Raw genomic sequence first — 144,179 nt, 5'->3', positions numbered from 1 at the left:
TCAAGATCCAATATCCTGGACCCATGCATAAAAAACAACTCTTCATTTTCTCCTTCCAACTGTCATAGTTGGCCCCATCAAATCTTTGACTATCCTTCCTAAACATATTCACCGTTGATCTTCCAAAGTTGTTAATCTTATTCTTCAAGGACTTGAAGCTCTGATAACAAGATACTCATACAGAATAACACCAGATATGTTAACTAGGGAGACCCTTGATTGATGGAGACACAAACAAAGACCAGAATGAACACACAGGAAAAGGGAAATATTATTATCAATGAAAAATGCCCAATAGGCTTACAATAGTATGACTCCAGAGGAAGAAATCCTCCACACAGTTCCTTCTCTCTAACTCCACTAAGAACTGTCTTTACAATGCCAGAAGTGTTCTTAAATAGGCCTCAATTCATTTAGGGTTAGGAATACATTATTGAATATGCCAGCTGGCATCCATCGCCAAAACAAAAGGTTCCAAAAGTCACGTTAGAAGTCAGTGTAAAATTAGAAGAATCTAGAAACGGTAGTCCAACTTTCGGGAGGCATAAATTTTGAACTGGGACTCCAATTGACAAACTGTTTACATTTCCAGAAAGCTCTCAAAGTGCTCTATAGCCATATGGACCAGGTTTTCTCATCCCTCATTTTTTGGCCCCGTAAGAGGCCATTTAGTGCCCCATATTTGAGTTTGACGTGCTCTTAGGAGGTCTCCAAGAAATTAAAACTGCAATAACTTTCTAACAGTAAATCCTTTTGACCTCATTCTTTTTCTAGAGTTTTTTAAATTACAAGTATAATCATCCCTCCAAATTACACCCTCTTACCTCATCATAATTTTGGCTCTATTACAAAATAACCCATTTTTTACATTTACACGTATCCCAAGGTGCTTAAAAACTCTAACCCAGAAAACTAATAGTGGAATTGTGAGAGTTGAAACCTTTATTTGACCCAAAGGAGTATCCAAAAATAAAAACACATTAAACAGAAACTATCCCTAAGCTTTTTTTTTTTGGTGATATAGGATTTCCCTTACACCATTGGATGCTCCTGCATCAGACACCCAGGGAAAAAACTCGGTGGGGATGGTACCCACAAGATGATATACTAATATAAATATTCCTTGTTAGAGGATAGACCCTATTAGGATTCTGTTACAACATTCAGTACAAATGAGTCCCTTTTAGGAGACTTTGAATCCCTATTAGGAGTTGTGGAAGACAGCTAGACCCACTACTCAAACAACTTCAAGGGAAAGAGCAATGAACCCACTATCCAAATGATCTTTGTATTATTCCTTGTAGAATAATAGAACTAAAATGTACTTTATTCCTCTATCTCTTTCCTATCAATTGGACTTCTACTCCTTTAGATCTTGTAACCAAATCAAAAATCTTGCATCCAATAATCCCTTGGATCAGTTACACACATTCAATAAGCACTCTGCTCATTTTTGCACTTCCCACTTCTTGCAACAATAGATACACTACAATACTCTCACCAATCAAGGAAAGTTTTTTTTTCTTTATACCATTCTTCATAATAATTCCTTGAGTTGGCTTTGAGGCTTTCCCAGTTAATTAAAATACGATAATCAATTAATTACAATTACAATAGCCCTGTTGGCTCACAATCTATACAAAACTTCATGTGTGCGATACTAAAGCTTGCACACTTGCTGACATCATTAGCTAGCTATCCTCTATTACTACCTAACTATGCATCTCTTCATTACATCCCAGATGTAAGATAGCCAACAATTATCAAGAATTGTTTTCTCAATACTTCATCTCTAAGCTACTCTTTGTAAATCAGGTGCAACTTCTATATGTCTTCGACTTAGGCTCTGTGCACTTAACCACGTCATCAAGACACTGTGCTAAACTTGTCCATAACTGTACACAACTAGACAATCAAACCATTGATCATACTATCAGGATCTCTATCTTCTATCAAGCCAGTCTTAATGCTATGTTGACATCAATGACAAACACATTCATGAATGCAACATATCAATGCTCTCCAATGCTCGTGATACTCCCCAAAGTAGTATCATCAGTATTCATGCTAATGGATTTGTCATCAACATTGAAGTGCAGACCAAAGGATCAGGTACTAATACATTTTAACAGGTGTTTTAGGGTAAATCTCTTAACATAGTGGTCTTAACAAGCCTTTGTAAATCTCCTAATAGAGTACTCACTTTGTTTTGATCTTAAATCATTTAATCAAGGTAGACCAAATATTCTTGTAAGATCTTAACAAGGAAGACCCCTCATAGGGTAGATCATTAGAAGTGATCAAATATTGTTGCCTTAAAATGCACACTTTATTGTTGCAGTAGTGAACATCTTTGTGGGTGTCATCCCCACCACAATTTTACCTTCATCTTGGAGGGTTTGTGCGTTACCAAATCTTTATGTCAAGTGATCAAATCTTTAGATACTAGATATGATATTATATTGCAATAAATGTTTGATTTGGTATATGGTTATATTGAGATAAGTGTTAATGGTGAAGTTATCAAATATGGTTCATGTTTAAAGAGTTAAAGTTTTATAGATCTTGATTCATCCCCCTCCCTCTTAGTATCTTACTTATTCGATTTCCAATATATTTATGTATTAAATTTCCTCTTGATTATTTTTTATTAAAAATTCCTTTTCTATCTTTATCATAATTTTGGGCACAAACCATGATAATTTCAGGGCAAGGGAACACTTTGGGTAACACCATGCACGTTAATCCAACAACCCATGTCGCAAGTTTATTTGCCTATAGATTTATTGACCTGTTTAAAATAACATTTTTATTATCCTTATTTGAATCTCTCTACTTTTTCTAGTGAGTATCTAATTTCCATGATTCCATTTTTCCATAGGTAATAGGACCACTAATATCATGGTATTCATTAGTGAAACCTACTATTTTAACTAGTTTTGTTAAGTCTATTTTCTCTTGTCTTTTAGTTTTACTCACTCATGGTTTTTATTTTCCCCATTTCTAGTATTTACTAATTGTATTGGTTCCCTTTCAAATGAATAACAATAAAACCTTAATTCTAGTTATACAAGCTTAATAGTAAACTACAAAAATTGAAAAATATAAAACATAGGAAGTTCGTGTTCTAGATTTTACTTCAAATTTTATTTTGAGCAGACTATGACTAGGCATATAAACTATTTTGCATTGAGTATTCTTCAACTTGGAAGATTAGAGCCTAGAACCTAATTTTGAATCTCTCAATATGAGTTAGAAAATTGAAACACATAAAAATAGATTCAAAACCCTCGTAAAGATAAAAACCTAAAAGTAAAGGGCAATTATTGAATCATGATAGAACTAGAAGTTAATTCTTATTAATTACTATTTACTTCTTTTTGAAAACTGATATATGATGTGTCACTTTAACACATGTGACATGTCACTTTTATTTTAATTATATGTCTAACTTATTTTAATATTTAATATTTATGCTAGGAAATGTGCCCCATTTCTAAGAAATTTGGGGAAAAATGTTTTCATTCCCAATTTGGCCTGAAACACACCCTAGGTTGTTGATCTATGCTCATCCAACAACCATTGCTATCTGTTTTCAATTTCCCTAAGTCAAGTCACATGACACATCATTGTCCAGGACTCCAAAATAAGAGGACAAGTTTGTAATAGTTAATTAATTTGTAGTTATATTGGTAGTGAATTTTATTTTATTTTTTTGGCAAAAATGGCAAAGCCATTATACTTTTTATTTAAATACTACTTCAGAAAGACTCAAGGGGAAAAGAAGCAGGAAGAAACCCCTATCCTAGCAAGTACAATAAAAGATTACATAAACATGAAACACCCTGCCTCAGAAGAACATTGAGGAACTTGAGATGAAGTAGATCCAAATGTCTACCTACAGAACCCAAAGACACATGAGTCTTGTCTCATACCCCATTCATTTGACCCCATTGCTTTAATGAGGTGATATGAATTCCAACTCCTTTGAATATTTAAGAGAAGCATTATCCTTAATAAGAGTTTGTAACAACTCTTTATTTCCCCACTTGAAGGACCCATAATCTAGTGAGGCTCCTCTATTAGCTAGCCAGTCAGTCACTGCATTGGCTTCCCTATAACAATGCAAAATTTTAAATTCTACAAATTCACATAGGAGATTGATTACCTTAGCTTGAATGTACTAGATCTCCCAACTTATAGATTTTTTTGATTTCAGAGAAAAAGTAATAATCTGAGAATCACCCTCGATATGAATCTTTGTTATCCCCCATTTGATAGCAAACTCTACCCCTAATTGGAGAGCTCTCTGATTTCTGCAATATTATTAGATTCATCCTGGATCTTGCTACATCCTCCATGAAAGATACCAAGACCTCTTAACACATACCCTACCCCTAAGATACCTGGATTACCCTTGGAAGCCCCATCAAAATTTAATTTTATGAACTGATCATCTAGGGCCTCCCATTTGACATCTTTCCTAACCTCTGATTTAGACTTGTTTCCCACAAGAACTCCCTTGAAAGGGATAGTAATGTGATACCATTCATTCAAAATTATGTTGTCTTGAGAAGAGAACATGGAAGAGAAGGATTTGGATCTACGTGTGTATGTGCTTACCATCTTTGAAATTGACTTCTCCAAGATGACATATATTTGATCTGTTGAATTTGTTTCTTTTTGAAAAACTCTCTTATTCCTCTCCCAGCATGTGCACCAAACAACTGCTACTAGAATAACCCTCCAGATTGCTGCAAAAAAAGAACCTTTATATAAAAAGGGGCCACTGCTATTATATTTGGGAGAGAAAGAGAGGTAAAGGGCCATGCCAACTCAGCTTTCCACAAACCCAAGACTAGATTTGTTGTGCAAAATTACAAGAAACCATCAAATGATTTACATCTCCCTGCACTTGACCACACATGACACAATGGAATTTATCTGCAATTCCTAATCTAAATAGGTGATCACTTGTAAGAATTCTATTTTGTAAAGCCAACCATAGGAAGGAACCTGCCTTTGGTAAAATTGTTGAATGCCAACAGAAGTGATAAATGTGATTTTGGGAGCCCTTATTATTCCCTGTTGTAGACATATATCCCTCTTTAACTAAATATTTTCCACTTACTGCTTTAGTCCAGATTATTTTATCCTCTTCATTATTTATTATTAGTAGTCTTTGATCAATAATTCCTAGAAGAGAGTCCTTCTGATCTTTTGGTAAATTTAGAGAAGATAAATCTTTCCAACTTGTTTTCGTTATCCCTCCAAACTACTCCACATGAATATAATCTTTAACCTTACCCCCACCCCCCCGGACATATTCTTGAGAACTAATCGAGTGTTTGGTAAGATTCCTAAATAGGAAAAAATAGGAGGGAACCCATTCCATGAGTCATCCCAAAGACTTACCTTGTTTCTTGAATTGACCATCCATGATAGGTGTGAAAGAATAAATTGTTTGCAAGAAACCAAGAACTTCCACATTGAAGAACCCAAAGGTGGGCTTTTCATTGTGAGGATCCTAGCCGGATCATCACAATCTAGATACTTAATTATGATTATCCTAGCCAATAGTGCTTTTGGATTCTCATAAAACTTCCATGATAATTTTGCACCAAGGCTAATGTTTCTTTCAAATAGACTATATAGACTAGGTTCCTTTGCATCCTTTGGTAAATAAATTTTATCCCATGAGATGAGAGAAATTTTAGGCTTATAATTTATATTTCCTTTCCATAAAAAATCTTTCAAGAATTTTCTATTTTTTCCTAGCACAACTCTTGAGACCATAAGAACTAACATTATATAGTCTGGAAGTGAGGATAAGACTGATTTTACCAATAGAATTTTACCTACAAGTGTTAGTCATCTTACTTTCCAAAAAGCAATTTTGTCCCTAATGGATTGAAAAATGTTGTCCCAAAAAACTACTTTGTAGGTGCCTTGAAAGAAAGGAATCCCCAAATATTTACTTGGCATTTCTTCAACTAAGAAACCAAGATTTTTTTGATCGCTGATTGAACTTTGATGGGTGTGTTAAAGAAAAATATCTTTGATTTTGTAATGGTGGTAGTGGATTGTGTCTCTTATCTAAAGGAAGTAAAAAAAGAATGAGTTATATTTCCCCTTGACCCCAAAATAGACCATAGACCATTGATCTATGTCCATTGGATGCTTATTAGTATCTGTTGTCATTTTTGTGGGTTCCATTCATTTTTACTAGTATGGTGGCCTTCTCAAATGACACATCATCATCTAGAATATAGTAATAAGGATTTACCAGGTTAGACACAAAAAACATTTTTAGATTTAAGGAATTTCTATTACTATATTTAAGGAAATGTTACTATCCAATGAGTGAATGATAGAGCGTGAGCACAATATTCCTATACAAGAGTGACTACTTTTCATTTCACAATGGTCTTCTTAGTTCTTATGTCTTTATTTTGAGTGTTCTCAGTTCTTATAATTGTCTATTATGAGGTTAATGAGGTTCATGTCATTGTATTCTTTATGTTACAATAAATTTCCATGGATTAGAATAGATGGAACATGAACGAATTAGAAGTGTAATGACAAGTTGATTGGGGGTATTCTACACCCCTTAATACATTTTAAATTTTTTCTACCAAATCAAATAAGAAGATTGCACATCTTCTTCAAGTGCATCTCTTTTTTGAGTGTTTTGTCAACTTGTATTCTAAGAAAACTATTCTTGCCCTAAGGCATGGGAAGAAAATTTGGTCTCAAAACAACAAGAGAAATAAAAAGTCAATTGCACTAACTTTGAAGCTATAATTACTAATAAACATGATTTATCAAAATTTTAATTCATCATTTACCATGTAATATTAAATTCTACGATTCTTTTTTGATAAAGAGAATCAAAGTTGATACAATAATAATAAGAAATATATTGTTTCTTGTAGTATCCTAAGTTCTTCGTTATTCATTTGCATTAAGGAATTATGGTTCTTATTTTCATGTAAATTTGTTCATTTTTATTAAAAATAATAGATAAACCTTAATTCTGTTTACCACAGTTAGTTAATTTTAAAAAAATCTTTTGTGGATCTCATTTATACTCTTCAAAAAATTTAAGTCTTATTAATAAAATATATTTTTGGCTTACCAGCATAGTCACCTAACATGTCACATTTCAGTCATCATATTATAATGCTTCCAAATTAAGCTTATAAATTTATAAAAAATGATTAAGTGTAATTAAACTAATAGTGGACACATATCTTATTTATAGAACAAGTCTGAGAAAATGGATTTCATTTCCCTTTCGACCTGAAATCCACCTAATGTGACACATCATTCACTAAGTCTATAATTACAAAAGTACTTAATTCAATAACACTAACACATGCCACATTTTTGGAGAAAGTATGAGAAAAGAATTCTCATTCCCAACTTTTCCCTAGAATACACCTTGAACTATTGACCATTTTTTATCAAGAGACCAATATCTTTGATGATTATATCATTTATTATGATCTTTGATGTTTATATGATATTTAATCTTTAAAAATTAACAATTTATAACTTTATTATACTTTGAATAATGTTGCAAACTTACATGTAACATGTTTTACTAAAAATACTATTGTTAATTGCATTTATATATTTTACATAATTTATATATATAAGGTAATTTATTAATATAATACACTAAATTTGAGTAGAATCATATTATGATTCATTACATAATTATGAATACACTAAATTTAATTAAATGATAAATCTGAATTTCTATCTCGTGTTTCTTTATCAGATTAGTGTTATGGTAATTATTTTTTGTTTGATTCATTTGCTAATTGAAAAATTGATACATTAGTTTGATTCATTTTCTTCAAATTCATTTCTAGCCAAATATGATGCACAATTTTAGTGAATTCATTATGGAAAATGCAAAACAAAGAAACAAAATCCATTATTTTACATTCATAAAAAGGAAAATAAAACATATTGACTAGTCCAAAGTTGCAATAATTTCATTAATGATTTCAAAAATGTATAGATACATAGATATATCATAGATATCATTCTTATTCCTCCAAAATATTAAGCCAAAATGAGAGGAATAACCAATAGGAGGCAGTAGGACTAGGTGCTATCCTAAAAATCTAAATTCCTTTGCCCCTAAGGCGTTGACCATATCAGAAATTCACAATTTTAAAACAAAAAGAAATAAAAAATTGTGGAATGATGGGCCATGATAAACACTAGTAAATTTTCCCTCCAAGTAGAATTCTCTAAAGAGGATTAACTGTGAGAATTCATAAATCCAGTCATACTGGTCTCCTTCTACTTTAGAGAAAATCCTTGCTAATCAATTCCCATTTCCTATGGCACTTTAATTGTCCACCATTTAGGCTCAACAAAAAAAAGGTTGCATGGCCACATTTTGGTCTAGGAGGAGAATCTTGGGTGTTTCACTTGCCCAACGGATCCCTACCCCTATTTCTGCAAACTTGGAAAAGCCAACATTATCCCCTAGGTATTCTTATTTGAAAAGCTTCTTAAGTAACATCAACATTTCCACCTTTTTTTCTCTGAGGCTAAGAAAAGATGTCAGAAATCAAGACATGACAGTTGTGTTGACTCGGTGCATGTCTTCTATTGGAAATCTGATTGAAAAGATCATTGTAAGAAGAAGATTGATTACAAAGAGAGAGATTGTTGATAAAGAATGTTTTCAATCATTGTTTTGCCATTAATATCAAACCTGCTATTTGTTGGAATGACAATTGCTTATAAGATCCAAGTACTATTACTTAGTTGATTGATGAAAGTAATTTAATCAACAAGATGTAACAAAAGCACCTAAGGGAAAGGTTGTGTTGTGATTTTTTAATGAAGTGCAAGGATCAATTAAGACAATGGTAAAATGATGTATACAGAGGTTGGCCACACTTAGAAACAATGGAAGGATAAGTTACAATAAGGTTGACTGCAAAGCTTAACTAAGTTCATTAATGAGTGCCAAGCATGCTAGTTAGAGTCGAGCAAATTTTTAGTTAGAGCTGAGAAAATGCAAAATCTAGTGTGTGTTGAGTGATGCAGAAGGAGTCGAGCATGTTCAAGTGTCGAGAAAAGTAATAGGTGTCAAGCATTAGAAAAACTTAGTGGATGCTGAGTGAATCCATAGTAGGGGTTAAGCATCAGTAAAAGTAGTTGATGCCAAGAAACATAGTATGTGTCAGGCATTTCAATAGTGCCAAGCTATTGCATTATTGAAAAAGTCAAAGATTTTCCAAATCTGAGCTGACAAGTTTGTTACCTTGAATTTTGTGAAGCAGATGGAGGATAAGAATGATGAGCTGGAGGCACAAAATTTTAGGTAAACCATTTTTGAGTGAATTCAAGAGGATTTTTTGTGATGTTTTTAGAAAGAACAAGATATGTGTTAAATTCATTGAATCCTACCTAATCCATTTGAACTAAAATAAAAGGAGGGAAGAATCAAGTAGGAAAAGCAATTCTAGACTTCTATTTCAGGAGTCACAAGCCAAGAAGCAAGAGTTGTTGAGGTACCAAAATTGCAAAGTGGTTGAAGGGTGTCAAGGAGATGGCATCAAGGAGAAGAAGAATAGAGTACAGAGGCTTTGCTTTGATAAGTAGTCATATAGGAGATTGCACTGGTATATTGAGCATGGAGACTTGAGGAGACAAAGCTTGAGAGGAGGACAAGCTGTTAGAGCTGAAGAGATTGAAATCTAAGAAAATGTTGTGAGCTAAACAGAGATCTAAAATCTGCAAGATAAGTTGTGAATTGTAATCAGGTCAAAACCCCTTATTGTTACTCTTTAGCAATTGCATCAGTTAGGATAAAATCCTATGGACTTAGGTTGGTTTAACAACCATTTGTAAATCCTTTAACAGGGTGGCATTCTAAGTGAATGTTCTAAAGTCCTCTAACAAGGCCCACTTCTAATAGAGTGGATAAATCCTCTAACCAAGTCACATTTAATAGTGTGTTGTAGCCTTTACCAGGGCAAGCCTTTCACAGGGCATCACTTTAGAAGAGTGAGAATTGAGTAGCATGTTACTGATGATTTTTCTCAAATAGGGTTTCCATGTAAATCACTGTGTTATGTGTTGATCTTTCATGTGTTATGCTTGCATGTTGATTATAGTAACTTGCTGGCCAGCTTTGAAGATCTACATGCAATAAAAGTAAAATTTGATTTGATGCTACATTTTGATAATCGATACACTGTCGTAAATGATCTGATCATCTACAAGGAAAGGATTTATTTAGTACCCGGGTCTTCTATGAAGCAGAAGATTTTGAGGGCATTTCATTATTCACCAATGGCAGGACATCTCGGATTCTTTAAGACATATCAGCAGGTGAGAGAGCGCTTCACTTGGAAAGGACTCAAATCAAAGGTGCTTCAGTTTGTGAGGGAATGCCCTGTGTGTCAGCAAAACAAACAGGAAGATTCTTTTTCGGGTGGTTTACTACAGCCCCTACCCATACCAGAGAAGAAGTGGGATAGCATTTCCATGGATTTTATCACAGGCCTCTCCAAGGCACAAGGTCGGGATTGTATCTTTGTTGTGGTAGACAGATTAACAAAATTTGCACATTTCTTTGCAATTTCGTCTACATATTCAGCAGCACAAACAGCAGAACTATTTTTTCAAGAGGTATTCAGACTACATGGGATACCACGGAGCATAGTCAGTGATAGAGACAGCAAATTTATGAGCCACTTTTGGCAGGAGTTGTTCAGGTTATGTGGAACAGAGCTCACTCCGAGTACCAGCTACCACCCCCAAACTGATGGGCAGACAGAGATAGCGAACAAATGGGTTGAGGGGTACCTTCGAAACTACATTGGAGGAGAGAAGAAGGCTTGGGTGAAGTGGCTACATCTAGGGGAGCACTGCTATAATACCTCTTTCTATATGTCTATTCAAATGTCCCCTTTTATGGCACTGTACGAGTATGCTACTCCTAATTTTTTGGATTTTTTATTTGGGGACAGCAGGGTGCCTAAGGCCAAGGATACTTTGCAGGAGTGCTAGGACATTATGCGATCCTTGAAGGAAAATTTGCAAAAAGCACAAAATCAGCAGAAGCAATATGTTGATCAGCACAGGGTTGAGAGGTCTTTTGAGGTGGGAGATATGGTGTACCTCATGTTACAACCGTATAAACAGTCCTCTCTCAAGAAGAGTGGAGCAAAGAAATTGAAACCACGCTACTATAGACCGTTCAAAGTAATCAGGAGAGTGGGCGAAGTAGCTTATGAGTTGGAGTTTCCTGCAGACAGTAAAGTGCATAATGTGTTCCATGTGTCACGCCTTAAGAAGGCATTAGGTCATAATGTGGTGCCTTCAGTAGTATTGCCACCTCTTGATGATGAGGGAAAGCTTATCTTGGTTCCCGAGGCCATACTTGACTCCAGGGAGAGGGTGCCTCGCAGGAGGACTATCAGGGAGTATTTAGTGAAGTGGAGGAACCTACCTGTCGAGGATGCTACTTGGGAAAATGAGAAGATATTGCAGCATCCAGAGCTGAAATTGCTTGAGGACAAGCAATTTTGGGAAGGGCGGACTGTAATGTCCCCTTTCTAGCATTCATAGCATGATGTTGTCGTTAGCCTATTTCCCCACAGTCCCGTAGGCTAACTAGGACATTAAAGGGGCTTAGAGGCCATTTGGCCTAGACAATTTCAGTTGTAGGTCTTTCTGAGGTGTTCTGGGGAAACTTTGGGCATACTTACTATTTATAGTAAGTCATCTTGGACATAGCCGGACATTCAGTCACAGTGGTATGTCGATGGTAATTGTTTAAAATCGACAGCAAAACTTATTTATCATTGATAAGATTTGTTATGCATTGATAAAGCCATTTTATAAAGTTAAATTTAAATATTTAACTTTATTAATGCATAGACTATAGTTTGTGGGAAATATTTAAATTAAAAGAGTTCCTTTTATTTTTATAACACATTGGAGACATAAGGTACATAAAGGGAGTTATGTTTTATCCCACATTGAGAAAACGAAGGATTGAGCTCTTGTGAGAACACTATAAAAGAAATGGAAGAGCTTTTTTTTTTGTATGCTTGGATGAAGATTAATGTTATGTTGTTGGATATCTGATTATCGGGCTTGAAGGACGAAATCCCTCTTTGCAAGCATTCTCTTCACTGTTGGAAGACATAGTCAGGAGGATCAAGGGTGTTTTCACTTTAAGAAACACACTGGGTTTCATTTGGGGCATTCGCATAAAGAAATTTACAAGGGTTTGAGGTGCAGATCTGAAGTTAGTTATTGCTATAGTGCCGCATGAACAGTATTTTTCTACAGTCGGCATGAACAGTATTTTGCTACAGTATGGCGTGAACAATGTTGGTATCAAGTTTACTTGTTTTTTCGGCTGATTAGAAGTTTGGAGGGCTGCCGACTACATCTGAAAAATACTACGGCAACTAATTCCAGGTTTCTTCTGTCAAATTTTGATACTTTGCATAATAATTGTTGAATACAAGTCTGAATAGTTGTTGCAGCCTTTAAGGCAGCTGTAAGTGCACATCTACATTTAAAAATCACCCTTTATCAGCAGATTGAAAGAGTTTCCAGATTTTTCATATACTGTTGAATGTGTGCCAAGTGTTTGTGAAAATGTTATGATGTGTATTATGCATTTTAATGTCACTTCATAGTTGTTCGTAAATCTACTCATTGGAAAGCAATTTATTGAGGAAATCAGCTTTATGAGTTTGCATACAAAGTGTTTGACAATATTCCTTAAGTTAAATTTCTACAAGTCAAAGTTCAAAATCAGGGGAGGATATTACATTAGCCAATTCTTGTTAACAATTGCATGTGTAAAACATTTGGATCCAACTTCTAAAAAACCAAAGGTAGTTTTCTACTCTTTTGGCTCTGCAAAACCAGGGTGGGTATACCCAGGGATGATTCAAAACTGGAACAACTATATGAGGATTATTCTTAGTTTCATTCTGATTCTCATTTCAAAATCCTCAAACATATACATAATTTTTACTAACTTGATAAACACATCCCGTAAAACAGATATGGCCAAGAATTCTTCTATAGATCTGAAGGTGTTCTTAACAATAGTGGCTAACTGAAGCTAAAACATTCCATGCAGACAATTGCTAGCCAGCTTTGAAGATCTACAGGCAATAAAAGTAAAATTTGATTTGATGCTACATTTTGATAATCATTTATAATATATTTCTCCTTCAGCTGAATCAATCTGAGCAGTGCCTAATCCATTGGAGTTTAGAGTCTACAGCAAATTCTCAAATCTAGTTTGTTGCCTTACAATAAATTCTATCAGCAATTCTTATCAGAATTCATCATTCAAAATCCTTTCCACTACTAAAGAAACCTTATCACATTCATCAAAGCTTTTATTTAATCCATTGAATTAACAGCAGTGATAAATAGATATACAACCTAACTAGATTGCATTCAATTGCACTAGCCTTTACTTATACATATCAAGACAACCAAGTAATTGGAAGGAGACAAGATTCAGAAAGAACTGATATGGGGACAGTTCACAATTTGTATTCATTTTCTTTGAAAATGGTATATCATTTACAATAGACTTAGAATGACCTTCAGAAAGAAACACAACTCATTCTATATTCATGTATTCTGAGAGAATTGACAGAGAAAATACATCATAAACTTGCTTTCAAAACTTGGACCAAAAACAGACTAAGCATATTACTTAGAAAAATAGAATTTGGACCCTCCTTTAGCCTTGGAATCTCACTTAAATAATGTGAGATGCAACAAGCTTCAGGCTAAAAGAAAGTGACAGGTGTCCTTTTACAAAATTGGGTATATTACCCCTTTTCAAAAGAAACCGAACACCTTAACACAAAAAAGGAACAAATAAAACAGTAGCAGATGACAACTGGAGCATAAAATCTTCAATTTTGTCCTTTTCTCTAACCGCTCCCTGTTGGTAGTGCTTTGATTTCTGTGATTGCTTCCCAGACAAATATTTCTCCTTTGGTGGGCCATTCACATTCCTTAACTGTTGTTAGTTCATCCACAGTTTTCTACCACCTGGCATCAGTAATCACCCTTCCTTCTATGGTAAACCTATTCACTTTAGTTTCAATCTTGAAAAGGGTATCAATTAGTTTATTGAAAAGACATTCATCAATACCATCTTGGAGAATGGATACCACTTGTGGCAAGTCTATAATGCGATCAAAAGAACTAGACCACTCATTAAAATCTTTTAACTTATCATCAAAATCAATAACAGAAGGATTTAAAGAATAGAAACCATTTGTTAGCATTTTTAATTTACTTTGAATTACTGCCAACTTCCCTGTGAAGATTTGCAATAATTATTTCACTTTGTCCATACCCTCCTTCATAGTAATAAGTTTATCTGGGAGGTATGGTTTCTTGGCTAACAAGGGTATCAGCCTGTCAAAAAATTGCATATATGGCCCCCATTGTTGAAAAATAGGCTGAAGCCATCTAACTACATCCATGCATACCTGTTCTGCAAATTGTAGACTGATGAATGTATTATAAGCATCTTGAGATATTCTTTTCAGAATTCGTATTCTATGATTTAATACATTCATCAAAGCACTCTTCTTGGTATTACTATCAGCTTGCGAAACTTCTGTTTCCACACTAATCATAGGCACTGGCACTGTTACTCCTATAGGTATTCCTTCTGTTTGGGCCTCTGCTTCTACCATGTGCCTTCTTTCTTCCTCTTGCCTTGGTGCATGTTCTGCCTCTACTACTACCTTGAGTTGTTCATTGAGGGATTTTGTTTCTGTTTCCAGAATTTTAATTTTTTCCTCCAACTCTTCTATTCTTTGTTTCTGTACATGGCTCATTTTGAGCAATTCTTATCAGAATTCATCATTCAAAATCCTTTCCACTACTAAAGAAACCTTATCACATTCATCAAAGCTTTTATTTAATCCATTGAATTAACAGCAGTGATAAATAGATGTACAACCTAACTAGATTGCATTCAATTGCACTAGCCTTTACTTATATAATATCAAGACAACCAAGTAATTGGAAGGAGACAAGATTAAGAAAGAACTGATATGGGGACAGTTCACAATTTGTATTCATTTTCTTTGAAAATGGTATATCATTTACAATAGACTCAGAATGACCTTCAGAAAGAAACACAGCTCATTCTACATTCATGTATTCTCAGAGAATTGACAGAGAAAATACATCATAAACTTGCTTTCAAAATTTGGACCAAAAATAGACTAAGCATATTACTTAGAAAAATAGAATTCGGACCCTCCTTTAGCCTTCGAATCTCACTTAAATAATGTGAGATGCAACAAGCTTCAGGCTAAAAGAAAGTGACAGGTGTCCTTTTACATAATTGGGTATATTACCCCTTTTCAAAAGAAATCGAACACCTTAACACAAAAAAGGAACAAATAAAACAGTAGCAAATGACAGCTGGAGCATAAAATCTTCAATTTTGTCCTTTTCTCTAACTGCTCCCTATTGGTAGTGCTTTGATTTCTGTGATTACTTCCTAGACAAATATTTCTCTTTTGGTGGGCCATTCACATTCCTTAACTATTGTTAGTTCATCCACAGTTTTCTGCCACCCGGCATCAGTAATCACCCTTCCTTCTATGGTAAACCTATTCACTTCAGTTTCAATCTTGAAAAGGGTATCAATTAGTTTATTGAAAAGACATTCATCAATACCATCTTGGAGAACGGATACCACTTGTGGCAAGTCTATATTGTGAACAAAAGAACTAGACCACTCATTAAAATCTTTTAACTTATCATCAAAATCAATAAAAAAAGGAATTAAAGAATAGAAACCATTTGTTAGCATTTTCAATTTACTTTGAATTACTGTCAGCTTCCCTGTGAAGATTTTCTATAATTCTTTCACTTTGTCCATACCCTCCTTCACAGTAATAACTTTATCTGGGAGGTCTGGCTTCTTGGCTAACAAGGGTATCAGCCTATCAAAAATTTTCATATATGGCTCCCATTGTTGAAAAATAGGCTCAATCCATCTAACTGCATCCATGCATACCTGTTCTGCATATTGTAGAATGATGAATGTATTATAAGCATCCTGAGATATTCTTTTCAGAATGCTTATTCTATGATTTAATACATTCATCAAAGCACTCTTCTTGGTATTACTGTCAGCTTGGGAAACTTCTGTTTCCACACTAATCACAGGCATTGACACTATTACTCTTATAGGTATTCCTTCTGTTTGGGCCTCTGATTCTAACATGTGCCTTCTTTCTTCCTCTTGCCTTGGTGCATGTTCTGCCTCTGCTGCTACCTTGAGTTGTTCTTTGAGGGATTTTGTTTTTGTTTCTAGAATTTTAATTTTTTCCTCCAACTCTTCTATTCTTTGTTTCTGTACATGGCTCATTTTGAGCTCTTCTTCATATGTTCTTCTAATATCAAGGAATTCATTGAACATTGAAGCTAACTTATCCTCAATTTCATCAACCTTTTCTTCATTCATGAGAGCAAAATGTTTGACCAAGCTAGAGATCTCCTTCCCAGTAGTGCTCTCCAATGTCCACACAATCATATTGCCCTGAGCAGTTTCTTCTATATCCATCATCTTAGGCTTCTTAGTGTTAGGGGCCACACTCCATACTGCTAGGGTTTTAGTGTCCACATTAAAACCTAACCCTCTTTTAAAGCCTTCACTGCTAGTGGCTTCATAACTGATGGCCTTATCTTTTCTTCTCATTTGGTCCAACACAAAGGCTTTCTCAATATCCCAATGTGGTATTATAATCATACCACTCCTATGTACCAATTCTCTGGCTTCTGCAATAGTCATTATTTCACTCTCAGGGTCATAAGCCAATAATTTTTCAACTAACTCTTTATTTTTCTCTGGATCTTCTCCTGGCATGAGACTCAATGTGAGTTCATTTTTTTTGATCTTATAGAGAAAACCTTTAAACTCTGATGATTTAATAAAATCATCATCTTCCATGAACTTTTCAGATTGAATAAGCCTGTCATCCAATCTTGCTACTGCAATTTGTAAATCAATAGAAGCTTTTCCTACTTCAGTAGCCCTTTGGTGAAAATAATTTTGCCTAATATCAGAAAAATACTCACTATTTCCAGACATGACTTGTATAGCTCTGCTTACCACCTTTTCAGGGATGTGCATTGTCTTTTGTCTTTTATTTCCTTGTGGCACCCAGGCTGAAGTTCATGGTTGCTCTTCTTCTAACTCAATTTCCAATTGTGTATTTGGCTCAGGGGATTCTCTATTTACAATGGCTTCCTCTCCCTCTGGCTCATGAGGCATTTGTAACATAATATGGTCAAAATTTTTAACCATCTTCCTCAGATTATTAGGATATGGAAATTCTATATAGAAACCCTTAAAATATGGGTTGGTCCTCTTCAAAGCATTCTCCACTTTCCTTATTTCCTCATACTTCCTTAATAATTCATCTGCCTCCCATGTTGCTACTATGTTGGCAATTAGGTCCTCTATAGGGATAGGCTTGCTTGGAGGTAGAATAAAACCCCTAATGGCCTTGACCTCATTTGCAATATAACTGTCAGGGTCATACATCCTATAGGGCCCAGTAGCAAATTCATATTGACCTAAATAGTTAGTTAATTCCTCAAATGCATTCTTGCCTATTTCAAAATCTCCTACTTTAAAAATTATACATACAAAAGTAGGCTTATGCAAAGAGGGAGGGATCATTTCTCTATTCATCAATAAGAATGGCCAAAAGAATTCAATAATGACCAATCTAGGGGGTAGATATTTAGGCAATAGATGAGGAGGCTGTGGGCATGCAAAAACTCAGATTAAAGTACATTCTTTAAACAAAAATATACTTCCCCAATTATGATCTAATTTTGTTTTTTCATCTAAGAAAGAGGGCCTAAGCAGAGTCTTCAAAACATTGGGTGCCCTAAAGAAAGTATGATCTAGTTGCCTCATAATAATAGAACTGAACAAATTAAAAAATACTAGGGCATTTGAATAAGAGAAATCCTTATGCCAAATACGAGTCCAGAGTTGCACAGGTAACTCACCAAATTCATCAGAAGTTTGATCAATGAAGTCTCCACTGATGTACCCAATGTTGCTATATAGGATAAGGTGCATCAATAATGAATAATGGTGGAACTTGAAATCTTTCAGCTCTCCTTTCTTAGCATCACAAATCTGCATGTGCATACTGTCAATGATAAAGGCCACATAATCATACTCCTTATGATGAAAAGGATCCTGTATGTCACATGCCATCAAAAAAAGAGAACCATATACACAATCCTCTGCACCATCACTCCCCAATTTTTTGTGCAACCCATACACTATGTTTTTGAAGTAATTTTTGAACCTACTCAAAGGTAAAAAGTCTCCCACCTTTCTTGGAATTAATCCTACCTTCTTAACTTTGTAAGGAATATGTGGCAACATGACATTGTTTACAAAATAGATTTTATTCCTGGTGAATTTTCCTTGTAAATTCGCAATGTCAATAGGCACATCCATTTGTCCCATCAATCCAAAAGCCTCAACAAAAGAAGTTCTATCCAATGTACATAATACACTCCCATTATGCCTATCGAAAGTCTTGGTTACTGGATTGTATGAATTTATTAGGGTCTTCAATAGATCAACATCAATGAACACTTCTGGGAATATTAATTTTGCCATATTTCTGTTCCATGGGTTACATACTAGCACATTCTCTATTCTATTCTGATAAAAGTACATGAAAAGATTGTAACCAGTCATTCTAGGGCATTTAGCATCTCAAACAAAAGCATAAGAGTCTCTGAATATATGATCATTTACATAAATTGCATTTGACAACCCTGGAAGGATTTTTAGCCAGTCTTCTGCATGTTTGTTTGGTTTTCTGACCCTCGTCCTCTTTTTTGTCTTGACAGCAGATTTCTTTCTTTTTCCTTCGAGTGTGACTTCTACAACATCATCACCCTCGTCTTCGACTTCGAATTCTTCTTCGTGCATCTCTTCAACTTCTTGGTCTGCCATGTTTTCTTCAAACTATACCTTGAAATCTTTTGCAGTTGCACAGGATACAGAGCTCTATAACTTTCAAATTTCAGAATAGAACATAAACAAGGTTCCTGATGCTGACAATTCAATCAAATCGTTGATGTTTTAATTACATATCTGCCAGCTTTTTTAAAATATATATATTTAGCATGGATGAGCTTTAAAAATTATGATCGCAAGTTTCCATCAGGGTATATCAGCCGCAAAATTTGATTTTGGTGTACTTTTCAAAGCTTTATTTTGCTTGGCTACAGTAATTTTGTCCCTTTTGCTTATCTGTCATGACACATCAGATGTTTTTTTTTATGACTATCTTTCGTTCTTACGCTGAGTCAAACTTTCAATCTTCGTAATGCCGGAAGTGCCCTCGATGGATCTCTACATTCACTCGGAGAGACTTCAAAATGCCCTAATTGTAAGAACATAATGGTGCCTTGACACTGTTTTGCAAATCCCTTTTACGTTCTTACGACGCCTTCTACCCCGTAGGATCTCAAGCCCTTTTAATGCATACTTTCGCTTTTATGATTTAAGCTTCTCCCATATAAGCGTAAAAATCCTTATCTCAACCTTCTCACCTTTTACGCTCATACGCAACCCTTCACACCGGAGCATCGAAAACCTTTCTACTAACATCTTTGTTCTTATGATTCAATCATTCCTCGTATGAGTGTAAAACCTTTGCTCAATCTTTCCTTCTATCCTTTACTCTCATACATGCACGTATCTGCGGAGACCTTGGAAATTCCTTCTACGTTGCTCTGCTTAATTTCTCGGGACACCGTAAGGCTTCAAAACTTACCTTCCGCTTTTATGATTTATCTTCACACTGTAGCATCAGAGAGCCTTCTCAACTGATATTGCGTTCTTATGTTTACCCTTTATCGTATAAGCGTAAAGCCCCTTATCTTTATCTTCCTTTATTCACCTTTTATGCTCATACGCTGAGACTGAACTCGTAACCACAGAGAAAGGAAAAAACAACCCTTCGTTCATATGCTCAACTTGCAAGCGTAAGGGCGTAATGACAAAAATTGCCCTTCTCAGATATCAACGACTCAGATTTGATCTTAGAAAATTTGAAAATAACGTCGTCGTTTATTTCGTGCACATGCAAAAATCATACCTCAAGTCATGTGCCACGCGGGATGGGCCCATTTCACATAGATGTTGTGCCTCCACCTGATTCACTGTAACTGGGCCCTTCTGACACTTCAACAGGTCCCACTTGATGCCTTTACTACTAGAACAAGGCTTTACAATCATTCGCAAACTCAAGAACGTAGGAATGTAAACACCATTGAACATTGCCTTCACTCTTATGGAAATCTTTTACCTGTAACACCGTAAAACCTTCGTGCACCCTTCAGATCAAGCTTTACGCCTTGTCAAGGTATTACGCCTTTACGCTACCAATTGAAACGTATATGCGTAGATCACCACCCAATACCTCTCCACTCCTTCGCTCAAGTTGATTACTCGTAAGCCCGTAACATGAGAATTTTAAAAGCATGATAGACCTTTACACTTCTTCACTGTGTTACAAAACATGGCCACGAAAGCCAAGAGCAAAAGGCATTCCATTCTTACGTGAAACCTCACACCGTAAGACCGTAAAGGAAAAACTTCAAACATTTTACAACTCCTTCTGAGAAATTCAAAAGAGAAGCAAGGGTTTTCAGACTCGGGACAATTTCCATTCTTTTAGCCTATCACTTTCAATAGAATTTGACAACACATGAAACAGGGTAAAACTAGGGCAATCTAAAAACTTCCAGAATCTTTTGAAATAAAAACCCCAGTCTATAGTATTTAAAACTTAAATGATTTTTCACCAAAAATTTTCGAATTTTTTGCAAATGTGAAAATCAGACCAACATGTTGCTCCCTATCTATGCTATTAGAGTTTTAGCCATCCAAGAGTTAAGGTGTATACCAACGAACACACTAACCTTTGAAGGTATAGTGGGAAGACTTACTGTATTTGAATTGTCTAACTTTGATAACTACAGACCTAAGAATCTTGAATCTGCTTTCAAAGCCAAGCTGACATTGAAAGGCATTAAGGAGGTGAAATCAAAGAAGAAGAGTAAAAAAGGAAAATATACATCTAGTGATAGCAGCATAGATAAGGAAGATGTGGAACAATTGGAAGCACTATTGGCTAGAATATTTCATAAAGGCAAAGGTAAATTCAGAGGTAAGTTGCATATCATTTGTTTCAATTGCAATGAAGTAGGACATATTGCTACAAGGTGTACACAGAAGAAGAACTACAAATAAGGAAACAAGTACAAGAACAAAAGAGAAGATAATAGTAGAGATTACAAGGACAAAGGTAAAAGATGCTACATTGTTGAAGAAGATTCTGATGAAAATGATGATGAAGTAGTCTATGTACCCATGAAGGATGACTTAGATGAAGATGAAGTGACAACATTGGTAACCTGTGTGAACAAAATGACAAATGGATCATAAATAGTGGATGCTCACGTCACATGATAGGAGACAAAAATAAGTTTATTACCTTTACTCAATATGATGGAAATAGTGTTAGATTTGGAAATGATGTTCGATGTCAAATCAAAGGAAAAGGTTCCATTAAACTTATAGAGAAAATCTCATGTGATAATGCATACTATGTTGAAGGATTGAACTACAATTTGTTGAGTGTATCACAGTTAGGCAATGTGAGCTGCAAAGTAGAATTTGAAAACAAAACTGCCAAAATCTATGACACTGATGGAAATCTGATAGGAAAAGGTGAACAAACTAGGAGTAACTTGTTTTATCTAGATATGGAAGATGCAACCTATCTTATTGTAAAAATGGATGATGTGTGGCTATGGCACAAAAGGTTATGTCATGTTAATTGTGACAATCTGATTAGCATCAGCAAAAAGATGAAAGTCAGAGGTTTGCCTAAATTGAAGAAGCCTAAAAATACAATGTGTAAACAATGTCAACTAGGAAAGATGACTAAGTCAAGTTTCAAAAGCAAAACCTACACTTTCAAAAGAGTATTAGAGCTAATTCATACAAACTTATGTGGCCCAATAGAAGTGCAAAGCTACCAAGGGGAAATATACATAATGTTATTTGTGGATGATTACTCTGGGATGATGACTGCCATGTTCTTGAAGCAAAAATTTGATGCATTTCAAATGTTCAAGTAGTATTTGGCTAGAGTTGAGAAGGAAATAGGAAAGAGTCTGACGTATCTGAGATCAGACAAAGGAGGAGAGTTTACATCAAAAGAATTTGAGACATTTTTCAATGATGAAGGAATCAAAAGACAAACATCAGCACCAAGAACTCCACCTCATAATGGCATTGCAGAAAAGAGAAATAAATCAATGATAGACTGTGCCAGAACTTTAATGATGGAGAAAAATGTTGCTCTAAAGTACTAGAGAGAAGTTGTAAGTATTGTAGTCTACACCCTGAATCGAGTACAAGTCAAGAAAGGTACAAATGCAACACCTTTTGAACTTTGGTATGGTCACTCACCTAATGTAAAACATTTCAAAGTATTTAATTATAAATGCTATATTCTTAAAGATACTAGAAATGGAAAGTTTGATGCAAAGAGTGATGAAGGCATATTCTTTGGATACTCCACTAGAAACAAAGCATATAAGTGTTTGAACACTAACACTAACAAGATTGTGGAGAGTACAAATGTAAAATTTGATGAGCATGCAAAAGTCCAAGTTGATGAATCCAAGAAACCAGAAGATTATAGATCTTTTGTATACTTATATGAAGGAATGTCTATTGAAGATGAAGCTGCCAATCAAGTTGGGAATCAACAACGAATTTCAGTATCAACCGAATCACACAGCCAGTGAATGTTGAGCTACATTCAAAAGTTGAGTTGTAGAATGAAGGAAATGTACACTCTGATTCTGAAATCAGTACACATGTAAGTAATGAAGAAATATCAGAAAGAGAAGTGCATAGTGACTCTGAAAATGAAAGACCAAACATGGAAACAAGAACAGAACCAAGACTATCCAGTTGATGACAAGGATGTCAGACCAATGAAAAGGAACAAACTAAGAAATGAATCATGTCTGATGTGCAAGATTGAGCCCAAAATAGTGAAAGATGCACTACAAGATGATAATTGGCATAAATCTATGGAAGAGGAGATAGATCAGATTGAGAAGAACAAAACTTGGACCCTAGTTCCTAGACCAACTAATAAGAATGTGATTGGTACCAAATAGGTATTTAGGAACAAGCTTGATGAGAATGGCAAGATAACAAGAAATAAGGCCAGACTAGTTTGTAAAGGATATGCACAAGAAAAAGGATTGGACTATGGGGAAACATTTTCCCTTGTGGCAAGAATGGAAGGAGAAAGGACACTTCTTGCACATGCTACTTATAAAGGTTTCAAAGTCTATTAGATGGATGTAAAGTCTACTTTTCTGAATGGTATACTGGAAGAGGAAGCCTACATAGAACAACCAGTGCAATTTGTTGATGGAAACAACAAGGATATGGTTTGCAAATTGCATAAAGCACTCTATGGTTTGAAGCAAGCACCTAGAGCATAGTATGAGAGGTTGCATAAACAGCTTGTGAAGATAGGATTTGAGAGAACATATGACAACAACAACCTATATATCAAGGCAAAAAAAGGTAAAGACATTTTGATATGTGAAATCTTTTTTGACGATATTATATTTGGAGGAAAAGATGTTCTATGCAAAGATTTTGTTGATCAAATGAAACATGAGTTTGAGATGTCAATGTTTGGAGAAATCAAATTCTTTATTGGATTGCAAGTACATCAACTGAAGCATGGCATATTTGTGACCCAATAAAAATACATCAAGGAGATACTCAAAACATTTGGATTAGAAGATTCAAAACCAATCAGTACACCAATGGTAACAGGACATAAGTTATCAAGGAATGATGAGTCAGTTGAAGTAAATCAGACAATGTATAGATCAATGATTGGAAAGTTGCAGTACATTGCGCATGCTAGTAGACCAGACATTGCATTAGATGTTGGAATAGTGGCAAGACTTTTTGCAAATCCAAGAGAAAATCATTTTATGGCAGTAAAAAGAATACAGAGGTACCTAAAAGGAATAGATGACTTTGGCTTGTATTACAAGAGAAGTGAAAAGTTTGAGTTGAAAGCCTACACTAATGCAGACTGGGGAGGTAATATTGATGACAACAAAAACACTAGTGGAGGAGAACTTTTCTTAGGAAAAAGATTGGTCACTTGGACTAGCAAAAAACAAAGTTGTACCTCATAGTCTATAGCAGAAGTTGAGTATGTTGCAGATGCTATTAACTACACCAATATTGTATGGATCAAACATCTGTTGCAAGGTATGAAAGAATAGGTAACTGAACCTATGATACTCTATTGTGATAACACAAGTGCCATCAACATATCAAAAAATTATGTGATGCATGCCAGAACAAAGCATATTGTAATTAAGTATCACTATATAAGAGAATTGGTGGAAGACAAGCAAGTGAGAATGGAATATGCCAGTTCAAAGGAATAGATTGCTGACATCTTCACAAAAGCACTACCTAAAGATGCATTTGAATATCTTAAAAGATTTCCCTACATCAAATGAGTTGATTGTTGAAATATTGTGAATTGATGTAGAGGATACTTACTTTAGGATTTTTGCCCAAAGTAATCAAAGTGTTGAAGTTCCAAATTAGTCACAAAGAAAGGTGACAGAGGGAGAAAACTGGAGTACCTGCAAATACTACACTTGAATGTTAAGATGCTGAAACAGTGTGCCTTTGGCATTGTTGTCAAAGAGGGAGAAAGAGCATAAACTGATCAACAACATTTGAGTAGAAAGAGAAAAGATGGAACTGATCAAATCTATAGGATCAAATGGACAAAGGGAGAAATAATGTAAGAGGAAGTCAAGAATAGTACAAGATCAAAGTGAACAGTGGTAAGCCACAAGCAAAGAGGGAAAAAAAGGATGTTCAAGAAGATATAGCAGAAAGGAAAGAAAAAGGAAACAACAGCTAAGAGGGAGAAGTAGAAGTAAAACAATCAGGATACAGATCAGAGAGGGAGATGTGAAAACTAATGGTAACACATTTTTCTTTTTGGCATTTGACTTACTGTTCTAACGTAGTTAGCATTTTGATAACTTGGTTGAATAGTTTGGTCTGATGGTTGATCGGTTTGATTTGCCATCAATGCCAAAGAGGAAGATTGTTGGAAATCTAATTAAAAAGATCATTATAAGAAGAAGATTGATTGCCAAGAGGGAGATTGTTGATAAAGAATATTTTCAATCATTGTTTTTCCATTGACGTCAAACCTACTATTTGTTTAAATAAAAATTTCTTATAAGATCCAAGTACTATCACTTAGCTGATTGATGAAGAGGATTTAATCAACAAGATGTAACAAAAGAACCTAAGCGAAAGGTTGATTTGTGGTTTTGCAATGAATAACAAGGATCAGTTAAGACAATGGTAAAATGATATGTTGATAATATACTTGAAGATACAGAAGTTGGCCACACTTAGAAACAATGAAAGGATAAGTTGCAATAAGGTTGACTGCAAAGCTTAACTAAGTTTATTAGTGAGTGCCAAGCAAGCTAGTTAGAGCCGAGAAAATTTTCAATTGAAGCCAAGCAAATGCAAAATCTAGTGTGTGTCGAATGATGCAGAAGGAGTTGAGCGTGTTTAGGTGTCGAGCGAAATAACAAGTGTCAAGCATTAGAAAAACTTAGTGGATGTCAAGTGAATCCATAGTAGGTGTCGAGCATTAGTAAAAGTAGTTGATGTCGAGCAATAAAATATGTGTTGAGCATCAGAATTTCAATAGTGCCGAGCTGTTGCATTATTGAAAAAGTCAAAAATTTGCTAGATCTAAGTCGACAAGTTTGTTACCTTGAATTTTGTGAACCAAATGAACGATAAGGATGATGATTTGGAGGCACAGAATTTTAGGTAAACCATTTTTGAGCGAATTCAAGAGGATTTTTCCTGATGTTTCTAGAAGGAACAAGATATGGGTTAGATTCATTGAATCCTACCTAATCCATTCAAACTAAAATTAAAGGAGGGAAGAATTGAGTGGGAAAAGCAATTCTAGACTTCTATTTAAGGAGTCATAGGCCAAGAAGAAAGAGTTGCTAAGGTACCAAAATTGTGAAGTGGTTGAAAGGTGTCAAGGAGAAGGCATCAAAGAGAAGAACAGAGCATAGAGACTCTGCTTCGATAAGTGGTCATATAGGAGATTGCACTGGTATATCGAGAATGGAGACTCAAGGAGACAAAGCTTAAGAGGAGGACAAGCTATCAAAGCTAAAGAGATTGAAAGCCATGCAAATGTTGTGAGCTAAACAGAGATTTGAAATCTACAAGATAAGTTGTGAATTGTAATCAGGTCAAAAACCCTTATTGTTACTCTCTAGCAATTGTATCACTTAAGGTAAAATCCTATGGACTTAGGTTGGTTTAATAGCCATTTGTAAATCTTTTAATAGGGTGGCATTCCAAGTGAATGTTCTAAAGTCCTATAACAAGACCCACTTCTAACAAAGTGAATAAATCCTCTAACTAGGTCACATTTAACAGTGTGTTGTAGCCTTTAACAGGGTAGGCCTTTCACAAGGTATCACTTCAAAAGAGTGAGAATTGAGTAGCATGTTACTGGTGGTTTTATCTAAATTGGGTTTCCACATATGTCACTGTGTTATGTGTTGATCTTTCATGTGTTATGCTTGCATGTTGATTTACAATAACTTGCCAAGTAGGAAAGTTTAAGCTTGGATGCATGAACAGTTTAATAGGCTCACTTTATTTTTATTTTTAAAAGCGTTTAATTGGACATTTGGACCTTGAATAACTGATTCACCCCCCCTTTCAGTTATTCTAAAGCATTTCTAACATCTCCATTCTACATAAACTCTTTTCCCAACCTTATTTTCACAACCTTGATTATGCAATCCACTCTTCCTACAAATTGATGTCATAGTTTCATCTAAGAGGGAGCCTAAAAGGTCTTATGTGCCTCCTTAGATGTGCATCTAAGTCTAATAGGAGTCTCCATCTAAATTGTATGAGACTTAAAAAAGAAAACTAGATATAAAAAACTAATGACTTGAGCTAGAGCCAATTACCATAATTATCCACCACAAATAAATTGAGGAAGAAAGAAGCTAAATTGTCTATGAATAGCCTTAACTACCTTACAATTCCTTCTCTAATTTTACTCATTCCTTTTTCCTTCTAGTTCCAATCATTTTAAATGATTAAATCTTTGTAAATATTTCCTATAAATACTAGATTTTAGAGAATTCATATATTGGTAATATTGTTAGTACCAAATGAAAGTCATGCATGTAAAATGGATAGAATATAGAGAATGTCACTAACAGTGAAAATATGTTTGTTTAGTGTCCATTACAAGTGAGACTAGGTGAAGGGAGATGTGTCACCATTTTGGAGACTTGCACAAGGTTGACGTTTCTTTCAAGATATTCAACTCGAAATAAAATTTCAACTATTTATCTATAATCATCAAATGATAGATGGATGTTAGGTCACATCACAATGGTTGCTCTTATCAATAGCATTGTGTAGAGTGATGTCTCTAATCAATTTCCATATGGAACTAGTCTGTATGGCAAGTGAAAACTATTGAAAATTGGATATGAATAAATAATATTTACCAATATGATTAGTTTTTTTCATTTACATTTAAAGCATTAACCTTATAAATTATAAAAAATCTATTTTAACAAAAAAAATTGCTTATACATTATATATATTTTCCTTGAAAATAGAAAAAATTGCCTCATACATTATATATTTTGTCCCCAAATTAATGAAATAATCACTTGAATTTTATAATTTTTTCCCATGATAGGAAAAAATTGCCAATACTGAACTAGTTTTTTTTCTACTTTGAAAACAATTCTCCATCAATATGAAAATTCCCCCCACCTAAAAGAAGGTAGGGTTCCCCATGATTTTACAAATCTGCTAGGGAGGAAGTTTCTTAAATTTTTCCATATTGTGTGTGTGTGTGTGTGCGCGCGCGCGCGTGTGTGTGTGTGTGTGTGTGTGTGTGTGTGTGTGTGTGTGTGTGCGCGCGCGCGCATGTATACATGTATTACAATATCTGTTTATGTATGTGATTAAAACACTAGTTAGCTAGTGTTCTTTTGGCTAGCCCAAAAAATTCAATCAAGTAGGACTCAACTATGTCCATAAAGGCATCTCGTGGTGCTTATGTAGCATGTACTACTCTTCCAAGTAGGACTTGACCAAGTCTTACTTGATCAAGTGGTGTTTGTAATTATATATACCTCAAAAGCCTATTTAAGCCCATCATTTGCACATTGAAGGGCTCGCAGAGCATAGAAGAGGGCTCAAGGGGTACTCGACTGAATGTGAGGTAGGGGAACTACATTTTTTGTATTTTTTTCTTTATTTATTTATTTTTGAAGTAATTATATGCTTAAAAATATTTTTTATTTATTAGTACAAAATATACATTTTTTCATATTTCTTTATAATGATATGTATGGAAGATGTAGTTTAGATATTTTATTGTGAAAAATATTTATTTGTAAAGTTAAATTTTTCTTGGTGTTTAGAATAGATGTAAATATGCAACTTAAATCATTAGACAAAAATAGGACTTAAACCATTAGATTGAAATACAACTTAAACCTTAAACCTTCATATTATTACACCTATAAAACAAAACACAAACCTTCAAATTTTTAAACCTATAAGAAAATTTAAACCTAAAAAAAAACATAAACAAATAAAATGTTAAACTAAAATAAAACTTAAACCATTAAACTATTAACCCTCACATAATTCATTTTCTACTTCTCCATATACTCTATATGTACCCCCTTTACACTATTCGGTACTCATGTAAAACTAGATTATTATTTGGCCATATGTTGTATGCACACACAATTCTCTAACATATGTATATTCCTAAATAATTTCACCATTTTCTTTGTACATGTCCTTTAATTCCATATTTATATCCTTACATTATCCTAACATGCGATAGGTTCTCAATCCTTATAACCTATCTTTGATATTAATTAAATAATTTTATATATGTACATAACTCACAATACTATACACACACACACATATATGTATGTGAGTGTGTACATAGATACAGACACACACATGTATGTATGTATGTATATACATACATGTGTGTGTATAGACTATGATGGCCACTATGTATATGGAGATTTATAGGCACTAGGTGATCCTATTCATCAGGATACACATGTAAATTTATCTATATTTTAATTCTTTTCAAGTTTACATATTTCAAATTTAAGTATATTTCTTGTTTTAGAATATTTTAATATGGAATTTGTGTAGATCCCTCAAGCAAGTTGATGAGGGCACAACCCAAGACAAAATGAACACAACAGGAAAAGGGAAATATTATTGTCAAAAATGATATGCTATTACATTCAATACAATGAAAATAGACTCAATGACGTGCCCTATGGGCTTACGATGTTGTCTAATTTTGGAGAAAAAATCTCCCTATACTACCTTCTCCCACACTCCACCAAAAATTACATTTAAAATGCCAGAAATGACCTTAAGTAACCTAAATTAGGTTTAGGGTTAGGAATACATTTTAGAAAAAGGCATTTGGCATCCACCACCAAAATAGAAGGTTCTAGAAAACATGTCAGAAGTCGGTGTAAAATTAGAAGAGTCTAGAAATGGTAGTCCAACTTCCAGGAGGCATAACTTTTGATTTGGGACTCTAATTAACAAGTCGTTTACATTTCTAGAAAGCTCTCCAAGCGCTCTATAGCTCTATGGAGTAACTTTTCTTTTCCCCCATTTTTTTGGGTCCATAAAAAGCTATTTAGTTCCTCAAATTTGACTTTGAAGCACTCTTAGGGGGTCTTCAGGCAACTTGAAATTGTAATAACTTTCAAACCGTAAAGCCTTTTGACCTGATTCTTTTTTTGGAGTGCTTTAAATTATGCTTATAATAATCCCTCCAACTTACATCCTCTACCTAATAATAATTATGTCTCAATTACAAAATAACTTATTTTCTACAATGTCACATATCCCAAGGTGCTCAAAAACTCTAACCCAGAAAACCAATAGTGGAACTATGAGATTTGGAATCCCTATTTGACCCAAATGAGTATCTAGAAATAAAGACACATTAAACAAAAACTAACATTAAGCATATTTTTGGGTGGTACAGGATTGCCCTTACACCACTGGATGCACCTACATCAAACACCCAGGGTAGATTGAAAAGTGACCTTGTCACCTTATAGATGGTAGAGGAAAAACCAAATGGCAAATCTCCATTGTGGATATCCAAGTAAAATCTTCCACTGGTCATCCTTTCCACTTCACTAGGTATTCTTCATACTGCTTATTTCTGGTACTCCGACCCACATGACTATCTGGAATTTCTTCAATCTCTTCCTTCTCAGAAGTAGAAACTGGGCATGGCTCCAGCATTAACTCCTCCTCTGCACTATCATCGTGATATGGTGTTAAGTTTGCAATATTGAAAATAGGAGAAATGTGCATCCCATATGGTAAATCTACCTCATATGCATTCCTTGAATCATGTTTCTTCAAAATTTTGCAGGGACCAAATTTCTTCATCTTTAGCACAAACTTTTTCTAATGCAGGAGCATCTTGCATGGGAAAATTATTGAAATTTCTTTTTTTTTAAATTGAAAAATTAAATTAAATAAAATTAAAAAATTGTGGAGGAGAGAGAAAGTGACAAAAATTAGAGGAGAAATAATAAAAAAATCAAAAAGGGGGAAAAAGGAGAAAAGAAAGGAAAAGGGGATTTCTATTTTCGATTTGCATAGGTGGCGTAATAGAAAAATAAAATAAAAATAGTTGTCATTCCATTTATAGAGGTGTGTGGGTAGCATTCTAGAAAGTTATGGATATTGTAGAAAGTTGTGGATATTGTAGAAGGTTGTGGATGTTGTAGAAGGTAGTGGATATTGTGTAGGTGGAATTCTAGAAGATTGTGGATAAGTCATGTATTGGGTGGTAAGTGCTTATTTAAGCAAGGCATATGAGCATTTCAAATCAAGCTTGAGAAGGAGAAGCTCAAGAAGTAGAAGCTTGGGAAGGTGAAAGCTTAGGAAATTCAAGCTTCAAGGTGTGAAGCTGGAAGGTGTGAAAGAGGAGGAAGTGAGGAGTGAGTTTTCCTGAGTCTGTGAACAGAGCACCGAATGTGACGCAGTTTACAATAGGATTGTGGTGGAGTTGTGAGTGTGTGGATAGAGCGCCGAACATGAGGCAGTTTACACTTGGATCTTAGATCTTGAGATTTTGTTGCATTTTTGGTTATGAGTTGGTAAGGGTGGTGTGGCCCTTCATCACTGGTATCAAAGCGGACCTTCATCAATGGTATCAGAGCCATACTTCATCAGGTGGTATCAGAGCATACTTCATCAAGTGGTATAAGAGTGGTACCTTCATTAGTGGTATCAGAGCAGTACTTTCATCAAGTGGTATTAGAGCAGTACTGCATCAAGTGGTATCAAAGCAGGAGTTCCTGAGTGAACAAGAAGATCACCGAAGTGTGAGGTAGTTTGTACCAAGACCTTGGTTGGGTGAAGTTTATCAGAGCAAGAGTTCCTGAGTGTACAAGCAGATAACCGAAGTGTGAGGCAATTTGTACCAAGACCTTGGTTGGGTGAAGTTTATCAGAGCGGGGGTTCTTGAGCGTGTAAATAGATCGCCAAAGTTGAGGCAGTTTGCACCAGGACCTTGGGAGGACATACAGATTAATCTATGGATGTGGAGATGGAAGACTGAACTTGTTGACGCATGACCGTAGAGAGCTTGTGGATTGAAGATATGTTGTCCTAAGCTTGTGATGTTGTTCCTGATTGTTTGTGTGAGGTGGCAGGTTGCGATCTGACTTGCAAACAATTCAAGGTTGTCACAAGGAGCGTGGGAAGGATTTGTTGCAGAGGGTTTACAAAGATCTTGGGAGATGGCTCCAAGAGGATTGGACCCTAAAATGATTGTGAAAATCCATGATATAGTGGAGAAAAAAAATTCTAAGATGATTTCTCAGTTGGATGCTAGATTGGTTGATCAAGCTAAGAAGGTCAAGGTGGAAGAGGTTGGTTTTGTTGATCAAATTGTGGAGTCTGATACAGAACCTGCAGAGCAACTAGAGGTTGTTGCTAAAAAATTTCATAACCTTGTTGATGTTGTGATAGAGGTTGGTTTTCATGATCAATTGGTTGAGTCTGACATGGAGACTATAGAGCATTTGGTTATGGATGATCTAGTTGATGTTGGTAGTGACTTGACTGTTGCAAAGCACTCGGTCGTGGATGATCCAGTTGTTGTTGGTGATGACTTGTATGTTACAAAGCATCTTGTTGTGAGCAATGAGACTGCTAATGTTGTGAGTGTGGAATGTGTTGATGGAGATCTACATGTTGATGTTGATGCAAAGCTTGTTATTGCTGGTATAGATTCACTAATTGTTGATGTGAATGAGAGTTTGCTAATGAAGCATTATGTTCAGTTTGTTCCTGGGAATGAGCATGTTGATAGGATGGTTGAGATTCTAGTGTTTGATAGAGTAATGCAGATGTGGAGGATTTGCATGGTGGTTTTCTTGTCCCTATTGAGGTGGAAGCCTTTGGTGAAGATGAAGATGGTTGTAGATTTTTTATTTTTGGCATCAAAGTGTGGGACACACTTTTCTATCTACCAGGGGAGTCTGATGCAGGAGCATCTTGCATGGAAAAATTATTGAAAAAAAAAAATTTGTGGAGACAGAAAGTGACGAAAATTAGAGGAGAAATAATAAAAAAAGGGGAAAAGGGAGAAAAGAAAGGAAAAGGGGATTTCTATTTTCGATTTGCATAGGTAGCGTAATAGAAAAATAAAATAAAAATAGTTGTCATTCCATTTATCAAGGTCTGTGGGTAGAATTGTAGAAAGTTGTGGATATTGTAGAAAGTTGTGGATATTGTAGAAGGTTGTGGATGTTGTAGAAGGTAGTGGATATTGTGTAGGTGGAATTCTAGAAGATTGTGGATAAGTCATGTATTGGGTGGTAAGTGCTTATTTAAGCAAGGCATATGAGCATTTCAAATCAAGCTCGAGAAGGAGAAGCTTGAGAAGTAGAAGCTTGGGAAGGTGAAAGCTTAGGAAAGTCAAGCTTCAAGGTGTGAATCTAGAAGGTGTGAAAGAGAAGGAGGAAGTGAGGAGTGAGTTTTCCTAAGTCTGTGAACAGAGCGCCGAATGTGAGGCAGTTTACAATAGGATTGTGGTGGAGTTGTGACTGTGTGGATAGAGCGCCGAACGTGAGGCAGTTTACACTTGGATCTTAGATCTTGAGATTTTGTTGCATTTTTGGTTATGAGCTGGTAAGGGTGGTGTGGCCCTTCATCAGTGGTATCAGAGTCATACTTCATCAGGTGGTATCAAAGAATACTTCATCATTTTCACATCCTATGATAATTGAGGCCAAAAATAATGTTCACTAATAGTAGAAATGATCTTATCTCGACCAAAGTGTCCTACCATCCCTCCACTGTGTTTCTCCTTGATCAAATTCTCCCTCATAGAACTCCTTGGAATACACAATTGACTGCCCTTGAAAGACATACCATCTTGCATCAAGTAATCTAGCCACATGGTCCTATCTAGAGTAATAGGTTCTTTACAAGCCTCCCATGCCTCTACAAATTCAAGATCCTCAGGCTATGATTCTTGAGTTTGTCAAACCCAACCACTTCAACCTGCATTTCTGTAAGCAACAATTGTCTCCTACTTAATGCATTTGCAACCCTATTAGACCTTTCGCTTCTATGTTTCAACACAAATGTATAGCTTTGCATGAACTCTGCCCATTTCAAATGTCTCTAATTCAATTTACCTTGGCTATTTAGGTACTGCAATGCCTAATGATCAGTATACAAGACAAATTCTTTTGGCAACAAATAATGCCTCCATTTCTTTAAGGCCTAAACTATTGCATAGATCTCCTGATCATATATGAATACTTCTTTGCATCATTCAATTTTTCACTAAAATAGGCAATAGATTTAGCTTCTTGGCTCAACAGAACCCCAATAGCACTGCCACTAGCAACACAATACACTTGGAACGCTTTGTTGAAATTAGGCAGTGCCAACACAAGTTGCTCTATCACCTTCTTCTTTAGCAATTCAAAAATCCTTGTAGCTCTTGCAGTCCACTTGAACTCTTTTCTACACCCTACACCTCCCACATTGTTTTAGTTAGATGTGCACATGTACTATTGAAATTCCTAATGAACTTTATGTAAAAACTAGCCAGACCATGGAATGACCTCACTTCAATGGTAGACCTTGGAGTAGGCCATTCCAAGATAACTTTCACCTTCTCTGGGTCCATTTTGAGACCTTCAGCTGATACAACAAACCCCAAATAAACTAACTCCCTTTTGACAAAACTACACTTCTTCAAATTAATCAACAATTTCTCTTCCCTCAACTTTTCAAAGACACTACAAATGTGCAATAAATGTTCATCCAATGACTTACTGAAAATCAAAATATCATCCATATAGACAATAATATTTTTTTCCAAAAAAATCTTTAGTACCTCATTCATAAGCCGCATGAAGGTGCTTGGCACATTGGTCAGTCCAAAGGGCATGACTAACCACTCATATAGACCATCCTTGGTCTTGAATGCAATCTTCCACTCATCACCCTCTCATATTCGTATTTGGTGATAGCCACTTTTGAGATCTATCTTTGTGAAGTACTCAGCTCCACTCAAGCACCCCATAAGATCCTCCATCCTTGGCAAAGGAAACCAATACTTGATGGTTATTTTATTTATAGCTCGAAAGTTTGTACACATTTTCCACTCGTCATCCTTCTTTAGTGCTAGCACTACAAGTACGACACATGGACTCAGGCTCTCTCGAATTAGACCTTTCCTCAATAGCTCCTAAACTTTTTTGTTTAGCTCCTCAGTCTCAGTAGGAGTCATCCTATGAGCAGCCTTGTTAGGAAAACTAGCTCCAAGCACTAAATCTATTTGATGATTGATTTGCCTTGTTAGCAGCAACCCTTCTAGAACATTATCAAAGATAACATCTCCATACTCACTCAATAGAGTCAAAACTTCAAGTGGAACTTCACTACTACCTTCCTTATCCTTTCTAGGAACTAAAGCATAACACATATGCTAATGTTTTATGCCATCCATAAATTTTCTTTTATCAACAAGATATACCCTAGCACTATTGCATACCTTTTCACCCTCCTTTATCAAGGGCTTTAGTTTGTGGTGAACTCCATCCTTTGTCAGAGAGTATGTATTTTTATGACCATCATGTATAGCATGCCTATCAAACTACCATGACCTTCACAACAATAAATTGTAGACATCCATTTGAATGATGTCACAGAGAGCCTCGTCATGGTAACTCCCAATCTTGAACTTTACCAAACATTTCTCACTAACCAGGACCTTATGATCATCTTGCACGCAAGCAATCCAATGGGGATGGGGGTGTTTCTCCCTCTTGAGCTTTAGTTTTGATACCATCTCCTCTGACACCAAGTTGTTAGTGTTTCCACCATCAACAATCACATCACAACATTTACCCTCAAACTTACACCAAGTATGAAACAACCTCCTCCTTTGTCCAAGTTTAGTCTCACCACTCAGTAAGGCCCTTTCATTAACCAAAACCTCTTCTCTTTCTACATCCTCTAAATGTGATGGCTGTGCATCATCATCCACATGAGCAACCCTTGCTTGACCATCAACTCTTCTATCTGTCCTTCCTTGGCGTTGAGGGCATTTGTAGGCATGATGACCTTCTTCTTTGCAATGAAAATAGGTACATAGAAGCCTCCTCTTCTTGAACCTTGTCCACATCGTCTACCTCTTCCTCTCTAATCTCCAAAGTTTTGATCATGGAAGTAGTTGAAACCCTCGTTCCTTTTGTTTTAGTTGGTACCAACATCTTCATTTTTCTTTTGGTTCTCATTTCGGCCTCCAAATGACTTGTCGTCACCCCTTCCTCCTTGACTATGCCCTCCTTGCCTTCCATCAAACTTTTTGTTTAACTTCTCAACTCGCAAGGCAAACCGGTATGCCTCTTCAATGCTAGTCATTCTAACCAGACTTAACTCCTCTTGAATACTAGGTCTTAACCCATTAAGGTAACGAGCAACCTTCTCCTTGTTTTCTTATGCATGCCCTGCCCTAATAAGGACTCTGTAAAACTTCTCTATGTATTCTTGGACAAATTTTCTTGCTTGCTTTAACCCTTGCATCTTTGTGAACAAATCAAGCTCGTAATCAACAGGAATGAATTGCTTCTTTAGTTTTTCCACCATGCAATCCCATCTTGTAATTTTCTCCTTTTCTCTTTTATTTCTTTCCAATTGAATCTCTTGTCACCAGATTTTGGCATGGCCCTTCATTTTGGCCTTCACAAACTTAACCCTATTAGGGTCCCCAATATTCTCATACTAAAAATATTCCTCTAGCTCATTGATCTAGTCGATCAACTCATCCGAGTTTAGATTTCCCAAAAACATGCTGACATTAATTTTAGGTCTTTTTTCCATCTTAGAAATGGCCCTAAAAAGCTTCTCCTTTGCTTGGTTTAGGACTTCTCTGTCTCCTTCCCCTTTCTGCACAATATTTCCTTCTCCATTTTCTTCCTCACTTTTGTCACCTATGGCAACATTCATCCCTTTGCGGATCTCCTCTTGCAATGCCTGGACCTGTCTCTGGAGGGCTCTAACCTTAGGAGAAACAACTATGGCCCTTCCACCATGCTCCCTTCATGGAGGCATCTTCTCACTGTATCAAAACCCACAACCACATAGTCTTGGTGCAAACTACCTCACAGTCAGTGCTTTGTCTACACACTCTGGAAAACTTGCTCTAATACCACTTGATGAGGGCATAGCCCAAGACAAAATGAACACAACAGGAAAAAGAGGAATATTATTATTAGAAGTGATATGCTATTACATTTAGTACAATGAAAAATACTCAATGACGTGCCCTATGGGCTTAAAATGTTTTCTAATTCTGGATAAAAACCCTCCTCACATTACCTTCTCCCACACTCCACCAAAAACTGCATTTACAATGCCAAAAATGACCTTAAGTAACCTGAATTAGGTTTAGGGTTAGGAATAAATTTTAGAATAATTCATTTGGTACCCACCGCCCAAACAAAAGGTTCTAAAAAACACGTCAGAAGTTGGTGTAAAATTAGAAGAATCTAGAAATGGTAGTCCAACTTCCGAGAGGCATAACTTTTGATCTAGAACTCCGATTGACGAACCATTTACATTTCCATAAAGCTCTCCAAGATCTCCATAGCCTTATGGACTAGATTTGCTTGTACCCATTTTCGAGCCTGTACGAGATTGTTTAGTACCTCAAATTTGACTTTGAAGCACTCTTAGGGGGTCTCCAAGAAACTTAAAATAGTAATAAATTTCAAACCGTAAAGCCTTTTGACCTTATTCTTTTTCTGGAGTGCTTTAAATTACAAGTGTAGTGATCCCTCCAACTTACACCCTCTAACTCATCATAATTATGGTTGAATTACAAAATAACCTATTTTTTACATTGGCGCATATCCCAAGGTGCTCAAAAACTCTAACCTAAAAAACCAATAGTGGAATTATGAGAGTTGAAATCCCTATTTGACCCAAATGGGTATCTAGAAATAAAGACACATTAAATGAAAACTAACATTACACATATTTTTGGGTGATACAGGATTGCCCTTACACAACTGGATGCTCTTGCATCACAAGTGGTGGATCGGATTAGGGACTAGGTGGTGAGGGAACCTTGAGTTAGAGTTTGATGTTGTGGACACATTTCTATGTACTTCTTAGATCTAGTTATTTCACACACTATGTTGTAGACTTTGATATTTGATTGATTTTTATATGTACTTGTGGACACTCTATTTCTATGTACATGGACATTCAATATGCATGTAAGTATTTATTTTCACATATTTAGATATACATGTTTTGGACACATCATGCACATGTTTAGACAGACATTCACATGGACTTAGTTTAGACAAATTATATATAGATATTTCATGTGTTACATATAAGTTTTTTTACAAATATTTGCATGCATGTATTACATGTATGTTTACATTATAGGTCCATTTCTTGTGTTATGTAATGATTTTATTTTTCATGTGTTCAATTATACTTTAGATTTCAAGTTTTAAATTTTAGGTTACAGATTATTTATGGTTAGATTGTTCATGTATGCGTATTATGTGAATGTATGGAAAATTTGTATGAGTTATGTTCAAGATACCTAAACTAATGGCATGCATTTTAAAAGCTTAATTGATCACATTAATATGACATATTTATATAAACAAATGACATATATAAGTAGTTTAAATATTGAAACTAATCATGCAATCAATGACATATATAAAAAATGTATCAAATAATGTGAGACATAACCAATGTATTAAATACGGGTATTCATTTTTAAGTTAATGATGTATATAACCAATGTATCTAAACTAATGGCAAATAAATGATATATTAGAGTATTTTTCATTTATGCTTATTAATTAAATCATATTGATTTAATTATATAAGTTTTTATTACTCTAGTTACTTAAGCTTCATTTAGGTACATTATTAATTAATTATTAATTAATAATGTGCAACCTAGTTTTTCAGTTTAGGGTTTCTATCTCACCTTTATAAGGTTGAGCCTTGTACTTTTTCCATTAATCTCTTATGCATTTTTCACATTTGAGAGCAACTTTTCTTCTGTCTCCATTTTTTAGCAAAACCCTTGCCTCTTCTTGTCTTTCTCTTCTGTGACAGGTTTTTGCATGCAGGGATTCGAAGGCTTTGTGGATTTGATTGGCTTATTTTCTCAAATCCTACATGGTATCAGAGCCAGATCTGCTACAGCTTGTTCGTTATTTGGAGAAAAAGGAGAACGAGGGTTTAGGAGAATAGATCTAAAAAAATTTGGATATTTTTTGAGAAAACAGGGAGGTCACTGATTTTCGGAGCAAGTTGATGCCAAATGGATGTCACAAATGGATCCATAAGGTGTCAAAACCCATGTTTTCATATAAAATTTGTTTGATTTGGACAACGTTGATCCAGGAGGCAAAAAAAATTTCCTAGTAGGGTCGTACGGCCTCTACACGCATTACGTGGCAATTTTTAATTTAAAAAAAATAAAATGAAAAACTAACATGCAAAAAAAAATTGGCCCACAGGCCCTTACCGGCAACGAAAAACCCTTTTTCGTCGCCGTCTCGGTCATTTGGAACCACCGGTCATTTGTTCACAGCCAGTGCCATTTTTTTATATTTGACGGGCCGCCATCGCTTACACTCCGATCCACCACCACCACCACCGGCTCAACCAGAGCGCCGCCCCGCCTCCGCTTAGGTGGCGCATCTCCTCAGTCGCCCTCCTCCGCTCTGAACAACCACCACTGTCGGCAGCTCAGCCAGAGCGCCGCTCTGCCAAAGGTGATTTTTTTTTAATTATTTTTTTAAAAATATATATATATATATTTTTCAAGCTTCTGGGGGCCCTATCTTTTTTTGCGATAACTCTCACATACTGGGGTCTTTTTCAGATCCAAAAAAAGCATTGAAAAGCTGATTCCGAGACGGAGATGATGGAGAAGGAATTTTTGGGATTTTTTCCAGATTGATACTTGTTTTGACGTTTGAAGTCTGTTAATGACTTCTATCTTCCGAGGGGCATAATTTCTTCGTTATAGCTCTATTTTTCAATCCAAAAAAATCTCTGGAAAGCTCTTTTCGAGATCTTTCCTAATTTTGAGTCTTTTCACTAGTATATTGTACCAGGTATTTTTTATTCATATATGAATATTTTTTGCTCTTATCTCATTAACACAATCTATTTGTAAGTTGGGGATCGATTTATTACATTGTAGGGGGGGTGTTTTTCCTTTCTATCTTTTACTTCAGAATCGACCCTTCTATTTCTGTCTTATTCTCTCAATGGTGAACTCTTATGTCGCCTACCTTACACCTCACAACTACCATACTCGAAAAGGACAGATGACTAGATTGCTTATGGAAAAGGGGTTATGGTCATGTCTCGATGCGGCTCAGCCAGTTCTACAGAGGCCTTATGAGCTTCTTATGCAGTGCAAGAAGATGGATGAGGCAATGGGCCTCATTGCAATGAATATTTCAGATGGGTTACTGTTTCACCTGGATGGTTTGAATACACCCAGGGCTACGTGGGACAAGTTTTCAACCTTATTTGGCACAATGAATCAATTCAAGATTCTACAAATAGATGCGGAGTTTACCTCCTTGATTCCTGAATCATTACTAGCATTGAGGATTTCTTGATGAAATTCAAGTCTCTTTGATCTATGTTACAGGTTGCTGGAAAGACAAAATCAGATAATGAGTGTATCTTCCTGATATTGTCCAAGCTTCGAGGACCTTATCAGATTTTCACTTCTACCTTCTACTCCACTATGGATGCTCTAGGAGCACGACATGTTATGCCCTCTTTCGAGACCTTTTGTGACCGGTTGACTCGTGAGCAATCAAAGCTCACTCAGATGGATTCTCTTACAGGTTCACAGTCACAAGCATTGCTTGCCAAGCCACCTCAGAGCACACAAAAGCCGAAGCAGATATTAGATTCCTCGTCTCAGCACTCTATTGGCCCACCATCTTCTTCTAAGAAGGAGAAACAGAAGACTGAAAGACCTACATGTTCCTATTGTCAGAAGGGAACACATGATGAGTCACTTTTCTAGCAGAAGAAGTTTGATGGTTACGAGAAACAGATAGCAAATTTGTAAGCTCTTCTTCAAAAGAGCAATCTTTCCTCTCCATCCTCTTCTGGCTCACAGAGGTCTTCTTATCAGTCTTCTTCTATCAATCCTATAGCTAGACAGGATCTTGGAAAGGGTCATGCATTATGGGCTTCTTTCACATCCCCTTCACAGGTCCCTTGGATACTGGATTTAGGTGCTTCTCACCATATGGCATCTTCTCGAGAGATCTTCTCTTCTTTTGAGGCTTCTCCTATTCCTTATATTATCATTGGGAATAACACTGTTATGACAGTCTGCGGGAAAGGCACTGTATGCATTCAGGATGGCACATTCAATGATGTGTTGTATGTTCCATCTCTATCTGCAAACCTTCTCTCGGTTTATCAGATTTCTCATAGTGGGTCTGGGAAGACAGTTGAGTTCACTCCAGATTCAGTTTTCATCCGAGATAGTATGATAGGAGGTATTGTTGCTACAGGGACAGTTGATCTTTCCACTCATCTCTATTCCTTTTCACACTTTGGTCCACCTTTGCAAGAGCACGACTCTCCTCCTTTGAGAAAGCATCATGTGGTACAGTCAGGTTTCTTGAACCTCTGTGTGGTTCCTGAGACTACTATTGTGACTACCTTGCCACCTCCTCTTGAGCTCTTTTCTGTTCAGCATAGTTCTTCTTCAGCACTGCTTGATCCTCCAGCTCTATTCATCGAGCCACTAGGTGTAGTTGTTGAGGATTCTACAGAGGGCATTCATCTCCTCTTTGATGACAGTGTCAGCACACCTGTCATACCACTTACATTGGGGATTCCCTTTCAGGATCCTCGTGTCTACTCCTTTGAGCATCAGCTTGGCCTTCCAATGACACCTCAACTTTCGAGGTTCCCTCTACAGTGTCCACTGACTTTCACTCCTCTGCATTGGAGTCATAGTGGTTTGTTCATTGATCCAGGGGTTCTTTCATTCTAGGGGGGTTGAAGACACGCTTTGTACTTATGGCTTTGAGAGAGTCTCTTGAAGTCATTACATCTCTTTTTGGAGAGGGGTTTTTCCCACGGGGTTTTCTCCTTTACTTTGGTTTATAGAGATTTCCTTGTACTGGGTACCTGATCAGGCCTTGTTGCCGGGACCCATTTGTTTTTTATTTTTGCTTTCATAGCTTTTCTAGGTAAGCTTACTCCCTACTTTCAGCTTAAGGGGGGGTATTAGAGTATTATTTGTTTATGCTTATTAATTAAATCATATTTATTTAATTATATAAGTTTCTATTACTCTAGTTACTTAAGCTTCATTTAGGTACATTATTAATTATTAATTAATAATGTGCAACCTAGTTTTTTAGTTTAGGGTTTCTATCTCACCTTTATAAGGTTGAGCCTTGTACTTTTTTCATTAATCTCTTATGCTTTTTTCACATTTGAGAGCAACTTTTCTTCTGTCTCCATTATTTAGCAAAACCCTTGCCTCTTCTTGTCTTTCTCTTCTATGACAAGTTTTTGCATGCAGGGATTCGAAGGCTTTGTGGATTTGATTGGCTTATTTTCTCAAATCCTACATGGTATCAAAGCCAGATATGTTGCAGCTTGTTCGTTATTTGGAGAAAAAGGAGAACGAGGGTTTGGGAGAACAAATCTGAAATTTTTCAGATATTTTTTGAGAAAACAGGGAGGTCACTAATTTTCAGAGCAGGTTGAGGCCAAACGAATGTCACGAATGGATCCATAAGGTGTCAAAACCCATGTTTCCATACAAAATTTGTCTGATTTGGACAACGTTGATCCGGGAGGCAAAAAAAATTTGCCCAGCAAGGCCGTACGGCCTCTACACGCATTACGAAGCAATTTTTAATTTTAAAAAATCAAAAAAAATTAACGCGCAAAAAAAAATTCGGCCCGCAGGCCCTTACCAGCAACGAAAAACCCTTTTTCGTTGTCGTCCCGGTCGTTTGGAACCGTCGATCATTTGTTCACAGCCGACGCTGTTTTTTTATATTTGACGGGCCGCCACCACCTGCGCTCCGGTCTGCCACCACCATCGCCGACTCAACCAGAGCGTCGCCCCGCCTCCGCTCAGGTGGCGCATCTCCTCCGTCGCCCTCCTCCACTCCAAACAACCACCACCATCGGCAACTCAGCCAAAGCGTCACTCTGCCAGCGGTGATTTTTTTTTATTTTTTATTTTATATATATATATATATATATATATATATATATATATATATTTTTTTAAAGCTTCCTTGGGCCCTGTCTTTTTTTGCGATAACTGTCGCATACAGAGGTCTTTTTCAAATCCAAAAAAAGCGTCGAAAAGCTAATTCCGAGACGGAGATGATGGAGAAGGAATTTTTGAGATTTTTTTCCAGATTGATACCTGTTTTGACGTTTGAAGTCTGTCAATGACTTCTATCTTCTGGGGGGGCATAATTTCTTCGTTATAGCTCTATTTTTCAATCCGAAAAAAGCTCTGGAAAGCTCTTTTCGAGATCTTTCCTGATTCTGAGTCTTTTCACCAATATATGGTACCAGATATTTTTTATTCATATCTAATTTTTTTTGCTCTTATCTCATTTACACAATCTGTTTGTAAGTTGGGGATCGATTTATTACATTATAGGGGGGGTGTTTTTCCTTTCTGTCTTTTACTTCAGAATCGACCCTTCTATTTCTATCTTATTCTCTCAATGGTGGACTCTTATGTCACCTACCTTACACCTCACAACTACCATACTCGAAAAGGGCAGATGACTAGATTGCTTATGGAAAAGGAGTTATGGTCATGTCTCAATGCGGCTCAGCCAGTTCTATAGAGGCCTTATCAGCTTCTTATGCAGCGCGATAAGATGGATGAGGCAATTGGGCCTCATTGCAATGAATATTTCAGATGGGTTACTGTTTCACCTGGATGGTTTGAATACACCTAGATGGTTTGAATACCCAGGGCCAAAGAAGTTGGGTCTCACTTTTGGCCAAAAAGTGGAAGTGTTTTTCCTGTTTTTGAAATTTTTTGTCAATTGATGTCAAAATTTGAGGTATTTAGATATTGAATATTAAAAAAACTTCAGAAATAAAAATTTTAGTGTTCGAAATCTAGTTTTTGAATATGTAATTTATTTGTGCACCCATATGATAGATTATTTTTCTGGTATGGATCTTTAAAAACCACTTTTCCAAAATGCCTGTTTCAGGACCATACCATGCTCGTGTACGAACACCATAATTTGACACAAATAAATGAATTTTTGCAAATCCTTTTAAAAAGGGTTACCTAATACACCTAAGATTGATGATAATATTTTTTCTTAATTTTTTATTGAATAATTTTTTTATTATTAATTATTAATTGGCTATAAAGGTAAATTTTAAAACCTCTCGTATACGGACCACATAATTTGATCAAAATCTCACTTTTTTCATTTTTTTTTTTTAACATCAAAAGAATTGAATGTAGATTGATGACATATAAATTAATTTAAGAAAAATTATAAAATAAAGAAGTTATTAAAGTTTTAGTGAATGTCACTTTTTAACGTTTAGGAGATAGTTTTGATTAATAAATAATGGGAAAATAGAAAATAAACTAATAACACTATAAAATTTACATTTTTGTAATCAAAATAGCAAGACCTATAATGGGTTTTTGTCTCGTCAAAAAATTCAATAGGAATGACTATAAAAAAAATTACGACAATACTAGAAATTGTCGATTAAATGCCTTAGAAAAAAAAAGGAGCACAAAGGCATGGCTTGGTGGGACCAAGCCTATGCCATGCCTTTCCCCAAGGCAAAACCCCATGCAAAAGTTAGGAGTCATACCAAATTCTCGCTCATGTCTCACGAATCAGGCACCCAAATTGTAATTCACAAATCGGGTGCCTGATTTCTTTGAGCCGTTATACCGACTTTTTAAAAATCGGGTACCCAATTCTTTTAAAAATTAGGTACCCTCGAAAGTTGAGGTGTCAATGAATATTTCAGATGGGTAACTGTTTCACCTTAGATTTGCTTTTAATTTTCTTAACAATGAAGGAATGTATTTTCAATAGTCAATACTAGGAATCTTGCATCTAAAAAGGAAAATGTTTTCTATTTGTTTTTTATTTTCTTAACGATGAAAGAATGTATTTTCAATAGTCAATAAATACTATTAATCTTGCATCTTCTAGGTGTCTTGGTGATATAAGGTCTGCTACTCCTAATTGTAAGAGGAATGTGTTTTACATTGTCAATAATACTAATTGAACCCATCAACATTGTAATTAGAAATGCCATAGGGATGTATGTGGATGCTAGTAAGTGAATGTTCCAACATCACAAATAGTAATTATTAATTCAATGGTAGCATCATTTTTGTAGAAGGAATTGTTGAATTTACTATATTGGTTTCTTCCTTGGATCAATGTTTTTAAGCCCATAAACTACTATATCATACTACTGGGCAAGGGGAACAACTTATAGACTTAATTCTATCTCAAGATTTTGCCATGGTTTGTTTTTTTAAACATTGCCTAAAGGTTCAAGATTGTAAATTGTTTATGTCACTATGAAAAACCTTCTTTATGCAGAGAGGCGATGTACATTTATACATTTTAGCTTGCATCTATCTTTATATCATAGTGCATGGATTTTTTTCAATCCTTTCGTGATCTAAGATGAATAGCAGAGGCTTATGTTGACAAATAATTCCTTCAAGGAAATACTATAGAGGAGGTCATCAAGTCACAGGACTTGAATCGTGGCAAGGCATATGTGGCTAGAATTGTCCCCCATTCAATGGGGAAGGAAAATATTAAGTTGAGAATCATATTGAAAGCATTTATGTAAGATATAGCATATAGTGACGACGACAAGATTGATGCTATATTTGATGTGCATGGGTTGAGAGTGCCATTGCACTTTCATGATGTTTTCAACTACATTTTCTTTTTTGTTGTATCATTCAAGTCATCCACACCCCTCAAGTGTAGAATGCACATCAGACATATACAAGAGGGAAGATCCATGTATAGGAAGCAATCAACATGGGCAGTGATGAAATTTGGTGCTCAATGTTTTTTAGAATTTTTGGCAATATTTGGAGATGTATGCTCGGGTGGAGGGTCATTTTTTTAGAATTTATTAGCAATTGCAGTCTATTTGTATGGACTTTTTAGTGCCTTATATGGTATGATGAGTGTTTAAATGAACATATCTATGAATCCAAATCTTTACTAGGCAATATGTCATTGACATTTTTATTTTTTTAATGTACGTATATGAGGTAACTATGTAGCCGAAAATCTTGAACACTCTCATCTACTTCAATTTTTATTGCTTGCCATTAACAAAGTCATTTTCATTAAAAATAGTTTGAGAATTGCAATGTCCCCTTTTAAAAAATTAATAATTGCTTCCCTAAAATAGTAAGTCCAACTTAGTATTAAAAGAGCATTATATCATAAATCTAAATATACCTACAAAGATGGAATTCGTTATGATATTCAATTTGACAAGTATAAGAATAATTTCAAAAAGAAATCAAGTTTTCATTGTGTGCTATGTGATAATTAGTATGAGGATTCTATGCAGTGTTTATGCAAGATCCTTTTTTATGGGATTTATGTGTATTGTACCTACCAATGGATATGAATGTTGTTGCTTGAAATCAAATATGTGTAAGGACACCAATTAACAATCAAAAAGCATCAACATATTCGTAGGCACTAGATTGTCATAAAGTTTAGATAGCATCGGTAGATAGCAAGTTGATTTGGCTTTATACTTGGTCGGATGGCAATGTTTGCCTAGTACTATAGCTCATGTATTAGTTGGCCAATCACATAAACATGAACAATGGTGACATGTGACGGGCTTAATTTGAATCAAATTTGGTTGTGGTTTCAAGAAGTAGACAACCTAGTTGTATTCGTGTTAGAAAGTGTCAGTAATATGGGCAGCTTGAATACTTGACGAGGACTTGTTAAGTTAATAACTTGCATATATAAGAAAACATATATTAACCATCATGTGTACACATTTGGAACTATTACATTTATGAGTTTATTTTAATATATTTTGACTTTTTCTCTAATGCTTTTTGACATTCAAATTGATAAATGTAAGATTCAAACAAATCCACTAACATATTATCTATTGAACGCCATGCACCTTTGACTCCTCCCCAAATTACCATGATGTAATTTTCTTTCCACCTAAACAATACTAATTACCAACTAGTACACCCTTATTACAATATGATAACTCTCATCTCACCAACACACTACAAGATTAAACAACATAAAATGTTTAAAATATACGTATGAAAATATCAAATTCACCTAGCCAATGCATGCTTTTTATTAAGCCATTGAAAACATTACATGGCAATAATCCAATTTAGTAAGCAGTCAATCAGCTTTCCCATCAACCTTTTCTAGTCCCTATTTTAGCATTGTGCAAAATTAGGCCCATCTGCCGGGCTCAAAACACCTAATATTCCTCTTACCACCTGAATAATTGAACCACAATCTCCACCACAAAGAAAAGATGTAGGCGGGGGTACAGTTTATTATCATATACACCACTAAGAGGCATTATATTAAATTTCCCTGGAAAAAAGTTTGATTGAAGCACACAAATTGTGAGTTTTTTTAGTTGCATAGTCCAGACTGTTCATTATTAGTTTGCCACTCAAGTTGATATGATTGACCTTAAGAAAAAAGAAAAATCACAATAAATTTTATAATATAAAGCACAAACAAGGTTTACATTGAATTTGGGTACTCGTACATTTGCCTTGAAAAAATAATTGCTATAAGAAACCAAATTGTGTACTTTTTTTTGGCAGGCTTGAAACGCTCTTAATTGTCTTCCACTCGAATCGAAATGATTGACAAACAAAGTGGGTCTTCATATATTTTATGGTTCACTCGCCAGAACAATGAACACAAGAAAAATTCTCTTTATATAAAGAGAGATGGCATATAGCTGGCTGTATAGTTTATTAGTGTCTTCCTTGAGCCTTTGCTTGCAACTAACTTTTTCATATGCTTGTAGCAATCAGAATAATCTCTCTAGAATTTAATTGAGATTCAGAACATTCTGCTACCTTTAGTGTCTTGTAAAGCTCTAGTGTTTATTGCTTGAAATGCATCGATTCCATCTTTTACAAGTGCATATGTCAGAACTCCTGTAAGACCATATTAGTCATTGTAAGACCATATTGGTTGTACATAATTGATCCCTTTAACTCAAAAAAAATGGTGGTTGTACATAATTTATCACTTAGTCCCTGTGTCAAATAATACCATATTGCAATCTTTTTCTTCAAGTTATATCTCATGTTTATAATCTACCTAACATTTTTTCCACATTTTTCCACATTTCCTGAATCTAATATTTTAGCTGATTTTAAGTTAAAAGAAAGAATCTAGAGTTGCTCGTCAAGTTTCCCACATTTTAAGTTAAAAGAAAGAATCTAGAGTTGCTCTTCAAGTTTCCCACATTGTATTTCCCATGGAGGATACTTTTCTGCCTTTCCAAGGAATCAAGAGTGATCTCAAGGGACGGCTGCTATGTTACAAGCAAGACTGGACTACTGGCTTCACTGCAGGGTTCCGGTTAAGTATTCTATTTGACTGACACTATTTTTTTAATTGTAGGAATTGGGTAGTCTTTTATAAATTGTAGTGCATCGAGTAAACATTTTAACATGACTAGTATTGTCACTGACATTTAAACTTTTTAACATGACTAGTGTTGTTGCTGACACTTGTTTCATAGAGAGTTTTTTCGTAATTGACTTTTATGACATTATTCTCCTTTATTGGAAGTGAATGCTCTCCACTGTAATTTGAATGGGTTTGTTGGAAATAAATGTTTTCCATTGGGTTTCTCGGTTGTAGTGTATTTGAGATTATATCATGTAATTGAGAGGGATTGGTAGATATCAGCCACCCTTAAATATAATACAATAATATAATAAAAGGAAAATTAAGCTTGAAAAAATAAGTCAATTTTGACTGTTTAACACTTTTAGTTTAGGAATCAAGCCTTTATGATGTTTAAGCCGTCCGTTAGATATCTTAATGAAGAAATTAATTATATACGAAGTGGCATTCTATAGAAAAATCTCATACGTTGAATTGGGAAGTGTTGTAGCTTGTAGTGAACAAGTGAACAATGTATAGGGGAAAAGAACCTCTGTGAAATGTATGCCTGAAAAAGTTTCATGCAATCAATTTGGTATTTAGCTTAAGGTGGCCAAATTATCTTTACCTTTTACTTATATATTACTGCAAAAATATACTAGAGAGCTTCTCTTGGTTTCATACATAATACAATTTTATACAAGTAATAACAAAGTTTGGCAATGAATGTGGTTCAGGATCCTTGCTCCCACAACTTATGTATTCTTTGCTTCTGCAATTCCAGTTATTTCCTTTGGAGAGCAACTGGACAGAAGTACGGGTAAGTTGAAGATGCTTTATCTTTTCTGCTATCTGCATCTTCTTCCATGATTACACTTCAATAAACAATTTATATCTATGAAATATACTTCATTTAAACATTTCAATAAACAATATATAAATAGTCATTGGCTCAGTGTAAATGTTAGTACATTTACATGTAACAAATGAGTTGGATGACATGTATTGGGTGGGGTCCTTTCCTTACTTATCTAATCAAAACAATAATGAATTGACCGTAATTAAGATTCTTAATTTGAGTAACAGTATATCTTTTTATGTTTTATAATGGTTCTTGTTGTCTCTTTGTTATAAGTTTTTCACTTTGCTCATTTATAGATTTTTGTCCATTTTATCTTGATCTTTCTTTGTTCAAAACCTTGTATCTAATCTTTATAAATGGTTCATCTCTTAGACTGATTAAGCTATTGTTACAATTCAACTCAAAAACCAAACTTTTGTTGGATAAAGATTATGATTCAAAGCTCTGTTGGATCTGTAGGTGGTATATTGACTGCAGTTCAGACATTGGCATCGACTGCAATATGTGGCATAATACATTCTATCATTGGAGGTAAACCTTTGTTGATTTTGGGAGTGGCTGAACCAACTGTAATTATGTATACATTCATGTACAACTTTGCCAAGGACAGAGGAGATTTGGGCCCAAAATTGTTTTTGGCTTGGTCAGGCTGGTATGTAGTTAAACAAGATAATCTTTTCTCCAAATGAAGTTAATTGAGGCTGACAATGCTAGTACGCTTACATCTTATTTATCAATGATGCATTATATACAATCATGCATTTTACACAAATAGGCATATATATTTATGATAAAAATTCACAAGCACTTCGCTCTTTAATATGCAGGGTATGTGTATGGACTTCCTTTCTGTTAGTATTGCTTTCCATTTTGGGTGCATGCTCCATTATCAACAGGTTTACCAGGGTAGCTGGAGAATTATTTGGGCTGCTCATTGCCATGTTGTTCATGCAGCAGGCTATTAGGGTAAGTATTATTGCATGAAAATTTCTCTCTACATTGTCTGCCTGAAATTAATGAATGATGATAGAAATGGGCCAGTTAATTATTTTCTCAGATTTAGGCTGCATAGGAATAGTTTATCTTTATATGGAATTGATGAAAAAAGGTTTTTATGTAACCTTGTCTAATGCGTTGTTTGTACACTTCATTTGTCTTTGTTTACAATTAGAATTGCTCTCTGATGTACTAAATTTATACGCATACAATAATAGTATATGTACTGAGGAGATAGTAGTAAATTTAATAGTAAGGAAAAAATCCAATTGCTGAACAGACATTAGTAGATATAGATATTTTGCATATTTAAATTTTTTATAAATTCAAAATCCCATTACTGTAGATGTGAGAAGACTCCACAGTTGAGCAGATAAAACTAATATTCTAAACATTGAAAAAAAGTGATGTCAAATTGGTACACAATAAAATAAAATATAAAGTTGTTGATTCTTAATGAACTGTTAGTCAAATATCTTTTATACTAAACAAAGATAGGCTGATGGTATTATCTGGATGGGCCATAATCTCGACCCACCTCCATTTTTTACACAAAGAAGTACTATAAAATTTTAACTTTATGATTAGTCAAACCTTTTTATACTCAACAAAGATAGGCTGATAGTATTATCTTGATGGGCCATAATCTCTACCCATCTCCAATTTTTACCCAGAGAAGTATTATAAGATAATAACTTTATGATAATGCATACAACCACAAACAAATAAATATATGTCCGCTTGCACATCCATGTTTTCACTTACATTCTTACGTCCTTTCAGTCTTATAGATGTAGATGGCAGAGTTGGAAGTCCCCATCTTGTCCTATGGCCATCCTTAAACATCACATATCAAGACAAAAACTAAGATTTAAAAATGTAAATCAACTTTGACCATTTAATACTTTTAGCCTGGAAATCAAACTTTAGTATGTGATATTTAAACAATCCACTGTCCCACAGATGTATATGACAGAATTTGACTTCTAAACTAACTTTTTTTTGCCCTTTTTTTCTCTCACATTCCATATTCTTTCTCCTTAACCCAACCCCACAAGTTCTCCCCACAAATAATTGTACATTTCAAAATTATACAAAAAGAGCTCAACAACATATAATGCTCATGGTAAGAATTCTGAGTGCTTCAAAACCATACACAAGAGCTCAATAACATATAATGCTCATGTTAAGAGTTATTTAATAACTTGAAAATGTAAAACTTTGAGTTTTATCCAAGTATAAGATAACGTAGGAAAATGGATTACAAATGTAAAAAATAGCTTGGAGAATTAACTGAAGATTTGTATTAAACAATCTGCCACAGGGTGTTGTCGATGAATTTAGCATTCCAAGGAGGAGCAATCCAAGTCTTGAACAGTTTTCACCTTCTTGGCGCTTTGGAAATGGAATGTTTGCATTGGTTCTATCATTCGGGCTTCTGTGCAGTGGCCTCAAAAGTCGCAAAGGAAGATCATGGCGTTTTGGAACAGGTTTGCATAGTAGGAAAACCGTGCAATAATTCAGATGCCAAGTATTTTCTTTTTCTCTGTGCCCCATCTTTATGATCATATCAACATTTTGAAAATTGGAATGAATTGATATGCAAAATAAATGTTAAAAATATTATTGAAGCATTCATGGGATTGATATAGTAATAACATGTCTTTGATAAGTAGGAGATATTTTCCATAGCAAGTCAAATTGTGATATGTTATCAGGATTTAGCTGTGTAGTTTTTGAATCAAACTCATTGATCTATATTTCATGAGTAGTGGTTTACACAAACTCATCTCTTATGACAACGAGTAGAGCACTTAGCACTCATTGGTCACCCATCTCAGTACTACTCAAGCTTGGGAGCACTTAACTATGAAGTTTCCTCCGTAGTTAAACGCACTCTACTTGCAACTCCATTTGCAAAACCTTCACCAAATGTTGAACCTTGATCCATTCATTAGAAAGCCCCTTAAGCTCATCAATTGACTTGTGGAAAATATCTCCTATTTATCAATTGATGAGCTTAAGGTGCTTTCTACTGAATGGTTTACACAGCACAACACTTGGTGAAGCTTTTGGAAATGGGGTTGCAAGAAAAATGGGTTTAACCATGGAGGAAACTCCATGGTTAAGCATGCTCGAGCTGGAGTAGTACTCGGATGGGTGACCTCCAAGGAAGTCTCAGTGCTTCACCTCTATGAGCATCGCCTAGTTCCAATGAGTGCTATGTGTTCTATTCATTGTCTTTAGAGATGGGTTTGTGTAAACCACTACTCATGAAATATGGGTCAATGTGTTTGATTCAAAAACTACACAGTTAAATTCTGATAGCAATATCACAACATTTCTTTTCTTTTTATTATAATAAGATCTTAGCTCTATTTTTCTAATGGAAGGCTTGGAACTTTTGATATTCCAGGATGGCTTCGAGGTTTCGTTGCTGATTATGGAGTTCCTTTGATGGTAGTTGTTTGGACTGGGGTATCATATATACCTTCAACTCAAGTTCCTGAGGGGATTCCTAGGCGTTTGTTCAGTCCAAATCCATGGTCACCTGGTGCTTATGACAACTGGACTGTGATTAATGTATGTCTTTGATGAATATGAGGCCAGTTTCTTTTATTTGGATGACTCATTTTCTAATATGACTTCCATCATATGTCTTGTCTTAAGAACATCTTTTCCTTCAAAGGTTTGCTCTGAACTCTAATTTTTATCATTGGACTTGTTACTTCTTGTAGGAAATGCTGGATGTTCCACTGATATATATTATTGGAGCATTTGTTCCTGCAACAATGATTGCTGTCCTTTACTATTTTGACCACAGTGTGGCTTCTCAGCTTGCACAGCAGAAGGAATTCAACTTGAGAAAGCCATCTTCTTATCATTATGATTTGCTTTTGTTGGGACTCATGGTATGAAAGATCACTGCCTTTTCCCTAATTACATTTTGAAAAAAACTGACCAATTGTAAACGTGGTCTCAAGTGGGGATTCTTACCATGGCAACTTATTGCAGGTTGTTATGTGTGGTCTTGTTGGTATACCTCCTTCTAATGGTGTTATTCCTCAATCTCCAATGCATACAAAAAGTTTAGCTACATTGAAGCACCAGGTACTGATGGATTAGAATTTAGAAATTCCCTCTTTTTTGTTTCCAGATACGCAAAGCAAAGCATGATGAGAACTGAGCTACATAATGACCATTATTAAGATTCTTTTGGTTTAGTTGGTCCGTGGTAAGTTGGTAAAGACAGCCAAGAAAAGCATCAAACAAAACTCAAGCTTGGGAAAATTGTATGGGAGCATGCAAGAAACTTACCAGCAAATGCAAACTCCATTGGTGTATCAGCCACCTCCAGCCCTGGTAAACCCTAAACTAGATATAAGAACAAAAAGATTTCTGCAATTCATATGAAATTATTTATGTTTCTGGATTGGATTGTATGATTATTTTTGCATCAATGTTTCGGATCACATTCTGCGATCCATCATCAGAATAAGAGAACGAGAGCATTATGAGAAAGACAGAGTGGGTCACAGAATGTGATTCAAAACATCGATACAAAAATAATCAGACAATCAAATCCAGAAGTATAAATGATAAACTAGATATATATTTCTTGTATCTACTTTTTCACAGTTACCATGAAACGATTTTCTAATTTTAAGCTCTTTGAATTTCTATGTGCTTCTCTTTAGGCTCTAAAACAATTTCAACAGACAGCTCTTCAAATGAGTTCAGCAACTGGGAACATAGATGCCCCTGTTGATGAGTCAATTTTTGATCCAGAGAAGGACATTGATGAACTACTTCCAGTTGAAGTGAAAGAACAGCGTTTGAGCAATTTGTTACAAGCCATGTTAGTGGGTGGATGTGTTGCAGCTATGCCTCTAATTAAAATGATTCCTACTTCAGTGCTTTGGGGTTACTTTGCATTCATGGCCATAGAGAGCTTGCCTGGCAATCAATTCTGGGAAAGAATACTTTCCCTGTTTACTGCGCCGAGTCGAAGATACAAGTCTGCTCTTTCATTCATTTTCTGAATAGATTTTCATTCATTTTCTGAATAGATTTTCACAGTCCATAATCAATAGAATGTTTTTGTTTCTAAATTTAACTGAGGAAAAAAAATTTGCATTAACATTTTGGATCATGCTCCATGGTCCATCATCAGAATGATAGAGCTGTAGGAGAAACAAACATTTTGATGAGAGATTACATGGTGTGATGCAAATATTGTTATTACAATCCAATTTGTGAAGCTCATAAGTTCTCTTATGTTATGTTTTGATGACAGAGTGCTCCAACACCACCATGCTTCATTCCTTGAAACAGTGCCATTCAAAGCAATTGCCATCTTCACAGTGTTTCAGACGTGTTATCTGTTGGCCTGTTTTGGGATTACATGCATTCCCGTTGCTGGAGTTCTTTTCCCACTGCTCATAATGCTCTTAGTTCCTGCAAGGCAATATCTTTTACCCAAACTTTTCAAAGCGGAGCATCTTCAAGAGTTGGATGCGGCAGAGTATGAGGAGGTCACAGGATTACCATACAATATTACAGTACGTAACTAATCTCCTACTTATCTATTCATGGATAAAAGAAACTCTACAAAGAATAGTTCATATGGTACAATACCTGTTGCATTGCAGACCGACAATCTTAGATAGGTCTAATATCTCATGCGGGTGAACACATGACCTAAATATAATGAGTACTAAATTAGGGGAAAAGTTCCAGTACTCGTTGATACTAACTTCGTGCGCCTAGATCTTCTAAACTGTAAGTAGAATTGTGTCAATTTTTTGGATGAACTTCTGAGTGCTTCAAGAGCTTAAAATTAAGGTTTCAGTGTTTGGGCAATTACGATCTCTCTGTAACAGTCATGAAATGCGAAGTGGTCAAAAAGTGCCATCATTTTGCTCACCCCCCAATCGTTGCTCACCCAAAAACACTAGTGCTTGTGGTTAAATGTCCCTGTAGTAGTTATGAAATGTCCTAATAAGTGGTGCACAAATTGATGAATCGCCAACCCAAAAAGCTAAAAAAATGATCAACGTGTGATCTGCTATTAAAAATATATGACAACAATTACTAGATCTCTTCCCCTATTACTCAATCACGAATCAACAATTCAACTAAAAAATTATACAGTTGAATCCTACTAAAAATATCATCAATAATACTGTTATTGACCATATTTTAGCCTTTATACGGTACTCAATAATACTGTTATTGACCATATTTTAGCCTTTATACGGTACTCAATAATACTGTTATTGACCATATTTTAGCCTTTATACGGTACTGATCATGTTTCAGCCTTTCCCACAAACATTACTTTAGTGTTTTATTTTAAATTTAAATTAACCAACCATTTTTTTTTGCTCTTTCAGGGAGGTGTAGTTCAGGGGACGAGTTGTGGCAAAGCAGATAAAGGTGAGATATTGGATGAAGTAATTACTCGAAGCAGGGGCGAGGTTAAACATAATTACAGCCCACGAATATCCAGTTCGAGTGAACCAGGAGATAACAAACTGCTTTGCAGTCCACGCCTGCATATTCCTCGTGATGGAGGGAAACTTGGAACGAGTCCATTAGCTGCTGACACCTCAAAAACCAAGAGTCCACAAATAAGTGACCTGAGACAAATCTACAGCCCCACAAGACAGAATCCAAGGATTGGGGAATCCAGGCTTTCTAATAGCTCAAGAATATCTAATTTTGGGAAGGATGCAAAGACTCCTAGTTCTAGATCTATTGACAGTTGAACATCAAATGAGGGTGGTAAGACTCCTACAAAGAGCATGCTATAAGATATGCTGGTTTTCTCCTTAAACAGCTTCCTGTCTTCTAGGAATTCAAGTGAGAATTGAACATGAATGAAGGTTGTAAGAATCTTTTGTGTTCTTATAAATTTATATAATGGGTTGTTGCTGTTGCATATGTCGAGCATGAAGTCTTATGTTTGTGGTTTCACTTGATTATGGATATGATTAAAATCTTAGATGATAGATTGGATTAGAACTTTTCATTTTTATTGAGAGGATATTCTAGTTCTACATAGGTTTTAAACTCTTTGTTTTGTTTTTGTAACTAGCGATTTGGTACACTATCCTTCTTTTGTATTTGGATGTTGTATATGTGGAGCTTAGAGTCTATCTCCTTTGTATGGTGGAGTGGACCTCTAGGTTCTACATAGTCGGGTGGTAATGATTCTTCTACCATTGAAGTTTGATGTTCATATTCATGTATTTGGACAGTTCTCAATTGTTGTTTCCATGTAAATGCTTGGAGACACTTCATTATGTTGTACCTGGAGATATAATTGTATATTGTATTATGTGATGTATTGAGATACTCCTACGGGAAAAGATGTGCAATTGTAAATTGTAATTATAATTCATAATTGTGATCCGCATAGACATGTACAGAGATGTAAATTTCTGGGTAACATTGATGTGACATATAGGTTTTTAAGGTTTATGTCATTATAATAGATGTAGATAATGTATATTTCCTTTACTTCATGATTATTATTCTTTTCATTATGTAAATGGAAATCCTAGGAACATTCGAATCTAGATTTAAAAATAAACATAGTTGAAACGAGATGAGCATGTTTTTTATTAAGAAAATGGGTTTTGAAGGGGCCATGATACCCTATATGATAGATACTAAAGATATAACATTAATTCCAAAGATACAACATATCAAAAGGAGACCGAGTTAGCTCTCGAACAAAGTCAGCTACAGAAGGATAGCATAACTAATAAAAGATAGAAACAAAAGGACATAAAGGAAAAGGAAGAAGGAAAACAAATGAGTCTTAACCCTTTTCTTGATCAGCTCACTTGCCTACTTCTCCAGGTGGTCCATCTTCTTAGCAGCTTCTTTCATTTGGCTAATATTTGAAGAGGCCCCAACATTCATTTTCCTAGTGCTGGCCCTAGTCCTCCTCTCAATCCCTTCCTTGTTATCAGCAGCAACACCTTGATCTTTAGCAACAATGACAATGACTTTCTCCCCCGGGCTACCTTCCAATTTACTAATGAGGATTTTGACATGCTCATTGGAGGGTTTGAGTATATTATAGCTTAGATCCTCTATATTCCTAAGGGTACTATCAATACCATTCACTTTATTGTCTAGCTCCAGCACTTGGGCCTCTAGCCTGTAGAAAGTAGCCATGTTGATTAGAGAGCCCATGGGAGGTTTCTCTCACTCAATGTCATCCTGAATCTTGTCACTGTCAATTTTCCCTTTCACAATTCCCATCCTATCCTTCAAGTCAATGAGTTTTTGAAACAACCACTTGATTGACCTGAAGTTATCCAAAAGATTATTCCTGGAATTGTTCAGTAAATCCATATCCTCCTCCTTGCTATTGTCACTGAGAATGATCAAAGAAGGATTAATGAGCACTTGGAGATCCACTTTACTTGGTTCCGTCTCTCCAACCTTCAGATCAATCTTTTCCCTTGCAATCCCTAGCCTCACAGTATCCGTGCTCATATTCTTCCATGTCATTTTCCTACCTTTCGAAGGTCCAGGGGTCTCATCAACAGACTTGGTCTTTGTAGCCAAGGTGGGCACAAAAATAATGCATGGTTCCTCTGGAGTGAAAGCATCCCCATACTAGTCCTTAATAAGATCCAATGAGTAAATTGAACTTCGCTCGCCTTTCATCTCACCTTTACCAATATTTTGTTTCTTCTTGGTAGTCTTGGCAGTCTTGCTAGTACCCTCTTCCTAACTATTCGTGTCCATTCCATCCCCCTTCTCCTCATACTCATCAGACGAAATGACAACCTTGGCTTGTTTCTTAGGCATAAGGATCCTAGCAGTCTACATTTCCTTCCTCTTCTTGTCCACCCCCTTACCTTGCTTTTTCTTCTTGTAGCCAACATCCTCATCAGTGTCCATAGACTCCTCTTCACACAAATCATCATCTGACTCCACCTTTTCATTTTCTTCTTTTTCCCAGAAAACACATTCTTCTTCAGAGTTTTCACAAGGGTTTTGCGAACAAAACCCTTCCCCTTCCCGTTAGTATTTGGCACCATCTCCCCCTCCTCAGAATGCAAGCCTTCACTATCTTCAATGTCAAAAAAACCTTGAGACTCCTCCAACTCACTTTCATCCACATTCTTTGTCTCTCTCACCTCAGGGAATTTGCCAATGGAATGGGCTTTAATGTGCTCATAAAAGAGCACTATTAAGTCCTCATGGCGAGGAGGGCTAGCTAGAGTTTTCTTCCTTACCCCATTAATACTAGCAAGCATAGAAGATAAAATATAAAACAGAATTGAAACCTTAATGTTGTGCCTAAAGTGATTCAAAAGAACAAAATGGTGTGAGTATATCCTTGAAAATCTAGCATCCGGGGATACATAGTAAATAATAGTTCACAGGACAAAGTGCCATCACATTTTGATGCATTCAGGCTGAAAATATGTCTTACCTTCTTGGTTCACCAAAGCCTCACTCTCACTCGACTCCTTCGGAAAGTCATCAATGGCCGCATCCTAAATTTTTTTATCTCTGTAAAACTTCCTACCAACCATTGGAATTCATGTCACCCTAGAGATGAGCTCCTCAGTAATTGTGACTTTTCTTCCATCTAAGTTCAAATTATCGTCATTCCACTTATGCATAAAAAGTTGGGTGACATTCAAATTGCCTCCATGAAGTTTCACCATGAATGTGGTAAGGCCTCCTCTCTCCAAAATTTCATACACCTTTGTGCACCTCTTCCATTTGTCACACTTTGATGGCTCACGATGCCTACATTGTCCCTCCATGGCCTTACTGCAATTCTTAAATGACAAAGAACAATCAATGAGAAACCTCACAAAACAAAGCAAAGAAAGATGAATGAGAATGACCCTCAAAATAACCCAAAAAGCATGCGAAGAAATGAAATCATTAACACAATTGTCGTCCTTTCTATCTTCCTTACATCTCAAAATCATAAAAACAACACTTTAAATGTTCCCATCCTTAATAATAATTGCTCCTTACTGATGTTATTAATTAACTTATTATTACTAATGTTATTAATTAACTTATTATAGCTATTAATGTTATTTAAGTAGTGACATCATGGGACCCCAGAGAATGTAAACTAAGTCTAGACTAGTTGCATTTCTAAATGATTAAAATGTGTTAATGGTGTTGATGTCAAACATAGGATTAAATTGCTTCAACGTGTTTTTTTGATAATGTAATCTTTTAATATGTTTTTATGTATATTTCAATTTCATTCCAATATATATATATATATATATATATATATATATATATATATTGCATTAGCTCTAGGTCTAGTTAGACTTTATTCTCATGGGTCTCTAGATGGGGTGTTACAACCATGATAGCCTTGACTAATGTCTCTCAAATAAATGGTTGTTAAACAATGTCACTTATCTTTATTATTGGGTTTTTTCTTCTTATTTATTATTAAGTTTGTTTGTTATTAATTAACTCAGCCAAGGGTTACCCTACGACCCCTTTGTGTCTCATCTTGCCTTGGATAATTACTCCATCCCACTCCTCCACATCAACTGGTTAAAATGCAACATGAAATCAAAGACTGATAATTGAAAACCATAAGAAACATAGTAACTCCATTTTTCTCAAACTAAGAATACGACCCTCAAGGTTTTGACACGACATACTAAATCTGGTCATTGGAAGATCTCAAACACTAACATCATGTAATCAAAATGCAATAAAAAATTATGCATTGAGAAAAAAAATGAGGGGGAATGTGTAGTTGCATGTGCATACAACACACTTAACTAACCACTTTTCTAGAGTATAATTTTAAATACAAATTCAGTAATCACAAAGTGATACCGTAGAAAGGTCACAAATATGGAGTTAAATCCATTGCAATGTTCAATTTACGCCAAACATGCCACTCAATAATCTTGAGAAGCATGCAAAATGAGCAATGCCAAAAAATATCTAAAACAACTTTAAATGAAGCCACAAAATGAAAAACCATTTTCCCTTAGGAACCCAACAACACATTTATGCAATAATATTCTCATTTTAGGAATTCACAGAAAAAACAACTGAATAACATTACTAAAAGCTGAAATCTCCAAAACTACAAAGAATGAAAATATGTGAAAACATAATTGGGCAATGGGGATAGGTGATATTGTAGGGGAATACTAATTCCCATCCCACCAGCTATTGTGTTTTATTTTGATCACTTGTCCAAATAGAAAACCACTTTTCAAAAAGGGACTTTTAAAATAAGTTACTTAAATAACTACATGAACTATAGACTTTCCCAAAATAAATTAAATAAGTTCTAATATAATGGGATTCAATCATGGTCATTTAACTAGCAAATTTCTTTACTATCCATGCCTATACAATTCTTGTGATGGAAGTAAACTTGGAATAAGTCCATTAGCTGTTGACACCTCAATAATCAAGATCCCACAAATATGTGACTTGAGAGAAATGTACAACCCCACAATAAAGAGTCCAAGGATTGTGGAATCAAGGCTAACTAATAGCCCAAGAATATCTAATTTTGAGAAGGATTCATACACACCTACTTCTAGTTCCATTTATACTTGATCATCAAATGAGGATATTAGAAATCCTACAAAGAGTATGCCCTAAGATGTGTTGGTTTTCTTCTTTGTAAAGATTTATGCCTTTTAGGACTTTTAGTGATAATTGATCGTGAATGATGTTAGTAGGATTTTTCATATTTTTAAAACTTTATTTTTTATTTAATAAAAATAGACTATTGTTTCTATTGACAATTGATCATCGAATGAGTGTAATAGGATTCTAATAATCAATATGCTATGAGTATGTTGGTTGTCTTCTTTTTAAATCTTTATGTTTGGGTAAGTGCATAAAGATGGGGGACCAAAAAGTTGTCACTGTTTTCCCCATCCAAGACATAACATGCACACAATATAGTGAGTTTTGCAATAAGGTGTTCACACTATGGCTTGGGTTTCTTGAGCCTCAAGATCAACAATTCAAACCATAAGATGCACACCCTTTAGTGTGTGTGTGTGTGTGTGTGTGTGTGTGTGTGTCTGTGGGAGAGGGCTCTATGCAAATTTCCTAAATGAATACAAACATGTAAAAATCCTTTCTGAAGCAACAAATAAAATCCAACAAGTCCTCCTAGGCCAATTTCAGCACCAGGACCATACATTAAAAGTAACATTCACATACAAGTTGTATTTTATGTATATACTTTCCAGATGTTTGAGAGTGGTCTCAACTTCATAGGAGTTAAGATAAAGATTCTGAATTTTGAGGATTTTAAAGGAATTTTAGACGTAGCCAAATTTCAATAATCAAGACATTATTTTCAACATGATTCCTAGTAGGCTATTCATTGTAACCTTAAGCCCTTCACTTCTGCATGATCACTTACAGATCATTACTCATTGTATTTCTTATGTGTTATTGTGAGTTTGGTAATTGGCATAAATGTTTAACCATGTTGGGAGGGAAGGAGAGGGAGAGAGAGAGAGAGGTGGGAGGTAGAGGTAGGGAGGGAGTGAGGACACATTAATAATATTAAGGTACATTAGTTTAGGGTTTTAAGTGGTCTTAATATATTATAAGGTGTCATAATGGGTCCTAGGTGGTCCTAGAATCCCTTAGGACCCATTATGACTCCATAGGACTCCTTAGGACATCTTAGGACCCCTTTCAACACATTAATCATTGTAGGAAAATAATTGTTTTCTAAAGTGTCCTAATACATTCTACTATTTCCTAAGGGGTTTTAATGGGTTTTAAGTGGTCATAAGAAACCTTAGGACCCATTCATACCCATTAACACACATTAGGACCCTTTAGATTATATTAATCACCATAGAACACACTTTAGGGTTCTAATGTGTCTTGATCAGTCCTAATTTTTTCTAAGGGGTTTGAGTGGATCATAAATAGTCCTTGGAACCCTTGGGACTCTATACAACCTCCCAGGACTCATTATGGTCCATTATGACATATTATGACCCATTAGAGCATATTGATCATTGTAGAACACGCTTTAGGGGTTTAAAGTGTCCTATGGGATCATTAGGGCATATTAAGACACATTAGGACACATTAGGGTCCATTAGCACACATTAGCACCCATTAGGACACATTAGAATCCATTACAACCCCTTCAAACACATTAACCATTGTAGGACAAATTAATGTTTTCTAAGGGGTCCTAATGTCTCACAAGGGACCATAATTCAGCCTAAATGGCTCGAGGATCCATTAGGACCCATTCAGTCCCTTAGAATACACTATGATCAGCTAGAACACATTAGAACCCACTAATACCCCTTAGAGGACATTAAGGGGAACATGATACACCAATTAGTTTTAATGTGTCCTAATGGGTCCTATTGTGTCCTAAGGGGTTCTAATGTGTTATGAGTGATTCAATGACCCCTTAGGGACCCTATGGTTCCATTAGTGTCCATTAGGACATATAATAACCAATTAGAACCACTTAGAGCACATTGCCTATCATAGGACACACTAATGTTTCTTGGGGATCTTCATGGGTTTTGAGTGATTGTAATCAAACCTCATTTGTCCTATTGGATTTTAATAGTTATAATATACCATAAGGGGTCACAATAGAGCCTAAGTGGTCCTAAGACCCATTATAGCCCATGTTGATGCCTTAGAAAACATTAGGATCAGTTAGGACACATTATAACCTATTAATAGCCCTTACAATACATTAAGGGGAGCATGACATATTAATGGGTTTGCAATGGGTTATAAGAGGTCCTATGATACATTAATGTGTCCTAGTGTATGTAACGAGTCCTAAGGGGTTATAATGGGTCTTTGAACAAAGTTGTATATTTCATAACCCCTACTAACTTCTTAGACCCCTTACAATACATGTTATTGTTCATAAAGGGTCCAAAGGGTTCATAAGGAATCTTAGGACCCTTACCATATACTAATGTATCTAGTAAGGGGTCCTATAACACATTAATGTGTCCTATAACTCCTTAAGAACCCTTACCATGAACTAATGCATGGCAAGGGGTTATAAGGGGTCTTTAGTGGTCCTAGGATACATTAATGTGTCTGGGAACTCCTTATGACTCTTTAGGACCCCATCCATACACTAATGCATAGTAAGGGGTCTCAATGGGTCTTAAGAGGTTGCAGGAGACATTAAGGCCCCCTGCAACCCCTTGAGTCCTAAGGGGACTTAGGACACATTAATGTGTTCTAGGACCCCTTACCATGTACTAGTGTATGGTAAGGGACCCTAAAGTGTCTTAAGGGGGCCTAGGATAAATTACTATATCCTAAGACCCCTTAGGACCTATTAGCATAGCTATCTCTATATATTAGTCTTCTTATGGATTCTTAAGGATTCTTTGTAATCCTTAGGAACCCTTACCATACACTAATGTATAGTAATGGGTCCTAAGGGGTTGTAAGGGTTATTAAGGGGTTCTAAGATACATTATTATTTTTTAAGACCCCCTACAACCTCTAACCATATGCTAATGTACGGTAAAGGTTCATAAGGGGTCTTAACAAACTTTAATGTTTCCTAGTAATCATTAAGACCCCCTATCATATAAGGGTCGTAGGAGATCTTAAGGGGTCATATGACACATTAATATGTTCAAAGAATACTTTAGACCCCTTACCATACATTAGTGTGATAAGGGGTCCTAGTATCCCTTGTGGCCTCTTTGGACCCTTTAGGAACCATAAGATATATGGTAAGGCATCTGGGTGTGTGTGTGTGTGTGTGTGTGTGTGTGTGAGAGAGAGAGAGAGAGAGAGAGAGAGAGAGATCATGTTACAGTCAATAGTCCAATTGGAATAATTCTAAATACAATGTATTAATTCTTAACTGTATTAATTCTTAAAATTTGACCAAGTCTAGAATTTCTTAAAAACCCTCAAAATTCAAAATATTTAACTCCTATGAAGCTAAAACCACTCTCAAACATCCTAAAACTATATACATAAAATGCAACATAAGTATAAGAAAGGAGGAGTATGTAACTTAAGTATTACATTTACCTGTGGTCCCAATGCTAAAATTGGCATGAGTGCACCCTACATAGAAGGGGTTTTTAGTCTTTTGTTATTGCCACATAAGATGTGTGTATTATAGTGTGTACACACTAAGTAATCTATTACCTTTTGATAACACACATACACTATAGCAAACACATACTTTTGGGCATGCACACTTTTTAAAGCATTGGAATCAACCAAGCCTAAGGCTTGGATTTTCCTTGGGATCCACTCCAAAGGCTTGGAGGACTCAAACAAGTCTCAAATGTATTTTCCATTAAGTATACAAAAGAAACGTATATTTTTTCATGTGGCATCTATAAGGTTTACTCATTGTTAATCTTTTCATCTCTAATTCCTTTTTTAATCTTTTCATCTCTAATTCCTTTTGATTGTATGTTCATTTTTTATCAAAAGCTAATGTGTAGTATTTTGGGGTTAGATTGTGCCTCATTCGTTGAGTTTTATAAGTTTGTTTTTTTTAGAAACTAGACTCCATTATACACATTTTGAAAAAGATTTTGATTTTTTTTAATTAATTTTTAATAACTTCTACAGGTGCCACACAAAAATTTCATGTTTCCAGAAAGTGCCCTCTTACAAAAATTATTAAAAAAATTAAATATACAATTAATGCAATTAGATTTCCACAATCCATGATTTATAATGTTGATTTTCTGGAATAGATTGTGTAGAGATTTTTCATCAACGTTTCGAATCACACTACGTGATCCATCATCAGGAAGAGAGAGCAAGAGGTGTCAAATTATGTAAGAAGCAGATTTGGCATAGGGTCACAATTTAAGGAGACCAAGAAGAGAGGGACTGCACACGCCCCAACGCAAGTCAAAAGAAGTCAAAATAAAAAAAAACAGACAAAAACAAGCATGGGGGAGAGTGTGTCTTGGGTGGTTTTGTCTCCCCCATGCTTGTTTTTGTCTGTTTTTTTTTATTTTGACTTCTTTTGACTTGCGTTGGGGCGTGTGCAGTCCCTCTCTTCTTGGTCTCCTTAAATTGTGACCCTATGCCAAATCTGCTTCTTACATAATTTGACACCTCTTGCTCTCTCTTCCTGATGATGGATCACGTAGTGTGATTCGAAACGTTGATGAAAAATCTCTACACAATCTATTCCAGAAAATCAACATTATAAATTAAATATACGTTAAAAAATTAGTAGAAAAATCCAAAATAAACTACATGATGTAAGCTAATTTCTAACTAGAGTGATTAAAAAGTTTCAATTTTTTTTTAACATATTAAGGGTAGCGCACTTGACACTATGTTATATTTTTACTTTAAAAAAGGACCACTTTGTGTGCTCCCCCTTTTTAGGGCCTTAAACTCCACCATTTAACAAAACAATTAGCAAGTTTGGAATCTAGATTTGGAGGACTACAACTTTCATTTTTGTTGTATATTAAAATATTAAGTCAAACTATCTTCAATTTCTCATTGAATTTTAGAAAGGGAAAAAAGGCAATTTATACCTCCTTTTTGGCCCCCCATCTTTGTGTGCATACTCATCTTTTTAGTAATAATTGGTCATGAATGAGGGAAATAGGATTCTTTTATATTTTTCAAGTTTTGTTATGTAATAAAAAAGCGTGGTTTTTGTTATATATGTTGAGCACGAAGTCTTTTGTTTGTAGTCTCACTAGATTAAGGATAAGATTAAAGTTCTTATAATTAATTAAAAGAAGAGATTTAGTATTGAAGGATTATAGTTTAATTGAAGCTAATAGTACTTTTTAGTACTAATTGATATTTAAGTACCTTATAGATATGTTCTGGTTGAGTTTGATCTCTTAATGATGTATGGTTATCTTGAAAGGAAGCCAAGTGTGGAATAAATGTTTCCAAATGCCGAAATAATAGGAGACGCAATACAAAATTTCTTACAAAACCTTAAGTACTACAAATAAAATAAACACATGCAAAATTAGATCTAAATAAATAAACTCACAACACAAAAATACGTGGGAAAAGTAATGTTTTGGGCTAAACCCACACCCCAAAAGCCAAACTCAATTACATTACTAACAACCACCAATAGTTAAAATACAATGTCTACATCCAATGCTCTTTAGGAGTATATACTTCACCACGTAGATTTGGATAGAACTTGACACATAAAAACTTCTCAAATATATCCAACCTATCAAAAAAATCAAAATGATAAGCCACATCTTTATAGAGCTCAATAGAAGCAAAAAGTGCCAATGGTTCCCCAAACTAACTCTAATGCCAAAAGAGGTATGTGGTGCCATATACAACAACTTATGTAATGACATTTTGTGCATAACTTCAAAGCAACAATGTTTAACTCATTCGTAACGATCAACTTTCCATGTACAACACTTACCTCACACCACTTGTCAATAGTGAACTCCGCTATAAATACTGATTTTCAAAAAGTAACACTCATTGAATCTTCCACTAACCTAGCAATCGTCATATTCATAATATAAATTTACCATAGTTCCGACATAACAACCTACTACACCAACCCTCTAGTTTTAGAACTTCCAAATTGGGTACAATAAAATAAAAGTATTTGAACTCTAAGGTTGAGACAACTCAATCCCAACATTCTCCCACATGTTGAAGACTTGTACAATAAGAAAATGGAGATGTAAAGGATAAATCATATTTCCTTATTGCATAATATTAAGGAAGGAAGATGACATAATATGATCAAGTAGGACTTCAGCACTAAACAAGTTAGTGATCCTTCATTAATAATGATTGATTGAGATAATTTAGAGGAATGATGCAAGATAGAAGGTTAAATAAGTGGAAGTGAAATTTTCTAGAAGAAATGTATTAGTAGTCATGATAGCTAACTTTGGGCTCACTTTGTGCACTAGAAGAGCCCGAAGTATACATTAGATTGTAGTTTAATTACTAAAAGAATGCTTTTGTGGTTGCTTCTAAGATTCATTTGGCGTTGAAAGGTGAAAAAAAATGGGCTATAAAGACACCCCAATAATAGTGTGCTCAAAATTGCTAGAACTTATGAACAAATGTGGCAGAAAAAACTAAAAAAATCGATATGACTATTAACACTTTTGAAACTTACTAATATATTTTTAGTTTATAGATAATAAAATTCTAGTAATAAACATAATATTTTTGAAACTTAGTAATATACTTTTAGTTCGTGGGTAATAAACTTAATACTTTGGATCTTATTGTTTCTCTTATGCTTCTCACGATAAATTAGAAAATGTAATTGAAAACATTGATGCAAAAACACCAAACACTATCAATTGGACAAACTGCATCAATCTAAGGAAAACTTTTAATTAGCATTTTATAATTCCTTTTAAAACTCAAAAAGATTAAAGTTTTTAAACTCTTCTCCCACTTACCAAGAAATCAAAGTACTATAAAAAGAATTCCTTTGCATTATTGTCCTCTACAGTCCAGGTTGTAGCAGTGCAGAGTACCACAATGATCCCAAGCAATGACGGGTGAAACAGGAGTGTACATGAAATTATATGTATATTTTGTATCACAGATGGGATATATTCAATCACTTCTACATGTCCCAATCTTGGGAATCACAACGGGAACAGCCCTCTTGTGCAATTTCTTTGATCTGAACTCCGCTGTCATAAATGGAACCCACTTTCCAATTTGAAGGCAAAACAGCACCTTTGGCCCACACCCAAAAACCATCATATCCACTGGTAACAAGAACCCTTAAAGACATTGCTCCCTCTGGTGGCTGCTCCATACTCCACACCGCCCCATGGTTGTGCGTCATTGATTTCCACCTTGAAGATCCCACCTACATTAATTCAACAAATTTCATTCATACCCACTCAAATTTTCTAAATTTTTAGGGTTGGAAGATGCTTTCATGAGTAAGATTAATGTTTCTTACAGGAGCAACTTCAACGCCCATGATATCCGTCTGCCCTCCTTGGAACAGAAATTGAAAAGCAAGAAAGTATGGGTAATTGCTGATCTTGTCTATCTTCACTGTCATGTTCTTCCCTGGATAATCGCATGGTATTCTGTAGATAAAAATTAAGAAGACATATTCTTGTCAAAAGTGTCCCATTTCCCTTAAAATCATCTAAATGTTTCATATATATATATATATATATTTATATATTTGATGATGGATGATGGAACGTGATTTGAAATATATGTCTTCCTGATGATGGATGACAGAGTGTGATCTGAAATATTGATGCTAAAAACACATCCAATCGAATCTTGAAATAAACTGATATATACTAATGGATTGCTGAAATCTGGTAATGTTAAAATACAAAGTTTGCCATAAGAATGCTTAATCTTTTTTCCCAAAACTTTTCCTTGAATATTTTACAGTTTAATTTGTTGGATAGCCACATGTACACAAGATGACCCATTTCTCAGAAGAACGAATGGTACAGCTAGGACTCTTAAGTTTAGTCTATACTCACCAAGTGATGTGTTGTAATACTAATTTCAAGGTTTAAAACTATTAGCATACATTTCAAGATATGATATTGTATGTGTTATAAGAATTCAATTGTTTAAATTTTTAGTCAAATTTATTTAATGAGAGTGATTTCAAGAGAATTTATTTCCCATTACAATGAATAATAAATACATTTAATGCTTATTGCATCTAGATCATGTTTACAACAGTCAAACACTACTCTAACTCAAAGATTCTTATAACTACAATTTTTCTCAAAACTAGCAAACTAAAATACAAAAAACAATATCATTACTCACCTTTTATACTCCACATCCACAATGCCCATCTTCACAAGGTTAGAAGATTTTGTGGGTTGCGCCAGCATTGAGAAAGTGCGACTGGGCAGCACAAAATCCGTCTGATTGCTTTGTGTGAAGTCTGAAACCACGATCTTCACCCCCGATTTGCTACAAATCACGGGATCTGTACATCTAATCTACACAACATAACAACAAAGCTATCAGATTTTCACAATCCACACAAAGTTACACAATCAAATCCAAAAACCTTCATAAACAAACATAACAATAGACTCATCTGCCTTAGTTCCAATCCTGATCATCCAAATGGACAAGCAAAATCAAAAGAAATCCATAATAATTAATTCATACCTGATAACAACCACCACAACCAATCCCATCCCTATATATTTTTGCACTCCCAGTGGCCACATTTCCCCTGTTGAAGACCGTTGCAAAGGATTCGTACCCACATGCTCCAGCTGCAATTGACACAAGACTTTTCGCTCAAAATTCAATCTTAAACTACTCTGCCATCAAAAAAGACTCGAGCTTTTATGAAATATGCACATACCATTGGCAGTCTGGGAAGAAGAGTAATATGAAACTTTTGACTTGTGAAGACATCGATCACAGCATAAGATTGTGGGCAATATGAACATTAATGCACATACCGCCAAGCACAGATTTTTCAACTCCATTGTTATGATTTACAGATGAAAAGGAGGAAAAACAAAGCAAGCTTTATAAGAAACTAAAATTCAAGAATGCCGCGTGAGAGGCAGGCAATTGTACATGAGAAACAGTGATTCCATTTAATTTCTTGGAATGCAATACAAAAATATGATGGCCAACTGTACTCTGAGAGGCCCACAGCCTTTTCCAGTTCACCGACTGTCTGGATGCGCTAATTTTTTGAAAGAAGCAAATATACCCAATTTCAACGCGTGCTTTTAAAAGGGTAGCCACTGAGTACAATGTGCATTTATGTATTGACGGTGGGATTTGGCTGTGGACATGAATGGACCGCACAAAATCCTCGCTGTGGGTTTTGTTTCTTTCCTTGGCTCGTTTCGAAAGTGGGGACGCCATGACCAAATCATGACGTTGCTTCCACTAAAATGCTTGAAACGGAAGAATAGACACAGAATAGCAGATAATTCTGGCTTCTTTATTTGTGGGACTGCTTAGGTGAGCTTCATAATGAGCCTCTCTTTTTGTAGTTTGTAGAAAAGTACACTTTTCTTTATTGTTTTTGATTAAAATAAAAGTCAAAAACTAGGGGATGGCCTTTACACAGGTGGAACAACCATCAAAAATCTGTTGGGAACCAGCACAAAATCAGTTAGCAATTAGCACAAAATCAAATAGTTCCTTATCAGTTGATATCAAAAACATCAAAAATAGTATACCATAAATAGAGTTACTAGTATTCTTACTTTTAAAACTAGCTGAGTATAACAAGTTAACAAATTGCATGTAGGTGGTCATTGCATCGTACCACTTACAGTCCATAAATAAGTTCAGCATAAAAACAAAACCATCAACAGCAGGTGGGGAGAGACCAGAACCAGTTGGCAACCAACACACAACCAAACAGTGCCCTAACTGTTCATACCAAAAACATCAAAAATAATATATCACAATATAGAGTTATTAGTATTCCTACTTTTTAAACTAGCTGAGTCATCGCATCGTACCACCTACAGCCCATAAATAAATTTAACATTAAAAACAAAACTATCAACAAGAAGTGGGGAGAGGCCTGAACCAGTTGGCAACCAACACACAACCAAACAGTCCCCTAATGGTTCATATCAAAAACATCATAACAGTATACCACAATATAGAGTTACTAGTATTCCTACTTTTAAAACCAACTGAGTTTAAGAAGTTAACAAATTGCATGTAGGTGGTCATCGCATCATACCACCTACAACCCATAAACAAGTTCAGCATAAAAAACAAAACCATTAGTAGCAAGTGGGAAGAGACCAGAGTCAGTTGGAAACCAACACACAATCAAACAGTCTCCTAATGGTTCATATCAAAAACATCAAAAATAGTATACCACAATATAGAGTTACTAGTATTCCTACTTTTAAAACCAACTAAGTTTAACAAGTTAACAAATTGCATATAGGTGGTCATCGCCTCATACCACCTACAGCCCATAAACAAGTTCAGCATAGAAAAACAAAACCATCAGCAACAAGTGGGGAGAGACCAGAAGAGTACCAAGAAAAACAACAAAATTTAGAAAGTCTTTAACTAGCCTCCTTTTTCTTTCCCTTCCCAGCCATGAGAAGCTTGGCCCAGTCATTAGCAAGGAAGCTATAAAGAAGCTTCGTGTCCTCCTTTCCAAGGTTCTCCTCCTTCAAGTTATTAGCCAACAACTGAAGAGTGGTAGCCGCCGCATACGCCACTTTGAGAGTGAACTTGGAGAAAAGATTGAGTCCCTCTTCCACCGCCATGCACCTATCCAACAACTCATTGTGTTCCTTACATGTAACATGTTCATTTTCCTTAGTTTCCAGCTTTAGGTTCTTTATACAATTTTCCACGGTGTTTAGCTTAACCTGCACATCAGAAATGTTAGCATGGCCCTTCAAGTTCTCTTGGCCTTCTTTACCAACCGAGAAGGAAATAGTGTTGGGGGAGGCATTGGTGAGATTGGGGTACTCATGGTTGACAGCGGAAGGCGGGGTGATGGTGGCAAAGACATTTGTGGGGTCGGGCGAGGGGTCCTTAGTAGTGTTGTCTACCTCAAAGTCCCAAGTACCATTAAGGGTATCATTCCATTTTTCGACTTCTTTATCTGTCTCCTCTTTCCCCTATCCATACCATCCCTTGAATTCTTGTCACTCTCCTCATCCTCCTCCTCTTCTTGAGAGCAATTGGTCATTTGTTCGTATCGACCCTGAGTCTTAGCAATTCTTCTCGACCTTCTTCTACTCGCACAAATTTTCTCATCAAAGTCACCAATTTCAACCTCCACCCTCTTGTCCATTTTAGTTATTTTATTGGGCTCCGGCTCAAGGGTCAAAATTTTGTTTATCCTTCCCTTAGCATGGGTTTGGCTAGGAGAGGGCTAAGGAGTGGGGCCTTGGCTACCAGTAGTAAATTCCAAATACAGGGGGCGCCCAAGAGGGGAGGATGTTAGCGATGAAAATCACACGAGGAGGGCAGAGGGCGAGTGGAATTGGAAGAGGTGGAACATGAGCCCTTGGTGGAGAATGGTGAAATTGGCCCATTTTTTCTTCTTTTCTCTAATGTCAATGACAGTGTCCTCAAGGGCATGCAATAGGAAGAAAGGAATACTAAAAAATTCCCTATTGTGAAAATGGTTAAGCAGAGGGAAATGATAAAAGTAATACACATCGTGTCTACCCTCTAGTGTCAAATACTTCATTATCATCAAATAGACATCATCCTAGGGCTCTGGCAGTTTGTCTCTCCTAAATCGTCCCTAGTTCAATCAAGCGCCTCATTCTCTTTGAAGAAACTAGACAAGCTCACCTCATCCGCCCCCTTTGTGATTTTTTGCCATTGCCTTCCCTTCATCTCTAAACCCGTCGCCATAGCAATAGATTCTTCATTCACCTGATAAGAAATGTCATTAATGGTCACTCACCTATCCTTCCAAGTAGCGACGAACTGTTGCAAACAATTTCCATCGTACCCCACCATGGCCTGCATGTAGGGGACAAACCCTCCTTCCTTAAGCATAATCCAAGTGGCCTACCTCTTTGAGAAGTCCTCCAATTTTGTGGGTTCCAATCTATTTAGGTCCCCACCCATTGCAACTTTCTCCTCAATCAAATCTCCTTCCACAATCTCAATAATTCTCATTTGCACTCAGAAAATCGCCAAGGCAAGCCTAAAAATAGAACAACTGATGGATATAAGCTTTCATATTTTGATCTTCACGAGCCTGTGAATACAATGTATAGGCTAGTTAGTGGTATCATTACGAGAAGTGTGAGGATTCCGTACGTAATACCATAATGATCTAGTCTTGGTATTAATGTGAACTTTTCCCTTAACCATGCCATAACATGGCTCAATAATGATGCTAATTTTAAAACCTGTATTGTTTATTAATTCACCTTTTCTGTGCCTTTTTATGATGCAATCAGTATTATTTCCCTTTGCGAGTTGTCTTGTCAACATTATGACAACCTTAGCTATCATAATAATAGCAATCCTGCCAAAAATGTCCATTTTCCAAAGTTGGAGAGTCATCTAACCTAATTTAGCAGGGTCTTTTCCTTGCAAACGAGGGAATGCACATTCTTAGGTAGTGATTTCGTAGCTCTCCAACTTTTAATGTTCATTAATCAAAACCACACCAAGCCAAGGCGTCTGCCACCACATTGCCTTCCCTATAAGTGTGTTGTAAATCATAATGATCCAGTTTCGTAAGATAATGACATATATTAGCCAGGATGTGCCTTAGTGTCCAACTAGGTTGAGTCCAACCCTAAACGGAATCAATGATGAGTATAGAGTCCCCCTCAATGGAAAGTCTTCTGACCTTCATTTCCTCCACAATTTTTAGCCCTTGTAGTAAGGCGGCGGTTTCTACCACATTGTTGGTTCCTTGACCCAAACTCCTCGAGTAGGCAACCAACACATCGCCTTTTTTGTCTCGTAGCACACCATCCACTATCGCATGCCCCTTGCGTGCTACCCCATTGAAATTTAGCTTGATAGTGGGGCCAGTGGGGAGGGTTCCAACATGTATTTCTTCAAATAATTACCTTCAAGTTGTCAAAATTATGAAAATTGGGAAGAATATTTCATCTCTTAGCAACATCCTCCTCTTTCCTACTTGGGGGTTCTTGTGGCAATCTGATTTTAGCTACCATAGCATCCTTAGTTATGAGCTTTCCCAAAATCTCTTTGAGAATCTCCTCACCCCTTTCCTCCTCATCAAAGACCATGTTGTTTCTCTCCTTCCAAATGCCCCAGCAAACATGTGGGGGGAGGAGAATCCAAAGGATTCTGAGGCAGGGATGGTAGAATGGGCAACTCCAATTCTCCACAAATTGCTCCATTCCTCTATTCATGACCCAATCAATTGTTTTATTGTTATTGAATGAATGAATGAGTTTTAAAATGTTTAGTAGACAGTTTAAGGGACTAAAAGGAGAATTGTAATTTATTTAAGTTGTTCACATGGATTTGTATTACCAAGGTAGTCATCTTGTGTACTTTTCTTTCATAAAAAAAATCCTTCATATCATTCCTATGTACATTGTCCTTGTATTGGTGAGGAATATCTTCATAGGTTAAAAATTCTTTGATAAAATGCCACTGTGTTTAGTTGTCCTACTCAACAACTTGTAACATACATAATCATAGTTTGTTTACGTCCTCTCTGAAACATCCAAACATATGTTGACATCAATGAAAAAACTTGTATGAAACTATCTAACAACGATTCCAACTAGAAATCTCCTTAATACTTAGTAATCTCCTTCAACATCCAACAATATCCCCCTTTGAAATTAATGACATCATGTGTGTATAAAACCATTAATCCAAAAGTAGCATCTCAATGCAACTTTTTGAATGTCCTTAATAGTGCTCGCCCTTTGACGTATTTGTCCCTTAATAGGAAATGGTTTCCTAAGATGGAGGGTTTTCATATATTCTCCCCCCCTTTGATACTAATGGCAAAGGGTGGGCAACATAATGCCAAATTCTAAAACAATTTCTCTCTTGGATAATTTCTCTAATCCAAGCATCATATATATGCTACTCGAAGGAAAATCAAGTGCCATAAACATATCTGCCCCTAAGGAACAACACTCAAGCATCACATCCAAACTTATGATTTAGCTTTGATAACTTCTGGATTGATGCATTTCTACATCATTTAGGTCTTGCAAGGTGGGTCCATCACCCCGAGCATACCTCTCAGATACTCTTGACCACCCTTTTGCTGCAAAAAATACTAACTATTTCCTCCCACACATGTTTGGAAACCTTCCATCTACCAATTTTATGATGCAAGTGATAAGTTGGTCCTTAATTGAGAAATTAGAATTTTGGCCTTTCCTTTAATTGTAGATCCTAAATACTTGTTATCACCATTGTCCCTTGTGGGATTAATTTTCTTTACATAATAGGCTTTTTTTTCAACCTATTAGGAAGTTTGAACATTAGTTAATGTTCAATTAAATTTTATAATAGAACAATTTAGTGAAAGTATGTTCTCTAAGTATTTTTGTTATCACCATTGTCCCTTGCGGGATTAATTTTCTTTACATAATAGGCTTTTTTTTCAACCTATTAGGAAGTTTGAACATTAGTTAATGTTCAATTAAATTTTATAATAGAACAATTTAGTGAAAGTATGTTCTCTAAGTATTTTTCCCATCCAATCTCTCTCTCTCTCTCTCTCTCTCTCTCTCTCTCTCTCACACACACACACACACACACACACACACACACACACACACACAATGTCATTCATTTGTTCTATTAGTAATTAGAATTTATAAGGTTTAATTAGAGGAGTGCAACTCTATTGGTACCTATAACATACCTATTAGTACTTTTGTACACAAGTATTGCTAATTAATAAGGTTGTCATTGTGTATAATTATTGGAGCATCTTTAAGTAGGTATTGGGTGACACTTTGAGATTAGTAAATTTGTATCCTTGTGCACATAATGGATCCCATAATGTTCTTTGTCACTATTTGGGACCCAAAACAATAACTATAAGTAGTTACGTCAAATGCAAAGACAAAAAAAATTGAAATCCAATGTACTGATTTTATTGTATATTTTTGAATTTTAGACTAAAGTATTAAGGACTATATATCATCATACAAATGTATTATTTTTGAATAAATTTTTGATCAAGAGAAAAACTAGTTTTAAAGGGACAAAAAACCTTTATAATATAACATCATTACAATCAAATAAGCATTAAGGCTCAATTTTTAAAAATGTAACTTACAACCACCTATGTGAAAAGATTGTACAAGAGAAAATCTAGTACAACGCAAAACCCAAAAAAACCCACAATAACCAACCATAAAAAAAAACTTGTAGAAAGCAAAGCTAGGAAAAGTTGTTGAAAAGATCAATAACTTCCAACTCTAACTTAATCTATCCTTGTAGAAACAATCTTCATGTCATCAATGTCTTTATTAATATTGAGTTATTTGTTCTTTGTGCTAGCATGAGTCCTCTTCCCTGGACTAGAAACCTCTTCAGGCCAGCAACCTTATCCTCATCTGCATTTGCAATTGCATTTTCTAACTTATCTAATCAAACTCCCCCTTCCCCCCTCCCCACAAATTTTTAGGTGTTGAGCATAAGTCCTCCTCACCAATTTTCATCACGGAATTGTTCTTGAATAAGTTAAAATGATTATTTATAGATACATAAACTTTAAATCAATGGGTTGATAACCAATTATTATGCATGTTTTAAACACATCTATTTAAAGAAATCCATATCCATTGGAACTATTTTTTAATCTTATAAATTATATTTACTACATACAAAAATATATAAAATTTATTATATTACATAGTGTTTCTTTCTAATATAATTATTTCAATTATAATTTATGATATTTGATTATTTATATCTAAATTTTATAATTTAAATATAATTTTTTTTATCATTATTAAAATCATCAAACATAAAAATTTGTAAAATGTATATTTTAATTGAATTAATTATTCTTAATGTCTACTAATCATTTAAAAAAAAAACTATATATTTTAATTATGAAATGATAAACATTTTTTTAAAATTTATTTGTTATTATTTAAATTTATATAGAACTTATAATTTCAAGATGAGGGTATATCTTTTTTATGTGGTGTTTATTTTAAAGATATTTATGCTTATTAATAATAATATTTTTGACATGTAAATAGTTTTCAAATTTAAAATGAAATGTAATAGTTTTTATTAATATGTATATGTCAACATATCATTCATTGATTAGCATTATTTTCTAAATAGGTTTCACTCTTTTATTGATGCAAATCATCTTAAATCAAGTCTTAGTACCAAATTTGACACCTTCAATGTTGATCATCAATTAATGGATTTTGATTTTGTAATAACCTAACGTAATCAATCATTCTTTCCAATTCTACCAACTTTTAAAGTATTCTATTAGATAGCTTCATTTCCCAACTACATCTCTTTGTTATCTTTAAGTTTAAGAATGATATTCCAATACATCTTTAAGTTTAAGGATGATATTCCAATCAAATAAATATCTACCAAATTCATCCAAGAAATTTAGAAATACAAATTTATTGATTATAATAGAACATTTACCAATTGTGAATGTTTTTCATTATAAGAGGTGTCGATTAATACTTGGAGAGAACTAAACTCAAGTCAAACTTGATGCTCAACAACTAAGACATCAATAACATTATTATCAAACCTATCAATCAAATCTAAAATAATTACATCAAATAGTTTGTTAGTATATTACATTAAATAGGTTAATTTATAGTTTAGATTAATAAATACATATTACTTTATAATTGTTAGTTGAAATTTGCATTCCCATAAGTGGTTATTTTGGGAAAATAAGGCTTTGTAAAGCCTAAATTCATATATCATTGTAAAGCATCTAACTATATCTTATTTTAAATTTGGTCTTTTCTGCTCTCCTAGTTTTGCAACAACAATTCATGTTCTTCGAAGATGTAGATCATAAAGGAAAAGAGAAGAGAATTATGACTAAGAAAAATGTAAGCGCTAAGGAGATTATCTCTTGTCATCTATTAGGGGTGTCTAGCAATTGGAGTTTTTTATTCTAGAATTTGTTATTCTAGATCTATTATTCTCGATTTTTTATTCTAGATCTATTTGATTCTACAAAACGAAAATAAGAATTTGAGTTGAAAAATATTTTTTTATCTAGTTGCCTTCTAGAAAATTAGGCTTTGTTGTGTTCGGAAAATACAAGTTTTTCTTCATCAACAAAGAAAATATACAAATTCAAAACACAACTTATTATTCAAAAATTTTGTCAATGGATTGTGAGAACCACCAAGAAGGACTAGGGTTTTCTCTAGGGAGTTCCAAAGTGGATTGTTGCAACTTCAACGTATCAAAATAATGGGAATGCTTGCTATGACACCCCTCGTTCCATTTCTTGTGCAACTATATCAACTTTGATTCCACCTACAGTAAAAAATACATTATGAAACACCTGAATTTGATAACTATGACTTTTATTCTATGTGGTTGAATGCAAGTAAGTGCATGAAAACTTAATTAGTTTACATGGTTCGTAGGATCAATTTCTCTATCTATTATGCATTGCAAAAGAAAAGGTGGTAACTTCCTATTGCTTGATAGAACTCTTTGCTCTTGATGGTGAACAACTTGTGCTTCTAATTTGAACTATACAAAGCATTCAGAGTATCAAGTAAGTTTGTTTACTAGCTCGTCTTCTATATTACTACTGACGACTTTTAGAGTTGGTATCAACATTGGCCATACAAGATTGTTTTTCTTTGGAACAAAGACATCACAAACAAAATCTATGAATTCCCAATGCCTTTGCTTGTCATTGATCGATTAAGCAGACTTCAAATTTTAATCAAAATTTTAAAAGGGAAATGGGAATAGGAATTACCAATTCCAATTCCACCTATTTAGGTGGAATATTGAACCCTCACTTTGGGTTAAAAATGGGAATACAAATTTGACTCCCAAAAGTGTGCACCCAAATCAAATTAGAAATTTTAGGAATTTGTTTATTCTGATTTCAATTCAATTATCGTAAAAAAATAGGCCCTTAAGGCTGAGATTGAGATTGTCCACACTTATGAACAAATGTTTGTGTGTTTCTTCTAAATATTGAACATGCATTTCCTTGGAGCATATTTTTTCTTTCAAGGCATTATTGTTGGCTGTGAGTGTAGGAAAAATATCTTATTCCATTCTAATTTTTCCACCCTATGAGGATCCAAACAATGTGGAGTGCAACATAAATAAAATAATTTGTGCATAAGTTTTTACTATAGTTTAGTGAGGGTGTTAGTGTATCCAATCTTCCTTGCAAATGAGGCATAAGTACAGTTTGAAGGACCCAACGTTGTTTTTTTTCACATGTTCAATTTCATGTATATATTAAATGGTGCTAGATTGATGCCTATTAAAGGAGCGTAAGGCTCATTTCAAATGAAATATACCTTTTTTAAGTTTAAGTTTTCTCTTGGTGTGTGATGTTTGATGGTGGCCCTGCAAAATTATTTAAAAATTTATAGCTATATCAAAGTTTTTGCATTAAAATAAGGCAATTGAATGTGTAATAGTAAAAATCGTGTCCAACTTCAAGACAATGGTCTTGAACCAAGCAAAGCCAAAAGATAGGAGCAGTGCAAAGCCCCAACACTGGATCATAAACAAAACCTTGAAATCTAAATCTCTATCTCTTTCATTGTCATCTTCCTCTCCTTTTAACTCACCTTTCCATCTTCAAACTTCCTTCAACATAATTCATTTGATTAGATGTCCTTTTAGAGCTATAATGAATCCTACTTATGTTCCAATATTATGTAATAGAAATTTGGGGTCTTAGTTTTCATTCATAGGCCTAAGATCTTATTTTCATACATATTATTATAATGAGCCTAAAAAGTCTTTTATTTTTGAATAATTATTTATTTTAATATTTAGATATGGAATATTTTCAAATTCATATTCCTATATGCCAAGTAAGATTTGTTTCTTGGTTAAGCAAGAAGTAGGATTGTACATCTCAGAGTACAACAAAAGAGAGTATGTTGCAGTAGCAAATAATTGCAATCTAGTTATTTGGATGAAGCAATTGCTGAAGGATATAAGGATAGAAATCAGTGAACTTGTTGTTATACATTGTGACAACACAAGCACGGTAAATATGTCTAAGAATCCAATATTGCATTCAAAGACTAAGTACATTTCTATTAAGTATTATATGTTGAGAGAAAAAGTTGTAGAAAAGGAAATTAGATTGGAGTATGTAAGAAGAAAATAGCAGATTGCAAATATATTCACTAAGCCTCTTCCCAAAGAGACTTTTGAGTATTTGTGAGGTACGCTTGGGGTTATGCCCCTTCCTATATCAGAGTAGAAGATGCAAGAGTGCATCAGTCTAGGGTAACATAGCACCATTATTTGTTTGGATTGGATGCTGATGCTTCTTGTATGGGGGAGTATCTATGATGGATAGATTCATCTAGGACTCTTGTTGATGTTATTTTGAATAGTGTCTTTTGACACTCGAGCTAGCAAGTTGTTGCTAAGTTTGATGTAGAGATGTTGGTTGCAGAAACCTTTGACATTGATGTCAATGGGGGAGAAGTATTACATGAAAAACATTATACTAAGGGGAGAAGTATTATACGATGGGAAAAGTTTGGTATGAATTTGTCATAACAGTTTACTACAGAGCACATTGAGGTATATCAGTGGGGGAGTATGATTAATGAAGAGGATTTGAAGACTGACAATCCTTTGTTGGTATTCTTGGAACTAGATGTTTTTCATCTACGTGTCCATCAATGCCAAAGGTGGAGATTGTTGGAAGATTGGTTGGAAGCATGATTGCTAGTGATATGTTACATTCATGTTTGAGTTTATCACTAATGTTGACATAGCATGTTTGATGTCTTTTATGGTATCTGACAAAAAAACAACAGAAAGATTAAGTTGACCTAAGAACAATTAGTTGAGCATGATAATCAGCTAAGGTTATGGCAGGTACTTTGGAGTATTTGGTATGTGCAGTTAACATTAGAAGCAAAAAGGATAAGGCTAGAAGAAGTTATGTAAGATTTGGTGATGTTTGCTTTGAGATAGAGTTTACAGAGGCATGTTCTGGTAAACTTGTTATATCTCTTAGCAAAGTTGATATCTTGAGGATCAAGGTTGAGGAAATCAAGAAGACATGTTGATGATGATGTGACTAAGCTCACTCATCATAATATTGCATGTATGAAAAGTTATTCAAGTTTCAAGGAGGAATATTAAGGTTGTCACTAAGTGTAACATGTTCTTAAGGTGGTCCTATGTATTTAATTAATTGAGAAGGACTAACAACTAACTTAGGGAATTGTTTTATGGACTCAGTATAAAGGAAGGACATTTTCCTTTATCACGAGATTTGTTGATATGATTGAATGATTGATGATAAGCAACAGAGAGTGCATAATGCCAAGTTGAGCAGAGTAGAGTAGAAGTGAAAAAAACTTCATTGCCGAGGGTTTTGATGAGTGATCCAAGGTTTACTATTTGGATTTGAGGTTTTTGACCTAGTCTACGAGGTTTGACAGTGATTGGTTTGGTTGATAGGATAGAGGAAAGAAGAAGATACTAGTAAATTACTTGTTTGAGCAGTGAGCTCTTCTTGTAGTTGAAATTGCATGTTTGGGCAATGGGCTCTTCTTGCATACATTATACCACAACTCCTAACAGGGTTGGGACAACTCCTAATAGGGTTGGAATCTCCTAACAGGGATTCAAAGTCTCCTAACAGGGACCCATTGTACTAAATATTGTAATAGATTCCTAACAGGGTCCATCCTTTAACTAGGAATATTTATATTAGTACATCAGCTTGTGGGAATTATTCCCACCAGGGTTCTCCCTCTAATCAAAGGTTTCCCTAGTCAACATATCTGGTGTAATTGTCTATGTGCATCTTTGTATGGTTGTTATTTAATTTGGTTGAGTGGTTAAGTTTGTTTAATGAAGATAAGTATTTTAATTGTTGGATAACTGGTTCACCTTCCCCCCGTCTCAGTTATCTTGGTGGACTATTGTTTCTAACATATATCATGTGTTTGAATGAGTTGTAGGGATAATAGAGTATCCTATGACCCCTACGCACACTTAATGTCATCTAATGGGGTAAAAGGGGTCATAGGGTATTCTAAGACCCCTTTTGAGCCATTAGATCACATCATTTATGTGGTTAGGGATCCTAGGACCCATCAACACACATATTATGATTGAATGGGTTAAATGGTACCCTATGACCCCATTTGATCCTTTGGAACCATTATATGTATGGTTAAGGGTCCTAAAGAATTTTAAAAATATATTAAGGATCCTAAAAAGGGGTCATACTATTATTAAAAAAAAATTTGAAAACTTTTAATTTATGAAAAAAAAGAAAATTTGGGAAAATCAGGTATTCGATTTGAGAATGGGTATTCGATTTGAGAACAAGTACCCAATTAGGCTTGGTTTTGCTTTAGATGCCCAAATTCCATGCTCAACACCAAAAATGTCGCAAAAATGTGGTTTTGGCCTATTATTGTGTGTTTTTTACTTCAACCATGTAGCTAACAAATTTTTTTAATCCAAATTTGGTGAAACAAAAAGGGTTTCTTGAGAACATTCTCATCTTTCCATTGATATAATGTCTATTAAATTATGATTTTAGTAATTAATTATTACTTATTTTCTAATGGATTTAGCTACAAAGTGTTGATTGACATACAGATTGAAAAATAACTATAACTTTCAAATCGTATAAGATTTTTGAAATATAAAAGATGCGTCACATTCTATGCTTCAACTACAATAAGGAAAAAATGAAAAAAAAAAATTTGAATTTTTTTGAACTAGTTAAGGTGGTCAGACATGGGATTCTTTTAATTATGAAAATGGTATAGTAGAAAATTTATAATTTATAATTTATTTGGAATAAAAAAAGCCAAAAATATGCGTCACATCCAGATATGAGTCTACTTTTTATATCTATAATTATATTCAAAAAAATTATCATTTGATTTTGATTAAGGTGGTCATACATACAACTACTTTTTATTTTTGCCTTGAAATTGTTGTAGTACTGCATTCAAATCCAAAATTCTAACCAATCAATTTTTTTTTTCTCTAGATAAGGCCCTAGTAGTTTAGAAACTACATTTGATTTCCTACAATTTTTTTTCTTACAATTTTTATATATATTAAAGTCCATAACTACTTTAAAATTATGTGTTAAGTTGACATAGCCTTGATTTGTTGGTTTTGATAGCACTTAAGGCTATAGTTTGGTTGACTATGATCTTGCACATACCCACACTCCTTTACATTTATCTTAATAATCTACCAATTTATTACATGATCATACATAACTTCCCCTATTGAGTATTTTGTAACATTGATTTTATCATTATTTCTTTGAAAGTGATTTTTTTAGTCATGAACATGTCTCTTTCCAAGTTTACATTGAAAATCAAAGTTAAAAACCTATCCCTCAATATCCTTCCACATTGAGTAAACTAATTGTGCATGTTTCACATAATTTTATTTTATGCACTTGTATAAAAGGTGATCAATGCATTCCTTCTAAGAACATATGAACCATTGAAAAAACATCCAAAGGGTGTTAGGAGATACTTCTAAGAGCAATCATAATTTATTCATTTGTAATTTAAAATCAAAATTCAAATTTGGTGAATTAGCTCCCTTCACTCTTGTACACCAAGACAATTAATTGAAAAAACATCCAAATGGTATAAGGAGATAATTCTAAGAGCAATCATAAATTTATTCCTTAGTAATTTAAAATCAAAATTCAAATTTGGTGAATTGGCTCCCTTCATTCTTGTACACGAAGACAATTAATTGCATGTTTCACATAGTGTTATGCACTAGTATTTAAAGTTTTTAAATGCATTAATTGTAATCACCTAAAAATGAATAAAGCATCATCTAGAGATCATAAATAAATTTTTAGAAAAAAAACAATTAATAGTGATATATTTTGATTTGATTCAATAAAAATATTATAAAGTATATACACTTAGATGTTTCCGTATTATTTTCATCATTGTTTAATTTTTGGAGATTACTCAAAACAATAATATCTTGAAAGAGGGATAATGGAAAATCACAATATCTCTACAAATATACAATAAATAAGAACAAGCGAATATAAGTAAAATGATTAAAAAGAGTCAATAGATTCAAAGACTAGAAAAATAGTATTCTACATAGCGGTTATACTAAGTGACCAAAATTTTGTTCTTTGCAGAGGTCCATAGAAGGGTAAAAAATCTACAAAAAGACATCACAAATCTAAATAACTAATTAAAATCCTTATACTATCATCAAATCTTTCACTAAATTTCTACAATTCAAAAATAAATAACCCTAATCTGAAGGATTTGATCAATACAAATCCATAAAGCCCTCAAATACCTGCATGTAAAAAAAACCTGTCATAGAAGAAAAAAATGAGAGGAGCCAAGGGTTTTGCACTAAAAATATGCAAATTGTATTCTCAGAAATGAAAAAGATGTAAGATAATTACAAAAGATCAATCCTTATAAAGGGAGATCGAAACCCAAAAAAGGGTAACCTAAAAGGAAAAGGCTATTTAATAATTACTAATTAATTATTAAATAGAGATGAAAAAGGTGCATAAAAAGAAATCTTAAGAAGGGAATAAAGAAAATTTAATAAATGAAATGAAATTAATGATTTACTCTAATGTAACGCCCCGCCAAGGGATCCAAAAGAATTAACCTAAAGTTTCGCTAAGTTTTCTAAACATTTTTTTTTTTTTTTTAAAGTAAGAATGTATAACATACACATCAAACACATAGTAGCGGAAGCAATAACATGTAATCATTGACAAACATACATTGCAAGTTACATTTCTTAAAGATCCCAAGACGTTGAGTCACGTTTAAATTTAATTAATTCTAAGTCTAACAACTATCACATACATATGAAAGAATAATCAGAAAGTCCCATGTCCATAATATACATTTGTTCCGAATGCCTCTCGGCAAATTAATTCGGAATGCTCAATCATCCACTGTACAAGTCACAGGGTATGAAAGGCTTAAAAGAATATACATATGTAAAGATCAAGATACAACATCCTCAAATCCATGATACAAAGTACAGTAAAAATATATGAAACTATTCACCATACATGATACATCCATACATCCATAATGATAAAACATCTATCATAAAATCTAACCATCCATCATAATAATCCAAGAACATAGTGAAGGTAAATGCCAATCACGAAAACTCCAGCCATGGTGACCACGAAACGGATCTCAATGGTAAGAGTAAAAGCACTACCACCCGACCGCGTGGAACCTAAATGGTCCACTCCCACCGCGCTGAGGAGATAGTCTCAAGTCCCAAATAGGATAACAAAACCTATAATCATAAATACTCTCTAAGTCCAGGAAATCCTATAAGTATGCTAACTCAAGGGTTCCTAAAAAGATCGACATCTAAATCCCAGAGGTACCACAAGACACGTAGGAAACCTAATATGCAAGCGGGAAAGTGTCATCGCAAAAGTCACGTAGAAGTTACCCGAGCAATCCCTTAGGAATCTCGGGTCCCTACTGATCCCTGCGGCCACTAGTATCCTCTCGTACTGACGAGGCATACTATGGAGTGCAAGGTCGTAACCAAGCATTCTCTCTACCCCATCCTAGTTTGTACTAGCACTCAAGGCATGGGAGAGAACATACAATTATCTTATTAGGTTCATTTTCCCTTATTTAGTGTAAATGTTTTCACTTATTAAAACAACTTACAATGGGTTACTCCAGGCAGCCTCTTAGGGCCCCGATCCCCATTGCAAGCCACTTCCCGACTCTACACATAGATAACCTACCCTAGGCTCATGAAATCACAAATCAAGAATCATAATAAAATCACCTCAGTCCTATACAAGCAACTGAAAAACATCATAAAAGATAAGCCACAAAATTACATTAGTTCTTCATGAGCAACAGATAAGCATCCAATAATAATCATATGATCACGACAGTTCTCTATCAGCAACTGAAGGCATCAATGATAAATCACAAAATCCAATGGTTCTCCAATGAGCAACTAGAAAGTATCCCAATAGTAAATTACAATACTGATCGAAGACTCCAAAATGGTCAAGTCAAAACATGACATCATCAAGAACATAACCAACACTTCAGTCCTCTTAAGCGACCGAAAAGCAAACCAAGTATAACTGATCGAGACTCAAAAATGGTTATCAAATATAACTGATCGAGACTCGAAAATGGTTAAGTCAAGTATCTCAAATACATACACCTCAGCTTCACACAAGGAAATTGGAAAGCAATAACAAACAGTAAATACATCCATCATAGAGCATACTATCGCATTACCTTGGTTGGTTTGAAAAGATCGAGAACAAATCATCATAACATCACATTCACAACCCCGAGCCTCTGGGGACAACCTAAACTGGTCAATGCTAAACCAACCCCATAACACTCAAACATAAACAATATATAGAAAACATCATAGTCTCACAATTGGTTTTGATTTGAAATATACAGTTGAGTTAAACAATAAGGTTTCAGTTTTCAGTGTTTATTTTCAAATAAAAAGTTTTATAGTTCAATTTAATTGATAATATACTATTGAGGTTTCCATTTCCAGTTGAACGTATGTTTTAAACAGATAGAACCCATAGTTCACCTTTACAAAGTAACCCGTTCCTAACTCCAAATGAAACACCTAATTACCCTTAATTGATCTTAAGTCAAAGTCCTAAAACAATCTAAGGTAATAATTAAATTATTAATAATCCTTGTTGATTATAATAATCTGAGCTTCCATTAAAATCGATGTTATAATATTAAACTTGCTTACACAAATATTCGATTTAATTAATCTTAATTAAGTCAAACTATAACTAAGATTAATTAATGATACATAAAGAATCATATTATATTTATTAATAATTTATTTATTTATAAAATTATTAATAAAATTTCAATATAATTTAATAATTTAATAATTTTAAATTATCTAATAACAATATTAAATAAAGTAATTCTATTTAAAACGTTTTTTTTTTTTTTTTAAAAACGATTTATAAAAATTTAAATCGTAATATATATATATATATATATATATATATATATATTTTTAAATATAAAACAAATCTCCATTTTCAATTTTAATAAAAGTATTAAATAATTAATTTTATTTTAAATAAGATTTATTTAATTTTATTAAAACAATAAATATATATATATATATAATAAATAATGTTTATTTTAAATTTAGTTTGATTTAATTTTCATTAAGACAACATCCTCCAAGGAAAAAATATATATATATATATATTTTTAAAACTTAGAACTTTCAGTTTTACATTCAAAATCCTTACCTAAATAAATCTTAATTTCTAAATCAAGAAAACAAGGGTTCTAATAATTCATCCAGTCTCCATGGATACAGAAATTATTGACGAACAATTAATAAATTCACAATATTGAAAGCTTAAAACTTTCATCACAGAGAATTCAGATTTACAAATCCCAGACACGAAGAAGACAGGAAAGGATAATTGCATATTTAATCGATAATCAACAACACAAGACCCTACCTGATCCTGATGCTATTATGAAATCCCCAGGAACTGCAAGAGAATTCGCTCCTCTCAATAACCTTCTTCCCAAAATCTTTCTTTGGTATTTGCCTTCTGAAAATCGCTTCCAAAAGATGTCTCCCCAAAATTTCCCGTCCAACTTCGTATATCCCAAAAATGAACCCCCAAAGTTGTGATAAGCAATTTCTCCTCAATTCGAGGCACTAATTGTGCATTTACCCGAGAAGACTCTTTGCACAACTCAGTTAACTCCAAATTAACCTTTATTATCTTTTCTTATTCTTTTGCATTCAACTTTCATGCACATTAAGTTGAATTATTAAATAACTTTATCTAATATTCCACTTGACTTCTATTTTTAATCTTTATTACTTTTAATCTCATGCGCACTTTATGAAATTAAAGTAACATTATTATTTTCACTTATTTTTTTATCTTTTAATAAATTTCTTTTATTTAATCTTATGCATAAGTCATGCGAACTAGAATCTTTTATTAAATAATTATATTTTCACTTTTTAAATTATTTTAGAAACTAAATTGGTAAAAATATTTATTAACTCAAATAATAATAATATTTAGCATTTATTTAAAAATGAACTCTAAATATATTATTATTAAATTAACTAAATATTATCAAGTTCTAAATTTAGACTTAAAGCTTTTATCTCCAAATTTAATTCCTTTCATTTAATTAATTTCTCAATTTAAATAAAAATAATAATTAAATATTAAAATGTCATAATAATCTTCTATTAAATTAAATCATTAATTAATTGTTTTAATTAATTTCTTTTATATTTAAACTCATGCCTAGATCATGCGATCTAGAAACCTTTAATAATTTAATATCTTTTCCACTTTTAATTTATTTAAGAAACTTTAATTGATAAAATATTTATTAATTCAATTAATAATAATATTTAGCATTTATTTAAAAATGAACTCTAAATATATATTTTTATTAAATTAAATAAATATTATCACATTCTAAAATTATACTTAAAACTTTTATTTCCAAATTTAATACTTTTTATTTAATTAATTTCTCAATTAATTAAATATAATTAAATATTAAAATATCATAATAATTTTTTATTAAATTAAATCATTAATTAATCCTTTTAATTAAACTTAATTAATAGAAAATACATCAAGGACTCATAAAGCAACATATGAAAACCCATCATAGAAGAACACATACTAAGTCAAACAAAAAGGGTTATAATCACGAAATAACATCATTTGATGCATTCGGAGGGTACTTAACTTAGATACTTGTCATAATTATCAATTAGGACAATTGGCTAAAGGGTTTAGGATTTGGACTTAAGAGTTTATCTCCCCTCTCTTACCATTGAGATAATGCGATAGGGTACGCTCATCTTGGCAATTCAGGGAAGTCGATACCCGGTACCTGCAACCTGCATAAAATTCACGCATGTACAGACACAATATTCTAAGCTAAACAGACAATGGCAGGAAGTGGTGCATCGTGTAGATCCCGACTAGCAGGTGACTACGACTCCCTTCCTTAACCACATCAGAAACACCATACATAAAGAAAACAAACACGCACACCATACACATGCAGTATGGGGTAAGTATCCATAAGAAAGCACGTGTGATAATAAACCATATAACTAATCATCATTGATAATTGAAAACATTGAATAATCATCATACATGCATGAAATATAGAGTGCCAAGTCATCTCATCATATAATAAATTGAGTGTAAAACAACATCTAATAATCTGAAAGTAATGCTACTAAACATCAAGTATAAAACTAGCTTAAAAGAGTTTGGCAATGATAACAGAAATGCGACTTAGGGGCAGGCACTACATCTAACACCCCCCCCCCCCCCTTAAGATGAGCAACAATGCAGCTACAAACAATGTAGAAAGAGCAAGGAAACTACAATACAATGCTGAAAAAAAACTTGGGTCTCAACAACAAGGCCTGATGAGGTACCTAATCACAACTAAATCTCTATGAAATGAAGAAATAGAGAAAACCCAGTGGGAAAAACTCTACTGCAAAAAGAGATAGCTTGAAAAAGAAGGAAGGAAGGAATCATCATTGAGACCCCCACAGACAATTTCCTTCACCCCAAGCATAGAATACAGCTAAAGATACCACAAGGATGCAAAAGGTTTACTGAAGATGTCTGCAACCTGATCTGCAGTAGGAATGTACTTCAAGCTCAAGGTGCCATCCTGAATGAGATGCTTGATGAAGTGCATGTGAAGCTCAATGTGCTTGGTTCGCTAATCCTCAACCAGGTTGCATGAAATGTGTATATCACTCTGACTGTCACACCACAAAAAGGTGAGACTAGTTGGAGAAAATCCAAAATTTGTCATCAACTGTCAAAGCCACAAAACCTCCTAACTAGCTAATACAATTGCCCTGTATTCTACCTCTATAGATGATAATGCGTGACCATGATGCTTCTTTCAAGACCATGTGATAGGACTAGAACCAAGACAAAATACAAAACCATAAGTAGACTTGCGATCATCAATATCACCAGCCCAATCTGAATATATGTAAGCAATAATATGAGGATCCCTTGATGTGTAGTGAATGCCATAAAAAGTTGTACCTCTAATATAACTCAAGATATGTTTGGAAGCTTGCCAATGAATCTCATGAGGATCATGGGAGAATTAAGGGAAAACCCAACTACAAAGAAATATTAGGACGTGTGTGAGTTAGGTACAACAAACTACCCACAAGCTATCTGTATAGAGTGGAATCCACTATTGGAGTAGAGAAAGTAGTACATAAAACAACACCTGACTAAAAAGGTTTGGGGGTAGGCTTGTAATCAAGCATGTCAAATCTTTGAAGCATATCAAGAGCATACTTCTTTTGGAATGTGGCTATTTGATGTATACACTAAACAACCTGTAGGCCCAAAAAATGTGTAGAAGTCCAAGATTTTCCATCTCAAACTACTCTCTCAATGCTTGTTGAACACCATGTATCAGGGAGACTAAGCTTCCTGTGATGATGAGGTCATCAACATAAAACACAAGTATCAATAAGTCAGCCCCATGACATTGAATGTAAACTATAGGATCAAAATGATACCAAGTGAACTGTGATGCAAGCAAGAAGGAATCCATCTTCTTATACCAAGCCTTATGAGCTTGTTTGAGACCATTTAAAGACCTACAAAGCCAACATACTAATAAAGAGTCCTAATCAAAACCATGAGGATGCTCCATATAGATCTCCTCATGAAGGTCTCCATGCAAAAAGGCACTCTTCACATCCATCTATCCATCCCTATGAAGTTGCTAGAGAGAGTACAAGGCAAATAGAATTCATCTTGGCAATAGGGGAAAAGGTCTCAGAGTAATCAATACCCTCAACTTGTGAAAAACCCTATGCAACAAGACGTGCCTTGTACCTATCAATAGAACCATCTACAACATACTTGGTATGATACACCCAATGACACGAACAAACTTTCTTCCTTTTGGAAGAGGACAAAGATCCCATGTGTGGTTCTTCATCAAAGAAGAGCACACCTCATCCATAGCCCTATCCCACTCTGAGTGTCTTGTCACCTATGAAAAACTCTAAGGATCATCTGAAATGGCATGATTGAAAAGGCCACTACTAGTAGTTTGAGCACGAGTGCGATGAGTATCTGTAGGATCACCTACCAAAGGTCCAACTGCATCAATAGTATCACGAGCCCACTTGGGCACTCACAGAACATTTGGTGGAGGTGGTTAAGGGGGATCAATATCAAGATCTTTTTTAGAGGATGCATAATCCAATGGAGGAGTAGAGGAAGTGCTGGGTAGTGAGGAAGAAGTTGGAGATGAATGATAACACTCATCAAGCTGAACATTTCACTGAAACAAGACATCTATGGAATTAGGATCAAACAACCTGTACACCTTAACATCCTCACACTAGCCAGCAAAAATGAGTGGTCAACTTTCTTTTCCATGGCTTTTTGCTGAGTATCTAAAATAAATGCCCAAGCCACACTACTAAAAATGCAAAAAGTAGAAACATCAGGCTTGACATGAGTCCAAGCTTCCTCAGGAGTCAAGTGTCACAATGCCTTGTGAGGCATCTAATTATGAATATAGTTGGCACAATTGATAGCCTTATCCCAAAATGAAGAGCTCATAGCTCAAGACTATATCATACAATTGGCCATCTCCCATAATGTCCTATTCTTTCTCTCTACAACCCTATTCTACTATGGGGTGTGGGGAATTGTGAACTAAAGTTGTAAAGCATGCTCAGTACAAAATGTTAGGATTAAACCACATACAAAAATAACAATTACATGCAAATATAACCAATATCAGAAAATAACAGATCACATAGAAAAGAACACAAGGCACCAAGATTTAATGTGGTTCACCCAAACCCTAGGCTACGTCCACCAAATAGAAAGTCCAATATTTTATGATCCAATGATTACAAACTGATTACAATCCGTAATCCCTTACAGCTCAATACTGCTGCAAGAACCAATTTCGCATCACCTACTATGAAAACACCTAACCCTAAGCCCTTTTATACAAGTATTTTTATGCCACTTTAGGGTTACAACATGTCAGCCATATGTCGGCCATATGTCGACCACAAAATTTATGAAGTATGTTGGCTATATGTCGGCCAAAGAATTTGTGAAGTATGTACAATACTTTCTTGATCAGTCACCACAAACTAACAATCTCCCACTTAGGGACTGATAAGACTCCACACTAGACAACAATCTCCCACTTGGGGACTAATCCTATAGCAATACTACTACCACATGGGGATCCCATTAGATCAAACCACCTTGGACTCTATTGTTCTTTTATGCATGTTCAGTCTAGAAGACCAACTGAAGCTAAAGAGGAGTTCAACTTCTCCCTTCTTACGAGCTTTGTAAACATATCCACTAGATTTTCATTTGTATGTATCTTGTCCAACTTTAACTATCCATCCTTCAAAATTGATCGAATGAAATGGTATTGCAACTGTATGTGTTTTGTCTTTGAATGAAGAGCTAAATTCTTGGCAAGATGAATGGCACTCTGACTATCTATAAAAAAATAATTATCCCTTTGAGGGTGTCCCAATTCTTCCAAGAAGAAATGAAGCCATATCATCTCCTTGGCTACCTTTGTAGCAACAACATACTTCACCTCTATAGTGGATAAATCATTAACCTTTTGTAACCTAGAAACCTAGCTCACGGCTGCCCCACCAATAGTAAAGACATAACCTGTAGTACTCTGCCTGGTATCAATATCCCTTGCCAAATTTGAGTCAACATGGCCCTATAAATCAATAGTAGAGCCCCCAAAGTGTAAACACTTATTGGATGTTCCTTTCAAATATTTGAGAATCCACTTGACTGCATTCCAATGCTCAATTCTTGGATGACTCATATACTTGCTAACGACTCGCATTGCATGTGCAATATCTGGCCTTGTACATACCATATCATACATCAAGCTTCCTACATCTAAAGCATAGAGTACCTTGGACATCTTATCCTCTTCTTCCTGTGTCTTGGGACACATCTCCTTAGTCAACTTCAAATGACTAGGTAAAGGTGTGCTGACAACTTTAGCATTCTCCATAGAGAAATGTTGCAACACCTTCTCAACATAATCAGCCTGAGATAGTGTTAATTTCTTATTCTTCCTATCTCTACAAATCTTCATACCAAGAATTTTTTATGTTTCCCCCAAATCCTTCATAGAAAATGCATGTGCGAACTGGCATTTCAGCTCTTTAATGTGATCCATGTTAGACCTAGCTATAAGCATATCATCAACATATAAACATAAAATAATGTAGCTATCATCATCCAACCTCTTAAAGTAAACAAAGTGATCCAAATGACACCTATTGTATCCATGCTCATGCATAAAACTATCAAATTTTAGATACCATTGCCGAGGTGCTTGCTTCAAGCCATATAAAATTTTCTTCAATTTGCACACTAAGTTCTCCTACAAATCTTCAATAGCCACAATACTTAAAACAGTAAAAATAGAAGTCATTTTAACAACAAGAGAAAATATCTCATCAAAATCAATTCCTTTTTTTTGTACAAATCCTTTTACAACTAACCTGGATTTAAATCTTTTCTTACCTCCTTCCTCTTCTTTCAAACTGTAAACCCACTTATTCTGTAAAGCCTTTTTACCTGCAGACAACTTGCATAAATCCCATGTCTTATTCTTCAGCAAAGAGTCCATTTCATCTTTCATTGTAGACTCTCACTGATTCTTAGTATCCACCTATACAGCTTCATCATAACATTCAGGTTCACTAGCATCTATTAATAAAATAGAACACAAAGAGGGAGAAAATCTTTCTGGAGGTCTAATTTGCCTTGTTGATTGTCTAACATTCACTGGTTTGTGTGGTATTTATTGTTGCAGTTGTTGCACATCATGAGGAATGGCTGGAACATCATCTTTTAGAGTATCATCCAACACTACATAATCATCTTCTTTCTTCTCATGTTGCTGCAACGGATCTTTGTACAACACTTTCTCATTGAATATGACATCCCCGCTTCTTACAATTTTATGATTTTCAAAATTTCAAAGCCTATAAAAAAATTCATTAATGCCATATCCAACAAATACACATTTCTTTGACTTAACTTCTATCTTGGTTCTATTTTCAGAATCTATGTGAGCAAATGCTTCACAAACAAAGGTCTTGAGAAAAGAATAACTCACCTTCTTACCAATCCATGCTTCCTTTGGAATACCACAACCCAATGGAGTGGAGGGACTTCTATTAATCAAATATACAATAGTATTGATAGCCTCTACCCACATGTATAAGGGCAACCCAACATGCAACCTCATGCTCCTTGCACACTCCATTATAGTCTTGTTCATATGTTCAACCACTCCATTTTCTTGTGGAGTCCTTGGAATAGTTTTTTTTCTATGAATACCATTAGTAAAGCAATAATCTTCAAATTCATGACTACAATACTCACCACCATTATCAGATCTGAGACATTTTAGTTTCTTACCAGTCTCATTTTCAACCAAGCATTTCAATTTTTTAAAAGTCTGAAATACATTGGATTTCTGTCTAAGGAAATAAATTCATACCTTTCTAGTTGCATCATCAATAAATGTAACATAATAATGAGAGCCTCCAAGGGAAGATAACTAAGCCGATCCCCATACATCGGTATATACAAGCTCTAATTTCTACTTTTTGTTTTCCTTCCAAGTCTTCACAAAATTCACTCTCTTTTGTTTTCCATACACACAACTTTCACATAAATCCATATTAACACATTTTAGACCTAGCAGAACTTTCTTTGAATGAATTACTTTCATACCTTTTTGACTCATGTGCCCAAGTCTGTTGTGCCACTGCACTGTATTCGAATTTACAATAGCTATTTGTTCTCCCTGCTCAACTGCATCAACTATTCCTGAACATTCATTTTTCTCTAAAACAATTAAAGTAGAAGGAATAATATGACCTATACAAAGATATAAGGTGCCTACTTTCACACCTTTTTCTACTACAAGGGAACCTTTTGTAACCTTCCAATTTTTATCATTAAAAGTAACTACACAAGCCTCATCACTAAGTTACCCTACTGAAATTAAATTCCTACTCAGCCTCGAAACATGTCTTACCTCATGTAGTAGCCAATGATTCCCATTCGAAAAATTAATCTTAACTTTTTCCTTTCCAACAATCTAACAAGGTTCATTATCCCCCAAATAAACAAGTCTAAAATCTATGAAATAACCTCTATGAGGTGTAGCACAGAATGAAGCACCAGAATCTAAAACCCATGAATCATCAACGCTTTCTAAAGATAGAAGCAAAGCATCCTCTTTAGATTTGTTACTTACCACATTTGCATCCTTGTCTCCATCTGGTTTATCTCTTTCATTTTTCTTTCGAGTCCAACAATATTTCTTTTTATGCCCTAGTTTCTCACAGTACTAGTAGTCATTCGATCCTCTCGATTGAGACATCCTCCCCTTTGACTTTCCTCTTGATTTCCCAAAATTTTTAGAATCACTTCCTCTCGCAGTCATTCTGCCTCAACTTTGTGTGTTCAAAGCACTTCCATATGTAGATCTGCCTGAGGATTTCTTACAAGTTTCCTCACTCAAAATAACATCGATTAGATCATCATATTTTAGGGTACTAGATCCAGGAATAGAATTAATCACATTCATTACTAAGCCATTCCAACTTTCAGGGAAAGAATACAAAATCAAGAGAGCCCTAATTTCTTCATCAAAATTGATACCCACAGAAGATAACTGACTAGTAATAGTATTAAACTCATTTAAATGATATGTAACAGATCCACCTTTTGCCATTTTCATATTGAATAAACACTTCATGAGAAATACCTTGTTTGAAGTGGAGGGCTTTTCATACAACATTGTTAGGGTTTCATCAACTCTTTTGTTGTCTTTGATTTTTTAATATTAAATGCCACTAATGGTGTTAGGTATAATCGAATGCTTCCAAGTGCCTTTCTATCCAAAAGATCCTAGTCCTCGTTTGACATAGATCCATGATTCTTGGTTTTGCCTTCCAATGGCTTCCATAAATCCTTCTGATAAAGATAATCTTCCATTTGCATCTTCCATAATTGAAAGCTCTGCCCATTAAACCTATCAACCCTCAACTTACCCTCATTTTCCATCACTCCCACTTGATTGTGAGACTCCCACTCAATCGTGAGACTTTCCTATAGAGGATAACTGAAAAACAACCTGGCTCTGATACCACTTGTTAGGATTAAACCACATATAGAAATAACAATTACATGCAAATACAACCAATATTAGAAAATAATAGACCACATAGAAAATAACACAAGACACCAAGATTTAACGTGGTTCACCCAAACTCTGGGCTATGTCCACCAAATAGCAAGTCCAATATTTTACGATCCAGTGATTACAATCTGATTACAATCCATAATTTCGTACAGCTCAATACCACTACAAGAACCAATTTCACATAGCCTACTATGAAAAAACCTAACCATAAGCCCTTTTATACAAGTATTTTTATGCCACTTTAGGGTTACAACATGTCAGCCATATGTCAGCCATGAAGTATGTATAGTAATTTCCTGACCAGTCACCACAAACTAACACAAAAATCTCTAAAGGAATGATTCACATATTCCCCCCCTTTATTAGTGCATATACACCTTACTAAAAGACTAGACTGCTTCTCCTAAAATGTCTTAAAGATTCAAAATGAATCAAAGACATCAGACTTGTACTTTAAAAAGTACACCCATGTGTGTCTAGAGAAGTCATCAATGAAGGTGAGCACATACCAAGCACCTGAAAAAGATGGAGTGGGAAATGAAATAAGATAATTGTGTATCAACTCCAATGGTGCCTTAGCATGTGTGGATCTATCTACTAGAAAAAGATCTTTTTGATGTTTTCCAAGTGTAAAACCTTGACACATGCTGTTAGTACAAGAGATTTGAGGTAACCCAATCACTAGCTCAGTGTACTCATTTGCTGTAGATATATGTAGTTGACATGGCCAAAAATCTGATGCCAAAACTTGCTCACTATGTCTACATGAGCAATGAGAGAAACACCTATAGAATAAGATCTCTCAAAGCCATCAAATTGATATAAGTGAGACTGAAAATCAACACTTCCTATAGCAATAACCAAGTTAGGATCATGGAGGTCTCGAATAACCACATCATGTGGTGAGAACTCAACTGTCTTTCTAGATCCTAAATGACAAATCTGAAAGACATATAAGAGGTTTGTAGAAATAGCTGAAACCAAGAGAACATAATGTAGTAAGCCACCTTCTAAAGAGATAGTTCCTAAACCTATGATTGAAAGCTGAGAAGAATCACCAACTACAATCCATGTAGTAACACTCTAAGAAAGTGAGGTAACCAAATTAGGTGAGTGTATCATATGATGTGAAGCTCTAGAATCAAGAATCCAAGTAGTTGTAGAGGATAATGCTCATGCAGAAAGAGGATGTCCTTTCCTTGAGGGAGGAGGTGGTGGATTCAAAGAAGCAATACTGTGTTTCTAAATGGTATCCTCTAAAGCCTTAAGATGTCCCCAACACATGGAAATTGGATATCCTTCCTTACCACAAAAATTGCAAGGACCACCTATGAAATTCTTAGTCTTGGAGGAAGACTCACTAGACTTAGAAGATTTACCCTTTTGAGAGGGTTTCTGTGCATTTGATTTAGGAGTAGGCTTGTAGGAACTCTCACTACCTACTAAATCTATCTTGGGCTTTAGTTTCTTCTTCTGTTTCCCTATAGATGTTTGAGCAACCAATGCCTAAGTCTTTGAACCAGTGTTAATATCCAACTGTGTAAGCTTGGATTTATCTCTAGTCAATCAACCACAAAAGACCTCAAAAGTGGGCATGGTAAATCTAGGACCCAAGGGTCACTTTGCCTATTATTGAACTCTACACACACCAATGCAGGGGTGGGGCAATAGAATGGGTGGGAATGGAAGGTATAAGAGAAAATTAGAAAGTTTCCTCAAAGCTTTGAGAGAATTAGGTAGATGCACTCCTTATCTATCTTCTCTTTCTTGCATCCTTGTAACAAAGTCCTCTTCTATTTGAATGTCATAAGAAATTCCTGAATAGAGGGGAAAGCATTAGGTACAAGAGAAGTAAGCTTTGCCTCTATCTGAAGTGCTCTAAACTTGTTGATGGTGCTAAATAAGTCTTTAAACTTGTCCCACATTTCTTGAGGAGTGGAACACTCTTCAAGATGAAATTGTAAGCTATCTGAAATTCTCAAAGAAATCAGACCCATGGCTTCATCCATCTTATTCATGTATTGCAAAGTCTGGTATTAACTCTAAAAAATAGCTACCTTGTGTCTAGACAAGACCACAAAACCTTTGAATGGAGAAGCCACTGCATATGGGATTTCCATGTATGATAGTTATGTGGGCTTAGAAGTACTAGACTAGAAGAGGTCTCAACCATTATTTTAGAAGGATTTTTTTGAATGTTTCTGATATGCTAATATAATGATAGAAAGTAATATAAAAGCACCCCCCACAATGCAATTAACCAAACCCCTGCTTACAAAAGGAAAGTGGAAATGAGAAAAGAGAAAAATAGCTTTAGATATGAATAAAAAATACTTGGTACCAAATCTGGAAAGTACTTGAGAAGAGCTTTTCGATGCTTTTTTTGAAATGGAAAATAGATCTATAATGAAGAAGGTATGCCCCATTGAAGATAGAAGTCATCAACATACTTCAAGTGCCAAAATAGGTATCAATCTAGAAAAAAACCCCAAAAATTTCTACTCCATTGTTCCCTCTTAGAACCAGATTTCTGACACTTTTTTTGGATTGAAAAATGACCCCCGTATGCTTAAGATATCTCAAAAAAACTAACAAGCGCCCCTGTTGAGCATAAAAAGGATTTTATTTTTTATTTTTTAAAAATAAATTTAAAAAACACACCAGCCCGAGCGGAGCGGTAGTGGTTGCTCGGTGGTGGGAGAGCAATGCTACAGAGGAGTGGAGCGGGAAGGAGCTGGGTGGTGGTGCCGCTTGCAGAGTGGGGCTATGGGGGAGGATGCAATAGAGGTGCCAATGGTGGTGGAAAAACCCAATGCTGACGGTTGTCGGAGCCACTACGATTGATGGGACTGCTAGTGGTTACTGCTAATTCTTTCAAACTGTGTCGGCCTAAAAATGGTAAATTTTGTATTTTAAAATATTTTTGCCTCAATTTGTGTGAAAAGACCGTAAGAGCTTGCTGAGCAAAAACAATTTGCCTCCTGGATCAATGTTGTCCAAAATCGACAAACTTTATATAAAAATAGGGTTTATGATGCCTTCTAAATCCATTCATGATGTTTGTTTGGCCTCAACTTGCTCCAAATATTAGAGACCCCCCTGTTTTCACCAAAATACATAAAAAATTCTATATCTATTCTATCGAACCCGCATTCTCCTTTTTCTCCAAATAATGAATAGGCTACAATAGATTTGGCTCTAATACCATGAAGGATTTGATCAATACAAATCCATAGAGCCCTCAAATACATGCATGTAAAAAAGTTGTCACAGAAGAGACAGATGAGAGGAGGCAAGGGTTTTGCACTAAAAATATGCAAATTGTATTCTTAAAAATAAAAAAGATGTAAGATAATTACAAAAGATCAATCCTTATAAAAGGAAATCGAAACCCAAAAAAAGGTAACCTAAAAGGAAAAAACTATTTAATAATTACTAATTAATTATTAAATAGAGATGCAAAAGGTACACAAAGAGAAATCTTAAGAAGGGAATAAAGCAGATTTAATAAATGAAATTAAATTAACACTTTACTCTAACATAACCTATGTTTAGCACAAGATACAAATTGTGCAAATAGTTTGCAAGTAGTCCTCACATTAGACTTTTAAAGAAAAATTAGATTGGATTATGATGTGCACAATCATTATAGATAGCTCAAAAAAGTTTCTAACAAAAATCATTGTTATCCATAAGAAAAATTATAATTTTCTATGGAAAATCATTGTTATTAATGGGAAATAAATGGAAACTGCAATTAAAATCAAAACTTTGAGGACTAATTTTGTGCATTTGTTAAGAATCAACCTCATAAGACATATTGGTTTTGACCAATGATATGGTAGGTAAATGAATTTTAAAAAATAAAAAAATTAAGAATTGCATAATTATACTTTTGTAAAACTATGTTTATTTAAAAAAGAGCATAATAAATTATTTTTATTGGTCAATATACTAATTGTCTAATAGAGCACAAATCAATACAATAGTATTGCCTTATGGCAAGTACTAATAAGTCATTGACAAAGAAGCTTTTTTCCAAATTTGATATCAAATAGATTCTAAAATCTCGTTCTTTTAGTAATAATTTTAATCTCAAACTAGATACTAACTCCTTGAGCATTTAATTCACTAACTTACCATTTATTATTCAAATATTTCATGACTATACTCACCTTAAACTAATTTATACTTCCAATGTTTACTAGATTGATCCAAGTAAAAACTTCATGTTTTTTTTTTTTTTTAAAGCATCATTTGAAACTAGACAATCAGAACATTTTAGTTTCACGAAAACAAGTTGAAATACACGATATTGACATTTCTATCAAGAGAGTAATCTACAACAATTTGAGTAAACACATATCTAAACAAATAATAACTTTTGATTAAGTACACGTGTTTGGAACCAATCTATCAAATTCAATTAGCACTTAAACGTGGACCAAATGTACCTTAAAAAGTTTGGACCTTCATAACATACCATTCTTCTCACTAACTAAAATTAGTTTTCACCCTGCATGAATACTTTTAAAATAGAAATTTAAAGCATATTGCCTAATCTTGAAATTTATGTACTTGTATGCCACTATTCAGATTGGTCCCAATGTAGGGTGGCACAAGAAGAACAATTCTCTTGTTTGATTGAGTTGATCTACACTCTGGTGCCATAAACAGAGTGCACACTCCAATTCACCAGCAATATGACCTCCTTGGCCAACCCCAAATAATAATTGTATCCTTTCATAACAAGTAGCTATAAAGACTAATCTCCTTTTGGCATCTAATCCAAACTCCACGTTGCGCTGAAGTTGTATACCAAGTGTTTCCATTTAGAAGTTCCCGCCTACACTCTGAAAATTTAACTCATTACTACATACTCATCTCTAACTTTTAGAGTATAAGACACTGTGATAAGAGTTTTTATCTCTAACTTGAGAAATATCCATGCCCATGATATCTGTCTTCCCTCCTTGGTATAGAAATTACACGACAAGAAAGTATCCAGGTAACTAATAAAAAAAATTCTATTAAGAGTTTTGTCCATGATGTTAGGAAACTATTACATATATTTATTACATTTGTCATTGTTAGAGGACTTGAACTTGTTAGAATTTTTATTACAAATGGAGCTCACTTCTCTTACATTAGTATACAATCTATACAACAGATATATATACTTTATGAAAATTGATTCTACTGATATCTTCAATATATGATTAGTCCTTATGTGTTCCTTGCATCTAATCATGTCTATATAGTCTCTCATCTTCTCTAACCATCAAATCATACACATGTCATCATAAATAAAGCTTACATAGCATAATCATATCATAACATATTCATATATATCTTCATATAGAGAAAGGTGATAGCCTCCCAATTAGATCAATAACTTGGTTTACAAACACAACTCACGGATTAGACATCCAAAATGAGCAGTTATATTTCTAATAGAGAAGGTTCATTTAAATTGTCAACCCGAGGATGTATACTTGAAACAAGTCTGCAAAGTATATGCACCATGAAACTCTCTAAGTTATTCTATCATTGCAAAATATAAATTATAACAATGCTGAAAATAAATCTAAGTACACAGTAATGGCTGCAAGAAACTACACAGTAATGGCTACAGGAAATGTATACTACAAACTACAACTTTTCATATATGTCTGCATCTATCTACCTCTCTACCTCTCTACCAAATATTTGATTACAATTTTTGAATATATAAGATTACTAACTCCCTAACAAAAATCTAACAAGTTTTCCATCATTCGTTTAAACAAGGAAGAATCTTATTACAAAAGTAATGACAAAGTGTGTTGAATTTCAGTTCCACATTTTTAGTAGTCCACTCAAACGCATGGATCTCCTTCATTATTACGAATTATATCAAACCACTTTACCATGTTATGCTCCTCCTTTTCAACTTTCTAGATCATTTTGAAAATCTAAATTTTATTAAGAAATGTGAAAGTTATGGTTGTTTTTCTGAAAGTGGTTTTATGCTGCTTGAAAATGTGCCACTTTTTCCTCAACCAACTTCTGATCTATAGTGCTCATTAATTGTTTCGAACCAACTCAAATTCTCAAAAGAGTTTATGCTCCTTGTTTTCAGCTTTCCAAAACCATAAGCCATTCTTAATTTCATTAAGAATTGAGCGAGATATGATTATTATTCTGAAACTGACTTTTAACTTTATCTTCATTTCCTGCACTTGCTAAATAGTGACAAGTGTCAACTTGCTTCTCCTTCTTTTTAGCTGCATGAATGACTCAAATAACTCAAAAACAACATGTTAACCACCTCAAGAATATTATTATTCAATTTTAACCATTTATCACAATAAATCATCATAATCTAGCATCAATTAGCTACAGATGCAATTGTTAATCAATAAATCATTAATCATAGTTAATGCTTCGTAAACCAAGTTAATGTATGGAAATGGCTTGGAAATATATTAAAACCATGGGGTAAAGTGTTATAACAAATGGATATAGATATGACATTTTATAGGCTCATCAAAAGGGTCTTTTTTAATACCCTTTTCCTAAACTTTGTCCAGTTAGTTTGAATAAAAAAATGTGTTACATGTTTCCAAAACTTGTCATCACAATCTTCTAAGTGAGGGTAAACATCTACAATTTCTTTTCTGCATTACTAAGTTCTTGAATTTTGAAGACAATTCAATTTGTTAGTCTAATTATCTATTTTTTATTGTATATTCTAGTTTTGTGATAACAGACTCACTTCATGTAATTCACCAAAAACTCACTCCAACTAACATATTAAAATTAAAAAACATAAAATTAACATCTATACTCATTTCTCTACCATATACCAAAATTGTGGACTTTTTTGTACTTCCAATGAAGCTCGCTAACTAAAACTATACAATTGTTGACAATTTTTCCTAGTTACCTTTAGACAATTTCTTCATCAAATCTTACCAAACTGTTAACCTTATCATAAGCTATGTTAACTAATAACAATGTTTCCATCAAATGACAACATGTATCCATTCATATTAACCAACTTGCCAACAATTAATTGCATGTTTCACATAGTGTTATGCACTAATATTCAAAGATATTAAATGCATTAATTATAATCACCAAAAAAATGAATAAATCATCATCTAGAGACCATAAAGGAATCATTAGATAAAAAATAATTAATAGTGACACATTTTGATTTGATTCGATAAAAGATTATAAACTATATACACTTAGATTTTTTCCTATGATTTTTACTATTGCTTCATTTCTACGCATTAGTCAAAATAATAATTCCTTGTAATGTAACGATATTTTTAAAGACATTTTTAAATATTGTTGGTTGAAAAACTTTTGAAGGGGGTTGCATATTATATCAAGGAAATTTGTATACAAAAGCATTACTAATTGCTTGAATGCATTTTAAAATTTGAGTTGAAGTTTATAGCTAATAATTCACCTCAAACTAACAAACTTGTCCTTTGATACAAACCCAACATAGAATTTTAAATAAGTTACCAACAAAGAGACATTTTTGCCAAATTTGACATCGAATAGGTACTAAAATCTCATCTCACACTAGATAATAACTTATTGAGCATTTTTCTCACCAACTTACAATATATTATTCAAATATTTTATCTCTATACTTTCCTTAAACTTATTTATACTTCCTTATTTACTAGATTGATCCTATAAAAACTTTATTTTTACTTTTTAAAAGCAAAGTATTATTTAAAACTAGACACTCAGAACAATTTGGTTTTATGAAAATAAGTTGGAATACGTAGATATCTTGACATTTCTACCAAGAAAGTAAACTACAAAAATTTTAGTAGGCATAAATCTAAGCCACAAGTAACTTTTGGTTAAGAAAACACATGCTAGGAACCATGTTGGGGCCCAATCTATCAAATTCAATTGGTGTTGGAACATAGCCCAAGTATAACTTTAAAAGTTTGAACTATCATGAATGATCTTATATGACATACCATCATTCTCAGTAATTGAAATACTTAATATAATAGCCTATAATGTCTTATAAAACATAAATTTAAAACATATTGCATAATCATGAAATTTATGTACTTATGTGCCACTATTTAGATTGGTCCCAATCAAGGGTGGCATAGGAAGAACAATTTTCTTGTTTGATTGCATTGATCTACACTTTGGTGTCATAAACAGAGCACACACTCCAATTTTCCAGTAGCACAACCTCCTTTGCCAACACCAAATAAGAATCCCATCCTTTCATAACAAGTAGTCATAAAGACAAAGCTCCTTCTGGAGGTTGATCCAAACTGCACATTATGATGTAGTTGTGTGTCGTGTTTCCAATTAGAAGTTCTCCCCTGTACTTTGCAAATTTTACTCATTAGTTGATCATACTCATTTATAACTTTTTGGATTACTTAAAATCACACACTAAGTCTTGATTCTTAAGTTAAAAGTGTTAAATAAAATAGAAGATGTGGTAATATGTATGTTTGTCTCTAACTTGAGCAACATCCACACCCATGATATCTGTCTACACTCCTTGGTACAAAAATTGCACCTCAAGAAAGTATGGGTAACTACTGATCTTGTCTATTTTCACCATCATGTTCTTCCCTGGATACTCACATGGTATTCTGTCAAATGACCCATTTCTCTCTAAATCATTTAAATAATTTCAATTTGATTATATGTTCAATTGGGACATGACATTCTATCAAAGAAGAAAGAAATAATTCCTTTCAAATGACACTTTTTCCTTTATAACACCAAAATTGTTTCAATTGTATGTTTAGTTATTATATGTTTCTACCAAAAAAAATATTGGGTCAAGATTGAAACAACCCTTTGACCTTGTGTGGTTGAATAGTGAGAATTTAAAATTGCATGAGTTATAAGTAGAGTGGGTTTAATTATGGAGAAATTTTATAGTTAAGTGTGTTTAAGTTATAATAGTGTTGAGATGAGTGAGTTCTAGTGCTTGAGTTAGAGTGGTACTAGGATGGATGATCTCCTAGGAGGTCCCTAACATCACCTAGGTGTAATGAATGCTAATTGTTCTATTCATTATCATGAGATATGGGTTCATGTGAACCAAACAAGTAAGCTTGAAAAAAATAATTTAAATTTGACTATTTAACACTTTTAGCCTAGGAATCTAGCCTTAGTCTTTAGAATTTTATGATGAATAAATTTGTAGATCCCTAGATATTTTACATGCAAATAACCTGTTACAAGGAAGTAAGAAAGGTAGAAAGAGATAAGGGTTTTCTCAATAAACAAGAAGATTGTATTTACTTGTACAAAATAGAATGAATGAATTTACAACCGATCAATCCTTATGAAGGAGATTGAAAACCTAAAAGGGAAACCCTAAGAGGTAAATGACATTTAATAATTACTAATTAATTATTAAATAGAAATGCAAGTATATAAAGGGAAATCTTAATAAGGGAGTAAAGGTTATTTAATAAATGAAATTAAATTAACCTTTTACCCTAACACCCCCCATAAGATAAGCAACAATGTAGATACAAACAATTCAAAAATAAAACTTGGGTCCTAACAACAAGGCCTGATGAGGTACCCAATAACAACCAAATCTTTATGAAACAAAGAAACATGGAAAACCACATAGGAAAAAACCTACTCCAAAAAGTGATAGCAAAGAAAAAAGTGTAAATGATATGTCTCAAGAGATTCTCTCAAAAGTGTAAATGATATGTCTCAAGAGATTCTCTCAAGACCATAAGTACAATGAAACCCCCTATGATAGAGGATTTAGACTCCACAACCCCCCCGAATGACATAAACCTTATGTCGATGAACATAGCATTGTGGCTCCAATACTAAAGAAGCAAAGGTAGCGAATAAAAAGGATGGAACCCTTGAATGTAAGGTGAAGCTAGAAGTCCTAGTTGATGCTCAAAAGATAATGCATGAGAATCCTAAAATGGAATCTCCAATGGAGGTGAAGGTGTATTGAATCTATCATTTGAGAGGAGATGTGTGTCCTCTAATATATCCTCAAAAACCACAATAGGTGGCTCAATGACTAGAGCTACAATGGTAGGAAATGTTGAAGAGTAATCTTGTGCAATGGATGGAATTTGAACATGAGATGGAGGTGTAGAAGTCACAACTTTGATCTCAGGAACAACACATAAGTTCAAGTGATTTGACTTCACCTCAGTAGTCTCTCATGAAGAAGGAGAGTGAGTCTCCAATAGTGGAGATGGTGGACCGAAATGAGAGAAGGAATACAGGTGGGAAGAATAATAAATAGTCCCTGTAGCAATAATATTTCATGTCTCACTATCTTTGATGTGCACTAAATCTTATACAAACTCAACTATCTTCCCTATCCCACAATGTGTAATTTGATAAATAGAGAGAATGTTAGAGGATAAAGATGGAACACAAAGTACATCATGAAATCGTTAGAAATGGAAAGGAGTAACTAAGAGGGGAGGGGTGAATTAGTTACCATGAAAACAAATCCAAAAGTCCCTTTAAGATGTCAACACAATATAAAATCAATAACTTGGTTAACACTAAATATTCTATTGTAACTCTATTCAAATTGAATATATTACTATCACTCAGTTAGCAAAAAGATCTTCAGATATTAATGTGATTAACCTTAATTAAGTTAGTTGCAAAAACATAAAGCAATGACACATGAGACACCAAGATTTAAGATTTAACTAGCTACTATTTTTCACTCTTTTAAAATGAGCCCTGTTAGGATGCAACCCTGTTAAAGGTTACAAAATAAACTATTAGGTGTGACCCTATTAAAGGACTTAATTCACCATGTTAGGAGTGGCCTTGTTAGAGGTCTTCAGAAACTTAAATCTAGAAATGCCATGTTGTTAGAGGATTTACCAAATAGCTATTAGGATAACTCTATTAGGAGATTTGATTCACTACTACAATAATTAGAGAGTAAAAATGACTTGACCTGATTGCTGATGCAACTGTCTTGGCTGATTTTAGATCTTTGTTCTAGCTTGATTACTTGATCCTCTTTGACTAGAATGTTCTTTACATCTTGGTCAACTCAGATACTATGTCCTCTTGCATATATCCTTCCAATTCACTTCCTTAATTCATCTTCTTCTATCTCATGCTTTCTATCTTCAATCCTAAACTTGACCTTATATGAATAATATTGTGAAGTCATCTTGAATATACTTTTAATTAAACAATTTTAATCTCTTAAGTTGGCTAGCATTAGCCAATAAATTTGTTAGACTCAATATGTTGTCAGTCAACTAATATAGAATTGAGTACTTGGTCAACTTAGAGAAACTCTTCATTAACCAACCCAACTCGGTCAACACAAGATCCATGCTAACTTTCCTTTGGTAACCAAGTAAACTCAGATAATACAAGATCTTCCTTCAATGCCCGAGTGAGCTTGGAAAGAACAAACTTTGAACTTGGTTATAACTGGAACACTCAACATACATAGGAAACTATCTTTAATGCCCAAGTAAGCTCAATAGTCACTGACTTTCTTGGTAAGGCTTGACATTTTGTGTAGCACCAAAGACAACATACAATTGAATAATTTTTTCAACAATCTCCCTCTTTGGCTTTGATAGCAACACAACATGTCATAGTACAATGAAATTTTAGAGAAAATAGAAGTAAGGATAATATCATTAGTTTAATTCTAATTCTCATCCATGAGAACTCCCTCTAACATCAATCTCTCATCTGGAATAATTCTTTGATTTCTCTAACTGCATTTTCTCCCTCTGACAGAAAACTCTCCTTCTTTATTGATACAAAATTTCTCAATTTCTCTACTATGACAATAATATCTCCCTCTTTTCCATCTCATGAAAAAGAAAACAATCAATGGATATTCCATATACCTGATGTACCAATTCATATGCAATCTACTCTAATAATATTGCATCAACTCGACTAATCTGCAATTGCTCAGTTGATGCACCACTAAAATTTGATTAGTGAGCTTCAGATAGGGGAATGACCCCTAGCTCACCTCTTAGATACAAGAATGCATCCTTAGGTAATGGCTTAGTGAATATGTCTACAATTTGTTCTTTTGTATTCATATATTCCAATCTCACCTCTTTTTCTTTCACTAATTCTCTCAGAAAATGATATTTTATTGCATTGTGTTTAGTCTTGGTATGCATCACTGGATTCTTTGAAATGTTGATTGCACTAGTGTTATCATAGAAGACAACTATTGGATCCTTGATTTCTTCCTTCATACTTGACAATAATTGTTTGAACCAAATGATGTTGGAAATATCAACTATTGTGTTGATTGCTTCCTTCCAGTATTTGATTACAACATTTTTCTCTATTATTAGTGTTCTTGCACAGTCCATAATAGATATATTTCTTCTTTTGGCTATGCCATTCTGCTGAGGTGTACTAGTTGTAGATACCTATATTTTGATTCCTATTTCATTGAATTCATTCGAGATGAATTCTCCTCCTCTATCTGACCTTAGACACTTTAGTTTCTTTCTTGTTTCTTTCTCCAATCTAGCCAGATACCACTTGAATTTTTGAAAGGCTTTAGATTTATCTTTTAGGTAAATAACTGTCATCATCCTAGAATAATCATCAACAAATAAAATAAAGTACTTATCTCCACAATAGCTTTCTATGCCAATGGGTCCACAAAGATCTATATGAACTAGCTCCATAACTTCTTCAGAGTGATAGTTCTTGCTTTTGAAACTTGTCTTTCCCATCTTCCCAATTTGACAATTTTTGGATATCCCCATATCAAGTTTCTTTTAGACTAGGAATGCTTCTCACTCTTTTGTTCTTTCTTATATTGACTAGGTTATCAAAATTCACATGACACAAACTTTTATGCCATAATCAACTTTCCTCTATTTGAGCTAGGAAACATGAACTTTCAGTTAGATCTAGAAAGAATAGATTACTTTTTGTTTGATTGCTAGTCCCAACCAAATTTCCTTTCCCATCCACCAACTTGGCCTTTCCATTCATAGATTCTACCTTGAATCCAATGCTATTCAATTGTGCCACACTAAGTAGATTGTGTTTCAGTCCTTCAACCCAATAAACATTGTCACATCTGAGTTCATCAGTCAATGTAATGCAACCTTTTCCTATTACATAACAAGGTTCCTCATTTCCAAATTTGACACTCCCACCATCATAGTGTGCCAAGTGCTCAAATTTAGACTTATCACCAATCATATGGTGAGAACAACCACTATAAATAATCCATGTGTCATTTTTGCTAATATGAGAAATGAGGGCCATCTTATCATTTTCATCATTTGATTCATCTTTTACAACAATGTAAACTATTTCATCTTCATCAATACTATTGAAGTATTTAGCCATGTAACAAGATTTCTTACCTTTATCCTTGTAGTCTTTGTAGCTTTTGAAATCTTTCTTTCCTTTGAACTCATCATGCTTCTTTTCTTCTTTGCCTTCTTTGTTAGGCCCTTGGAAGTGTGAAGACATTATTAGACTTCAAGCACAAAAAGGGTACCAAACTAGAAAAAAATCCAAAAAATACCTATACCATTGTCTCTTTCTCTCAATCAACTTTCTAGTTCTTCCTTCAGATTGAAAAAAGAACCCTGTATGCTCAAGTTGGAGCCAAACAACTGACAGGGCCTCTGGAAGGGAAAACAATTGCAAAACTCTTTAAATTTTTTGAATAGGAGCTAAAGATAAGCTCCCTGGCCCTCTATATAACCACAAAATGGGAAGTGGAGGCTAGGTGTAGTGGTGGTGGCTTGCAGCGGGCAACGATGGTGGCGAGATGGTGGTGGCTATGCAGTGGTCAAAGCAGTTGGCCCTTGGTGATGACTATGGTGATTCTGCTATGTTTAGGAGACTGTGGCAGTGGTCGCTGCAGTAAATCTAACTACTGTGGTAAAAAAAGACTGCATTTGTTTTTTTTGTAGTAAAAAAAGACCACTTTTTCTTTTTTTGTGATTTTTTACAAAAATCTCTATCTCGAAGTGCATGCAAAGGCCGTACGACCTTGTTATGCAAAATAATTTTGCCTTCCAGGTCAACATTGTACAAAATTGACAAACTTTATATGAAAATTGGGGTTTTGACACCTTTTGAATCCAATCGTGAGGTTGGTTTGGCTTCAAAGTGATCTAAAAAATCATAGAACCCCCTATTTGCATAGAAAATACCTTAAAAATGCTAGGTCTGTTATGTTAAACCCTCATTCTTCTTTTTATTCAAACAAGAACAGGCAGCAATAGGAAAGGCTTTGATACCATGTAGAATTTGATGGTAAAAAAATTCATATATCTCTAGATATCCAGCATGCAAATAACTTGTTACAAGGAAGTAAGAAAGGAAGAGAGAGAGAGAGAGAAGGGTTTGCTCAATAAACAAGAAGATTTTATTTACTTGTGCAAAACAAAATGAATGAATTTACAACCAATCAATCCTTATGAAGGAGATCAAAAACCTAAAAGGGAAACCCTAAGAGGTAAATGTCATTTAATAATTACTAATTAATTATTAAATGGAAATACAAGTGCATAAAGGGAAATCTTAAGAAGGGAGCAAAAGTTATTTATTAAATTAAATTAAATTAACCTTTTACTCTAACAAAAACATGGCTGAATGAGTGTTGAATCTTGATAGCAATATAACAAATATAATTTTCTATAGAAAATATCCCCTACTTATCGATATAACTAATGCCAATTACCCACCATTTGTACTCAATATCCACAATGCCCATCTTCAAAAGCTTAGAAGATTTTGTGGGTTGTGCCAATTTTGAAAAAGTGTCATTGGGAACCATAAAATTCGTCTGAGTGTTTTCAGGGAAGTTTGAAATCAGAACATTTACTCTCGAGTCCTACAAATCTCATGATTAGTGCATCTTATCTGCACAAGATATAAAAGTTTCAATTGATTTTTGAATATTTAATAATTTTAGTCTTAAAATAAATTGTCAACACATATTACTATAAATTGTTAAGAGACAAAGCCTACCTAGTTAATGGAAAGGAGTGGGAAGAGCTTCTTGAACCCATAACAAAAGTTACAAATAATGACCTAAAGAGCTAGAAAGGGGAAAGTAACAAAGGAAAGAAGTAAGGTATGCATGTGAGCCTATATTAGATGATGATGATGATGAATACTCACCATCAATTAGTAGCTAAAGTAGTGATTTAAGGTCTTCAGTGCACATACACTCAAAAATAAAAATTCTAGATAGAGAAGTGACAAGTGCTATGAAATCCATAGAGCAATATGAACTCTATCATTCCTCTCTCTCTCTCTCACACACACACACACACACACACACACACACACACACACACACACCCTCCTCCCTTGTATCTCCCTCACCCTCCTCCTCTCTCTGTATATCTCACTCTCATTGCTTCTAGCTCTTCATAACCCAATGGAGTTATGGAGAACTAGAAGCAATGCTTTGAGTTCTTAAAAATGCAATCAAATTTTGTTAAGCATAACGTGATCACATTATGTAAAAGTTCAAAATTTTTAATATTTTTTTCTTGGTTCAGTAATGAGCCAAGGCCCATTTTGAAATTTGATTGAAAGTACACATAACATGATTGTGTTATGTCTACTTTTTCAACATTTTTTTTTGTCAACTTTTTTGCACACCATCTTGGTGCATATGCCCTTATGAAACACCCACATTTGATAACTATGACTTCTATTCTACATGGTTGAATGGAAGTAAGTGTATGAAAACTTGATTAGTTTACTTGGTTCGTGTTAGGATTAACCATAGAAAAAAATAACAGTTACATGCAAATATAACCAATATCAGAAAATAATAGATGACATAGAAGAGAACACTAGACACCAAGAATTATCGCGGTTCATCCAATCCTTAAACTACGTCCACCAACAAAAAATCTAGTAAAATATTATTACTATCCATTGATTACAATCTGCAATCCCTTACAACTCCATACCACTACAAGAAGCTACAATATCACAATACATTATGAAATCCTTAACCCTAAGCCTTTTTATACTAGATTTTTACCACTTACAAAATTAGGGCTTAAATAAGTCACACAATAGAAAAATTATAGCTGATGCCTTTTACAATGTAAGGTAATTTTCAGCTTTGGGGGTGCTACCCACAAAAACTCCTGCAAGGGCATTGCCCCTCGACCCCAACATGTACTGCGATAGGGAGCACACCTGGGGCACTACCCCTTGACCTTGTCTTAGGGGCACTACCCCAAAACCCTTGTAGAAATAATCTGAGGAGAAAGTGCATCGAATAAACCTCCAACTCTGATTAGGCTTTGTTAGTCCTCATTTTCACTAGGCTTAATGTCCAATTTTTTTGTTGTGAAAGTATTTTGGTTGAGTAGTTGGGATTAATTGCAGCCTATTTTCATCCTCTGGTGAAACCCTCATTTTGATATTCTTTAGCTATGTCAATTACCTAGGCTTTCCCTAAATTTTCATGAAAACATTTTACCCTAGCAAACCCTTTTTTTAAAGCCTCCACTCTTCAAAATTTTAAATTTTCAAACAACCTCTAAGGTTGACACTTTATGCTAACCTTTTTCTTTTGATGAGAGCTCATGGGATCTTAAGTGTGCAACTAGGCAACTAAAGTTAGTCACAAGGTCGAGGCTCTTCATCAAACTGTAGCATCAAATGACATGACCCGATGAGGTAGTTATTTTCCTTTGGTCACTAATTTGTGGCAGATAGGCACTGAGGCTCTTCTCAAATTGTGACTGAGTGAAGCAGTTGGTGATGGACTTGATCACATGGTTGCCTAAGTAAAATATTATGTCAAGTTTTGGAAAGCGACTATGTGATAATTGTTTCATTCCTTGTTCATAGTGTCATGACAGTTACAACCTTTCTGTGGTTTGTGGTGCGACCAAGTGAAATGGTTATGATCTTTGGGGTCATGGCTTTGTGGTTTAAAAGAAAGAGTTACATCTTATGTTGTGATTGGGTGACAATGGTTAAATAGTTTGTTTGCAATTTGTTCATGTAGTCGCAAGGCTTTCATGAAGATAAGGGTTTTTAGTCCCATAGTGTTAATCTCAGATTACTTTTGACAAGTGAGTGTCTATAAACTTAAGTTATTTACTTAGTTCATGCCAAACAAGTAACATATGCTGAGCACAACATATAAGTTAGAGCATGCCGAGTAAATGTGAGTCCCGAGTCACTCATATGCCAAGTCACTCAAGTGTCGAGTAGATAGTATATGCCGAGTGATTTAGTTTCCAAGCAAGCAGTGCATGTCTAGTCATTTAGATGCTAAGTGACAACATTGAAGTCATAGTTAGTGCCAAGCACCATGGACTTCAGATGCCGAGTAACACAATTTTAAAATAGGTATTTGTATTGGCACAAACTACTATGTAAACCATGTTTGAGCCAACTTAAGGATTAATTTAAGATCTTTTGTTGATAAGGACAAATGTATTACATGCATCCAATTAGGTAAAGGGAAGGTTTAAGAAAAAATATGGGTAAATAACAATTGTTGATTCATACTTAACCCTAAGTCACCTAGGTCTTCTTAAGGAGGACAAACCCTAAAATTTTTATGGGATGATCAAAAAGAGAGAAGGAGAGTTTGCATGCACAAACATGACATTAATGGTGACCAAGGTATTATGATTTGAAGTTATATAGCAAAATCAGTTAAAGGAGAACAAGGAAGGAAATAGTGAACAACATAGAGACATCTGATCAAGAAGGATCGAGTACACATCTGTATAGAGATGATATGATATCAAGTAACAAAGTGCTAATCATAGGGTCATTTCTGAGACATTCTAACCGGTGAATTAGTTAAATCTCTTAACAAACAAACTATATTAAAATCCTCTAACAATGTGCTTACTTAATTGTGAGTTGAAGTCCTTTAATCAGACACACTTGTAACAAGGTATTGAAATACTTTAATAGGGTAAGACTTAACAGTATTTGTAAGATTTTAATAGGGAAAACCTTTCATAGGGTAGATCATGTTTCATGATCAAACATTGTAACCTTCATTAGATACAATTTATTACTGCAATAGTGAAGATTTGTGGGTCTCATCCCCACCCTAGTTTTACCTTCTCATTGTAGGGTTTCTAGGTAATCATATCTAGTGTCATACATGTGCAAATGCTTACTTGTTTACATACTTTAGATGTATATGCTTTATATGATATTTTAAATTACTTCTTGAATTGAGAGATGGATGTATGGTGAATATTTTTATGAGTTAAAGTTTAAAGCATTGATTCATGCCCCTAGAGTTTACCTTTCCTATTATAATTCAACCAATTGGTATCAGAGCCAAGTTCTCTAAAAGCAAAGCCTAACAACTTTGAGGAAATATCTAGAAAATGGGAGTCTAAAAGCTAGGAAAGATTATTGAGAACCAGAAGATTGAGATACAATACATCAGTTGAATGAAGTAAGAGAAGATCTAAAGAAATCATTCAGAAGAAGGAAGGAAATTCCTATTGAGGAGAATGACACACAATACCAAGAGATGGACAGTACTAAGCTATTTGCAAATGGAGAGTCCAATAAATTTGATGCAATAGTTGTAGAACTAATGAAAAATAATAGAACCCTAGTTGAAGAGATCAAAAATCTTAAGATAGAGCAAGAATCACAAGCCATATTACTATGTGAGGTGACTGAAAAGAAAAAGAAAGCTATGGAAGATAAAGTCATGATTGAAGATGACAAAAGAGTTTTGACTAGTAGACTAGAAGAGAGATCATCAAAGCTAACTAGGATTGCTAACATGCACTTACAAACCTTGGGTTAAATGATGATTGCAAATCATGAACTGAATGCCAAGGATATTGAAATCACAACACTAAAGTTGCAAAATGAACAGTTGAGCAATGATTTGAAAAGGGAATATGAGTTTGTTGAAAGTTTCAATAAACCAAGCCATCAAGTACTTTGAATAATTGATGAGATCTCCTAGATCTAACAATGATACATCTGGACTAGGATACACTATTATTGAAGGAGAATCATCCAAAAAAGCTAAAGAAAGTAGTAAAAAAGGTAAGAACTCCAAACCTACTTGTCATAATTGTGGAAAGATAGGACATATTGCTAATGCTTGTAGGAGCAAGATTGTAAATTAGAATGTTAAGCAGAAAGACATGGGTCATTGTCACAAGTGCAACAAACAAGGTCATCAGGCACATGAATGCAGAACCAAGACCATGCACACTCAAATATTTAAAGGATACTATTATAACTATCATAAGTATGGACATAGAGATTTTGAATGTAGATCCAAACCCAAGTGGTCATCAAACAAGCAGAAAAAGGTAAATAACAATGGTAACTCTTATAATTGGAATTATAATATAAGGTATAGTTGTCACCATTGTCAAGAGTATGGACATATTCTTGAGAATTGTATTAGAACACATTTCAGAAGTGATTACAAAAAGTGGTTGAGTCAAATCACACGTTTTAGTTATTTGAAGATGAGTCACATCAGCAGATATTGTCCAACAAGGTCAAAGGCACCAAGTTGTGAGTTCAACAAAGGTAAAGGCAAGGCAAATATTGAAAATTTCAAAAATGAGATGAACAATACATGGAAGAGAAAGGAAGATTGTAGCACATCAAGTGTAGATGCTAGGATCACTTCACCCAATGGGTTAGGTGATCACACCTCATCAATTTAAGAAATCAAGAGGTATGTGTGATTGATATTTAAAAGATATGCCATACATCAGTTCCAAGGATTTAGTTTTGAAAAGATCACATATGCATAAATAAAGATGCAAAGTGTTGCTAGAAGTCAAGGATAAATCTTTAAGCTGTCAATTTTTCATGTTATTGCTAAGCATGAAAGAAAAATTTCATATGGTTGCCGAGTGAAATGTTAGTGGTAGTTGAGCTAACAAAATTTGTTAGTTGAGGTTGACCTCGTAATGGTTGCTAAGCATATGGAAAGACACGTGGATGCCAAGTGAGCCAGAATTTTAATTGATGCCAAACAACTGTGTAAGCACTTAGCATTAATAAATGCAGTGTTTTAAGGGCTATTTGATCAATTTTTGCTCATTTAACATCATTCAAATTTGAAGGAGAACATGAAGAGCTAAAGGCAATCTAGAGAATTTGATCTGAGTGATTGCAGGAGATTTAAATGGCTATTCGACACCATTTCAACAGGACTTATAAGGTATTTACCATGTGCCAAGCTATGCAGTTTTAAAATTTGCAAGCCCTTGATGCATGAAATGACATCTAGTTCTTCTAAAGCAAAAGGTGTAGAGGGAAAAGAGGTTTTAAATGTTCAATTGATTAGCAATAAACTTAAACAGCTTATTTTCAAGGCTATCCTAGATATAGCTTATAAGTAGGATCCCTCCGGTGCATTATCCATGATACCACCACAAGTATTGATGATTCAAGATGTTAGGAATTGTTATACATGCAAGATTGGAAGCATAGGATACATGGAAATCAGAGAAGTATATGGGAAACTATGTGAAAATAGAGCACTAAAGGAAGATATTATATTTCCTAAATTTGATTATGCAATAATCACAATGGAGCAGATGCGTATATTACAAGAGGCCATGCAAAGAAGAAACATCAATAACTATTCAAAAGGGAACATAGGTAGAAGAAAGCTTTGATTGATATCATAGAGATTTTCTTATATGTATTCAGTCTGCCTACTCTAGATGAAACAAAACCCATCATTGAAAATTTGACCAATATAGTGGAAAGAGTTAGTGACACAAACCTGGATGCTAATGTCAAACTATTAGAATGATATGAAAAGAAGTTTCAAAACAAGGTAAATGCGAAGATATCTAGTGGTATTACATTCACACAAGTTGAGCTAGCAACCAAGATAGAGAGTGTGAAGAAGGTACTAGAGAGTATTTAATCTTTATACATCAAACTGTGTAATCCTACACACTTCACACAAGAGGTAAGTAATCACATCTTGAGTTTGGAGAGCCAAATACAACCATCTTGTGCAACATTGCCCAAGTCTCTAACTCAAAGTGAGAAACACTTTAGGACCCTCTTGTAATCCTAGAGTCAGTTAGCATCATTACAAGAAGATGCAACCAACATAAGGGCTAAACTAATTAGCATCTAGTCAACATTGATTCCTCACATGGAGATTTTACACAAGGAACTAGGCTATGTAGAAATAGTTATGAAGAAAGACCCCAATCTTTCTACATTAGATAGCTTAGTCCACCTTGTTGTCGAGCTAGCCATCCTAAGTCTTTGGAGGTAGCTTATGATAATTGGGATGCTGCTCTTAAAATTATACATGAGGTCCATAAATATTTTTTGGACAACTATACTATAGGTGTATAACCCATTGACATTAGTGTCAAAAAGAGGGAGTAAGTGCAACAGGGGAGCCAATGGGGGAGAACAAGAAAGTAGAACAAAGAGATATCTATACCAAAGAGGGAGTAAGACACAAAGAAGGAGTAAGAGAACAACAAGATGTAAAATTAGTTTAGACAAAAGAAAAGAAAGACTACTAGTTGATGCAAATCTACTCAACAGGAGAAAGATTTTGATATATAGAGAATAGTACAAAATAAATTAAACAACTCAGGGGGAGTTATAAAATTTTGACATATAAGTCATGTTGCAAAATTTTGATATTTTGAAATTTTGTGTAGAATCCAAATAGACATCTATGTTATGCTTGTAAGAATAAGATTATTATTGTATGACCAAGTGTTTTTGACACTCATGTCAAAGGGGGAGATTGTTAATATTGGATTGGTTTTGAAAAGTGAGTGTCTATACACTTAAGTCATTTACCCAATTCATGCCGAACAAGTAACATATGCCAAGCACAACATATAAGTTAAAGCATGTCAAGTAAATGTAGGTGCTGAGTCACCCATATTTTGAGTCATTCAAGTGCTAAGCAGATAGTATGTGCCAAGTGATTAAGTTGCTAAGAAAGTAGTGCATGCCGAGAGTCATTTAGATGTCGAGTGACAACATTGAAGTCATAGTTAGTGTCAAGCACCAGGGACTTGAGATGCCGAGTAACACAGTTTTGACATAAATTTTTTGTATTGGCACAAACTACTATGTAAACCATTTTGAGCTGACTTAAGGATTAAATTTTATGATCTTTTGTTGATAAGGATGAATCTTAAGTGGGAATCCCTATGTACTACATGCATTCAATTAGGTGAAGGGAAGGTTTAAGTGGTAATATGGATGAATCATAGCCATTGATTCATACCTAACCCTAAGTCACCTAGGTCTTCTTAAGGAGAACAAACCCTAAACTTTTTCTAGGATTGTAAAAAAGAGAGGAGTGTTTGCATGCACAAACATGACATTCATGGTGACCAAGGTATTATGATTTGAAATTACATTGCAGAATCAATTAAAGGAGAATAGAGGAAGGAAACAGTGAATAACAGAGAGACATCTAATCAAGAAGGATCAAGCACACATTAGTATAGAGGTGATCTGACATCAAATAATAGAGTGCTAATCACAGGATCATTGCTAAGACATTCTAATAGGTGAATCAGTTAAATCTCTTAACAGAGCAATCCTAATAGGCTATATTGAAATCCTCTAACAAGGTGCTTATTTAATTGTGATTTGAAGTCCTTTAATAAGGCACACTTCTAACAGGGTGTTGAAATCCTTTAATAGGGTAAGACCTAATTATCTTTGTAAGCTTTTAACAGGGCAAACCTTTCACAGGGTAGATCATGTTTCATGATCAAATATTGTAACCTTCATTGGATACACTTTATTACTATAGTAGTGAATATTTGTGGGTGTCATCCCCACCCCAATTTTACCATCTCATTGGATGGTTTCTAGTAATCATATATAGTGTCATACATTTGTGAATGGTTACATGTTTACATACTTTATATGGTATTTCAGATCATACTTTATATGGTATTTCAGATTACGTATTGAATATAGAGATGGATGTATCATGAATATTTTTATGGGCTAAAGTTTAAAGCACTGATTCACACCACCCTCTCAGAGTTTATCTTTCCTAATGTAATTCCAACATGAAGGTGCAACTGACTACCACCTATCCTGGCAGGTCCCCTTTTTAGTTCAATACTATATAGGTTGATGTTTTATTTTAACTGCTACTGTTAGATTGTCCAAGATCTACAATAGGTGTATACCTACATTATGAAGATGAAAGAAGTTTAAGGGAAGTGGGGATATGCCCTTGCACCACGTGTATAGGTTGGTCCATGGTTTAGAAATAGTTAAGGTTTTCTTTGTCTCATGGTCATAATGGGTTAGGCACAAACTATGGTTAAGGTTGTGATATGGTGATTTCCTTGTCACGCAGTTGTAAAGGTTAAAATTGAGTTAAAACTTTTGAGTTTGATGTGGTGACCAAAGAAGGATACAGTTGATTGCATGATCATGGGTCAAAAAATTCAAGGATAAGGTTAAGTTGCAAAATGGTGACTAATTAAAATCCTTGTCTTGTAGTCACTGAAATAAGAGGTTAAGTTGGGTTTTAGTCACAAAAATTAGAAATGCTCTGGATCACATGTTTGTAGGAGTTAAAGGGTAACCTTGAGTTATAGTTGCAGAGTTGCGACTGGCCACCATATGGATAAAAAGGATGATATGGCATTTTAGTGTTAGGTAATGTGGCATATGGGTAGCCCTTGATTGGTTGTGAGTTTAGACAAGGGTCATAGGTTTGCAGTTGTGCTTAAGCCATTGATTAGATGTGGATCAACGATTGTCATATTTTCACATTTTGAAGATGCACAAAAGATAGCCAAAGTGGGGAAATGACATGAGGCACATGTCCTAGTGGGCCCAGATAGTAAATCTAGAAGAAAAGATAGATAAATCCAAAGCTGACATGTGGGACATTGTAGGAAGGTTTAAAGGTCAAACAAAAGTGTTTATGAAGTGTTGTGCACATGGATATCATTTGGCAGCAATCAAGGTTTTGACTAAGGCTGATGGAAATTTTGTAGGGACAAATTAGAACTAGATAAACATAAAGAAGAAGTGCCAATGCTCAGAGTTCATGATCTAATTGGATCTGATCTTCAGTTGGAGTAAAGAGATTTTTTATGAAATCTTATACATTGGGTAGCTTATCAAGAAAAAGTTGCTATCTTGATTGGAGAATTGATAACCCTGACAATTGAGGCAACCGAAGTTTTGATGATCAAGGCAATAGAGGAAAATCATAATTAAATGTATAACTCCTATAGTGAATGTCGCCATACCAATTTAGTGGTTGTTGTCCTAATTTTGATACACACCATGATAAATGCAATATCTTCTACAATCTTTGTATGGTTTTTTTCTTTTCAATCAGATTTGACAGGTCCTCCCATCTATAGCTAGTTGCAATCCTATTTAAGGATTTCTAGGATGTGGAGCTGGGGTCAAAAGTCTATAGATTTTGTTGTTCTATGTCATTTTTACAGTCCATCCAATTTTGTTGATTATACATGAATATCTTTAGACTTGTAAACCTGATGCTATAATGCATATGAATGGTTTGGTTGTCAAGTTCTAAGTTATATTTTGAGTCCATATCAATATTGTGCTCATTTTAAAAGAAAGTAATACAAAAGGAAAATCTGCATATTTGTGTATTTGAGGTTTGTCTCTTTTTTGGTGTATATATTGTCTTGAGATTGAAATGAATAACATTCTTTCAATTTAATACATTTTGGATGAATTGTGTATCTCTGATCGATTTCTCTTGATTCAAACAATTAAGTAATCACTTTTAGTAAGTGGTAGGGTTTTGGATATATGAGAAGGATATGATAAGAATGAAGTTCAAATTTCAGTATTGATATCTAATTTAAAGTTAGTTAAATAGGTCTAAGGTTGTTGATTTTGACTCTATATGACAATGGATAAGGCATTGATCAATTGATATCAGTTTCAAGTTGATGGGTCTTATAATTGCAAAATAAGTATATCAATCAAAATCATTTTCTCATTTTATATAATTGAAGAATTAAATTTTTTGGTCAACACTTGTTTGTAATAGTTTTCCTTCTAGTTATAACTAGCTCTTATGATTAGAGAGTCCATTTGCAAATCCAAGAAGAATTTGTGACCATAATCTTCTATAAGGGGTAGGTTTGAAAGAAGAAGTATAAATGAGTAAATGTGTGAAGAGAGAAAATTTTGTAACCAATTACCTTCATATCCTCGAGGTGCACCCGCCTTGGCCCTATAGAGCTTAAAGTGCAGAGAGTCTTGTGTACTCTATTGAAGTTCGTTCATAGATGAGATTAACCTTGTTGAAAGTAGGACTTAGCTAATCCTTAGGCTTGTTTTAATCTTATGCATCCTGATATTGGGTTTAGAGTACCCAATAGTCCAATAAAACACCAACAGGCTCCACATAACAACAGTTCATAGGATCAATTTCTATATTTTTTGTACATTGCAGAAGCCAAGGTGGTAAATTCCTATTGCTTGACGAAACTCTTTGCTCTTGATGGTGAACAACTTGTGCTTTTGATTTGAACTATGTAGAGCATTCAGAGTAGTAGGTAAGTTTTTTTACCCACTCATCTTCTATATTACTATTGATGAATTTTAAAGGTGGCATCAACATAGGTAACATTAGATTTTTTTTCTTTGGAACAAAGGCATCACTAAAAAAATAAAGAATTCCTAATGCTTTCATTTGTAATCGATTAAGAGGACTTGAAATTTTGATCAAATAATATAAAGGGAAATGAGAATTGGAATTGCCAATTCTAATTCCATATATTTAAGTGGAATATTGAACCCTCATTTTGGGTTCAAAATGGGAATACAAATTTGACTCCCAATTTTTATCTGGTGCACCCAAACTGAACTAAATTTTTTAGGAATTTGTTGATTTTGATTCCAGTTCAATTCCCTAAGGCTGAGATTGAGATTGTCTAGACTTATGAACAAATGTTTGTGTGTTTCTTCTAAATATTGAATGTGCATTTCCTTAGAGAAAATTCTTTCTTTCAAGGCATTATTGTGTCAGTGTAGGAAAAATAGCTTATTCCATTCAAATTTTCCACCCTATGAGGATCCCAACGATGTGGAGTGCAACATCAATCAAATAGTTTGTGCATAATTTTTATGAGATTTAGAGTACATAATCAAATATAAAAATATCACAAAGATTATGCAACATGTCAGTCCTTGGTTCTTAACCAAAGAGGCTAGGTAAAAAAGCTGACCTCCATAAAAAAAAAAAAAACCTTAATATACTATCTCAAAAGAGGGATAATGGAAAATAAGAAAGAACATATAGAAGCAAAATTATTTTAAAAAGTCAATATATTCAAAGACTAGAAAAATAGTATTCTACATAGTGGATTTACTAAGTGGCCAAAATTTTGTTCTTTGCAGAGGTCCATAGAAGGGTAAATTATCTACAAAATGACATTGACTAATTAAAATCCTTACACTATCGTCCAAACTTTTGTTTAATTTCTACAATTCAACAAATAACCCTAACCTATGTTTAGCACAAGATACAAATTGTGCAAATAGTTTTCAAGTAGTACTCACATTAGGCTTTTAAAGAAAACTTAGATTGGATTATGATGCACACAATCATTATAGCTACAAGAAAAAATTCTAACAAAAGTCATTGTTATCGATAAGAAAAATTTGAAGTTTCTATGGAAAATCATTATTATTAATAGGAAAAAAAGGAAATTACTCTTAAAATTAAAACTTTTGAGGAGTAATTTTGTGTATCCTTTAAGAAGCGATCATATAAGACAGACCAATGATATGATAGATAAATGAATTTTAAAAAATTGAAAAATTAAGAATTGCATAATTTAATTTTTGAGAACTATGTTTATTTAAAAAAAAACATAATAAATTATTTTAATTGGTCAATATACTAATTATCTAATAGAGCACAAATCAATACAAAGTATTGCCTTAAGGCAATTACTAATAAGTCATTGACAAATTAGCCTTTTGCTAAATTTGACATCAAATATATTCTAAAATCTCATTCTTTTAGTAATTATTGTATTTGTTGTAGGCTAATACTATAGCAATCGCTTCAACTTAACTATTAATTAATCTTTTTAATTTCAACCAATTAGATCAATGCATTTTTATTTTAAATTTTGATCTTTGATTTTTCTAATGTATATATGTGAGTTTTTTAAATTCTAAAATCAATTAAATTATTTTACTTCAATTTAATTGGCTGACATATAATCTTATAGGAACATATTTCTAGGAACCACTACCCTACTATTAGGCAATATTTTAGCACATGTCCCTTAATAAATCAAATCAAATTTAATGCTACTAATAACAACTAAAATATGCAATAGATAAAACATATTGAATAGTTGATCAATTTACATAAAATAATAATACACTAATATACAACTAAGTTATATTAGCAATATTACATTTATATCATAAATTTTAAATTTTCACATGTATAAATATGTATGTACTTTGCAAATTTTCATCTAAAAATGTTAAATAATAATCAAATATCAAAATACTAATTAAATTATATTAAACACTGTTAAATTTTTAATTTTTCTACTCTATCTAATTATCTACTATAACTTACATCACTTACCTTACGAAAAATACAAACCACTATGTGGCACTTGTTCCAATCTCAAACTAGATACTAACTTCTTGAGCATTTAATTCACCAACTTACCATTTAGTAATCAAATATTTCATCTCTATATTCACCTTAAAAGTTAATTTATACTACCATTATTTACTAGATTGATCCAAGTAAAAAAATGTATTTTGTTCTAAAAAAAAAGCATCATTTGAAACTAGACAATTAGAACATTTTAGTTTCATGAAAACAAGTCAAAATACTAGATATCGACATCTCTATCAAGAGATAAATCTACAACAATTTGAGTAAACATATATCTAAAATAATAATAATTTTTGATTAAATAGACATGCTAGGAACCAATCTATCAAATTTAATTAGCAATGGAAAGTGGCCCAAATGCACCTTATGAAGTTTGAACCTTCATAACATACCATCATCCTCACTAACTAAAATTATTTTCCACCCCACATGAATACTTTTAAAATAGAAATTTATGTACTTGTATGCCACTATACAGATTGATCCCAATGTAGGGTACACTCCAGTGTCATAAATAGAGTATAAATTCCAATTCATTGGAAACACAACCTCCTTGGCCAACATCTATTAAGAATCATATCCTTTCGTAACAAGTAGTAGTAAAGATAAAACTCTTTTTGGTGGTTGATCCAAACTCCACATTGTGTCATAGTTGTGTATCATGTGTTTCCAATTAGAAGTTCTCGCCTACACTCTAATAATTTAACTCATTACTACACACTTATCTCTAATTTTTAGAGTAGAAGACACTGTAATAAGTAAGTTTCTCTCTAACCTGAGCAACATCCACACCCTTGATATTCGTCTCCCCTCCTTGGTAGAGAAATTACATGGAAAGAAAGTATGGGTAACTAATGAAAAATACTCTATTAAGAATTTTTACCATGTTAGGAGTCTATTACATACATTTAGTAGATTTGTAATTGTTACAAGACTTGACCTTGTTAGGATTTGTATTACAAAATGAGCTAACTTCTCTTACATCAATATATAATCTATACAATAGATATAGATACTATACCAAAATTGACTATACCGATATCTTCAATCTATGATTAGTCCTTATGTGTTCCTCGCATCTGCTCATGCTTATATAGCTTGTCATCTAGCTTTGACCATCAAATCATACACATCATCATTAAAAAGCTCACATAACATTTCATATCATAGTATAGTTATATTTATCTTTGTATAGAGAAAAGGTCTTCTTTTATACCCTTTTCCTGAACTTTGTCCAATCGGTCTAAATAACAAAATGTGTTACATGTTTCCAAAACTTGTTATCACAATCTCCTAAGTGAGGGTAAACATCTAGGATGCCATTGTTGCATTACCAAGTTCTTAAATTTTCAAAGAAATTCAATTTGTTAGTCTAATTATCTATTTTTTACCATATATTCTAGTTTTACGATAACATACTGACTTCATGTAATTCACCAAAAACTCACTCCAATTGACATATTAAAATTAACATAAACATAACATGTACACTCAATGTTATACCATATACCAAAATTGTGGCCTTTTTTGTACTTCCAATGAAGCTCACTAATTAAAACTATATGAGTGCTGACAAATTTTCCTTGTTTTATTTAGACAATTTCTTTGTCAAATCTTACCAAACCTTTAACCTTATAATAAGTAACCTTAACTAATAACAATGTTTTCATAAATGACAATATTTATCCATTTATATTAACCAACTTGCCAACAATTAATTGCATGTTTCACATAGTGTTATACACTAGTATTTGAAGATATTTAATGCATCCATTATAATCACCAAAAAATGAATAAAGCATCATCTAGAGACCATAAAGGAGTCATTAGATAAAAAATAATTAATAGTGATGCGTTTTAATTTGGTTCAATAAAAGATTATAAACTATATACACTTAGATGTTATCCTATTGTTTTTATTATTGCTTCATTTTTACGCATGAGTTAAAATAATAATTCTTTGTAATGTAGCTACATTTTTAAAAGACATTTCAAACATTGTTGGTTGGCAAACTTTCAAAAGGAGGTCTCATATTATATCAAGCAAATCTGTATAGAAAAAAATTACTAGTTGCTAGAATGAATTTAAAATTTGAGCACACATTTATAGCTAAAAATTCATTCAAAACTAACTACCATGTCCTTTTGATACAAATCCAACATAGAATTTCAAATAGGTCATTGATAAAGACACATTAGATCATATAAAATCATCTCAAACTAGATACTAACTTATTGAGCATTTCGTTCACCAACTTACCATTTATTATTCAAATCTTTTATCTCCATACTCGCCTTAAACTAATTTATACTTCCATTATTTACTAGATTGATCCTATAAAAACTTTATGTTTTCTTTTTAAAAGTAAAGTATCATTTAAAACTAGACGCTCCCAATAGTTTGGTTTTATGAAAACAAGTTGTAATAAGTAGATATCTTGACATTTCTACCAAGAAAGTAAACTATAACAATTTGAATAGGCATAAATCTAAACCACAAGTACCTTTTGGTTAAGCAAACATATGCTAGAAACTGTGTTGGGGACCAATCTATCAAATTCAATTGGTGGTGGAAGTGGCCCAAATAAACCTTTTAAAAGTTTGAAGTTTCATGAATGATGTTAGATGACATACCATCATTCTCACCAATTGAAATACTTAATATAATAGCTTATAATGTCTTATAAAACACAAATTTAAAACACATTGCCTAATATTGAAATTTATGTACTTGTATGCCATTATTTAGATTGGTCCCAATCAAGGGTGGCGCAGGAAGAACAATTCTCTTTTTTGATTGCATTGATTTGCACTCCAGTATCATAAACAGAACGCACACTCCAATTCGCTGGCAATACAGCCTCCTTCGTCAACACCCAATAAGAATCGTATCCTTTTGTGACAAGCATCCGTAAAGACAGAGCTCCTTTTGGAGGCTGATACAAACTCCACGTTGCACCGTAGTTGTGTGTCATGTTTTTCCAATTAGAAGTTCCTGCCTGCACTTTGCAAATTTTATACATTAGTTGATCACATTCATCTCTAATTTTTGGGATGATTTGAAATCATACACTAAGTTTTGATTCTTAAGTTAAAAGTGTTAAATAAATTAAAAGATACTACAATAAGTATGTTTGTCTCTAACCTTAGCAACATCTACGCCCATGATATCTGTCTTCCCTCCTTGGTACAAAAATTGCACTGCAAGAAAATATGGGTAAATACTGATCTTATCTATTTTCACCATCATATTCTTCCCTGGATACTCACATGATATTCTGTGGAAGAAAATAAAGAAAGAAAACATTCTTGTCAAATGACCCATTTCTCTCCAAAGCATTAAAATACTTTCAATTTTGTATTCAATTGGATTATATGTTCAATTGGGAGATCATGGTATTCTGTCAAAGAAAGAAATAAAGGATTCTTATCAAATGGCACTTTTGCCTTCAGATCATCAAAATCCTTTCAATTGTAGGTTTAGTTATCATAGGTTTCTGTCAAAAAAAAAATTGGGTCAAGATTGAAACACCCTTTTGCCTTGTGTGGTTGAATAGTGAGAATTTAAAACTATATGAGTTGTAAGTAAAGTAGGTTTAATTACAGAGAAATTCTATAGATAAACATGTTTGTCACATGAAAAACATGAACTGGTGGTCGATAAACAAAGCCTATGCAGTCAAAGGGTCAAAGGGACTCTCATCAGAGATATAGTTCCTTTGTAAGCATCACCTAGATGCAATGAGTGTTAAGTGTTCTATTCATTCTCATGAGAAATGGGTTCATGTGAATGACTACTCATGAAACATGGGTCAATGAATTTGAGTAAAAAAAGCTACAGAGTTGAATCTTGATAGCAATATAACAATTTGATTTGCGGCAGAAAAAATCTCCTACTTATCAATATAACTAAAGCCAATTACTGACCGTTTGTATTCGATATCCACAATGCCCATCTTCAGAAGCTCAGAAGATTTTTTGTGTTGCGCAAGATTTGAAAATGTGCTATTGGAAACCACAAAATCCGTCTGAGTGTTTTCAGGGAAGTCTGTAATCAAAACTTCTACTCCGTCATGGGTGCAAATCTTAGGATCAATGCATCTTATCTGCACCAAATAAAAGTTCAAATCGATTTTGACTATTTAATACTTTTACTCTAAAAATAAACCATTTAGACATATTATTTAAACCAACCTAATTTAAGCAGCCTTAATCTTAGTCATGATCCCAATACAAGATAAAGAAGGTGTGAATGATTGGTTCATACCTGGTAGCAGCTGCCACATCCAATCCCTTCCCTATATATTTTGGGACTCGCTGCGGCCACATCGCCATTGCTCATGTTTGTTGCAAAGGACTCATATCCACATGCTCCCACTGCAGTTCATACTAGACTTATTATTCAGATCTTAGGATACGTTATTCTAGCAAGAAATAAGATTTAAGAGACTATGAACTTTATACTCACCAATAGATATCCCTCAGTCCTTAATTAAGAACTAGATGGAAAAAGCTGAACCTCCATTAAAAAATAAAAATTTATACTTACTATTGACAGCCTCCGGGGAAGCATAATATGCCACTTTTGATTTGTAAGCACACCGATCACAACAGAAGACTGTGGGGAAGATGAACATTATTATCCATCCCGCGCAAATGAGAGTTTTGAACTTCATTATTGTGCTTGTCGGATCGAAAGTAGGAGAACATATACAGGGTTTATATAGGAAAATAAAACGCAAGAGAGCCGTGTGAAGGCAGGCAGCTGCACCTAGGAAGATATTATTTATTCATCCAGTGGAAGGAAACAAATATCTTCTCACAGCGTTTTACACTTCAGTAAAATGGTATGGAAGTGGTATACTTGAAGAAAGTGTATACCCAGAAAAGCATATCTTGTTATAATGCTTTGGCACGATAAGAATGCAATGAATGCCATTTGAAACGCGTGCACAGCCATTACACCGAGGCTGACGAGCACTAGTTCATACTGGGGATTTGAACGCGTGCACTGGATACATGAATGGACTGTGCACAAAATCTTCGGTGTGTTTTGTTTCTATCTTAGTTTGAGTGGACTCTTTGATAAGGTCTGGATTTTACGCACATTCTAAGCACCGTCCATTTAGGCATCCGCTTCGTGTGGTCCTCCTTAATTCAACTCTTGTTACTTTTTCATCGGAGGAGTGCTCTATTCAATAGATTTTTGGCTTGTTGGTAAGAACTAGATATCAAGTCTTATTAAGCACAAGACTCCAACATTATGAATGAAAACAAAGTTGGATCCCACAGAAATAAAATAAAATAAATACCTCTCAACCTTGATTAAATAATCTTCCATCAAAAAAATTCATTTAAGTATGTTAGTTCAAGTGGTCAATATCTTGCACAATATTTGGTTAGTTCAAAACTTGCATAAACTCTATTTAAGCGTTGTCGGTATTAGCATAAAGAATTGTTGTGCTATTTGGAACTGTTTTTAGACTCTATTCAAGTGTTGTTGGTGTTAGCAACAAGAATTGTTGTTCTATTTGGGACTATTTTACCAAAGATACAAATGACCTAATCCACACCACCTCCAAATTGTCATGCAGTGACCAAGGTTTGTAGTTCTTTTCTCCATAACTAAAAGCTAAAGAGTGCTTCCTCCAGCAATATTTGTGTAATTGTTTTGGAATTGACTTGTATTTGTTTTGATTGCCTCAACTTTTGAGATTATATTATATTTCATGATCTAGTCTTGAAATGAAAGGACAAAGAATACAAATGTATTGCAAATTTGTTAAAATTACATCATTATGTGTCTCTTATTGAAGATCATTGTAATATATCAAAGATTATACCATAAAAGATCAATGAATGAGTTGTAATAGAAGAATGTTTAAATGAATGTGGGTTTGGTAGAATCTTGGTAGGATTGTGCAGTGTTAATAAGATGCAGGGAAGGTGTTGGGTGTGGTTCTCTTGTGTGCTGCAAATGAAAAATTAAAGATATGGTCATAATTTTTGTGTGCTCTTGTTTTTTTTTATATGCATCTTATTGTTAGCAAATAGATTGTTGTGGTCTCACATTCCGCTTGGGTATATCTTCTACTTGTGATTGTCTAGCATCATACCCACCAAAATTCTCTAAAATTTTGTAAAATGTTTGATTAACCCTTTTGTTTGTTCAGTTAGTCATATGCATTTGATACTATTTGATTTTCTTCCTCTCATATCCTAGTGTGCAGCCTCAAATTCTAAATCAAATTATGGTAGTTGTCATACAATACTCAACATTCACCACATATATTATCTAATATGTTTCTAATCCACTCATCCCATCTTCCAAATCTGCACAATCCAACCCCTTCTCTCATCTCACTTAATAATTTATTACGAAACCACTTCCACTATTTGTCATCTTTCTTATTCCATCCCTCATCTTTATATTAAACTCAACACACTTTTCCTCCATTTATCTTCTATTGCATCCATCTCAATCCTTACGTTATCATCTAGTTTCATATTGCATAAAATAAGGTCAAGTATCAATCTATGTATTATCATTTCCATCCATTTCTTTACCATCTAGTTTCATCTTTCATAATATAGAGTTTTTAGTCAAGAGATTAATAATTTCCATCTTCTATCCATAACCATTAACATCATAATCATAGGTTGTTGCATACATAATGCATTTTCTATAAATCCATAAATCATGCATTCACTATCTCATCCATTTTGAGGTAACACTTGTGTTTTGTTGAACCACATGTCCACTCAATGATCCATCATCATCCTAATCCTCATCTTAACCCTCAAAATTGTTCCTCCTAATCGCTCATTTGAATGATTGATTAGGGACACAACTAGTTTCTTCTAAATTTTATATTTATTCTGATGATACTTTATAAGGTCACTTCAAAGGGGTAAAACATAGACATGTGCAATTTAACAAATTTGGTCAATTTAACCTTTTTCTTCTAATTCTTCAGTATTTATATTAATTAAATAATTTTATTATCTAGTTAGTATTGTCTATTTTATTCTAAATTTCCTAATCCATAACCTAAGGTAAACAATTAATTTAAGTATTTACTTCTATCGTAAGTCCCCTTCATCCAAAAACTTAAATAAATAACTTCTATTTATTTAATTGTCATCTTCACATTTCATTTCTTCCATCTTTTCCTCTTGCCTCTAACCTTGACCCTATTCTCCAATATTATTTTCCTAATTTTAGTTTCACATTAATAATCCCTTATATTAAGGAAGGGAAAAGATGTCTTCCACAAATGACCACTCTCTTTGTCCCTTCAACCTTAAATATATTCTCTTTTTGGGATACAAATCAACATGGATCCTCTCCCAAAGTCCCATCAAATGAATTTAATTTTCCTTAATTACTCTCATGCCTATACCTTTGGAAGGTAGGAGAATGATCACATTTATGGAAAGATATGCCCTTGTTGTGTCAAGGGTACACTAATTTTGATCCTCCTAATTTTGATGATATACATGACATTATTGAAATCATTTGAGACCTTATGTTATGATTTTCAAAAGAATTAATCCTAGCATGTAACAATGAACAAAGTATCTCATAATTAGACCATGGTCCTTTTTAAGAATTTGGCATGTTTTTTGTCACCCTTATGGTATCTTGTCCACAATTGTTAAGTGTTGCTAAGTAATATTGGGAGATAGATAATATTCTTGATTAGCTTCACTTGTGCAATAAACTCTTTATCAATTTTATTAAATAGGTAATGTGTTGCTCTTATGTTGTGCTACTTGATATGTCTTTATGCATATTTTGTTAAGTTCTCTTTCGATGACCCTTGTTTTGTTGGTGCAAGATAATGAAGGAACCAAACCTATCATGAAACTTATATATTTTCATCCTTTTTTTTTCTAAATCTAATTTCTATGTTGTATTGTGCATATTCTATTATCAGAAATGTGATTTTATATTGTGCAATTGGTGAGGATGCAAATTATCATTGAGATTTGTCACTTTTTGGTCTCTACAATGTTGACCCAAAGGAATCTTCTTTATTTATCTTATGTGAAATTCTTCCATTATGCTTATAGTTCTAAAACCTTTAGGTTAAATTCAATGCAATTATAATTGATATATGCAAGCTATCAAATTCATATCTTGACCAAGTTAGTTTGACACTTATATGCTTGTCATTTTTCCATGTGCTCAATTATCCTTGATTTTTTTCTTATTTACAGGTATATCATTTTAGTAGCATACTTGTATTTTGGATGGATGATTTCTCCTAGGAAAACTTGTGAAATCTCATTAACATAAAGACATCCAATCTACTCTTTGTTACAATTAATGCACACACCACAACAAAATTGTGCATATTTTTTTTTCAACTTAGTTGGAAAATTGTATATTTCTCTTATAATGTCCTCTTGGCAAATTCTTTACAAACAATGCTATGTTTGGTTATCCTTTTCACCAAAATTTCCACATGGCTTGTAGTAAGCTTAGTTTTACTGGGATAGAATAGTCATACTTTCCTCTCTCTTTCTACTCACATGTTGCCCCTTTTTCCTTGTTATAGTAATGATAATATCATAATTCATTTGGGGGCTTCTTGTTTGCTATCTCTTTAACAGGGCAAGTGCACAAAGTTGAAGTACCAAAAAGATGGCACATTTTGTTTTCTAAGACATAGTGTGATCAAACTATGGCTTGGGTGCAACGAGCCTCAAGCTTGTGATATTGAAAAGGTAGCATGATCACACTATCAAAAAAAGTTATAAATAAATAAAAACTGAGGGTTTCCTCTCATTTCTCTCTATTTTTCTTTCTACAATATTAACGACTTCCTATTTTTAATGAGTTCAAATGCACTATTTGTGGTAGTTTTGAACACCAATTTCCTCTACATCATCAAAAATCCCAAACTCGTGGAAAAGGTATGAATCTTAACTCTTTTTTTTTTTTTTGTTAAAGTTCATATGTTTTAATGATTATTATCAATTTTGATTTGTGTTTTTTTAGATTTTAAAAATAGTGTTGTTTAATTGTCAGGTAATGTAGAAAATGCACTGCCTAATCCTCCAATGAATGATCCAACAAAAAATCTACCAATCCAACCAAGTCCACCACCAAACCCTCCATAGGATCAACCTAAAAACCCTCAAAATGATGAATAACGACTTTGACGACCTCTACCAATCAAAATACCTCCTTTAGGGATCTAGTAAAATCTGTTGAATGAAATTGAAAGAGGGAGAAACAAGTTAGAAACAATTATTAGGAGGTTAAAAAATTTGCTTCAAAATAAACTTGGTAGGAAATAATTGGCACAATCCCTTGAGACCATTGTGGTTTAGGTTGTAAGGAAACTCAGGTGCGAAAACAGCTTCCTACACTAATCTCATAAGGAAAGTATGATGCAAATCCTATTAAAATCTTCTACACTTACAGATTCAATATCATGTAAACAACAATATTGTAGCCAACCAAGCATACAAAAAATAGATAGAGAAAGGAACACATAACACAAGGATTTTCCGGTAGGGAAAAACCTTTCGGTAAAACAACCCCACCCCTTCAGAACCTGCACAATGTATTATCTTCAACACAAGATTACAATACACTTGCAATGCAAGTTCAACATCAGCAACAGAAGACTCTAGTAGCTACTCGCAGTACCAACAATACACCTTTTTCGCATCGCATCTCTTCACAACCCTAAAAAATGCTTATAACATGTGCTTCACTTTAGGGCTACTCCCAAAGGTAAACCGTATTAGGGTTTTACCATTCTCCGAGAAAATAGGAACCCCAGGGGTAGAGTGTACAATACTCAAAAATCTCAGTTGCCACATGTCTTCACCTCTCATTGAATCTTCCTAACATAGGTCTTACATGTCATAGGAATCCATCATAACCGTTTTAGTCATGATCTCCTTACACACAATTCAAGATGTTGACACATCAACATTATTTGTAAGAAATACATTTTACAAAACAAATAATAAGAATAGGAATTATACAATGTTGAGACACCTTATTCCTAACATAGGTACCATCTATTTGTGGTCAATTGAATCTATGCCATAATAATAGAGAAGAACAAAACAGATATTATGTTGAGAAATTATCCTCTAAAGATGTTAAAAGTAAGAAGATTACCAAAGATGACATATGTTGTCTATTTAAAAATCTAGGAGAATAAAACACAATGAGAACTATAACTCTAGAAGGTTCCCCATCCATTGGTACATTCATGAAGGTATTAAAAATAACTTTTGGGACAAATGGTGGATGGTGTTTGATGCCCATCTATGTAGTAATCATGAGGTTATGAAGTATTTCTTGATGAAATTGTATTGTGAGTTTTTTCTTGGGGAGATCCCCAATTATTTTGATATTCGTCCTTCTCAGGGTAGAGGTGAAGGATCACCATTTGATAGGTCGATGGAACTTCATGACCCTAATGTTGTTAGGGCACCATTGGCAAGCCCCCCATAGAGTATGTTATTGTTCCTTCTATTGTGAAGGAACACATAGAGGCCAAGACACTAGGCACTATTAGATCTTTGACTCAGAGCCTTGTTCAGTGTGCCAATCCTTTGGCTGTGAATGAGCATCATCAATATAGTGGTTATATGTGCACATCATGTGGATCTCTATGCATATTTGGCACTTCCAATAGAGAGGATGATGATAATGGGATGATGACAAATGACTTCCTCAATGCTGCATTTGGCATTGACACACACGTAAATATAAACAATTATATTTGAAACTATTTTGATCACATATCATATGTACACTAATGACTAATAAATTAGTATGTCTTGACATTGTTCAAAATTCAGTGCCAGAGTGTCAGTGACACTAGTACTAATCCCCCAACCTTATTTTACACTATGTTGATGACTGCATAAGTATGTATCATTATATTTAGTTAAATTAATAAATCTATTTATAATGTTATCATATGAAAGGCTAACTCAAAATTTTTATCCATGTGGTTTAGTTCCATGTTGGAACATCAACTTTCACATTAGACTCTGGGCATGGGCATGATACCACTCATTTAGAGGTGTATTCATTTTCAATTTAATTTGATTCAATTGAATATTTTTATTTAATAAATGAATGAATAATTAATTGATTTGTCTTATTATGTGATCATATGTAGAGTCAGAGTAGTCATGGTGTTGTTGATTTGGAGTCACCTAACTTTCGAATGAGTTCATTTTCCCTAGAGGTATATACATGTACTAAAACATTTTAATTTGTATGTCTATAGTACATTATTTTGCACATGAATGTGATGTTTAATAGATTTATATACATGTGCAATAGGTAAATGTTACACCTTCAAGATCAACATTATACAATGAAAGACACAATGCTACATTCATAGAGGTACCCAAGTTTTTTTAATTGATAATGTGGTATAGTAAAATATGTACTCTTCATAACTGTATATGATTCTCATGCTGTATCATTCTCATCTATTGACATCATAGACTGCTCCACATCTTTGTCATTTTATTGATTAGGGAGTTGCTGCTACAGTTCCTAGTTCTAAGATACTAACTAAGGTATGAAAGGATTTGCATTACAATTTAGTTAGTATTAAAATTTGATATGATATTCATAAGTACAATCAAGTGATAACTTTGATGTTTTTTTAGGGTCTTATTACTCTAGATCATCCATGTGCCGCTAAGGTAGATGTAGAGAGGAATAATCAGCTAGTGGTAAGAAAATATTTTATTTTATGTGTATGTATATTTTATTTTGATGTATAATTAGTTATTGATTTACATATACTTTTGATTGTAACAGGCTGAGTAAATGAAGAGTCTATACTGGAGGACTAATGAGCATATTAGGAAGACCCCATCACCCACATCATCTCCCTCTTCTCAATGATTGAAGATAGCTAGGGATTTTTTTCCTTCCCCTATTGGGAATGAGTAGATATCTAGGAATGTACATTTTACACTTATATTGCATTATTGGACATAAATTTTGTATATTGTTTTTGATGTATGTTATTTTTTACATATATTTCATGTATGCCATTATTAAACATACGTGTATGATGTTTTAGATTATCGATGTATGACATTATATGACATTAGTAGTGTATGACATTTTTGGATATTGACATTATTAGACCTTATGGAAACAATTTTGTGTTTCTATTATCATGTTGCCAAGTTTTAGTCTTACCCTTTAAAGGCTTGAGTTTAGAGAGAGGCATGTCTAAGTTTGTTTTAGGTCACTTACTATTGGAATTAACAAGTGGGAAGATTTACTTCTAGGTTGGGGGGGGGGGGGGGGGGGGGTGAATCAGAAGTAACTAACTTTAACCTTTTCAAATCATTTCAACTAATATTATCCACATGTATCTAATTCATCTAATAAACATGAAAGTAAAAGAAATGCATGAAAATAGATAACACAAGATTTGGTAACCCAGAAACCCTCCAAAATGAGAAGGTAAAATTAGGGTGGGGATGATACCCAAAAAGTATCACTATAGCAATATGTAACTATTCAGGGTTACAATGTTTGACCACTTGCAATGGTCTGCCTTGTGAAAGGCCTATCCTGTTAAAGACTTTACACCCTGTTAAAAGTGACCTGGTAAAAGGATTTACAAACATTCACTTGGAATGCTACCCTACTAAATGATTTACAATCCTCTTAAGGATCTATAATGTGGTTGCTAAACCAATATAGCTGCTAAGCCAACCTATCAACATGGGATTTTCATTCTTACAATACAATGGTTAGAAAGCATAGAAGAATGTCTTGACTTGATGACTTGCAATCCTCAATTGCTGATTCCAAATCCTTGTTCTACTCTGTCTGCTCTGATTCTTTCTTGATCTAATATGTCACTATTCAAATCTCTGATACTTTATTCTTGATCAACTAAATACTGCAATGCTACTCTTCTCTATCTATGTCTTTTAACTCCCCTCTAAATTTTGCTATAGTTCACCCATACACTTCTCACTCATGCACATACAATGAGGTATTATCCTCCTTTTAAAGATTTTGAAGACTTAGGGTTAGGTATGAATCTAAAATCAATATTTACTCTTCATTTCCCACTAAATTCTTGCACTTTTCCTATTGGTTGCATGCCTTCTCTATTTTTCTTATTGGTTGCATGCCGATTACATAGGTAATGTAAAAGATTTGATCTTATCTTCAAGATCCTCTGAGATTCATCCTATGTTGGTTCCAAAAATGATTTACATCTAAGTTAGTGAAGATACAAACTCATATGTTGATTTTGTGTTACTCGACACTTACTAGTTGCTAATGCTCGACACATATAGGAATTCTGTTTCACTCAACATCTATACTTTGCTCGACACCTATAGTGACTCAACACTTGAACTTCGCTCGACACTTGAAGATCACTTGGCACCTAAAGTTCACTCGGTACCTTTTGAATTCTCTAGCTTAGCACACACTATAGCTTGGCTTCTATATTATACTTGGCATCATCTTTGAGAAATTGTTAAGTGTATTGACACTCAATTGCCAAAACCAATCTGAGACTAACAATCTCCCCCTTTGACATGAGTGGCAAAAACACTTAACTAGGCATTATGGATCTGGTCTCTATGAGCATAATACATATTCTATTTGGCATATGTATAAAACTTCAAAAACTTGTTCAAAATTCTATATACCTCAAAAATTTGTAACTCCCCCCTAAGCTGATGTGCCATCTCTATAACCAAAAAATCTTTGAGATAAATTTGTCTCATGCTGATTCCATAATTTTCTTATCATTCCTTTGCCTCTGTTTCCATTGATACTCTTTCACACATCTTCACATCTTTTTGTAGTTTTATTGTCCTTTTGGTTGTCTCCTTATTACTCCCACAAAATTTGAATATCTCCCCTTTGGATATCCTTTATTACCTTCAAAGAATGTAGTATTTGTATCTCCCTCATTCTTATTATATGCACAATATTCATATCTCCCCCATTTATTTATATAGTGCAATCTGCAATATCTCCCCCTTTATTATTTCTCCCCCTTTTTGACATTTATGTCAAAGGGTCCTAAGGGTAAATAGAGTAGTTAGCCAAAAAAAAAATATTTACCTCCATGATCATCTTCAAAGAAGCATCATAGTTGTTCAATGCTATTTTCAATGATTTGTGTTGGATGGCTATCTCTAGTACAAGAGGTACAAGGCCTTCTAGTGTAGAAAGATTGGGGTCTTTCTTTAAAACGATTTTTGCATAGGCCTATTCCTTATGTAAGACTTTTAGATGTGGAGTAATAGAGGATTGAATCTGCATTAATTTGGCCTTAATATTGGCCTCTTCTAGTGTCCATATAACTAACTCTTTCTGTGTGTGAAATGTAATTGCAAAATGCTTCTCACTCTAAACTGGATCTTTGGGTAGCTATGTGCTAGAAATCTTGAGATTTTGTTCCAAGCTCAGTATCCTTTGGCTAGTTTCTTGTGTGAAAAATGATGAGTCACATAATTTGGTGTATAATGAGAATACATTCCCAAGTATTGTTTTCTCTTTTTCAATTTTCTTAGCCAATTCAACTTGTGAAAGTGCTATTTCACTGGATATTTTCTCATTCACTTTCATCTGAAACTTATTTTTTGACCATTGTAATAATTTAACATTAGTTTCAAGGTCCTCATTTTGTACTTGGTCCACTATGTTGGCCAATTGCTCCATGACAGGCTGGGTTTCATTAGGTACTTGTAGGTTGAAAGCATCAAGAAATATATCTTTAATTTCCACCAATGCTTGCTTCTGCCTATACTCATTTCTGAGTATCTCTTGTTTCTTCTTTCTCTCTAGTGCCTCTTGCACTTCATTTATTTGTGCTAAATTCATAGTCCTTGAGTCATAACTAGGTATGACTATTTCTTCATCAAGTACAAGGTCTCCATAGTGAAGTACCCTTGCAATCTTGGTGGAGCTCAAGCCTGGTGCTGAAATATGCAATGGTACTACATTAGTGCTCGGTGTCTTAGTAGGAGTCCCTGAGGTAGGAAAGTTCACCAATGTTTGTATTGCCTCATACTCCTTATGGGTTTTCTCCTCTTCTTTCTCCTCTTCTCTACTGCTTTGGTCAATAATGATGATTTGAGGAGGTGCACCTTGATTGTAAGTTGTATGAACATCTTTCTCTATTTGTTCCTTTGCTAGCTCCTCGACAGTTGTTGTGATTGTAACTATATCATTATCCTTAGCAATTTTATCATATGCTTCTTGCTCTTTAGGTTGATTAGCTATAGCTATGGGAGGATGTGTAGATGATACCTAAATGTTTTCCTTCTCCCTTGTTATCTCTAATACAACCTTTTTTAATTCATCCACACTCACTAAAACTAGATTAGTACATAGTTGTGATTGCAATGTGGTTTGGTGAAGGATCTTTTTGAGATCCTCTGCAGTGAGTGGATTGATATTCTGATCTGTGGTGTCAGGAACATCCTTAACTATTATTATTTCTATAGGTGCTGTATGTGGAGGACTTGGTGGTGGAATTTGGGTGTCTTGGACACTTTGTTTAGTCTGTTGCTCTTCAGTCTGTTGCTTCTTCACCATGTGTCTTATCCACTATCTCCTCCCCTGTCTCTTTTTCCTCATCCTCATCTTTTTCTTTCTCTCCTTCCTCATCTTTATCTTTTTCTTCTTCTTCATCATTTCTACCTTCAAATGGGTCTTCCTACCCTTCTTTGACTGTTGTTAATCTATAGATTAATTTCCACATTTGTGTGGGCTTTTGCACAACATCTTCAATTTGATTTTGCAAAATATTGAAGGCTCTATATTTGCGTGCAAATTTTCTCCCATGTTTCTTGCTAGCCTTTTTTATTTGATCTTTTGTAAGGTTTGGCATTACATGAGCCAATGTTGACTCCCTTATTTCTTTCTCCATCTTATGATAGTTATGCCATTTATTTTGAACCAATGAGCTTAGCTCCTTAAGCATTGAGTTTTCTAGTTCAAGTGGAGTGGTCTTGAACTTAGCCATCATAGTGTAGATGGACTCTTCCATTATGTTTTTTTGTTCTTTTGAAAACTTATTAAAATCAATGGTCTTTAGACCAGTTAAATCAACATTGTCTCTAATATTATTACAAATGCCTTCCAATTTAGATTGGGTGGAACAACTTACCAATCTGAATTAATCTTCATCAGAGTTTGTCCTTTCTTCATTTGATTCAGGAGGTGCAACATACTTTCTTCTTTTCTTTTTCTCTGCAGGTCCTCCTTGTTCTTTTGCCTTCTATTTTTCTTGTTGTTTTTCCATCTGACTTGTAGGCCTAGTGTCAGCCCTTGTAGTTGGCTTGGTTGGGCTTAGCTTTGTAGCCTTCTTCTTTCGCTTGGGCTGTGTAGCTGGCTGTTTTTGAGCTTTCCTTTTCTTTGTCTCAACCTTGGGTGCTTCCTACTCAACACCTTTCTCCTCATCTACATCCTCCCCATACCTTGGGTTAAGGAAAATGGTCCTTGATCTTGTTCTTCTTCATCACCCTTGGCATCTTCACCTTCTTCTTCTACTACTTCTATAGTGCCTTCCCCAAATTTGGCCTTTAGCTTCTTAACAAGCTTATCCTTCTTTTTCAAAGTGGAGCTAGTCTTCAAATCCATATCCACTTTTGATCTCACCACATCATAAGTTCCAAAATGTGGTGTATCCTTGTCTATTTCCTCTTCTAATAATGTAGTTATTGCTACTGATGCTTCATCTACATTTATTTCACACCCAAGAGGTCTTAGCCATCTCACTCTTGGTATGGCAGCTTGAATGTATGTATAGTCTATATCTACAAGAAAACATACATCATTTACATGTTTCTCTACTAAGGAAGCTAGAATTCTTAGTCTTTTCTCCATTGTCTTCTTGAAGTCTTCAAAATAACTAGTCATTAGGGTCTCAAATAAAGCTCCCATCTGCTCTATATATTCATTAACTTGAGCTATGATAGACCTATTAGTTTTCCATACAACTTTACCAAAAGAAGGAAACTCATTCTATAGATAGAAGAAAATACAAATCAAAATAGCACCAAATTCACATTAGGCTCCCTTGGTTCTCCTGATAGCTACTAAATTTTCATTAATCTATTGCAGTTGTAGTTCTGCAAGATCATAAGTATGATTCTTTTTCACCAATTTATAGCCTACATCCACTGCAACGCAGTGCACGCTGTTGAGTATGCTAGATTGGTAGAATTTATGTGCAATCACCCTAACAAAAAAAATCAACTAGAGGGTCTTGAATGGTATCAATTGTCATCCCTCTCTTGTTCCACTTAGCACCAGTATTTTTCTCAATTACTTCCTTTACATCACTCCTAAGTGTCTTTGGCTGATCTAGGATTGGGTACCCTATCACTCTATGAGCAATTCTCTTTGTGATTTTTATTGGGCCATCCTCCAACCATAAGCTTCCATCATGTATTCTACTAAGCACTAGTCTAATCCATTTAGTTTTGAACACTATAGGGAATTTTAGGGCATGCGTTGAACCCTTGTTTTCAACAATTTTGTACTCTTCTTTCAACGCTCCATTTTCACACAATTTTTTATATGCACCCCTCATTTCCATGCCTCCTACGGCTCCAATCTTATGATAGATAGGGCTCCAACTGGGCCATTCTTATATGCAACCTCTGCTATTAGGTAGAAATTGGGTTGTTTGACCTCATTAGACACTAGCTAGACTTCAAAAGGTTCCTTTTCCTTAGTTTTCCTAGAGCTAGAAGCCATTTTTGCAATTCTAGGGTTTTAACATGAAGAAAATATTAAACTACATAACTCGGCACAGACGTAAATACCTTGAAATTGCTGAAATTATGCTAAAATGCTATTAAAATATGCTCAAACACTAGATTCTTTGCTATGAGGTCACTCTGCAATATTTCTCATCTTTGTTCTTCATTTGCGGTGAACAAAAATGATTGAAAATGCATAGTGCAATTAATTCTTAGCGCAGTTACAGCTATCCACTCAGCTTTTGAAGGATTCTACATTACTTGACTTCCATTGTCTTTCCATCATTCAACTTCCACAAGAGTATTCTTTACTCAACTTCAACTAAATTTTCTCTTTACTCAGCTTCCACTACCAATTTGACTCCTACTAATGATTTAGCTCCTACAATCTTGGCAATCAACTCAGTATGTACTGGATTTTTACTCAGCATCTAAGGGCAATTCAACAACATTTGTGTAATCTTGAAAATTTAACTTTGCATCTTTGATCAGGCTGATTTCTTCCTTTTAGTACTTACTTGTTTTAGGAATTGATATATGATAAAGCTTTGTAAATCAGTCCCTCATGCCTTCTCTTTACTTAGTTTGATGAAGTGTGATCACTTGACCTGTTAGGTGAAGTGATCCCTTCATTTGATGTGCTACACCCATCTTTCTTCTTCCATGTCTTATTCATTTCTCCTTTGATGTGTTCAACATCCACATTCTCTTTACCTTTGTTCTTCTTTGAGTTGGGTGCCTTTGACTTTGTTGGGCAATTCCTGCTGATATGTCCAGTCTTCAAGCAACTGAAACATGTGGTTTGACTCAACCATCTGCTATTGTTTCCTCTAAAATGTTTTCTTATGCAATTCTCAGGAATGTGTCCATATTCTTGATAGTAATGACAACTATACCTGGTGTTGTAATCCCAATTGTAGTGATGTCCATGATTGTTTCCCCTTGTTGGCTGATTTGGTGTCCACATAGGCTTTGATCTGCACTCAAAAGCTCTATGTCCATACTTCTTGCAATTGTATTAGTGACCTTCAAATCTTGGTGTCCTGATAGTCTTAGTCCTATAGTTATGTGCTTGATGTCCTTGCTTTTTGCACTTATGACAATAAATTGCATTCTTAGGCTTGTCATGTTGATGGTCATTCTTGCTCCTACACACATGAGAGGTATGTCCCTTTTTACCACATAAATGACAAGTAGATTTAGTTTTCTTACCTTTGTTACTCCTTTCTTCTATAGTCTTGGGTGACTCTCCTTGTTCAATGCTAGTGAATACTAGTCCTAAAGTATCATTGCTAGACCTTTGTGATTTCAGTAGTTTCTCAAAGTACTTGATGGCCACATTGGGTTTGTTGAAGCTCTTTGCAATTTACTTCTCTCTTTTTGGATCATTTTGTAGTTGTTCATTTTGCATCTTCAGTGTAGAGATCTCAATGTCCTTGACATTCAGTTCATGATGTGCATTCATCATCTGGCTTAGGGTGTCTAGCTACATGTTTGAAATTCTTGCAAGCTCAATTGAATTTTCTTCTAGTCTATTGGCAAGGTTTCTCTTATATTCTTCTAGCATAGCCTTATCTTCAATGGCTCTTTTCTTTTGTTCAGTCACCTCACAAAGCATTATGACTTGTGACTCTTGTTCAGGTTTGAGTGTTCTGATTTCTTCTGCTTGAGCTCTATTCTTCTCCATTAGGTCTGCTATTGCTACATCAAAATCTTTAGAATCTCCATTTGAAAATAGTTTTGAGGTGTCAATCTCCTTGTATTGTGTATCATTCTTAGCTATGGCAATATCTCTTTTTCTCTTTAAGGATTTTCTTAGTTCCTCTCTAGCTTCCTCCAGTGCATGTAAGGCAAGTTGTATATCAATTGAATGATTCTCTATGATCTTCCCAAGTTTGTAGACTTCCATTTCTAGATATTTTCTCCAATTTGTAAGGCTCCTTCTTGGGAGAACTTGGCTTTGATACCAATTCTTGGAATTAACAAGTGGGAAAATTTACTTCTGGGGAGAGGGGTGAATCATAAGTAACTAACTTTAACATTTTCAAATCCTTTCAACTAATATTATCCACATGTATCTAATTCATCTAATAAACATGAAAGTAAAAGACATGCATGAAAATAGATAACACAAGATTTGGTAACCCAGAAACCCTCCAAAATGAGAAGGTAAAACTAGGGTGGGGATGATACCCACAAAGTATCACTATAGTAATATGTAACTATTCAAGGTGTCAATGTTTGACCACTTTCAATGGTCTGCCCTGTGAAAGGCCTATCCTGTTAAAGACTTTACACCCTGTTAAAA

General features: G+C 34.3%; 3 protein-coding genes and 1 pseudogene across 3 annotated transcripts; 1 reads left to right on the top strand and 3 right to left on the bottom strand.

Annotated features, from left to right (window-relative positions):
- Positions 1–48,247: 48,247 nt before the first annotated feature.
- LOC149575218 (boron transporter 1-like) lies at positions 48,248–56,375 on the top strand. The gene is made up of 12 exons (XM_089815037.1): positions 48,248–48,543; positions 49,311–49,393; positions 49,895–50,087; positions 50,263–50,401; positions 51,756–51,921; positions 52,848–53,014; positions 53,170–53,343; positions 53,447–53,542; positions 53,657–53,794; positions 54,130–54,449; positions 54,729–54,993; positions 55,828–56,375. The coding sequence occupies exons 1-12, from the start codon at positions 48,440–48,442 to the stop codon at positions 56,200–56,202; spliced, it is 2,220 nt and encodes a 739-aa protein (XP_089671163.1). The 5' UTR covers positions 48,248–48,439; the 3' UTR covers positions 56,203–56,375.
- An 11,504-nt stretch (positions 56,376–67,879) lies between these two features.
- On the bottom strand, positions 67,880–70,387 carry LOC149575217 (expansin-like A2). The gene is made up of 5 exons (XM_089815038.1): positions 69,789–70,387; positions 69,587–69,696; positions 69,233–69,411; positions 68,385–68,517; positions 67,880–68,288 (listed from the first exon to the last, which is right to left on the bottom strand). The coding sequence occupies exons 1-5, from the start codon at positions 69,913–69,915 to the stop codon at positions 68,037–68,039; spliced, it is 801 nt and encodes a 266-aa protein (XP_089671164.1). The 5' UTR covers positions 69,916–70,387; the 3' UTR covers positions 67,880–68,036.
- Positions 70,388–101,041: 30,654 nt separating this feature from the next.
- Positions 101,042–121,661, bottom strand: LOC149575216 (expansin-like A3; annotated as a pseudogene).
- A 5,086-nt stretch (positions 121,662–126,747) lies between these two features.
- On the bottom strand, positions 126,748–128,802 carry LOC149575215 (expansin-like A1). Its single transcript, XM_089815036.1, has 5 exons — positions 128,658–128,802; positions 128,376–128,485; positions 128,036–128,214; positions 127,254–127,386; positions 126,748–127,107 (listed from the first exon to the last, which is right to left on the bottom strand). Exons 1-5 carry the CDS (start codon positions 128,782–128,784, stop codon positions 126,850–126,852), a joined length of 807 nt encoding a protein of 268 aa, XP_089671162.1. The 5' UTR covers positions 128,785–128,802; the 3' UTR covers positions 126,748–126,849.
- Between the last annotated feature and the right edge of the window lie 15,377 nt (positions 128,803–144,179).

The sequence above is a fragment of the Cupressus sempervirens genome, chromosome 2, assembly GCF_028749045.1.
Source record: "Cupressus sempervirens isolate cs-2001-9-10 chromosome 2, ASM2874904v1, whole genome shotgun sequence".
Lineage (NCBI taxonomy): Eukaryota > Viridiplantae > Streptophyta > Pinopsida > Cupressales > Cupressaceae > Cupressus > Cupressus sempervirens.
Note: the sequence above shows the minus strand (reverse complement) of the source record. Positions and strands in the feature narration are given on the sequence as shown.

Coding starts and splice junctions, on each gene's coding strand:
- LOC149575218 (XM_089815037.1), top strand. CDS start 48,440: ATGGAGGATACTTTTCTGCCTTTCCAAGGAATCAAGAGTGATCTCAAG. Junction 50,088..50,262: donor TTTTTGGCTTGGTCAGGCTG/GTATGTAGTTAA, acceptor TTTAATATGCAG/GGTATGTGTATGGACTTCCT. Junction 53,015..53,169: donor ACAACTGGACTGTGATTAAT/GTATGTCTTTGA, acceptor TACTTCTTGTAG/GAAATGCTGGATGTTCCACT.
- LOC149575217 (XM_089815038.1), bottom strand. CDS start 69,915: ATGGAGTTGAAAAATCTGTGCTTGGCGGTATGTGCATTAATGTTCATA. Junction 68,518..69,232: donor GTGGATGTGGAGTATAAAAG/GTGAGTAATGAT, acceptor TTTTATCTACAG/AATACCATGCGATTATCCAG. Junction 68,289..68,384: donor TGGGCGTTGAAGTTGCTCCT/GTAAGAAACATT, acceptor GAATTAATGTAG/GTGGGATCTTCAAGGTGGAA.
- LOC149575215 (XM_089815036.1), bottom strand. CDS start 128,784: ATGAAGTTCAAAACTCTCATTTGCGCGGGATGGATAATAATGTTCATC. Junction 128,486..128,657: donor TTCCCCGGAGGCTGTCAATA/GTAAGTATAAAT, acceptor TATGAACTGCAG/TGGGAGCATGTGGATATGAG. Junction 128,215..128,375: donor GATGTGGCAGCTGCTACCAG/GTATGAACCAAT, acceptor TATTTGGTGCAG/ATAAGATGCATTGATCCTAA.